This window comes from Glycine soja, chromosome 20 (genome assembly GCF_004193775.1).
Source record: "Glycine soja cultivar W05 chromosome 20, ASM419377v2, whole genome shotgun sequence".
Lineage (NCBI taxonomy): Eukaryota > Viridiplantae > Streptophyta > Magnoliopsida > Fabales > Fabaceae > Glycine > Glycine soja.
In genome coordinates, this window is record NC_041021.1 from 45306774 (window position 1) to 45418479 (window position 111706).

The 111706-nt window shown below is 31.7% G+C and overlaps 7 protein-coding genes, 2 long non-coding RNA genes and 1 pseudogene across 11 annotated transcripts; all 10 read right to left on the minus strand.

Moving 5' to 3' along the window:
• Positions 1 to 3140: 3140 nt before the first annotated feature.
• LOC114402986 (myb-related protein 305-like) lies at positions 3141 to 4916 on the minus strand. The gene is made up of 3 exons (XM_028365697.1): positions 4665 to 4916; positions 4438 to 4567; positions 3141 to 4088 (listed from the first exon to the last, which is right to left on the minus strand). The coding sequence occupies exons 1-3, from the start codon at positions 4801 to 4803 to the stop codon at positions 3539 to 3541; spliced, it is 819 nt and encodes a 272-aa protein (XP_028221498.1). The 5' UTR covers positions 4804 to 4916; the 3' UTR covers positions 3141 to 3538.
• An 8623-nt stretch (positions 4917 to 13539) lies between these two features.
• LOC114402236 (transcription factor bHLH111-like) lies at positions 13540 to 16845 on the minus strand. 2 transcript variants are annotated; one of them, XM_028364730.1, is made up of 7 exons: positions 16383 to 16845; positions 15045 to 15789; positions 14811 to 14939; positions 14628 to 14699; positions 14434 to 14499; positions 13920 to 13958; positions 13540 to 13819 (listed from the first exon to the last, which is right to left on the minus strand). In XM_028364730.1, exons 1-7 carry the CDS (start codon positions 16688 to 16690, stop codon positions 13655 to 13657), a joined length of 1524 nt encoding a protein of 507 aa, XP_028220531.1. In that variant the 5' UTR covers positions 16691 to 16845; the 3' UTR covers positions 13540 to 13654. The 2 variants fall into 2 exon arrangements, with proteins under 2 accessions (XP_028220531.1, XP_028220533.1); XM_028364732.1 differs by having other exon boundaries at positions 14628 to 14693; positions 16383 to 16820.
• Positions 16846 to 29752: 12907 nt separating this feature from the next.
• LOC114403810 (peptidyl-prolyl cis-trans isomerase CYP21-4-like) lies at positions 29753 to 34860 on the minus strand. 2 transcript variants are annotated; one of them, XM_028366985.1, is made up of 8 exons: positions 34645 to 34860; positions 34009 to 34165; positions 33411 to 33534; positions 33145 to 33195; positions 32727 to 32812; positions 31002 to 31133; positions 30743 to 30893; positions 29753 to 30270 (listed from the first exon to the last, which is right to left on the minus strand). In XM_028366985.1, exons 2-8 carry the CDS (start codon positions 34158 to 34160, stop codon positions 30184 to 30186), a joined length of 783 nt encoding a protein of 260 aa, XP_028222786.1. In that variant the 5' UTR covers positions 34161 to 34165; positions 34645 to 34860; the 3' UTR covers positions 29753 to 30183. The 2 variants fall into 2 exon arrangements, with proteins under 2 accessions (XP_028222786.1, XP_028222787.1); XM_028366986.1 differs by having other exon boundaries at positions 33411 to 33450; positions 34645 to 34857.
• Positions 34861 to 42901: 8041 nt separating this feature from the next.
• On the minus strand, positions 42902 to 45524 carry LOC114401383 (trihelix transcription factor ASR3-like). Its single transcript, XM_028363895.1, has 2 exons — positions 44652 to 45524; positions 42902 to 43555 (listed from the first exon to the last, which is right to left on the minus strand). Exons 1-2 carry the CDS (start codon positions 45325 to 45327, stop codon positions 43236 to 43238), a joined length of 996 nt encoding a protein of 331 aa, XP_028219696.1. The 5' UTR covers positions 45328 to 45524; the 3' UTR covers positions 42902 to 43235.
• Positions 45525 to 49667: 4143 nt separating this feature from the next.
• LOC114401271 (membrane protein PM19L-like) lies at positions 49668 to 51163 on the minus strand. The gene is made up of 3 exons (XM_028363747.1): positions 50914 to 51163; positions 50449 to 50626; positions 49668 to 50218 (listed from the first exon to the last, which is right to left on the minus strand). Exons 1-3 carry the CDS (start codon positions 51038 to 51040, stop codon positions 49978 to 49980), a joined length of 546 nt encoding a protein of 181 aa, XP_028219548.1. The 5' UTR covers positions 51041 to 51163; the 3' UTR covers positions 49668 to 49977.
• A 12758-nt stretch (positions 51164 to 63921) lies between these two features.
• Positions 63922 to 71044, minus strand: LOC114402158 (annotated as a pseudogene).
• A 368-nt stretch (positions 71045 to 71412) lies between these two features.
• Positions 71413 to 72855, minus strand: LOC114402159. Its single transcript, XM_028364667.1, has one exon. It carries the CDS (start codon positions 72853 to 72855, stop codon positions 71413 to 71415), a length of 1443 nt encoding a protein of 480 aa, XP_028220468.1.
• A 5371-nt stretch (positions 72856 to 78226) lies between these two features.
• LOC114402485 lies at positions 78227 to 78972 on the minus strand. The gene is made up of 2 exons (XR_003664448.1): positions 78639 to 78972; positions 78227 to 78460 (listed from the first exon to the last, which is right to left on the minus strand). It is a non-coding gene; the product is annotated as an uncharacterized LOC114402485 (long non-coding RNA).
• A 2037-nt stretch (positions 78973 to 81009) lies between these two features.
• Positions 81010 to 85921, minus strand: LOC114401275 (ABC transporter G family member 21-like). Its single transcript, XM_028363750.1, has 5 exons — positions 85382 to 85921; positions 84150 to 84957; positions 82533 to 82703; positions 82248 to 82426; positions 81010 to 81828 (listed from the first exon to the last, which is right to left on the minus strand). The coding sequence occupies exons 1-5, from the start codon at positions 85616 to 85618 to the stop codon at positions 81175 to 81177; spliced, it is 2049 nt and encodes a 682-aa protein (XP_028219551.1). The 5' UTR covers positions 85619 to 85921; the 3' UTR covers positions 81010 to 81174.
• A 20081-nt stretch (positions 85922 to 106002) lies between these two features.
• On the minus strand, positions 106003 to 107319 carry LOC114401396. Its single transcript, XR_003664263.1, has 2 exons — positions 107217 to 107319; positions 106003 to 106739 (listed from the first exon to the last, which is right to left on the minus strand). It is a non-coding gene; the product is annotated as an uncharacterized LOC114401396 (long non-coding RNA).
• Between the last annotated feature and the right edge of the window lie 4387 nt (positions 107320 to 111706).

Genomic DNA, 111706 nt, shown 5'->3' on the forward strand with positions numbered 1-111706 from the left:
TGAATAATATTTTCTTAAAACTCAGCATTGTATTGACAGTTCTTTTCACATAGATCACATATGTAAAATTTTATATTAATATAAAATTATTTACTGCCACATTCATATAGACTAAAAACATAGACACACGTTTGGTGATGAAACCTGTATAATTTAAATGACAAGTAATCTAAAACATGATCAATTATATAAATATAAGAATTATATACTTAAATAGATAAATTTTATCATAAATAATCAATATAAAAACATAAAAACTTAGGTCCTGTTTTGGGGTGATTTCTCATTTTAGTTTTGAAATTTTTATAATTCAAAATCTGTTTTAGTTTTGAGTTTCAATATATTTTTTGTTTTTAATTTTTAAAAAGATGTTACAAATTGAAGATAATTAAAATGAGTTAACTATTTTATCTTATCCCACTCTATTATAAAATAATGGTTGTGGTAGAGGTAACAGGATAGGAGTGGTGACGATGACATTAGTGACATTAGTGGTGGTGCCGATGGAATGGTGGTGACGATGATGGTCACAGAATGGTGACAATACTAGCGGTGAAATGGTGATGACAATGCTTTAAAACCTAAATGTTTTGGCTGGTCAAACAAGTTCGATCGTGACTCAAAGGTCTGATTGGGTCAAGTTGCTTATTAGATTGATCATACATTGAACCTGTTGCAACCCAGTACGACTCGATCGAATTTGTGATTAAATGTGTGGTCATTGATTCGAGCAAGGCATGCCCAAGGGAGGAAACACGTTATGTCATGCGGGTCAATTAAGGTTGGGTATAAAATTTTAACTTTGTTTGATAAAGATCGGGTCATGCGGGACAATTAGTGACCCACTAGTTCGATCAATCACCCAAGGACCCAATGCCTTGACTAGGTCAATCACCAGTTTGGTTTTTTAAATTATGGGTGGTGGTGGGGTAGAATAGTGACAACGACGATGACAATGATGATGGAGGTGACATAATAGTAGCGGTAGTAATAGTTGAATGATGGTTGTGGCAACGATAGTGTGGTGGTGTGGCAGCAATAACACTGGCCATTAGACATGGCAATGAGGCGGGACGAGGATGAGTATTGTCTCCCCAGTTCCTGACACTGACTCCTAAGCATAACATATCCTCGTAATAGACCCCAAAACCCAAGGGGTTAAAATCTATTACCTTATCCTCGTACCCGTTGGGTATCGGGTACTCCCATCCCCAGTTCAGATTTGTAAAATAAGTTTTTTTTTTTGTAAAAAATTATATTAAAAATCTAATTTTAGAAAAAATAAATTGATTGTTACACAATTATTTTTAACTACTTATATACCAATAAATTCATTGTAGCACATTTGTCTACAAAAATCGTCAAGAAAAGAATCTTAAATTATATAAAAATTCTAAAATAAAATTAACAATTAATAAATAAATTTTTAATAATTTCATCATTGGGGTAGGTATGAGTACGGGTACAGGGTAGGTAGTGACATCCCTATCCCCGACCCCGATCCCGACCCTGATTAAAAAGTTGGGTAATCCCCGAGTTCGAACCCGTATCTGATCAATTCGAGTATTTCTTGTCAAAGTCGGGGCGGGTTCAGATGGATATCCATGGGTACGAATTTCATTGTCATGTCTACTAGCAATGGGAGTAGCGATAATAGTGATGGAATGATGGTGGCAACAATACAATGGTGTTGGGATGGAATGATGGTAGCGAGACCATGCCTGCTCTGCTGCGCTCTTCTGACATCTGCAACTGTTTCGCTAATGCTGCTGGCGAAACACCCTCCACGTCAGCCGATATGTCGCCAATGCGAGTGGCAGGATGCATGTAAAAATAGACCTCATATGTAAATAGTTTAAGAAGAGACCCTATTTCATAAATTATTTGTAAAAGTGACCATGTTAGGTCAATTTACCCTCATAATCATTCAAACGGAACCTTAAGTTATGCTAGTTGAGTTTTTTAAAAAGTTAAATAACTTTCTTTTAACCATCCCGTGTCATTTAAGTAACATTTGATATTAATATTCTGTAGTACACTAAAATTATTCCTCGTATTTTCATACAAAAATTATTTTCTCACTATATAACTATATGTTTATTTTTTAAACATACGAAAAAACACAGTATGATACTATTTACTTCAGTAAAAAAAACCCAAGCCCAAAGATAACTGAACAAAAAGTAGGCCCAAGTCAGTAAATAAAAAACCCAAGAAACACTTAACACCTTTAATGCGTACGTGCAGGCGCAGGCGACACTGTATAGTGTATGAGATGAGGGAATTATATCGATCGTAAGAAGTCTAGTATCTTGTGTATCTAAAAGTGAAAGAGTTGCAAAATAAGAAAGTATTGTAGATTAGTTGATTGAATAATCTTTGTGATTTGTTATAAATTTTTTATATTTATCTTCGATTCTAACGATCTAATAAAGAAAAGAGTTGCAAAATAAACTAGGAAGATAAAAACATATTTGTCATTTACTTGATTTAAAGTATTTCTTTAACTAAGTCAATTATCAAATAAAGATTTATTTGGTTAAAATAAATTTGAAGTAAAATTATTTATATTTAACTATTTTTTATTTCTAGTGAAGTTGATCAGTATTATAATTTTTCAATTCAAAATAAATATTGCATACACACTTAGTTAGCTAGATTTATTTTTATAAACAAATTAATTAAGATTTTATTTAATAAATACTTATTAGGATGTATAAGTTGATTTTATATCTGAAGGAAAAATAAGATCAAACTATATATATATATATATAAAAGTTATTTTCATAATTAAGTTATCATATTGAGCTTACTGAAATAGGCTAAAACAATTTATGAACATATCATAAATTATTTTGATAGACTTTCTCAAATACTTACTCAAGTACTTATGTTACAAGACAAGCCCAAGTATAAACTATTAATAAGCTTTGGGGCCTGAATTTGAATTAAAAAGTCAATTGTAAAACCCATGTGCCTTTATGTACTTTACACACATTCTTACTTTTAAGATATTAAATCCATAAAAAATAAAGATTATATTCCTTTAATTCTTCTCACTACAAAACTACAAGTACAATAATATATATATATATATATATATATAAGACCATAAGACAACACAAGGGTTTACATAAGCTTTGTAACACCTTAAAACTGTAGAGTAACATTTGGTAGTTTTCATAACTCTCATGCAACAATTCACCCAAATTGCAATATAACTCTCATAGCATAATCAATTCTGTCTAATGACACACAACTCATCACACTAGTCACACCAAAGGTCAAATAACCATCAAAACTCATTTTAACATCCTCAACCATGCATCCATCATGTATAAAATATTTAAACGAGAAAATTTAGATATAATACTCTACGTACGATATTGCAATCAAAGTTAAAACTTTACCTCAAAACCATGGCTAATATTATTATCAACCTTTATAAATATATGAATTATTGAGGTATGTTTTAGTTTTGATTGAATAATCGTACTAAAACCACCTAAGTACTATATTTAAGGTTTGTCATCAACTTTTAAAATAAAGAAAAACCTACATCATAGTCTAGTGGAAAATAGTCATCAATCTTCCAATTATCATACCGTGTTTCACCCACCGCATCAATAACCTTGTAGGCTTCATCTCCAAAATGTTGGGGTACTTCGACACAAGCATATTCATTAAAACGACAATCCTCGTATGGCATTAATACGTCACTAATATCAAAGTGTTTGAGGAAACCTTCTGAGCAATGACCATGGCCATCTTGTGGGGTCGATGCAAAAGGGTTTTTATCCCAACTTGTTGTAAAATCATTGACTGTTCGCGTTGGCATCATAACCTCGGTGCAGCTCATTGACTTAATCGTCACTGGGTGAGAGGATTTTGTAGGATCAATAACAATACCCAATGAATTTTTTGAGCACCGTGGAGATTCAATTCTTAATTTGATAGGAATGTTGTTATGACCAGGAAGGTTGTTATAGTTGTGGTTTTGCTCTACCTTCTTTCTCAAATAAGTATTCCAATAGTTCTTGATTTCATGATCTGTTCGCCCGGGTAATCGTCCTGCAATAAGAGACCACCTGTAAAGTAATATATAAAATCAGTATACATGCGAAGAGAAATAAATATTAGATATATATTTTTTAAGAGTTTAATGACTATATATATATATACTATTAATGAATAAAAAAAATTAAACTATTAACTAGTATTAACATAACTCTTAAAAAGTAATTATTATAAAAAATAATTATTATAAAAATCAATTAAGGAAGAGTTTTTGAAATGATTAAATGATACTATAAAAAAATTTTAGACTATAAATGTATAGCTTATTTATTGTATTCTTTTTTCTCGTATATTCTTGTGTCCTGAAAAAAAAAAAGGAAAAATCAAGTAAATGCATGTATAATATAAATAGATATATACCTATTCCCTAAGAGGCTATGTAGCCTGATGATGAGATCTTCTTCATCCGAAGAAATGTTTCCTCTCTTGATATCTGGCTTGAGATAATTCAACCATCGGAGTCTGCAACTCTTCCCAAGTCGTTTTAAACCTACATTCACAAGGAACACAACAAACTCATGCAATGAAAAATGGAAAGAAAGAGTAAATAAATAATTATCTAGCGAATAACCAAATAATATATATACCAGCTCTTTTGGAAAGCTCTCTCCAATTTCCTTCTCCATGGACTTGAACGTAGTTGATGAGTATTTGGTCTTCCTCAGCAGACCAAGGACCTCTGTTCACGGCATCTTGGTTGTCACAACTCCTGCCCTTTCTTTTCATCTTAATTTGCTCTCTCTCACTCTCTCTCTCTCTCTCTCTACTTGGGTTCTGCAGAAAGGTGTTGTGTGTCTATTCTTTAATTTAATTGGGTTCTCACGTGTGTTTGTGGATATGAAAATGCTCCCTTAATAAATAAATAAATACTTGTTCACATTTCTTTTTCAATTAATTAAATAAATAAATTTATTTCTGTGGTTGGTGAATCGGCTATGTCTCGATCAAGAGGGCAGTATGTCCTTTAAAATGCATGAGACTGGTAGACGGTAGTGGCTAGGGTAAGTGGCGCACGTTCTTTACCCCCAAAAGAGAACAGTGATTTAAAATAAAGTTTCATTTTGATGTAACATCAAGTCTAAGATTATATATTATTTTTTGAAAGAATTATGTTATAAAATTATTAAACCCCCTTGACATTGTTATATAGGATGTTACATTGTTATTCAATTGTTATATATGATAAAATTATTAACCTTTTTCAGTAATTATTTAAAAAAATCATATTTAAAGTGAGTGATCTCTAATTAATTACCAACCAATATCTATCAGAATTCCTTTACTTGTTCTACACCTTGGATCCGTTGATTGTGTTATGACCAAAGTCCAAAAAAGAAATACACTAATAAGTAATAATACATCCAAATTTAAACCCATAATAAATTTCTAAAGATATGCAATATCCTTTTACACAAATTCAGTCTATGTTTTTACACACACGTACCGTGGGATGGGAACACCGCTAATAAATCTATAATGTTCAAGAGGCATGCATGGCAACTGGAAAGTCATTCTAAATCAATGTGTAAGAAAGTACGATAAAAATTATGACGAACAGAAATCGAGGTAAGGGATTAGGCATCATATCAAACCTCAAATGAAGCCATTTTGATGGCTTAAAAACCAGCATATCCTGCTATCGTTACTAGCACAATTATTATAAAGTACTCCATGCCAATATCTGATTTTACAGCATTTCAAGAATCAACAATAATCTATGGAGGATAGCATTACTCGCTACTATATGATCTAGAAGTATATATGATTTCAATGAACGGTAAAATTTATATTGAAGAATGAAAACCATGTGGTAAAAGTATAAAACCCTTTGTCTGGTTCGAAAAAAAAAACAAAACAGGATGAAGAGAATTTGAAAGAAGAATAAAATGGAATAACGTTTCGGAAATACAATAAGGAAAATATATACATTATAAAGATAAATTTCCTTATCTATTTATCTATTCACCATTATGTTATAAAGAGAAATCTAGCTATCTATTTTGTGAACTTTTTATCATGATCTATGTAATTTGTAGCCAGCCTTGTGGTGCCTCCCACGCAAAAAGGGGTCCCAGACCCAAACTTCGAGAATGAATGAATATCATCATTCCCAGTCCGAGATCAGTTAAGTAGAGTATTTGAAGGACCTGTCAAATCAAACTGTTTCAAATTTAGAAAAAGAAAAAAGAAAAAAGAAAAAAAATGAAAGAATTATTAGTTGAAAAAAAAAGCAAAAAAGGAGGAAATTAAAAAATTGGGATATAATCACAAGTGGCCAAACTAAATTAAATAAAATTCGATTTAAACGTAGGCACGAGAGACAGAATTGTGTCATTAAAAAAAATTGTCATCTTTTCTTATTTTTTTAATGATGTTTCCTTTTTAATTTTTATGGTCCATTCTATCGTTATTGTGCGTGAGATGTATTTTCTTCAACAGTTTTTAATTAACAAGAAGGTAGATTTTCTTGTAGTTGTAGTGATTAATAGAATAGATAAAACATATTGGTGGTGAATGTAAAGGTCTTTTAATTTTTCATCTAGTCATAAAGTGTGTTTTAAGATAAGTTTATTAATTTTTATAGTAATTATTTTAAAAATTATATTAAAGTTGATTTTTATTAATTGAAAATATAAAAATCACAGTCATAAAAAATTTCCTGAAATTAGAGATTATTGATTTGGAATGCAAGGTCAACAAAAAAAGTTAAATGCACATTATTGTTTATTTAATTATAAATTACATTAAAAAATCAATAAATAGTATTCTCTTCTTTTTAATTAGTTTAACTGTCTAAGGACTTGATGAGCGGCTGATGAAGAATGGTAGATGATACCTATAGGTTGGGAAATTGGTGATATTTTTTTGGGTCAAATTCCACGTGAGCCAAACAGTTAATTATGAGCTAACTTATGAACAGTAACACCATGCATTTGAAAGTGAAAAAAAAAAAAAGTATTTTTAAGTTATGTTAGTGGAACTACGAAAGCAGTGAGTCTCCCACTTCTACACTGCATGACTGCATTCACACTCCCCATAATTTCGTGTCCCCTAGATGTGTAGCAAAACAGAGGCTCAAAAGCAAATTCTAATCATGTTCACACCACCAAAGAACTATCATCTTTTAACGTCTTTATATAAGGTAATTCGTGACTTATACATTCATTCAATCAATATCATTTCATTTTCATACGCTTTTAGTATTCTTTAATTTTCGAAAGAAAAAAAAAAGTGATAATCACTATTGTCTTCTCTATTTCAATTCAGAAGTAATTAGTTCGGAATTAAAACTAGTTGGGGGATTAAAACGTTACAGAAACAAACATTTACTTGGGCTATATTTCATAAAAGTAATTCCCAAGTTAGTTAGAAGCTGAAAACATAATTGATAATTATTAATTTATTAATTTACTGAATTATAAATATTTATTAAATTTATCTATTGAACTTATAAATGTAACACCACAAGAAATATAGGAATTAGGATCGGTCAAAAGCTTATACTAACTAATGGAAGTATTATATACTAAATGCGAGACTTAGCGTCGGCTTTGTGGTTATAAGAGGGTAAGACAATAATTATTTTATATGTTAACGTAAAGGTATAAGTTTAATAGTTGTTAAAATGGATATTATAAGGTTCTAATACTTTTTTTATGCGTAATCAACTTTCAGGTTTATATCTAAGTTAGAGATCTTTAGGTAATTTTCATATGTCTCTTTATTTGATTTGTATTTGGTTGCGAGAATTGTAATTCTAAAACATAAATTATATATTTAAAGATATTTATTTATCAGGAAGTTTTAATATATTATAGTTTACATATTTAAAATACTTTATTTATTATTATTTTAATCATATAAATAAATATTTATCTTGTGTAATATATAAGCTAAAATACAAGTCAATTAAAATACTTGCAAACTTTTTTTCCATTATTTGCACAGTATAATTTTTATTCTAAGCAATCTTTTCTATAAATAATAGTAAAATAAAAATTGTTAAACCGTACAAGAATAGGCCCAAGAAAGTGAATCAATAAGCCGAAGAAAGCTGAAAATGAACTTCTAACACAAACAAACAAAGCCAATCAGTCCAAATGAACGAACTCAACGAAGATCCACCCAAACGTTGCAACCTGAACAATGCTTAAAGCAAGACCCAAAATAAAAACAATCCCGAACCGAACATGCTTTAGAAGACCAAAATTATACGCCAGTTCCAAACTATTTGATACTTCATTTATGTATAGCAAAATTAACATAATATACTCCCTTAATTATATTTTAGTTCTTAAGTTTTAGGTTGCATTCAATGTTAATCTCCTAAATTTTTTTAAAATAAAATTATTTTAATCCCTCACATTTGAAAGAGTATATTTTTAATCCCTAAGCATTAAGTTTGTGACACTAAAATGATTTTCAAATTATTTTTAGTCTATAAACAATACATTTTTGAAAGACTAAAATCATTTTTCAAAATTGAAAGACTCTTTTCTTTTAAAAAAAATAGGAAATCAAAACCAAATTCACTCTAACTCTAAGTTTTAGGGATTAAAACATAATTAAGACTATATACTTTAAAAATATATAAAAATATGAATCAATTGATTATACTCTTATTCTTCGTCGGTTTTGATAAAATTTGATACAATTATTCAAAGTAATATATATATATATATATATATATATATATATATATATATATAGCTATAATCCAATAATTAGATTGCTAAAAAAACATTTTATATAAAATTATTATTAATATAATAACTGATATAACTTATATCGTTGGTTAAATTTCATCCCTCCCTAGTATTAAAAGGAGAGGAATAGTTTATTTCCACACTTCTCAATAAAAATGAACTGGTGCTCAATACATGCCTAAGAATGATTTTTAGATGATACATTTTGACTGAATTTTAAATAAACGTAGGCATGTTATATACTCATCTCAACATTTTTTATGATCCCAACCTTAAAACAAACGACGTCTTTTTTTCCTATGAAATGACTAAAATAAATGACATTTTATAAAGTTAAGAATTAATATATTTATAAAAATAAAAAATTAAATGACTAACAAAAATTGAAAAAATATTTTCTTTTAATTGTCGACGATAAAAAAAAATCAGATCCAAAAATTTTAGAAAATAAATTCGAGAGTTTGCTCAAACATGAGTCAGCAGCACTAATTATATAAGAACCAGATTGCGAAAAAGAAAAAGGAAAGAATTTAGAACCATGAACAAATGAATGGCACTATCTGTCGAATTATGTGAAATAAATTTTGATACCGAACCAAACGGTCCACAAGAAAATTTAACTCAGTTAAACATAATATGTGTGAAGTTGTAAATTATGTTATATCTTCTTTTATTTTTGCAAATGAAAAAAATTAATTCAAATAGGCCGTGTTTTGATTGGTTTGCCGCTATGTTTGCTCTGAATGAGGTCAATTTCATGCAACGGTGGGAAGAAATACAAGTGTCGGATATGATGAAACAATTTAACAGTAACAATGAAAGGAGAAAGGGTTGTAATTGTAATATCTTTTATTCGATTTATTTTCAATATATTTTTTATGTTGGATAAATTTTTATATTGATCTTAATTAATAGTAAAGATTGAGATCAATTTGTTTAGTAAAGCGAGTATTAAATAATTTCATCTACTAAGATCGAATATTAAAAACGAATATGGAATTTATTATTTATTGTAGTCAGGAGGCGCTTTATTTTATTTTTTAAATCTGATTAGTCTAAAGCGAATCACCTCACTAGGGGGTATTGTGAATTTATTTCATTCTTTAACTATTTAATTAACTTTGTAAAAAAACTATTTAAAATTAACGACTCATCCTAATTCATGTTTAAGATTTTCAAAACTTTTTAGATTTCCACTTTGACTTTGAAAGCAGAATTTTGTCCGACAATTTGCTTTTCTTTATTAATCTTTGTATTATAACTATATTTTTTGAAGGTCACTTTTGAATACTTGACATCGAAACATTTAAAAATCAGAGCAAAATTTAAATAATTTATCTTTGTCACCATATTGTTAATATGGAATATTCATTAATGAATTTCACTCGGTACACTGACATGACATGTTCATAAAATTTAAATGTCCTTTATTAGTGCAACAGTTTATGAGTAAAAGTGTTGTATTAAAAAACTGAATTTTTTTAGGTTTAAATATATTTTAAATTTTTTTATGAATGATTAATTTTTGTTTTAAGTCTAATAAATTTTATCATTATAATGAATCTTCAATACATCAAAAATTTTATTTTAAATTTTTGTTGGCAGTTAAGTGATAATGTAACATTTGATATATATTACAAAAATTTATTTATAAGATATCATATCATTATTTAACTGATGGTGACTCAAAATTAAAAAAAAAAATATATCAAAATTCAATATAATGAAAATTTTTATTAAGATCTAAAAAAAAAAAAATCATAGGACTTAGATTTTATTGTATTTTTAGACCATTAATGTGTAGCTGCGGTCAAATTGTGGTTTATATGTGTGCACGAGGTGTGTGTCTCGGTTCTCATTATATGAAGTAGGACTGGATATCTCCAAGTGCACCACCAACGTTGGCATTTGGCCATTTGCAATTCATGCTCATCTCTCCTTTGACCACTTTTCATCTGCGCATTGCCTTGCGTCATCTTTACTTCTAGAACCGGTACTGCTCCTGTTCAAGCAAGGATCCTCAACTTGTTTCAACGGAGGCCATAAAATCATCTAACTTGTTTGTTTAATTAATTGTTGCTCTGTTTGTGTTTGCAATCTTTGATTATGTCTGCCCAATATTCTTGAAAACGTCGATCATACGTACGTGTCGATCTAATGTCAGTCAGTGGTAAAATTCAGTTATAATTTAATAATAAAATAAACAACTATAGATATACTAATTTCTTTTTGATCAAATGAAAAATGCTAACAGATCTATTTCTTATTTGTTGGTTTCTAAGCTACTATTTAAAGAAAGCATTTCGATTAGACTTCTTGAAAAAATAAACTAAAAGTAAAGGATAAAGACATAAAAAGAGAATAAGGAATGAGAAAATGAATTTGATTTCTGTCTAGTTTATAGTTTGATTTACAATTTATATGCCCATAAAAGCAGTTGTCTACTTATCTCTACTAAATATGTCTACCACGTCCTAATTCCCTTAAACCATGCATATACTTGCAATGATATGGAGACTTGACAGGCAACAATAGTGCGAAGAACTGCCTCATCAACTAATCTGTGATCATAGTTCTAATTAATGACCGAGAGGGTTTTAGTTAAATATTTATTAATTGATCCTTCAACCACACTCTTATCTAAAAGGGATGTTTTTCTATGATGATAATTAGTTGTAAGTGCAAGTACGACTGATTCTCAAATATGCAGAAAAGCTGGAGCATTTGAGTCTTAATCTGCATGTGTACTTGCTTTGTTTCGTGTAAATAAAGGACTTTGATTCAATCATTCACGATGTGCATGTGTGCATTTTGTGATATTTGCTATAGGAATGCAACCTTACTTAAAGGAACACTCAAGTAACTCAGATTCACAATTTGGACAGAAACATAAAAAAAATCAAAATAAAGTTAATCAATCTAATTAACTGTAAATGAATTCTGTTTAATTACATCAGGTATATTATTATGTAAATGAATTCTGATCTGGATGTTGAACTTCGATTAGAAGGGGTTATCAATTCCCTGCACTGTTTCAAATTTAATTAGAGTTTTGAGAGTTGTACTCATTCAACAAATATTTCTTTGCTAATAAAATTAGGGAAAATATTAGGCTTTGAAGTTTGACCAAATGGCTGGAGCAGAATTGATATATAAGGAGAATTGAGAGCAAACATTTCTAACTATTCGATCATATTAAGCTGGATAATGTTTTCGCTAAATCAAATATATGTATTCTTGAAGAAATCTCAGTAGGTTATAACCCCCGGAGGCCAGTGCTGACGTTTATTTTTTATATTGGATTATAATGACAAATATCATCCAGCATCTTATTAATAAAAAACATGTTTTTGATAAATTTTCAGCAAAAGATTTTTTTTATGAAATTAATCAATTAAAAATAAATTTAAACATAACTGTTAAAGTAATTATTATAAAATTAATAATCTTACCATACATAATATCTCTTAATTAAAAAATAGTGAAAAAATATTTACAGCAGCACAGTCTAATTAATTTTTAATCAAAATGAATGGATTTGTAAATCACAATTCAATAATTGTCGTTATGCCAATGGGTAATTTTCGTTCTCATTTTTTCCCCCAAGTATTTTCTTTTGAAATCAATCCTATTTTAAAGTTTTCTATTATAATAATTGATTCATCATATATAAAAATAATCTTCATAAAGTCAATTAATTAAAATGATTCTTAAGCAAATGAAATTAATGAAAAGCTTTTACTAATTCTATTTCCCGTTTTAATTCCCATAATATCATTTTAAATTTTTTTAAATTTTAACTAAAGCTAATTTTTGGTATAAAAAAATAAAGCTAATTTAATTTTTTTTTAAATTAAACAATTATTTTTATAAAAATTATAAGTATAATTAATTTAGTTCAACTAATAATAAACGAGAAATACTAACGATATATTTTTTTAACATGCTTTATTTTTGGGTTAATCATATGCGTGACTCCCATAAATAGCATGAGTCTACACTAATGAAAAAGTATATTATTAGTGTTTCCCACAATAACATAGAAAATGGTCATAAAAGTGCCTTAATTTTCAACATAACATTGATCTTTCAAATTAAATAACTTGATATGAAATTCTGTAATGTTCTTAGTTCTTACCACATAATTTTTTACTACATAAAAATTAATGTCACTTACTACTGAATAAAATATGTTAAATGCTAGGATTATATCTTGTTAGTATAAACTTTGTCCAAGAGAAATTAAATTATTAGTATAAATATTATGAATTTACATTAATGTCTGATGTATTATACTTACATTTGATGTATTAATAACATGCTGTATATTAGATAAAGATTATATAATTAGAAACCGACTCGATTACCAAACTACTAGTATATCATATTTTTTTGGGGAGGTAAGGAAACATATAAAAACGTTATTGAAAACGATAATTAAATTGTATTGAATCTCTACCCACTTGAGAGGGCTATTCTCAAGATATCGTATTTGAATAATATTTCTTTTGCTTAAAAATTAAATAAATAAAAACGTATTTTTTTTATGCATCTTTGTTACTGAAGAACCACATAGTACTAATTTATGCGTCTTTGAACATCAACCAAAATCTGTTTAATTTACTCATATATATTATATTATATTATATTATATTATATATATATATATATATATATATATATATATATATATATATATATATATATATATATATATATATATATATATATATAACTCATGCATTACAGCTAGAAAAAAAAAAAAAAGAGTTGCTTTTACCATGATACCTTTATTCACTATAATTTTCCAAGTTTCGAGCAATGTACGTTACGTACATACGAATAGTATATGTAGTATCCTGACACATTTTTCACCTATACAAACATCCTCTGTATGCTGGTGTCCAGTAATCTGGTCCACTGCTGTCTCTGTAAACTAGAGGAGTACATGAAGTAGGAACTAAACAAAGACCTCTGCTCCGAAGGTCTAACTTGGTGTCCTCCTTATCTTTTCTATCCAAGCTTCCCCATGGGTCCTTCATTAATCCCATGAAAACCAATGTCAATTAATAGGGTTAATTATGGATGAGAGTGAAAACTTGAGAGACTTTTAAAAGGAATGAACAACTTTCTTACCTTGTGAGTGTTAGCCTTCAAATAAGGGTTGCTCAGTAGCTGCAAAATATGTATGAATGTTTTTTTGGTCAGAAAATATGCATGAATGTAATTGTAAATTAAGCAAAACAAATATTACGTTAAAGGAATTGAACAACAAGAAATTCTTAACCCTTATTGTATTATAACTAGTTATATTTGTGAAGGATAAATAATAGTTAGTTAAAATATTTTTGTGTTTAAAACTGCATCTTAGCTCTATGTTATATGTTGGGGATAGCGGCCATGATTAAGCATTAATTTCTACTTAGGTGATCTTTAATAAGGGATGATGCTCATGAGATCAAGAAAAGTGCGCAACCGTTCAATGTAACATTCCTTTATTCATTTTAATAAGGGATTAATTTATTCAAGAAGTCTAGTTTCGTTGGCATTAAAAATGATAAGAAGAAGAAAGAAAGCAATAACAACAATAATGGTGTATTATATAGTTGCATAATGCAATGGAAAGAAACTTTTCCACAATGATGCCCACCTGGACTTGTTCTTGAAGAAACTTTATGTACCCTATTGCTTCAAACAGCACAGATGCTGTATCTGTCTGAAATTCAACAAAAAAATTGATCATAATGAAGTAGGTAGTGAGAAAAGTAGAGCACTGTTAATTATATATATTTATAAAGAAGAGGAAACGAAAAAGCGAGAGGTGTTAGTGCAATGTGTAGTAACCTTTCCAAATGGAGACACAATTTGCTGAAGGGCTGTAATTTTGTCCCCTAGCTTGACTTTGGGTGCCTGCACCTTTTAAACAATGAATAGAAGTTTCTTAACAATGCATACAAAAGGAGGTTCCCCACTTTATGCTTTTCTTTACACTAATAAGTTCATGTGTTGGGTATTTTATATATATACCTTTGAAGAAGAAGCTGTTGATGTATCTTGCTTAGGTTTTTTCAACATTGCATCTGAAGATTCTTCAGATCTTTTCTTCTTTACTTCACGTGTTGTCCCCTCCCCTTTTCCATTAACATTAGTTCTTATCTGCATCACATCATATTGTACACATTTCATAAACAAAATTAAGCTAAAGCTAGCTGTATGATAAACCATAATAATTGGTTTATATATATATAATAGTAACCTTACCGGTGGTGATGGTGTTTGAAGACCTTGCTTCTTTGATTCAGATACGTTCAGGTACTTCATACTAGGCTTTTGACTATGGACTCCAATAACTGGCCTTCCCAATCTACTATTAAAGGATATAACATCTGAGAAATTTCTTGTGCATGAAGAAATATTGGGCATACCATGGTAGAGTTTGCAACTATCACCCACTGAAAGGCTATTGAATCCATTGGCATTCAATGTTTTTCCAAATACTGCTCCTGGTGGCACTTCACTTGCATGATACTCTTGCTTCACCTTCATGTCATGATCATAGCAATTAGGAATCACTCCAGAACTTCTACTTGCTCCTCCAAGAGAGCATGATGATGTGGAGTCTCTAAAAGGTTGCTTGAAGTGTTCAGATTGTGGGAAGTGATGATCCATGGAATTAGAACTCAAGGACATGTTGTTTGTTTGTGGATCAAAGTGGCTACTAACTTCTGGGTCTGGTGGAGCAATAGACCAAGTGCTTACAAGATTGGATAACTTGGTCAACCTTTCATTATTCTCAATCATCGCCTCACTGAACCCATTTAAGTGCTTCTCAAAGCTATTTAATGAAGTTGGACCATTATATTCCCAACTTGTATGATCAAGTTTCTTCAAGTAGTCACACACTGGTTGAAACATAGTGCTTGTCATGCTTTTGGATGACAGTGCATCCAGAAAGTTCTCTCCAATTTCTTGGCCGTTGTGCAACTCGCCGTTTGATCCAACACCTCTAAAATTATTTGTGAAAAAAATTTAGTTGTAATCAAACTAAATGAAAAATATAACAAATCAATCTTAATATTGTGTGCACAAACCAAATTAAAATCCGTTAATTCAGCTTGATGAAAGATTTCAAAGATAATAAAGCACGTGTATATTAAAGTTGTATACCTTATAGTGTTTTAGGAGCGGTTTTATTATTTGTGTGGATGAATACGAAGGAAACTAAGAAAATAGATAGAGAATAAGAGATCATAGTTTTATAGTATGAACACACAAACGAATTGGTTGACTGGAGTAGCGCACATAACAGCTTTTAGATAGTGGAAAGCAAAAGCCTAGAAGATTATTTGACCAATGAAAACCACAGTACCTTAACCCTACTATTAATTAGCACCTATATATAAGCACCCTTAAATTTCACCCTTTTTTCTATCCTTAAAGATTATCCTCGATCTTATCTCTTCTTACCGCTGCCGATTATATATAGCAATAAACAACATCGAATATACCTATTTATAAAAGTACTCTAAATATTCTTATTCATATAGCTATATTTATTCCACTTTTTATTGTTAAATCATTAATAACATATAAACTTACGATAAAACATGACTCCAAAGTTGATTATCTGAAGCATGTTCTCCCATCAACTCGTTGGAGGAAGGAGCAGGTGGCTCAATGAGTCTGCGAGAGGACTCAACAGTGAGGCTTGAATGGTTGGAAGCATTAGTGAAAGATGTAGAAACAGATATATCCTCCTCACAAGAAGAGGAAGAATTAGGGTTTGGTTGGCTGTTCCATGTGCTATTAGTATCGTTCCAGGAAGAAAGAGAATTTGCCTGGAGATACCACCAATTGAATGGGGTAATAGAGGTTGCAACTGTGTTTCCAGCACTTTCTTCAGTCATCTCTCTCTCTAATATCTCTCAATTTTTTTCTTCTTACTCTCCCTTTTATTGGTTGAATAATGGACCTTGGCTAGGGTTGGATATATAACTCTCTATTTGCTTCTTGTTGTTGTGGTGGGGATTTATGGAGAGGATTGCTCCAATTTCAGTGACGTATAAATTTGTAGGTTATATCAATTATAGGGGAGACAATAAAATATGCAGCCTGAGTTTTTCCACTAAGTTCGTGGGCAATTATTATATGAGGTGATGGGCCAGCACGAGTTTAATTGGCTTAATGTTGCTAATGTTGGCGAGCATGGTATTTGGGGTTGCTAGTTTTATTACCACTTAGGTTATTACACATTAATTTTTTATATTACTTTCATTCTAGATAATTAAAAATATAATTAAATCACATCACGTTCTATCTATATTTATGTTTTTAATATAAAGAAGTAGAAAATATTGATTCACAAAAAAATAACAATCCTGTATTGCTCTGTACGTACATTGAGCACTTTCTTTCCGGTCTTTCGTGAAGAGTACAGAGTATTACCACTCATTTCATGGGGATAAATAACTTTATCAAAATATTGTAAAAATTGGATATAAATTAATGTTGTCTGACAAAAAAAAAATTACAGAACATCAGAAAGTGTAATTTCGCATGCAGTTTTCCATATTCATGCAACTATACGTGTTCGTTATCAAATTTTCTATCATATAATAAAATACTTTAAAGGATGCGATCTTGCAGTTCTAAACGAACTGCATGTAATGCTTATCTTAAGCATGGTGTAGTTTATTAATATGGGGTAGAATTTGGATAGAGATAAGCTTTTTTGTGATCATTTTGACCTAGTTTGGTTTAGTTTGTGGGAACTTTTCATTTACCAAATCTTTCTGAATTTAAAACTTTTTTTAAAGCAATTATGCCAATCTTTAGTGCGGTTGCAAGTGTTATGTAAAAGTTACACGATAGAGTTTCTGAAAAAAAGTTTAGGATAAATAAATTAATTTTAAATTATACTAAAAGTTTTATTTTATTTTATTTATTATTTATTAATAAATTAAAGTGGTTCTTGGTTTGTTTTTCAAAATTATAAGATAATACATTCTTAGTGTGTGCATGAAAGTTATAAATTACCTAGGGTAGAAGTTAGGTTATTCAAGTCTTAGAAGTTGGAAAGGGAAGAGTTTAGCATTTTTTATTACCAAGAATCATAGACTCCCGTACACTATTTTTGAACTAGCTGAATTAATTTTCCATATGCGTTTGACTAAATTCAGCTTGTGGGGCCCGCCTGTAGCAAATGGAGATGTTGAGCGTGGAAGGATCAGTTTGTTTTTGTCAAATGGATCGGCATGCTCACCACTCAAAATGTTCTTTTGAAGAAATTTGTTTTGGACAAATGGTGCCAAATGGAGTTTTTCTCTTTTACCATTGTTGGATCGTGAAGAGAACTGAAAATATTGAGATGTTCAATAATAATTTATAAGTAAAACCCATGCAATTCTTTTTTATCCAAGTAAAACCCATACAACCCAGTAGATTTTGTGCTTCTTTTTTGTTTCATAGAAAGAAATAAATTCGTAAACATAGAAAAAAATCATCAAATAAAATACTCTATCCACAATAGAGGGAAAAAATTGCATGGATGAAAAAGTTGTATGCATCAATACGCAAATTCAAAATCTATCTTAATACATGATTTCAACTTCAAGTAAAAATTCATTCACAATCTAAGTAAAATCCACTCAAATATTTTAATAAGAAATATGTAGATAATATATTTCCATTAAATTTAAAAAACTCATATAGAATGTCAATATTAGACATAATATATATCTAATGAAGCCAAGTACAGAACTATAATGCATGTTTAGATTGATTTGATCATATACCAACCTAATTACACAAAGGTAAACTTAAGCATAGAAAAAACAAATATAAACACAATTTGGGTTAACCCACGACTCATAAAAACCGACTGTTATGTTTTTAAATTAGCTAACCTTTATTTATAACCAACTTTGAACCTTTGTCATTTCCACTTCATCAGCATTTAGTTTAAAAACTTTAATACAATATACTTTGTGTTCAGCCTTATTGACCGTAAAATGCAAATCCAAGTAAGCTTCAAAATCTAGTAACAACGGTAACAAAGCCAATTAACATCATATGCTCTAGTTACAAAGCTAAAATCTTGTGTCGCATTGTTAATGATAACAAGGGCATTCCTGTGTTGGTGCATAAAAAATCCAATACTTAATTTGGTTAAAATACACTTTTAGTTGTTTATATTTTTTATTATATTTAATTTGATCTTTTATCTTTAAAAAAATAATTTAATCATTTATGTTTTTAAAGTTAGTTAAAATGATCTTGCTGAAACAATGATCATTTTTAAATTTAGGACATAATTTTGAATTTTTTTTACTTATTTAATATATAAATTATGTCTCATTAGATTCATTTATATAAAAACTTTTAAACCTAATTGATAAGGAATCCATCTCAACCCCTCTTACTAGATTGAGAAAAAGCCATCTCAATACGATCTTTTATTTGAGCCAAAAAGAAACAAACATAATTAAAATGGCTTGAAAAAATAAGTTTCGTGAGAAATCTGAAAAGAATTTAAAACTAATTTTTAAAATTTTTCAGTTATAATGTACACCCCACTAAGAGGATCCTCATATATAGTTACTAAGCTAAGGAGTGTTTTATGAGATGGGTTTATGCAACTCAATAAGAGTTGAAAGAAAAGAAAGGCTAGGAGACCCCCTATATGTCAAAGGAAGGGATAGTCGATCTCCTTTAGACTAGGGGATGGGATTAACATTCTTGGGCAAGGAAAGAATGTATGAGGGAACCTCTTCGATAACAAAGGTGATTCAAACTACTCGGAGGGGCATATAGTTAATATGATGTCACAAACAAAGGAGACACTTCTTGAAGACTTAGAGATCATCAAGTCAAGCGAAACATAATAATAAAGGTAACTAGAACTAGACATAAAACAAAAAAATAATAATTTATGTGAATGTTAATGTTAGAAATGCATGTTTTTCCCTGTTTGAGTAGATGATGTGTGTGTGTCTAGTTACTAGGTAAGGAAAATGAAGTAGGTCCTATACATTAGGTGAGGACATAGACTATAAATGTTTATATGCTCCCTATGGATATGTCAGGGTTATACCTCAGTAAAGGTTGATGTTAACCTGGAATGAACAGGGTAGGCAAAAGGAAAGGTAAGTTCCTTACCCAATGTAATAGGGAAGTTTTGAGTGACTTAATTAGTGTAATACTGATCTTAGACTAACTAAAGTAGTCTAATCTAAGTACTAGAAGAAAGTGAGAGAAAGATGGCATAAGAATCGATTAGCTATTAAGATAATACCTCCTAGTGTCTGATGACTCACTAAAGTTGATAGAAACAAATTCACATAATAGTTGTGAGAATGAGTATGTAACAGAGAAAATTAACATAAGGGTTAGTATAGAAGTAAACCATAGGCAAGAAGAGTTCCTAGAGGTTTAGTGAGTAAGACCATGAGAGCTAAGAAAAGAATTACTAGGATAAGAGAATCATATCCCCGATCCTAAAGTGTTTTGAGCAGTCACTAAGACTTGTGTCTCATTGTTTAAAGTTTCATGTTTTTTAAGGTTAAGCAGGTGAACATTCTAAGATGAAGCTTGATTGCTTGAAGATACTAGCAGGAGGAGATAGTTTAGCATGTACCTTCAAATGTATGAGAGTACATTTTAGTTTATGTACCTTTATTTTTACGCTTTGTATGACCCCTAAGTGTCAAGTGACTTGTATGTTTAGTATTTCGATAAGAGTTTTGTTTAGAAGGATCTTTAGTATTTTATATTTTATTTTCGCTTGATAAACTCAATATATATATATATATATATATATATATATATATATATATATATATATATATATATATATATATATATATATATATATGTTTATGTATATTCAAAGCTTCCATGTTAAAGAAATCTAAGCGTAACTAAGGTAATACCTCCTAGTATGTTACAAATATATGACCTAACTCTGTGAAATTGTTGGTGCATTTAATTAAGTCGACAGAATTTTTTAATCCTGAAAATGGTTTAAATTAAAAAGGCCTTGTGAATTTAAAACTTTAATTAATTGGACCTTGAAACCAAAATAAAATTTCTTGCTCCACCATCGCCTATCCTTATACAATTTATAATTAATTAAAGTTAGATAGGTCAGGAGTGCGTGTATGCAAGACATAAGTTGAAACAATATTTGTATGATCGAGTATCTTAATCCATGAAAATTTTATTTCTGTTAACCTGCCACCCCACATCCATGTAAGTACGCAAGAATAAGAGAACTATGGTGGGCTGGTGGAAGTTACACAATTTTATTTTCTCCTTAAAGAAAATAAATTCAACTGTCTTCCTTGTATGAATTGAAGACCATTGGCTCAAACACAAAGTAACCTTTTAGTTCCTGCACTAGACAAACCACTACGTACAAACAGATGTTCCTGAGCCACATTAATCCATTAACTTTACAACGAAATTAATTAACTAAGATCAAAAGTGAGCCATCATAACCAAATAATCCGTATAATTTTTAATAGTATAGTGTCTTTAGTTTGAAAGATGTAAAGGTTGGATAGGAGACGATATATACACAAAGTTGATAGGTTAGGTGGCTTTATTTTAACATTATGTCCTTTTGTTCGTACTGTTCAATTAGAACTATTGATAACCATGAGAGAGATAGTTTAATTGTTTAATTAGTATATATTATGATTTTTTAACGTGTGACTTAAGAAATTTGATTTGCTTGGGCCACCGGGAAGAAACCTACTAATTGCATGAAAGGGACGACGAAGGGGTTACTGATATCGTTGTGGAAAATATGTTTGACATAAATTGGTCTGTATATTGAGCTGAAAGTTAACATTAACGTATTTGATGCAACCGATTATTACTGAATTGGCGAGAACTATATCTCTATTGCCCTGTTAATCTCTATGTAACATATTTAATTATGTTTTATAGTTTGCGAGAAAAAACTAATAACATTTTTTTAAAGGCAAAGAAGTTAGATTTTATTAAAAGCAGTTTAGTGCACAAGATGTGCCCGAACTGTGTGTGTTATAGTAATAGAGAACATGGAAATTAAAGAGGCCAAATATTATTAATAAACTCAATCAAGAATCCACGTTATCCTCTGAAATTCACTCGAGCCTAATTAATTGGGGAGGGTTAACACTCAACCTATTATTTTTAGTCCTTGACAGACACTCAACTCACTTTTCAGTTCCTACAAAATTGTAAACTTTTAATATATGTGTTGTTCTTGTATTAGAAAGTCTTTCTTTTAGACTCTATTAATTATTAATTATTTAAGATACATTCATGTTATCACTTAATAAAAATTCTGAAGTCAGATTAAAATAAAATATTTATTTATTATGTAGATTAAAATAAAAATAGGTTTCTTTTAAAAAAAATTAATAGAGACAGAAAAAAAAAATAAGAATACCAAACCAAAAAAAATACATGCATATGTATTATAAGTATACTATCCTCTTTTCAAGAAATACTTAAGTGAATCATTTTCCTTATAAATAATAACAATAAAATAGACAAGTATAATTCGCTCGATAAAAAATATTTTTTAAAAAACCATCCAAATCTATTAGGGGTAAAATAAATATTTTTAATTCATTGAGAGTTTTAGGGGTCTAACAATGTTGAATTGTTTCTTTGATCAATTCATTAACTTTTTATTTTCAGCAAAGCTGATTAAATGAAAAATTTGTGTTAAGTTTTACATTGGATAAAAATAAATAATTTAATCAACATGAGTGAGAAAAACATACAAATTTTAATTTAATATCTTAAGATTTTGAGTTGAATATATAATGTTAAATTAACTTGTGTAATATGTTCAAAGTTTATTAATAAAAATCTCTCTTATGGTGTTAATTAAGTTAAATAATGCTTCACACCTTTTATACGGGTTCCATAAAAAAAAATTAAGCATGGAATCTCATTTCTTCTCGTTTTCTTTTAGCAGACATGACACCTATGCAAAAAACTTTGAATTAGAACCCTCTCCCCTTCAGCCATGCGAATATGGATTTCTGCTACAATAAGCTACACTTCATCCCTATCAATTTTTAAGTCTTTCTCCACTTTGGCTTCTCCTCTCCATCTTGCTCATCCAAACTCTCTCCTTACCTTTAACAATCCAGTTGGTTCAAGTTCATCTCATTCCTTGTTGATTTTTTTATTTATCAAGATCTCCAAAATGATTTCTATTTCTTTCCTTCAATTTACTTTTTATCAACTTAAGTTTATCTTTCAAATTAACGTCTACTGTCCTTCAATTTGCATCCCCTTCCGTGAAGGTGCAACATATGCATACTGAGCATACCCTTTTTCTTTAAAATGATTGCACAATAATTTGATATACTGACCCCACTAAAAAATATCCCCCCATAAATTCTCCCAAGAATTTATCTAACCTGCTGCGCTCATAAATATGATAATTAACCTTCATATTTGAAATTAAATCGGATGCCAATATTGTAATCACCATCATCTTAGGTATTTTTCACATACTTCTAATCTAAATTTGTAAGGAGATAATAACGTGGAAGAATTTTATCATCAAATCAGTGATAAATACATTATGATAAAATACGTAAGTACTTTAATTACTATCGAAAAACACAAAAGGATTACAAGTATAATGTAACCCTTGAAGAGACGAATACTTAAGCGCATTTTTTTTAATTCACAGTTTGTTATTTAGCATGGTTTCAAAAGTTAACATTCTTGAAGTTACTGTGGGTTTGTTTGTACCATATCTTTTTAACGATTGAAAGGTTTGAGTGATTAAAATATGTCTTTATATAAGTTTCTTCATGCTAACTAAGCAACCTTTTTTTACACTCAATTCTTTTGATATCAGTTATTTTAAATTATTGTTTTTAAAATACTATAATCTAACGGGCATGAAATATATGTTAAAAGGTACAAAACATGCATCTTTTATGCTCTAACATTCTATACATATATAATTTATCTATTTAAATTTTTGAGAGAGCTAACTTTTATAAAAAAAAAAAGAAGAAGAAGAAGAAGAAGGCATAATTACAATGTTGAAGGTACAGTAAAAGAAAACTATGAGCGTCACTTTTTTGAAATTGGTTTTCCTCATTTTTCTACTGCCTTGGTTCATGGGTATATGATTCCACGAACACCGGGGAATATTTCTCAACAGCCCATCCACTTGTATTAGGCCAAGTACTCATATTCTTAATCATTTAGATTAATCTTAGGAACGACAAATTTCGCAAACAATGAGCTTCCTATATAAAGAACAAATTAGGTGAATATAAACAAAACCCTTTGATATGAGTGGCTAAAACCAAATTAGATAAGGGCATCCAATAAACCCAGTAATAGTGGCAACTCTTTGTCCTACCTTGACATGCTTTATACATTATAATCCTCCTTTTAAGAAATTAACTTCAATTACAAGACCCCCTTTACACATGTGATTAGAGAGCACGAGTAGTCTTCTACTTTTAAATTAAAAACGCATTTTGGATGGGACAAGTTTGGGAGTGGCAATTGCACGCGACCCTTGTAAGTAATTATAAAAAAATTTGCAAGACTTTTTGAAGATTGAAAACTCCAAACCAAAAAGAATTGTTAAACTAGAATAATTCGTGGTCTAGTGGTGCTTGCTTGTCTACATTATATAATCACTACTATAATAAAAGCTTGTTGACCTATTTTCTCTTTGTGGAGGAGTTATTTTGCATTGTTATAGGACTTTTCATTTGCTTTTTCTATTGTGATGTGTTTTCTACTTTCATGTTGGATTCCTCACACGTTTGTTCCAAGTCCAAATTCCACTAGGAGTTGAGTGTTGGTGGAGGATGGCCTATATATAAAAAATAATAATAATAGTAAATCTTAGCAACTCTTCTATTTAAAGAGAAATTAAAATCTCACTGGCTGCACCTAATGTACTCTAACGTTCTGGATGTTGATGCTTTCTGAAGGAAAAAAAAAATTGCATTTATGTTTAGTTTAAAGCTATATGCACATATATACTTATATTATTCATGGGAGAAGTTAAAGATGTCAAGCTTTTTATGCTGAGTGGGTTACAAGAAAAACACGTATAAACGATTTTTCATTCCTAATTAATTAATTAGCCTATTCTTTATAGTGTGATCAGAAGTTGCGTTTAAACATTAGAAATGTAGAATTTGTTTCCATAGTTTTAATTAGTAATTAGCATTGGGAAGCGGATTAAACGATAAACATTTTTATTTTTTGCATGTCTAAATCAATAAAAGTTACTTCTTATATGAAATGCAAACAATTTATGTGAAATTTTAAAAATCTTACTTAAAATACTGCATCTTATAATTAAGTCGACACTGATGCGTCTTTAAGAATCTTTATCAAAAGATTAGAATAATGTTAGTGGTTTACAAGACGTAACCTAAAAGATGATGTTTAAAGCAGAATTTAGCACATACTAAAAGGATATAATATACGGTCTTAATTTTAACTTTGCTTATATTTTTGTGATAAACTTTAGTCATGTATACGTGTCCACAATGTTTTATGTAGGTTTTTGTCACCGATAATCTTATATATTTTTTCGAGCAAATTAATTACACTAAAAACTTATTGGCTAACTTATATGTTGTTTGGTTAGTATCCATTAATATGAACTGTTTTTTGAGGCAATCCATTACTATACGAACTTTATTTAATAGATCGAAATCGAAACGTGATGTTGATTAATATGACCATTGTAAATTCTACATAATATATAACCAAGAAAAAGCTATATATATTTTTCACATGGTACCGTACAATCCATAAAGTTTAATTGATCCAATTCATATCATATTATTTAAAGATATTATATTAATATAATAAAATTATATGACAATTTATATGGGTTTTTTATTTCACATTACTCATTTTTATTTTAAATTTCTCTCTCTTCTCTTCTTATTATATCTCTTATTTTTTAATAAAAGAAAAAGTTGTATGAAAATGTTATATGAACTGAATCTTTTATTACTTGTCACAAATATAAAATAAATTAACTAATTAAGTGACTACACAGATTGCAGAAAAAGGAATTAGTGACATGAAAAATTAAGGGAAAAAAAATAGTTGAGGGTATATATGTTTCAAAAGTTTATTTAGTAATTAAATAAAAGCACATCCTTCGGGTAAAAAATTCCATGCCATTGATCTTGGCAACTATTCGATTAGTGCTTAAGATCTTATTGCTTCGTATATTCCCTCAAGATCATTAATTACATAATATTATCTTTAATTCCTTCTATTCATATCAAGCATATTTGTTTTCATCTGCATGATATGTATTTCATTCAGCTATATCATGTCACATTAGTTTTAATTTTCAAATGATAATTGTTTTAATTAGAATTTAATTTTTATGTACTGTAATGATTTTTACTTTGTTAATTAATCAATTAGAAAATTAATCATTCTAGATATAAATTTTAAAATAATTATACAAAAGTCAGCCATCTTATTACACATGACAATCTATGATTAAATCGCATTACGTTCGATTTAAATTTTTTAAGAATATGTTTTCTTTTGGCCAATTATCACTTACGTACTTTTGTAATATATGTATTTTGAAGACTTCGATATCCCTTGAAGTAGATTTATGCATGCTTCACACAATTGTTCCTAGATTTTTCTTTTCTTTTCCTTTTATGAGAAAGCTGGTAGTAAGGGGAGTATATTAATTCCTAATACTACCAGACATGCAGGGTATTATTAGCATGCTTACAATCCTAAAAGTTAGGCAAAGATCTAACCTCTCAAAGATTATTTCAGGATGCAATCAAACTGTTCTTAATGGAACTATACAATTAGTTTTTGTGTGTTTAGAAATCTTCCAAAATTAAGATGATTGTCCATCACCTTCACGGAACTTTCAGTTACAAAAGGTATGTTTGTTTCAAAAGGTGAAATCGATATTTTTTACAAAATTATTTCTAAAATATTAAATGTAATCTTAATCATAGGAGTCTTTATATACATTAAAATATGTGTTTTTTTATTCAAAAGTATGAGAATTGATTTTTCAACGTGAAAACAAACCGATCAAAGTCTGAGTAACCTTAACCACCTATACCAGCTTGTGTGACTCAACTTTGCTATTTCTATAAAAGTTAGGTTATATGAATAAATTATTAGAAGTGAATGCCTTTTGATCACTACAAGCAATATATACCATCCTAAATATCACCTTACTGGAATCCATTTAAACATGTTATTTAGTCGTTCATACTGCAGACTGCAGATTTTGTATTCTTTGTTAAGAAAAGTTGTGTTGAAATCTTATATATAATGCAAACTACAATTATGACAATGAGAATCGGACCTAATTAAGTTCTCATACATCTATTTTAATTAACTATTACCATTAGACTGACTCTATTGAGTTAAACTAACAAATGTATATGCATATCAAATTCAAGAACATGTGAGAAGTTATACAAAATTAGATCAGAAATTAAAGTATATAAAAATATTAATAATGACCGGCAACAAGAATATAGTGAGTCAGATTAACTTTATGGAGATTTTGACATGTCAAGACCATATATGTTTCTCCAATAAATAAATATCAGCACAGACCAGGATTTGACAATAACTTATACGTTTTGTTTTTTAAGATATCTCTTTGTGCAGTTTACCACGAATTTCTTAAGCTAAAGTCAAACATATTCGTCCGAAATTGGTGTGTTTCTATTTTCTAGTGATATGGTTTTATCATTGAGCATAGATACAGTGTCATCTTGGACACATGTATAAAGTAATCGACGGCTCATGACTCTCAGAGATCTCGCAACTTTAAAAAATTATTAATTTTATTTTAGTGAATTTTTTAATATACAAGAATTTTATGTATTATTTTTTTATGGTTGAATTTATAAATTTGTGAAATTTTTTATTAATGAATTATTTATGAAATACGTTTTTATTGTTTAAGAATCATTTTTTTAATTTTTGTTCTACGCCCCAAAAATGTCAGAGAGTATAGACATTGACTCCATTGTCCATTACTTGGTGTAAAAGAAATCACCTTTCCTCAACAAATGTCCATTGTCGTCGTCCAAGCAAGTTCAACCCAACGCCCAACGGTATTGTAGATAAACGTTTCATCTTATTTATATATTATCCTTTTCTTTATCAACTAGATCGAGACTCATAGTCATATTAACAAAGCTAGATACAGAATATAATAGACAATAAATTAGATATTTAAAACATGCTAATTAGAATGTGATTCTTAATAGTGTTTGTGAAAGAAAAAAAAAACTAATTAAAATAAATAAATTTCACCTGGATAATCTTCATAACTTAAAAAAAGTGGTTTTGACTGTCAACTAGAAATATTCTTTAGTGCACACTAATAATAATCATAACGCTACCGTTTTGACGACGTGTTTGATATTTTAATTTGTTCGTACACATTTTTTTGTTGAAGCTCATACACATATTATGACACTTAAATCTCACTTTGGCAATTACGTTAGTTAATGTTAAAGTATTTTATTGTAACACTATTCTGAAAAGTACTAATGGAAATTGGCACCAAAAAACCATCCGTTGAGTTAACCAATGGATGATATTAAAATTTAATCTTAAAGAATTAAATTGATAAATGAAATCATCTGAAAAATATTAAATTAACAACAATTGTATCTTTCATGTACTCCAATAAATTACTACTCATTTAAACTATGGCTCACTCAAAATTTAATATAAATAGTAGTACACAAATTCAAGGCAAGTTGTCACCCGTTTATTGGTTTAATACACGAATTTTACCTAGTAGACTAATGAATTTCAAGAAACATTAATTAATTAATAATTTTTTTGGTGACTGAAGCCCTCTCATTTGTTTACTCCAGCTTTGGATACCCAAGGTCATCAGCCACTTCCTTATTGGCCCACTCCTTTGACTTTGGGTCCCACCTGACGAACACATGTGCTCATGCCTAGAAAAAACAGCATCCTCTCTTGTTTCTTATCTTATACTATTTCACTAAAATAAATCCTTTATTGAAAACAAAAAAGGAATCAAAAAGGGAAAACTATTACCTTCAAGACACATTATAGAACATATACATTTTTTTATTTTAAAATACTTGAATTCTTCCAATAAAGTTGAATTGCCTATGTGGATTTCAGTTTGTACCATTTTACTAGCATAGTCGAATAGCCTCAGTTATGCCCGCAAAAATCATGATTGGACAACCTCCCCAACGCTGAATTCAGGAACCCATGAAGAATGAAAACGCATAAACAATGAATTTAATTCCTCTAAAGTGAAGAAAAAAGTTTGTTAAGTGAGAAAATGAAGATTTATCCACTGTCAATTTAAATAGTTTAAGTTTATAATATACAATAATTTCACAGTAAATAATTAATTAGTTTCTCATTTTACAACCTTTTATCATTTTAGGACCAAACCTCATGAACAAATCCTAGAGTCCAATACAACTGGACCCACCGTTTTGCAAATGAAGCAGCTACATGAACAAATATGGTACATGTACCGTGAGAAGCATGTTGCCTACAAAATTTTCACCAATCACTAATATTCGGTGTTCTCCCATTGTTGCTTAAAATAATATTTCAGTCTCTCTTGAGTTAGGCCACTGCAAAAAGTAGCTTTATCCCCAACCAGAGTGTGACAAGAACCTCATACAGGATAGTCAATCTATTGGCAAAGAAGATCACTAAACAAGGTTCAGACTTTGTTTTGCCAGCATATTCCAACTGTACACTTCATATTTCCCAAGAATGATGATGGCTTATCATACTAATTACACAAAAACACCAAGTTTCATTTCCTAAGACTTGATAGTAGTCACTCTCCAACTGCTACTGTGTTAATGAAGTTAAAGGTTATGGCTTTTATAACCAAATGAAAATGTGACTTACAAAGCTTACCATTCTGACTCACCACCAAATTGGCCATCAATAGAAACACAATTGATACATTAAGTCATGAACTGCATAAGGAAGTAATGTTGTGATCTCATGGAGGTTACAAATGAAAAGTAATGTCACAAAAAAATGTGATATTATCAAACCTTTCAAGCAAAATGCAAAAGCCTTCCTACAAACCTAATCTGCCCCCCAATTTTTTCAAAGAAAAAGAAAGAAAAACAAACAGATAAATTAAAAGGATGTAAGGAAAGGAGATTGCATAATCCCCGTGTTAAATAAAAACGCAATAGCAAAAACAACATCAAGGCTCAAACACTTGATAGATGCAGCCCAGGCAAAATTCTCAAGGTTCATCCCTGTACAAAAGATTTGACCAGTGTCCCCCAAAACAGGTTAACAGCTAAGTATCACAGCTAATTATGATCTTGATCTAGCAGAGAACCTTCAGACATCAGACCTTCTGTTTAAGAGTCACATCAAGTATCCCGATAGATACTTTAGGCTTGTAATGTTCATCTGTATCCACTTCTTCAATTTCCTGGCACAGGATTACAAACATTTCAATATCAACCTTAATCATGAAACTCCTTGACATTGCACAGAAACAAGAAACATAAGTAATATAACTGATATTCAAAGAGCTTCATGTATTTTCATTCCAAACACAACAGAAAATCTCAGAGTATTAACTCCATTTATACAGACGTCAAGAGTTGTATGTTATCTACCTTCTAAAACCACTATTGTGGTTATTACTTAGTTCTAAAAAATTATTATAAACATCTGCAAGGTGATAAATCTACAAATATTGGTTTTAAAAACACTTAGAACCTTTGTTGTTTGAAATTAATTTTAAAAGATTACAATTGTTAACAGTTAACTCATGAAAAAAGAAGCAGAAAGCCTTTGTTGTTGTGTTGAAAGGGAAAAATAAGCAATAAAAGTAAAGGGAAAACAGATTTCTGCTCACAATATTGCAGACAAAATGAGGATAAAGTAAATTCAGTCACCTGCACAACATCCTCTCCCTTGATGACTTGCCCAAACACAATAATTTTCTCATTTAAATCTGGTATCGGTGCAGTTGTAATGAAAAGATCAAATCCTTTGTTGTTGTGTTTGCCCTTGGAAGTTCCAAGCATGAATGCTTCATGTTTCATACTAGTTAATAATCACAATGTCCATCAATTAGAAAATTATGATCATTACTGTCATTATGTATGAATATGTCAGAAAATTAAACTGCAAAAACTAGAAGAATAAGAAAACCTAGTAATTGTATGTTGCTTTCCTCTCAAGTTCCAATCTTCAGTAGCTCCAGATCCTTGGTTATCCCCTGCCTGAATCACATAGTGCTTAATTACTTTGTGAAAAAGCATCCCCTTGAAGTGTCCTTTTTGACTGCAAGAAAATTGCAGCTTAGGTTAGAACCATAAGCAGGTAGATTCAAACAAATTTCATGTAGCAAACCACTCAAGTCATAATAAACATACTAGCAACAAAAATTAATGCCTACAAAAGTTGTCAATCATATCATACAAGTGCTGGCCCCATATGTCCAATTTGCACTCTATGACAGTATTGCAATATTGAGTGATATGGCAACAGTCAAGTTGTAGTACTTAACTTGTAGTTTTCAGAACTGTCACAATATATGTTAAACATCTACGTAAAGTAAGTTCCATATAAAAAGTACAAATTTACAAAAATGTTATAGCAAGTTTTATAAAAATGTTAAACAGCTACTATTGTTGAAATTTTAGCAATTTGACAGAAAGGAGAAAAGAGAGAATATATTCCACTAATAGGATTCTGACTAAATGTGAGTTGTGATGTGAAATAATGCTACACAAGACTGACCTAACAAGTACTCTTATTTATACTAATAATATAGATCAAAGTACAGACTACAGATGTAGCAAAAGTTCATACAAAATACAAATAATCCCAATACACATGGCCAGGCAGGAGTGGGGAAGAGGATATGGGAATCATGGAACGAGAGGGAGAATGAAATAATGAAGGGGGTACGCAACCCAAATGGGGGAAGGGAATTTTCTTGAAAGTTTCATCATGATGGTCTTGGCTGATCAGAGAAGCCGATTCTCTCTCAGTAAGCAGTGCTCTGTCTTTTTAAAGTTAATTTTATGCTTTACCTTGTAAGAAGCATTGCTCCACTCCATTATCACTTTGATTTCTTTTCTCTATAAATTCTGAGAAATACTATATTGAGTGTTCATCCTCTGATTGAGGGAATTTCATTAATACTGATATTAGTTATCTCTTCTTTCTTTTTATCTATATCTAATTCCTATCGTTATTCTAGTTGGGGAAGCATTTGTGCATAGTACACCTATACTTTGTACAATTAAGCTTCTACTATGGTGTTTGAAATATGAGGGAAACTAAAGCATCTAGCTGATGTTTGGGTCATACTCTACATATATCTCATTGGACTTTCATTGATAAACAATTTATTTGCAGAGAAACTAGAGTTGAAACATAGCACAACATGATTCAATTACCAAAGACAGAAAACTATCTATGATGTGAATTATGGAGAAGACTTTGAATCTTAAATAATGATCTCATAATGAGTTGAGATGGAAAATAAGTAAAAGTTAAATTATAAAGTGGGTCAAATAAGGACCAAAATATATTTTAGCTAAATGTATCCAGATATGCACTTGATCCAATCAGAATATATTACTGAATTATACGAGCATGTAGCTTTATAGTTTATACCAATTCATTCAATAGTATGTTGTTAAGGATTATAGACACAAGGGGAAAAGTAGTGTAGACATAAGGAAATGCTATCCGACAAAGATTAAATTATCGTACTTATGTTTATAACATAACATCAATGTTCAAGCTTAACAATGTATTCCATTCCAGCCACAAGTCCAAACAAAAATAGAGTCTCCAAGAATCAAACCCTAAACCATCTAACAGCCTTCAAATTATAATTTCATAGGAAAAACAAGTACTCACCATAAGTCAATGAATTCATCAACAACTTCAGGAGCACTTTCCTTGTACAGTTCTATTATTATAGAACCTTTAGAGGTATTTAAAACCTGTCATGATGAAGAAAGAGGAAAGCAGTTTACAAGATAAAATAATTTCATTTAATGAGTATTCTAAAGTAATTTCATTGAAATTTAGGGTTTATTTGGTTTGAGAAAACATCTTTTGTTTTCACAAATAATTGCAAAAATCTCACCTTATTTTTACTTGTTTCCATTATGAATCTTTGAACAGAGTAAACAAATAGAAAACAATTTGGCATTTTTGTAATTATTTGTGAAAACAAGAAATGAAAATAGACAACATTTTCTCCAACCAAACAAAACCTTGACCAGAAAAGGTTAAACAACATGGAATTACTGGAAGTCTGGAAAAAACTTACAGCATATCCAGGCAGCTCAGATTTCTTGGAGTCCACAAAAGTATTTTCACCCTACCAAAAAAGTAGTTTGACTAAGAGAATAATTCTATTGACAAATGAAAAACTATTGAGCTTGCAGCAGGCCTATCTAAATGGGCAAGCTCAAACGCATAATTTGCACCCTTCAGATAAAGGAAGAAAATACTATGCAGGGGCATCAGATAACAAGCAACTATAAAAGGATTGAAGAAATATGAGAACCGTTAATAATGCATTTAAGAATGTACCTCGGAGACTGACAAGTGATCTTCGGATTGTAATCTTGATCTGAATGCATATAAGAAATGAATTATTAGGTAACAGACAATGTTCTTCTGAAGTTCCCAGTCTATATGAGAAGTGGGACACATCCTGTTAAACATCAATACTTACTACAATGACCTTGCCAGAAATCATATTACTTGTTCCATTTAAACTTGTCTCGCTAAAACGAAAATCACTCTAAAATGTCCAATGGAAAAACTTTTGTCCATGTTTGATAAACAAAAATTTTCTCCAGCCATAAACAGAACATAAACTAGAGCAACATCCGAACAAAGCGAAAAGGTTCGATCACCACAAATAAGAGAAGAGATCAATATTCAAGATAGCAGTTGAACCCTATAGCAACAGAGTCCTATTTTCTGACATTCCTCTATCTAGTATCAATTACATCTAAAATATCATCAGTCACTCATCATGCTCAACAAGTCTAGATGAAGCTGGAGCTCAATTTTTTAACACATCTTAATCCGTTTTCTGTCTAGCAAACAAAAATATATCGCATACCATTCCTCAAACTAAGAATCTTCCTTCAGAGCCAAAAACAGAAAATCTTTCACTAACCTGCTGGACCAATGTCTGTACGAAGCAAACAGGAAAAACCCAACCAAGGCAAGAATCAAAAAGTAAAATATAACAGTCACGGCACTTATCCGAGAAGGACCCTTCTTCCTTTTGCTTTGCTGTAGCAGAGCCTGAGGTTTGATCCTCGCCATTTAACCTAATATCCAGTTTCAAGGGTATCATCAATTTCCAGGTAATAAAACAAAATCAAAAGTTATGAAATATGATGAAAACCATAAAGAAACAATCAGAAATAGCTATATCATCCAAATCTTATCATTAACTTCAAAACATCAAACAAAAACAAAAACCCAAGTCATAAAGTTTGAAATTTTCAACATGTCTAAAAATTGAGACCTATGCTATATCCATTGCAAGATTTTTTTCATAAAAACACAATCAGCATCAATAGAAACCCCCATAATCGAATTCAAGTTAAGATCCAACAATCAGAAGACGGATGCATCCACTGAGATTTGGGGAAAAGCAAAAACTTTATTCAGGACCGTGGAAAAAGGGAAGAAATTAAACAATACCCAGTAATTCTTAGAAGGCAAACACGGCATTATTTTTTAAAAGTTGGGATATTTTGGAAAGAAAAAGAAAGAAAGGAAAAAGGGTGAGAAGAGGTAGAACCTGCGGGAGTATGTGCCTGAAGCAGAGGATCAGGCACGTAGTGGATCGAAGAGAAGAAAAGGACACGATGTTGTGTTGGGTTTAGAAAAGGAACAGAACATGAATCAACGAACGTGTGCGTGGGTGGTTTCTTCGATTCAAATTCAATGATGATAGGCGAAAAATACGTGGTACGATACAAGATTCCGACCGGAGTTTTCCAATGTTGCCGGGTCATTTATTACGTATTTTATCCATTAAATCTAATTTAATTAGTGATATTGATTAATTAGTTATATGAAAGGACGAAATTTCTTTACATTATGCTCAATTATGAACCTTTAGATTTTGGGTTCAAAGTTACATTTACAACCAAATTTGTAACTTCTCACATGTAAAATTCTGGTTTCTTTTTCTAACTCGGCCAATTTCTTAGAGTTTATCTAATACTTACTTAAGAAATGGAGTAAGGAAAATCTTCACTGATCTATTCTTAAAAAATGGAATATAAATTAAATACATAATTTGTTGAAAAGTGAACTCTCATTCTTCTTGTTCTCTCAATTAAATGCATTATTTGATCTTTTTAATAGTATATTTTTTCTAATTTATTTTTTATCTTTTTTCTAATCAAATTTTAATAATTTTTTATAAAAAAAATCGTTAATAGATGAAAATAATTTTATATTACAATTTAAAATGTTGATTATAAATACTCAATACAAATTATGTTTTTAAAAATAATTATTTCATATAAATTGTAATTATATGAGAAATATGTAACATATACAACTAATGTACAGACTAAAATATTAATAGTTTTTTAAAATGAAAATCAAATTTAAAATATAATTACAGTTACAGATAAGAGTTTGTCTAATAAAAAAAATTAGTCTCCACGAAAAAAAAATGCTATCCAAATATTTGTTAGGAAAGACATTGTGAATTAGTATCTGACCGTACTTTAAGTATATTCATTTCTTTTATAAAAAAAAGTACAATCATATCTTATAAAATATATAAGCATATTTATGTGAAAAAAATAAAATATGTATATTTAAAATTGAGAAATAATTTCATGACATAGTTTTAGTTTTTTTAGTTATTAATTTTAACTTCCGAAGTATATTGAAAAATTTAATATAACTTCAAAATAATAAATTTAAAAATAAAATAAAAATGTTGGAATCTAATATTATAAATTAAAAATACTCATTTTGTACGGTAAGACTTTTACTCCCTATACTTTCTTAATTAGATATTTGTAATATGCTTTTTTCTTTCTTTAAATGTGCATTTCACACATTACATCCATAATTAGCCAAAATCTTATCCTCTCAATCATCTTAAAATTTTTCTTATTTTATCTTTATATGTATAATTTATTTTCTTTACTAATTATCTTTGTTAATCTTTTTTTCTTTTATCTATATCTCTAAATTCAATTTTAATCTTTGAAATTCTCAATAGTCAATAGCAATAGTAGATCTCAATTTAAATTAATCATTGTACATTTACAAAATAATTTATATATTCAATTGTTTGTATTTGCTATGAATTGTATTATAATTAATCTATATATTAAAAATAATTATTATTATGAATTTTAATTATAAAAGTAAATATTCATTACACGCATAATGCAGGAAAAAAAAACAGTTATTTTTAAGTTTTAAATAAGCATATCTTGAATTTACTTCCATATCATCTTTACATATAAATTAAAATAGTAATATATCAAATGAGAACAAAGTTGTCAAAATGATGTTGAACAGATCATGAATAAAGATGTAATGTAAAAATTTAAGCTCTTAAAAACTTGGTCTGAAAATAATCGAACCAAGTTAGTCTAATAGTTTGAATTTTTATTTTGTAAAACTTGTATAAATTTAGACTTGAGAAAAAGTAGGTCAATTTAGGTTATGGGCCATGGGCCAAGTTGGACCAAAAATCTTCAACCCACGAGAAATTCGGGTTTTTCTTTGTGCACCACGCAATTTGCTGGTATACCCAACACAAGATGAATAATTCCAAAATTACCCTTCCATAAAGTTCATACAGATTGCAAATTTGTAAACCTATTACGGATTGTCAATCCATAAGTGACCCCATACGATGCTCTAACCAACTAAACTAATAGATCAATTAAGTTATAAAATAACTAATGTTGTTATATATAACACTAAAATTTCTAATGTATATTTAATGCATATGTAAATTTACATAATAAATTTTGTGACAATTAATTTTGATCCAATAATTAATTTTTTTACATATATAAATTTTAAATAAAAATCATAGGTTTAATAAAAATTTATATATGTAAAAAATACATTATTAGATCAAAATTAATTATAATAAGGCCAAAAAATACATTAGTATATTTATGTTAATAATATATTTTTTTACACATATAAATTTTTATTAAATATATAATTTTTATTTACAATGTAAATAAATTAATTATTAAATCAAAATTAATTATCATAAAATAATAAATTTAAATATATATTGAATATTCATTAGAAATTTTATTATTATATATAATGACATTAATTATTTTTTATAACTTAATGTAAAACCCAAGAAATTCATGCTAGTTTGGCTTAATATGCTTTCACACCTTGGTTCCAGTAAACTTGCACCGAATCAACAACTTAATTTGTCACCTCTAAATAAAGTATTTTTAAGAGTTATATTTTTTAAGATAACAGTGTTAGGAGATTTTTCCAATGATAGCATTTTTTTAAAAAAAAAAATATTAACTCTTTATCTTTTTAATCTATCTTTTTCGTTTTTATTCCTATTTTAAATTTATTTTTTTAAAAATTATCTTTTAAAAACAACTTTATACCATAATATAAAATATTTATCATAGATTTAAAATATAATCTATATGTTATAAAAATTATTTATTATGAATAGAGTACACAAAGAGTGAAGCTTCACTCTCTCTCGATTATACATTCTTAATACTATTATAATTTAATTGTTTTTCTCTCTTTTGAATGTACATTTCATACACTACTCTTGCAACTAATTCAAAAAATTATCTCAATCATTCAATTAACCTATTTTATTTTTATCTATATACTTTTCTTAAGTCTATCTTTTTCCGTCTATCATCTTTTATTTCTATCTTTAAATTAATTTTTTTTAAGTATTCAATGTAAACGGATAATATTGTCATTCCTTTCAAAAGTCTGATGTTTTGAATTATGATAATTTCACTCCACTAATACATATAATATTTTATTTTTATTGGTTTCGTTCACTTACTAATACTTGATATATACATTGCCATTTATTTAAGCTTATAAGTAATTTTACTAATATTTTTTTATATATATCACCATAATATTAAATGAAATATCCATTAATTTTTTTCTACATTACTTAAAAAGTTGAATTTAATATAACTTGAATTAACAACATATTATTAGTCTAAATCTCATGGAAAGTGTCAACTATTACGACTTTAAGAATATGAGAAAAAAGTAATATTCATCATTTAACAAACCCCATTACTTAAATAATAAATACTACAACAATATGCTTATTTCACTCATTATTAACCCATAACTATTTCGAATATTTGCAGGACCACACCAACCCTTATCCTCATCTTCTGTAACAACATAGACATCTAGCTTAGATTTGAAGGAACTATAATATTAATAATTTGGGTTTGAAGAAACAATAATACCACACTTTCAAATGGGGGAATTTGTCGCGTAGCTGTCACCACTACTACTTATTAATATTTCTGTTTCTCTATTTGTTTTGACAACTATCAATGATGCGTATTTTCCTGTTTAAATTACATTTATCTTACGTGAACTCATGTTTTAGTGATAATTATAATTACATTAGCTATTTATATTCAGTGAATTGTATTTTAAGTAAATCCGTTAGAGTACCAAAACAATGTAATATGAGCTTAATAAGTGCATTTATTGACCCACTTTGATATAATGGGAACCGTGTGAGTAAGTATATAATCTGAATACACCAAGCTGCAAAATTGTCTCTTTTAATTTCTTCCCATGTGAAGAAATACGTAAGTAATCTTTCCACCGTCAGATTATAGGGATCACATTCTAATGCTCATAACTTGATGCGCTTAACTTTGTTACATTACAACAGAGATTATAGTCAGCTTAATTAAAGAATTTTTTCGATGTTCCAGAAAGTTGAGCCTATTATAGCGGCCCACTAGCCCATGGTTGCAATCTACAAAGAAAATGGGCCACACCCTTGTGTGTTGTATGACTTTTTCTTCTTGCACCAGCCATTTTTTTTTACACTCAACATATTTTTTATAATTCCAAAATTGCCCTTACATAATACCAAATCCATATGGTCCATATGGATTGTCAATCCATGTAGGCCGATATAGAATGTTAAAAATATGTTTTACGAAACAATTTAAAATTAATGGCCCATGCAAGTATGTGACTTTTACATTATTAGCACAACGCATAATCAACCGAGCTAATAGGTCAATTATGTTATAAAATAATTAATGTCGTATATGTAATACTAAAATTTTTAATGTATATTTGATACACATATAAGTTTACATAATAAATTTTGATTTAATAATGTATTTATATATATATATATATATATATATATATATATATATATATATATATATATATATATATATATATATAAATTTGTAATGGCCTTACGGATTGGCAATGCGTATAGGCTATACGTAAGGGTATTTTTTATTTTTTCCTCTCATTGATGGGTGTAGAAGAAAAATGACTGGTGCAAAAAGAAAATCGCATGTTGTATACAATTCTATGCTTTTAGCAAAAAGATTTTCCCAAATCGTCACATGCTACACACGAAAAACAATTCAATTCTCTCAGCATATATATATTATAGGTATCTTTCATGAAAGTTGAATATGATTTTTATGAGAAAAATTTTCTTTATATGATTTTTAGTTTGTAGATATTTTTTTAAACATGATTCATATCAGCCAAACAAAATTAGTAGGGGTGATAATATTTCATTGACCCACCTGAAATCCGACAATCCAAATCGAATTTAAACAAAATGGATGGGTGATTTCGTTTTATAGAGTAATTGAGTTTTTGCAAATGGATTCAAATGGGTCCACTCAATAGTTTTAGATTTTGAATAATAAATTTGTGAAACCTGAAACCGATTGAGTCCATGTGTGTAAAATATTAAAAAAAAAACTAGTTATAAATAGTTTTTTGTTTCCTTATTTGCTCCTCAGTTGTAACCCTAATCATCGCCCTCTCCCTTTCAACTCTCGTTCTCATCTTTTCAAATCTTGTTTTGATCAAGTCATCATTCATGTTCTCACCTTACCCTCAACTCCCTCTTTTCTTAACTATTGCTTATATGAATTGCTTAAAACTTTCTTTTATTCAAAGGTTGATTCTAGTATAGGTAAAGACTTAAAACGTTGCTCAAGTTTGATGTTAGTACCCTCTCCATCAAAAACAACTCGTCCAATTCAGTTCACACCTGATTTAATTTGAATTCGATGTAACCCGAAATCCAAACAGTCATATATATATATATATATATATATATATATATATATATATATATATATATATATATATATATATATATATATATATATATATATATATTGTATTTGTTGGTCAATTTTCAATGGGTTGAGATTTTTAGGCTCAAAAACCCGTCTGGCCTGACATGCTCAACTCTACTAATTAAAGTATGGTGGACCATTTTGACAACTCTACCCCCACTCTCATTGTACCTACTTTCCTCAAGTTTCAATGGCAAAAAGTGAAATATAAAAGAAGAAGATATATAGCCTTTTTAAAGAGGAGATATATAGCTAATAAATGCACTAACCAAACTACGTAACATAATAGCCAATCCATTGTCTTCATTGTTTTCAACCGTGTATGGCACCTCTATGAACAATCTTGGATCTTAGAGATTGTTTTGTTTTCTGAAACAAAACATTAGTTTCTTATTTTGTTAAAATTATTTAAAAACAAAGTGAGATTCAAAAAAAGGTTACAGAGCCTAACAGGGACGGTTGTTTTGAGACAAACCATGCGGTTAGGTAACATAAGAGGACAAAAAAGACCTAAACTTGGTTATTAAAGGAGGTGCGTTAGGTGATTAGGACAGAGTGCCAAACAAAATGTGGGAGTATTTGGGTAAGGGATTGCGTCGGTTATAAAGTATAGTACGATTGGTGAACAAGCCGGGCCTCTAGAGGTGCGACGGTAATAAGCCCATGACTAAAAGGAATTCAAAATTTTAAAATATTATAATTTTGTGATTACTTTTTTTATATTATTTTTATAAATAAATTAAAATTGTTATTTATTTTGTGTTTCTTTTTTATTCAAATTTTAATGTGACATGTTATTAAAAAGTTTCACTCTTTTAATTAATTTTTCTAACATTTTACAATCATAGATTTATATTAATTGAATTTTTAACTTTGTGGTAATATCAACATATTAAAGAAACATAAAAAAATTAAAACTATAAAGAAAATAAAACTAAAATTAGTATTTTCATAAAGAACAAAATATATGTAAATTTTGATATGAAATGATATTTTGTCAATGATAGATAATAATGATGAAGCTAAAAAATTTTTGTGTGACATCAAATATAAAAAATAAATTAAATCATAAATATAATTAATAATTTTAAAATATACATCAATGCAAGTTTTATTGAAACTCAATAAAATTCAACGAGAATACAATTTGATTTCAAAAATATAATTTCATCTCCTTTAAATCATTGTTACCTTTTATGTGGACGCAGATAAACAAATTCAAACCTGTCTTTTAATCTGTTCCTTTACTATTCTTATTTTAAATATAAATATTTATGTGTATGTAATTTTTTTAAAAATATAAATTAAATAATAAATAACATAAAAATAACTTAAATAAAAAATATGATACATTATTAAATTTATTAAAATGATTTTATTTGTTTAATAAAATATTTTTTATAATATATATATAATATATTTTTTAATACTTAAAGACTTATTTAACATTTTTTATGCACTCATAAAATCTCTTATTGGTGAGTTAAATATGCCTGGAAAGGCAGTCTGGTCTAGACTGTACTAGGCAGGAAGAGAGAGAGAGAGAGATGGGACGAGGAGGGGCATTTTGGGAAATCCAGTCTATCATGGTTTTGGCGTATATGAATGGGAGAGAGGAGGAGTGAGAGTGTGGAAGAGAGAAGGGTACATTAGGCAAAATGGTGGGGTTGGTGTCCTATGTGGTCAAAAGAAAATTGACTCAGACCCTTTGACTGTCCCTAGTGAGTGAGAAGGGATGAGGACTCTCTGCACTCTGTCACACTTGTCAGCAACCCCTCTCCCTCACTCCGTGGTACCCCAAAAACCACCTTCCATTCCCAAAATACCCCATTCCACTCTCTTTAGCAACACATCTGGACTTTACAAAATTAAGAAAAATAAATAAAATCCTAAGAGAGCATATACATTAATATGATATGATGCCAGAATGGGAAAAAAACTTAAATGTAGTTTTTGTTTTTCTAGTTTAAATGCAGTTTTAAGTTTCTTTTAAAGTCAACTTTCTTTATTTTTAAAATTTAGCAAATTTAATTTCATCATTTTTTTCTTAAAAACTTTCAAATTCTCATTTTCTATTCAATTTTTTTTACAGAGTGAATCAATGGAATCATCTTCTATTTAAATCAATCAAAACTTTAAATTTCACTATAAAAAAATCTTCCTCAAACCCTAACTTTATATTTTATATTTTTTTTCAAATTTATTAGGTTATTACTAAATTTTTATACCCCTAAACTTTTGAGGTTATTTTTTATCCTAATTTTATCATTATATCCTAAATATTTGAGTAAAAACATTAATGTACGAGTTTTAAGTATAGAAAATCCATGAAAGGCCAAATTTATTAGTTTTAAAAAGAGAAAAAAATTAATTAACATTAAAAATTGAAAAACCAAAATCACACATGATCCAAACTAAAAACTCTAAAGTATAATGAAATTAAACAAATGAAAGAAGTATAAGACGAATATAGAAATTAGGTGTGAAAAATCAGGAGTTTTAAGTTTTACAAGTTAGATATGTGGCGCTGGCAGGTATAAGGAAGGACAACAAAAGGGTAAAAACAACACAAACAAAAACTTCATGTCTAAAATTCGTGGCATGTTCAGCATTTGAAACCAGTCAAACAGCACATACGGATTTCTATAATTAGAGAAACAAACAAACAAAATGTAAGACAAGAATTAAATTATATACATAATAACAATCACCTGAACAACTGTGTCCCAATAAACAATCAATGTTAGGGCTTGGTTTGATCTCCACCAAAGAATAATGAAACATATACCATATGGATCGATCACATATCAGCTGCTGACATATAATCATGAGAAATCAATTGGTGGTAAAACCGACTCAAAAATATTAGACAACAATTGAATTTGAAGAGGGAAAGAATGGCCGATAGATATTATATGATTTTCTGATCAATCACATAATAATAATAAACTGCTAGCTAGGCGAGGAAGCATATATTATTATTATTATATGGTGCCATATTAATTAATTATCTTTGGCCATGGCGTTCAGAATTATTAATGAGTGACTCAATGGCACCGGAAAGGTTGGTGACGGCGGCGACAAGGGTCGCGATGCCTTGCCGGTGAACCTCATTCCGAGCTTCCTCCATCTGAATCCTCCTTTGCTCCAGCTCAATCATTTCACGGTGCCGTTTCTCCTTCTTCTCCTCACAACTCCTAAGAGCTCGTGCCAACACCGATGCACTTTGCATTATTCTTGAACCAAGGTTCTTAACTTTCCTACGTTTTGATTCCGACCCATCATCATCATCCTCACTGTGCTCAGTTCCTGATGATTCCGATCTCTCTACAATCAAACATGTCGCACAAAATCCGTAACATCATTACAAGGTTCATTATTAGAGCCACACATAATTAAATTTCATGAAATGATACAAATTATAATATGTGACAAAGACTTGGAACATTAGCTTAATTAATAATTAACCATGTGCATGAAATTAAAAATCGGCCACCTATAGAAAGTGTATGTGGAATTAATGAGTATTTAATTTGCATGAGTTCGGTTATGAGAGAGAGGGTATTGGTGAATGCATTGGCTACGTGGAAGAGGGAGACTAATAAACAAAAAGAAGGATATACTCCTTGCAAGATTAAATCTTTTAGAGTTATTTTTTATTTTTATTATTTATTTTCTTGAAATCTAATCATTATAATAAATAATTAATTTTAATAATTAAAAATAAGCAATGAGGAAAGAGTTTTTTCTCCTAAACAAACAGTTACTTTATTTAATTAGGAGTAAGATCTGAGCTTTTATCAAGGATTAAGGATTATGTTAATGATCACACCCAGAGGGATTAGGGAACTTAGAATCTATTTTCTTGGACAGCCCACAAAATCCATGACAATCATGAGGTGGTACCCTTTCACACACCGGTCTGCATGATTGTACTGTAGTGCCCTTTATTTATTTATTTTTCTCTCAGCGTTATTTTTAATTATTAGGAACTAAAAAGGAAAAAAAAGAAGAAAAGAAATTGAAAGGTAGAACATTTTCCCCGAGTTTTTTAATGGGGAGCAGAATCTTTGTGCAGTGGAGCAACGTGGTGTAAGATGCCACCAATGTAACTGCACTGGCGCACTCTCCACACGCGCCGTTCGATGCAGTCATGAGATAGATCAAACGGTCAGAAAGGAAGATGTATTTAAAACAGCATGGAAGTCATTGTACCGTATGACTAATAAAAAAAAATGGAAAATGGGTCCCATTAAGTGTGGCAGGTTTACAGACCCTGCAAGTTTGACCGATAACCCACACACAACACAACATCCAAAAATTGTCAAAAAGAACAAAAAAAAAGAAAAAACAGAGAAAAAAGTGTTGAGAGTGTGAGCTGTGTAGCACATTGCTAAGGCTAATGTTAAATGTTAATGCATACCTGAGCCTACCGGAGTGGTGGAGCTAACTGGCGGAGGAGGAGGTGGCGGAGGCGGCGGTGGTGGTAGAGGAGGTGGTGGAAGTGTTTGAAGTGGTGAGGGTGAGGAAGTAACTAATGGAATAGCCAGAGGTTGTTGATGTTGTCTTTGGGATTGTGTTTGTTTTCGTTGGAGGACATCGGCGATGGTTTGGTAGACTTCGAAGACCATGTTGGAGGGGAGGTTCTGTTCCTTACGTTGTTGTTTGTTGAGGGTCCAATAAGAAGGGAAGTGTTTGTTGTTGTTGTTGTCGTTGTCGTTTGATTTGGACTCGTAGTCGCGAACCTTTTTGTAATCGCGGAGGAGGTTGTCCCATTTGTCGTTGCATTGGTTCTGGCTTCGCAAGCAGCCATGGCTCCAGCAATAGTTCTCCACCCATTTCCACCGGAGCTCGCCGCTGGTTCTGGTGGTGGTGGTGGAGGTGCTACATGCAGCAGGGGTTTTGAGCCTGCGCTCGTCGTCGAGCTTTTTTGCAGTGATGAGAATGAGGGTCTCTTGGATGGTCCAGTTGCCCTTGCGGTATTCTCGGGCTAGGGTGGTGGAGGAGGAGGAGGGTGCGGTGGCGCCGCCTTGGATGAGTGGCACATGGTGGTTGTGGTGGTGGTGGGAGGAGGGTAAGAGGGTAGAAGGGTCAGACATGGTTTTGATATGGCATCAGATAATTGGACTAGTCAAGTGAAGTAGTGAAAAATGAATGAACTTGTTGTGTTTTTGACTGTGTGTGATATGAAAAATATGGTTATTATTGAAATGAGAAGGAAGGGGGGGTTTGTGAGGGAAATGAGGAGCAGGTGAATGATTTAGAGCATCGGTTGTGGAATGGTGCCACGTGCGGAGTAACTTGAGTCTTGTGTGTGCAATTAAGAGAGTTTAGATGCAGAGGAAATCAAAATGGACTCAAGAATGAAGGAGTTTGATTAAGACTTAAGAAAACAAATTATGGTCATGCAATTACAACATAGTTTTATATTTGCATAAAATATATCATGGGAATAAGAGATAATATTTTTTTTAAATAAATTACGTTTTTAAACTCTACCAATAAATATAAAAAATCAGTTCAGCCACCAAATCAAAATTCCATGCGTCATACTCTGTTGCATTTACACTTTTTTTTGTTTGCATTTTAAAATATTAATTCTTTTTTACTTATCTTTTTTACGTACAATGTACGAGTTTCGGGTTTAGTTTATTTTAAAAAATTAATGAGGTTAAACTACTTAATGGAAAATTTAAAAATAGATTTTCAAAAAAATTACTTATAGTTATCCTATCAAACTCATTGATAATATGAAAAATTAATGAATTATCAACATCATTATTACATTATTAATTAACGTTATTACTTTACAACAAGAATTAAAATAAAAAACTTTAAATCTTTAAAGAACTAAAGAAAAAAATCTTTAAAGGTCTTTAATTAAAAAAATCATACTTTATAGAGACTAAAAAATTATTTAAGTCTTAATAGATAAAAGCAAAATTATACAAATAATGAAAATCAAATTTGCAAAAAGAAAATATAAAATTCAAATTTTGATGATAATAAAGAGACTAAAAGTGTCATTAAATCTAAATATTTGCATAAATTTAGGTTAAAAATTGAATAATCGCCCAATCATATGATTTGACACCACCTTTTTTTTCACTTAAAAAAGTTTAGATTAGGAAAAGAAAAATTACTTTGTAAGACTAAGAAAGACCACCAATCTTAATATGAATTTATTGAGAAATTTACATATTTCTTAACCACAACAAAAATCTAATAATTAGACCCAAGTCACAACTAGTGTGAATGAAAGACTCGTGTTAAAAAATTTATCCAAAAGAAAATAACGACTAAATAATAATATAAAAATTAATAAGTATTTTGTGGATGATACATGTGATTTAATTTAATTTAATTTATAAAAATATTTAAAACTAAAAGATAAATATTCAGAATTAATTCAGACAAGCAAGTAAGAAAACATAAAGGGTTTAAATTTAAAGAGAAAAAAGATTATACAACTTTAAAAATCATTTAAAGGTTAAATAATTAGAGAAAAAATTAATATGAAAAATTTATAAATAATTAATTGAAAAGGTTCAATTTTTTAAATTGAACCTGGTTGATAGCTTAAATTTTTTAAAAATGATAAATAAATATATAACTCATTAGAAAAAAGTAAAAAAAAAACATTACATTTTAAATAACATCTTAGATTTATAGTATAAAATAAAATAATTATAATAAACCTTTTTAAAAAATCACAGAAATAATCACTTCTTGCGAGTAGTGTAAGTTTAAGAAATTCATTGCCTCCTAAACTGTTTCTATGACAACTGTTTTAGAGCAATACCTCTCACATTTATGTCATAAATTTTGAGATGGAATGAGGTATGTTTGAGGTAAAAATAAACATTTTAATATAAATTTATGATTGAAATTAATTTAAACAAGACTTGCTATTTGTGAATAAAAATATATCTTATTTTTGTATTATTTTAATATATATATATATATATATATATATATATATATGAAATTATTATTTATATAATAATAAATTATTATTATTATATGTGTGTTTTTTGTTATATTTATTTTCTATAATATTTTTCTACTATTTAAATTTTTTTTATTATTGTATTGGAACATCTGAGCAAGAAACTTTGGCTATCTATCCGCAACATAACAAGTGAAGCGATACTATTAAACACATTACACACACCAATATAACCTTGCTGCTTTCTTCACTAATTACTAATTGCAATGAATACATTATTTGTTATAAATTTTTAGACAAAACATAAATAAATACTAATATATTGTAAGTTATCAATATTTAAAAAATAATTTACGTGTTACTGATAAAATATCTTACAGTAGTCGAAAATTCTAAATTAATATATAAATAAACAATATTATTGCAAAATATCAAAAACTTAAAATATCAAAAACCAAAAGCAGCTGCTATTCCCTTATCAATAATTATGGAGATCAATAATAAATTATTATAAGTCTAAAATATATTTATCATGCAAAATTAATATGTTATTTTAATAACACTTATATATAAAAACGTCACGATTTGTAATGTTATAGAAAAAAAAATGTACAATAAAAAGAATTGTCCAAAAAATATATAATAAACAGTTCCATATTATAATTAATATAGAATCTTAAAAAAAATACATACAATATCTTAAAAAAATATTATAAATAATTTATTTTGAATACTTTTTTATTTAAAAAATACATACAATATCTTAAAAAAATATTATAAAGTCTATTTTTCACTTAATTATCATGCATTTTTCTTTTAATTCCTCTAAATATCATAACTTTTCATTCAACGCTTCATTTTTAATCACTTTAACATTTTATTTAATCCTTATTTTTTTATATAATAAATGACACATCGTGCTTTAAATAACGGAGTTTTATATCGCAATGACACATTGTGATGCATAACTGCTACATGCACCTAGAGCCGTCAAAATGGTTTCCAGCCCGTGGGTCAGTCTGGCCCACTACAGGCTAGAGGTGGGCTGGGCTCAATTTTTTTTAAAAAAATCGGTACTGACAACTCTTTAGCTCGACCCACTTAGCCCCTAGGTTAGGTGGGTTTAACCCGTGGGTTGATGGGCCAGCCCGTCAACCCATCAAATTTAAATAGTATATTATTTTATTTTATTATTATTATAAACTTATAATTGTTAAGAAATTAAATTTTTATTTTGTAGCTAGTAACCCAATTGGCAATTCACATTCCGTAATAGAGCAAGTCCAAACAAACGGGAAAAGATATAAAAGTAGAAAATCTAAACGGCAACCAGCCAACAAAAGTTACGGAACCTAAAAATCCCTAATAGTGTGAATTGCAAAAATTGATCTGGCGGCACCTCCACACGAGCCACCAACGGTGACGGTGACCTTCGAACGTTCAATTGCCCGTCACCACAGCACCGAGTTGTGATCGACCTCCAAAATGGTAATTTCTCTCATATTTTCATGCTTTTACTTTCTTTCCTTTCCTTTGTTAAATGTTAATTATGCTTGATGTATTGAATCTGAGTTGAATGGCTTTTAACTGTGAACCGAGTTGAATCCGAGTTTAATTTTTTTCCTTTTCTTTGTTAACTACAGGTGCATTAGATTGATGAAAATGACTTCTGACACTGTAAATCGAGTTGACTCTGTTGATGATATTGAGTTTATGGAAGACGAGGAAGAAGCCAGGGTTGAACCTAAACCAAATGCAAAGGAGAACAGAAGTGACAATAATGAGAAAAAAAATAAAAAAGTTAAGGTTTGCACTTCTATAGCTTGAAAATATTTTACTAAAATTGGTGTGGTAGATTGTAAAGAAAAGGCATAATGTAATGTATGTGGACAACAATATGTAATTGGTGGGAGTAAATTGGTACTTCACATTTTAAGTTGTTTGAAATATTATTTTTTTACAAAAAAAGACAGAAAAGTGGGCCAGCCCGCATAACCCACCAATCCGTGGTGGGCCGGGTCGGACCGACATTTTGTTAACCCACATAAAAGTGGGTTGAGTTGGGCTAGCCCACTTTTAACTCAACCCGTTGCAGGCCAATCCACATAGGTCGGACTGGCCCGTTTTGACAGCTCTAGATGCACTTGGTGTTATTGCAAGGCCAAAATATTTGTTAACGCGATTTCGGTAAATGAAAACACCGATTCAATTGATTCAATTGGGGTAGGTGCTGGGAAAGTTATTTCTATTTTAAAAATTATATGAAATAAAAAATTAAAATTGTAACTCAATTTTAAAATAGACCAAAATTACAAATGAAATAAAATAAAAGAACCAAAAGTCTATTTATTTTTTATTAAAGCACATCAATTGAATTTAGATTCGTTGTGTATTTACCTTGAATTCACAATATATGAGTTACCAGCAGATCATCTCAAGATGGGGGCGGAACGAGAAAGGGACAGAAGAAATGCATGTTAATTAAATCCGTTGAGAAGTAAAAGGTTACGTCTTAGAAATTTATTAACTTCTCAGTAAACATGAGAAATTCATGTCTGAGAAGTGGAACCCAAACATAGACACAGATGATAGAGGGCTGATACAAAATCAATTTCAGCCATTCATATACGTATACACACAATGTCATGCTACAAAGTGACCATCATGCGTAAGAAGACATTACACCATCCAAGTCGAACCAAAGACAATAAAAAGATAAACATAGCTCCAAAAGGTAAAATAGAACATGATTGAAATGAAGAAATTAACAATAAGGTAGTGCAGTGCAGTGCAGTGGTACTTAGACACGAGTTCCAGCAGCAGCAGACTTGTGCATTGGCTCTCCTGTAGTCCCTCCCACACCATGAGCATTACCATAGTCAGTGTCACGGTACCCGGGACCATACCTACTGCTATATAGTCCTGCGTGGATCAGTATCAGGTACAACAACTGTGTCAATGTGAGTATTATTATGAAAGCCTCCACTACCCTCAGCCTCCACCCTCTGTGCCCTCCTATGTTTATTTGCTTGCAAGCCAACCTGTTTCATTCATCCACACACACATAACTTTTTGTTACCCCTCATAACATAATTAATTAAGACCACCAAGATATAAGGTGAGTTATATGATAAAGACAAAAGAGAATACGCAAAAGATCGTGGGTTGGATCTCTTTTGGTGGTATTCTAAGAAACTTAGATTTAGAGATAAAAATAAAATATAAAATTAAGAGCACGTAGTGAGGTTAGTTTAGTTTAGGTGTGGTTTACCCAAATGCTAGAGCAGTGACTGCCCAAGCAACGATTGATGTGGCTCCTGCAGATGCTAAACTGTCACTCCTCCATGTCCTAATGTGATTCGCACCCAAAAGTTTGGACACTATGCCCAAAACGGCTGCTAGTATGGAGAAGATTAAGAAAAACATAGTTGCACCATTTCCACCAAAGCCTGAAAGGACATATAACAACAAGGGGGTCATTTTAATTAGTTAATTTAAAACTTTCACTTTTTAGTTTTTTCAAATGGGAATGTAACAAGGTGCTCTTTTTTATCACTAATTAACCAACTGCTACCACTTCATAAATTCAAATAATTGTAAGACCATTGTTATCTTAGCTTAGAAAAAGTAACATTTTGTAACATGAAGATCAATCAATCAATCAAATGATAACAAATTGACAAAATAGTAGATGGAAAATGGTATAGAAATGGATATAGGAAGTGTATAAGCTTACTAGGGTGGTAAGTTTGGCCATTGATGAACTTGTTGAGGCACCAACTAGCAAAGCCAAGAACAACAAAATACATGATCAAGTTAAGAAACAGCAATGGAGCTGCTGCGTTCCTTCCAACTGTGGCCATTTTTTAGTAGCTAGTGATTTTTTGTCTTCACAAACTCACTTAAATTTTGTAGATAAAGCGGAGAATTTCTTGCACCGATTTCTACTTACTTCACAATCTCTCTCACGTCGTGCTCCGTTGCTTGTTGAGGGTGGCACTGTGAAGCCATATAAATATAGAGACACTAAAGGTGCTTTGAAGACACGTGTCAATCAGCAAGGTCATGCATGTGTGCTTCCGTGTACAGGTGGTAGGACACTTGTCGTGGTTTGTCATTATGTTTTCCACATATCTCTTTCTGGCTTCTGCTTCTCTCTCTTTCTCTCTTTTCAAATTGTAATCAGAATTCAGAAGTTTAAATAAACGGTGCATTATCCAGAAACTTAAATTCAGGGTAATTTTTTTTATAACTTTAACTACGTTGTTAAAAATTAATAATTAAAATTTAGTATATTTTAAATGCATGATAGAAACATGAAATTTGGTTAATTGTTTGAAACTTGGAAGACAAATTTAATTTTTTTTAGACTCAAATACATTTAAAGTTATTATTTTTTTTAAGAATGTATTAAGTGAGTATCAAACTCATATCTTATTTTACATTAACATATATGTGTTGAGAATTGAGCTACACCATTAGATTTATTTAAATAGATTAACATATTATTTTATATAATTTTTTTATCAATAAATATCTATTGTTAGTTAAAAAAAATTAGTTGAAGATTGAAACCCACCGTATTCCCACTTTATACTCATTTAAAAGAATACCTTTTGTATATTTTCATTAATTTAACAATTTAGAAATATAAAAAAGGTGACGGGAGATAACTTTTGTATTTAAAAATACATTAATCAAAGTCTAAAAACAGGAATATCAGCATTTAGATTATTACTTGCAAGAATTTGACCCAAAAACAAACAACAAAGAGCTCTTGCAAGATTGGCTACAATAATTGTTGTATTTATTAAATCAGTGAGGTCTCGTTTTAGCAGGGTGGATATCTATTGGTTGAACACCTGTGCAGAAGGTTTCAGTCCAGAAGAAATCATTCTTATCCAATTGGACAAATATTATATGAGAATTTGGAGTGTTTCGTGAGTCGAAAGCTTCTGCATGGATGTTTTATACTACCATTTCTTTTTCTAGTATATTTTGTGTGTGTGGTTAAAAGGTAGTATTACTATATTCGCTCCTTCTTATATATTTTGAAGATTTTTTATATAAAAAAATTAATAAATATAATAAAAAAAATATTTTAATAAAATACTTATGCTATTAAGATTTTTATGTAAAAAATGTAATAAGATTTTTTATTTTATCATCTTTTATTTCTATTCTGATTGTATATTAATTACTTTATTTTTATTTCCACTTTCATAATAAATGTATAAATTAATTAAGAAATAAGGGTATAATTGATAAAAAAAATATAAATAGCATTATCTTAAATTTTTTATATGAGAAATAAGTAGAAGTATACTTTTTCGGAAAATTCGACACTTAAAAAGATCACAGAATTAAGGAATAAATAAGATCGATTAAGTTTTATATCATCGACGCTACAAAATACATAGCATATCACCACCTTAAAAATATACAACTTTTACATTTTCATCCCGTCAAACGTAATATTCAATTATTAAAACTTGTTTCTCATAAATAAAAATAATCTATAAATCTATTTATTTATATCTATATAATAATAATTATTTGCCTACCAAAAAAAATCTATATAATGATAAAAAAAGAAATCTGAATTATGCAATCATATATTCGTATATTGATGGTGAAGATGCAGGTTTTGGAGGTCTACTTGGGGGATTAGATTGTTGGCTTCATTGGGTTTATATGTTGAAATTGCCCCCATTTTACATGGGTTAAATGAGTAAAATGCTCCACGCGCGTACGTATTCACAGCTTATTATTCACTTGATTAAACACTCCTATTTAGTATTTCACGCATATGCTTTCTATCTTAGAAAGCATCTGTGAGAAATTGAATGGAGTATTGCAAGTATCACTTCGTCATATTCTTCGTGAAGGCAATTATATAGTGCTTATGTTTAATTTGGCTAAAATGGGAGCAACTCAATGGGAAAGCACGTGTATTCTATCCACCCCTCTTTCAGTTTCAGGGTTCGATGGATCTTCTTGGCTTAAAAAAAGTGAAACAGTTCTGTGTATTTGAGAGAAAAAAAAAAAACAGAAAAAGTGTTTTAAAAATAAATGACCATATTATGCCACAAAATTACAAGGCTGTTGTTAATGAGTTGAAATTTTTTCATGCATGCTACAGCGCACATTGCACAGGTTTATAATGCTATGTAAAATTACACAAAACAAAATTGGGTTGATGGGCTCAAAGGGATGCGGATGGGTTGGTGAATATTGCTGGTGGTATCATGGGTTTGCGTCGAATCTTGTTCGTGAATTTGCCCATTGGTATCGAAGGTTTAGAAGAATGCATGATGTGCAATGCTGAATCCCATAAACCAAATCTTAATTAATTTTATATTATTTAATGTGATTATTTTTAAAATATTTTTTGTTTAATTGAGATTATCTTCTTTTTTTTGTTGAATTGAGATTACCTTTTTAAAGATATTTTTTTAATTTCAAATTCTAATAAAAGACAGTTTTAAAAAAATACTATTTTTAAATAAATGATATTGATTAACTTTTTTGTTAGCATAAATTATTTTTCCTTCTTATATTCAATGTTGGAATACGTTTCTTGATTTTATCATCGACTCATGACATCAAAGTTTTGTTGGAAAAGGCATGGCATGTCTCTGCAATGCACTTGAGGATGATTCTGAACAAAGAAAGAAAAGCTTAAGGCTATAGCTCAGTAGTGACTTTTTGTGTTTTTTTTTTTCACATTGCGAATATGATTTTTTATGTTTCTGATATGATTTTCATATCCTAAGCGTGATTCTTCCATTCTCAACATGTTTTTTAACATGCTAAACAACATCCTAAACATATGTCAGTTCAAGGCAGTTTTTTTCTTTGATAATTAGGAAAAAACCAAAAGCAAACATAAGCAAACTAGAACCTTTTCGTGGTGACACCCATTACATCATCAAGATAAATTTGGTATAAACAAGAAGGGCAATGATCTAAAATTATCAGACTCAGAAGAGTTTCCGGTCCTATCAGACTCTGTTGAAAAGAGTTGTCGGTCCTAGCGGTACACATGGTATGTTTAGTAAAATTAATTATAAAAGTTATAAATTTAATTGGTAGTTAAAAGTTAAAAATTGATACGAAAAATTAATTTATTAAATTATAACTATTTGACAAGTAGCTGAAAAATATAAAATGATAAAAGAATAATAAAATTATGATTTTTTTAAAAAAAATTAAAAAATTGAATAAATATATTAAAAGTAAAATAAAAAAATATAAAAAAATTAAAATTTAACGTTTTAGAAAATACTATTTTAAATAACATTTCATAAATCATTAAAAATATTAAAAAATGATTAAAAAAAATTATTCACCGAAATAATTAAATAAATTTTTTAATTAATAAAAAAATTAAAAACTTATTAACATAATTTATACACATCATAGTCATGAACAAAATTTACCGCCCATGCAAGATGTCTCAACTCATTTATGGGCATGAGGAGGGAAGTATAGAGATGGAAAGTATTTATTTCTCCTCTGATTAGATCGATAGCAAGTTGAGAGTCAGAGTCAGATTCACAATCAATCTAATGATGCCTTTGTCTCTAGGTAACTTCAAACAATGGCTATAATTTTTTCACTAATACAAGGTGGCGGGTTAAGTATTAGTTAACTAATACATTTTTTTATAAGCCTAAAATCTCTCAACCGAAAATTAAAGACTAATCTCTTAAAAGATTAGTTAACCAACACATTAATATTTGTTTAGTAACTATTATAAAGATTAAAAAATTTATTATATATAATAATAATAATAATAATAATAATAATAATAATAATAATAATATGTGCTTAAATTATAGTATAAAATATATTTATATATTCTATATGAATTCTAATTATATTCTTATATTTGAACTAATCTATAATTTTATTTTAAAAATTTAAAATAGAAAATGTTTATTAAAAATAAGATATTTATGCTCTGTTTATTTCTATTTCAAAATCTAACTTCTAAAGATATTCTAAGTCTATAAAAATCATAATAATTTTGTGAAAATTCTTGCATTAAATATATATAGAGAGATAGAGTGGTAGTTAGTTTATTTCTTGATTCAATACGGTAGGAAGCAGGTTACGTGGACCACAGTCCACACGTGCCTTTTATGCAATGAGTCCTTAAGGGAATGAGATGCCTTGCAGTCATGAAAACATGTGCACAAAATCTCCACTCTTTAAGTTTTATTCTTCATACATTGAATATTAGTACAAAAATATTTAAATCATTACATATTAAATTTAGGAGTAAAAAAAATGGAAGAGAATATTTAGATTCCATTATTTTCCCTCTTTTTCCTTCTAAATCTTAAAAACAAATAAGAAAAAAATTATAAATGTATCTCTGTTTACTTTTTTATTCTCCTTAATTAATTTAACCAAATACCACATGTAACGACAAGAAAAGCAACTATATGATAACTGCTAAATAATTGTATTTTGATGATAGAAAATAAAGCAAAATTGTCTTTAAAAATAATTATTTAGCAGTTATTTGCACTTAAATATTAAAGAAGTGATGTTTTGTTGAATTTTGGCTGCAGATATAAAAACTGGAGGTGTAACAAGCAAAAAGGCTAGAAAAATTGAAGAAAAAAAGAAAATCTGAAGCAGGCCCAGTCCAATATGCGCGCTGAGCGCGCGTTACGCGCTAAGCTCGCGATCTAACAGAAGCACGCGCTAAGCCTGCAACATGTGCGCTAAGCACGCGATCTACACGCGCTGAGCGAGGGGGTGTCGCGCTGAGCGCGCCTACGAAGGCCCAAAGCCCACTTCAACAGTTATAAATAGAGAGCCAGTCCAAGGAACAGAAAAACCACGACAGAACCCCCTCTCCTAGGGGTTTCACTTACTCCCTTTCTTTCACCCCTTCTTATTGTAAAACCCTCAATGGCCATGAGTGGCTAAACCCTTAGTTAGGGCCTGGCAGGCCTAGAAGCCAATGTGATGTATGATGTACTCTTCACTATTTATCAATGCAATATCAGGTTTTTCTTTCCTATTTTCTTTTCTGTTTTTATCTTGCATACTCATCTTTATATTCTATTAGGGGTTAGATGCTCGGGAGAGGGTAACTTCTAAATAAGATTTAAAGAAGATATGCATGCATTAGTTTTAGGGGTTAGACGCTCGGGAGAGGATAACTTCTAATAGAACAAGAAGAAAAGATATCATAATAAAATCATTGCTAGGCATAGAGTGATTGCATTATGCCCATGCGTCAACGCAAACATCTAGAATTAGAACTTCATGCATTTTATCTATTGAGTCTTTGCAAAGGCATTTGGGGGATAGATAGGTAAAATAGGCTTGTCATCGTGAGACATCAGGGGCAGGTAAATGAATAGATGTGGGTGGGATAAAATCACCTGAATTGGTAAAGAAAAAATCATAAACTCATACATCCTAGGCAGACAAGGCAAGTCAGTTCCTAACACTATTTTATCTTGACTTTATCTTTTTCTTTTATTTTAAATTTTAAATTTCTTTCATCTTATCTTATCTATTATCTTTATCTTTTATTTTAAATTTTAAATTTCTTATCTCTTGCTTTTAAATTGGGTTTGCATTAATCTAAGTACAAACAAAGTCCATGTGGATTCGACACTCGGACTTCCGAGAACTTTACTACTTGTGACGATTTGGTACACTTGTCAACGAGTCAACACTATACCCCCCAAATTTTAAGTACATCTCAATAAACTTTTGAGACAAAATTGTTTTAAAATGCAAAATATTATTTTGGTTATATCAAGTCTAGAGCAAGTTGATTGATCACATAGGAAGCCAATATACCTTGGCTACAAAAGGAAAACAAGGTGCAAGTATTATTGTATCCAATATTGGTGTGGCTTTTTATTGTTACAAACCACACTTCCCTTCGGTATATAAGGCTTTCTGGCTAGTGCTTTGCAGATGATTTGCCTCCTTTTCCCTATGTACAGCCATGCAATGATAAAATAAAAAAATAAAAAATCATTTAGTTATACTTGTATATTTAAGCACATAACAAGAGAATCATTATAAAAGCTCAATATGTAACACCATGACCATATACAACATTTAATTAATGTGTCACTGTTATGAAAAAGGAGAGATACCTTTTTCTTGGATTCTTGGGGCTTCTGTACAGGAACTTTCTTCGTAGCTGATTTGGAAGCTGGACCCTTGGATTTGGATTTGGATGATGCACCATCACTGGCTTTGGGAACAGCTTCGTCCTTTTCACCCTGCCCAAAAAGTTGGGTGCAAACGGGTTTGTCAGCCTTGAGGGATACCATGTTACTCAAAATATCTAAAGGTCAAAAACACTAGATATGTAAATTGTTGTGTTGTGCTGCTTTGGTCTATGATGCATGCAAGTTCTGAAACACAATATATCCTTTTAAAGGAGTCTAAACTCTAAACTCTCTAGCTAGGGGCAATAACATTAATATTGGAGTAGAACTCGAATCCGAGCTTACGTTGATGATGGTGAATTAATGGTGGAGATAGATTGGAACGAGAATAAAATGACTCATCCAATCCATGCATGGAACACTTTAGAATCGGATACTTCTAGATCTGCTCAGTATTAATTTTTCTAACATTATCTTTGATGAAACCATATATATTCCAGAAGTAGGTATATTAATTTAAGGATAAATTAAACTTCTGTAAAAAAAGAGAGAGAGGATAAACTAAATTAGGCACTAACAATTAATGATTTTGCAATGTTTAGAAAATTGTAATTTTTTTATTTTTATTTCTGTACAATGACACAGTAACAAGATTTGCGCACTTATGACGTTATACAAACTATTCAAATTCCTCAACCTTTAGCTGATACTATCAGCGTTTTTTTAATATTATATATACATGTAAGTCTTTAATTTGACGTTAAATATTTAATAAGTAAAATGATTTTACCGTGGACTTAGTGAAAAAAAGTAAAGGCATGCAATGACAGATATATTGCTAGAAATTAAGTTTTTAATTAAAATATTTGAATAATGAAATGTAACTTGAGTGAGTGGTCACATAATGCATTATTTATAACAATTTCCACATCAGCAGTAAAAAATATATTTATGTTTTTCTATTTTAAAGTAAAGAAAAAGGAATTTTGATTCTTTTTTTATATTTTTCTTTCCAGTTTTTCTATTGGCAATTATATTTTTTTTGTTTTTGTTTTATGAATAATTAATTTTGGCTTGTGAAAGAAACAGTAAGAAAAGGTTTGTTTGATTTTTCAATTCTGTTCACAATCTTATATAAAAATAGAAAAAAATAGGATGATAATTATATATGAATAAAAATATTTTAACAGAAAACAAAACAATATAGTACTAAACAATTGAGTGAGTAGTATTGGTATAGAGTTTGTATTAAAACAAATTAATAATAAGTGTATTTGTCGCGGTGATTTTTGGATATCAAGCTATTGATTAGCATTGACTCGCAATTTTAAGATCACCACCGATCTTTTATTTTTCCGAAGAAAAGGGAGAAAGCTCGAAAAACCCTAGTTTTTAAGAGATCAAAGGTCCGGGGGTTGGTTACGCAAAGGGAAGGTACTAGCACCCTAAACGTCTATAGTACTCTATAGGAACCTCTTGCTTATTTTATCTTTATGCTAAATTAATTATTTGTTTGGAAATAAATGCTTAAGTGTGAAAAGATTAAAGAGATGGATTCAGAAGAAAGGAGAAGAAAAAAGTTTTTGTTTATTTTTTATTGATTTGGAAAGACAAAGTCTTTTGCCTACATACCCGAATGGGATCAAAATCATGTAGTTCGGGGTAGAAAGTCGAGTGGTTGGTTTTGATTGATTTTAAAGTTCGAAAAAAAAGAAGAGTTTAGGCAAGGTAAGAGGCCGAAAAGGCATAGAATAAAAGAAGTGAGTTCGATTGATTTTAAATTAGAAAAAATGTTTTGATTGATTAAAGATTTGATTAAGAAAGAAAGAAAAAGATTGACCCTTTTTTGAAATTTTGATTATGGAAAGTTTTTGGGTTTTGACTTTTTTTTTTTTTTTTTTTTTTTTTTTTGTTATGCAAAGATAATTCTAAACGCGCCGGATCCCTTAAAATGACGTTGGATCAAGTGAGGGCCCTTTTCCTCGGATACCGTTCAAGTCACATGATCGTCCTCGACGGAAAATATAAAAATAAATGTGAGTGTCGGTGCAGATTCTCATTTTTTATTTACATTGGACCTAGGTACATTCTAATTGACAATAATAAATAAAAATTGCAAATGCATTAAAATAAATATGCTAGAAGAAATAATAAAATGCATGAAATACAAATCAATAAATACATATGGTGCATAAAATAAATAAAGAAAATAAAATGCAAGACATAAAAATAAATATGATGCTGGAAATAAATAAAAGAAAATAAAAATGCAAGACATAAAATAAACATGATGCTAAAAAATAAAAAAATGCAAGACATAAAGTAAATATGATGCATAAAATAAAAATAAACAAAATAAAAATGCAAGACAATAAATAAATATGATACTGGAAAATAAAATGCAAGACATAAAATAAATATGATGCTAAAAAAATAAATAAAAAAAATGCAAGACATAAAGTAAATATGATGCATAAAATAAAAATAAACAAAATAGAAATGCAAGACAATAAATAAATATGATACTGGAAAATAAAATGCAAGACATAAAATAAATATGGTGCTGGAAAATAAATAAAGAAAATAAAAAAAATGCAAGGGCATAAAGTAAATATGATGCATAAAAAAAAAAAGTAATAAAAAAAAGAAGAAAAGGGGGTGCAGAAGTAACAGGGAAGTGTAGAAAGTAAAATACTAGAAGGAACAGAAAAAAGGAAATGGGCTCAAAATAAGAAAGTGGGCCTAACAGATCAAATCTGAATCGTCAGATTGATCGAAGCGTCCAGATTTGATCATGGGGAGACACAGTCTTAGCCATTAGATCTTAATCAAACGTCATAAGAGAAGAAGAACAAAGTAAAAACCAAGAGGTGAGACGCATCTGATCAAAACAGGGGATAACATCGGCCGTTAGATCTAGGATCTAACGGTTCAACCCTGATGGTCCATGGGGACACAGAGATCCGCGTGCACCATAGCCTTGGTCATGGCAGCAGTATAAATTAGAAAATAAACCCTAAAAAAACATAAATCCAACTTCTTCCTCTCTCTAAAGAAACGCTCAGAAGCTCTCTTCTCTCTCTAACCACATACCGCCGGAAGCTGTTTACCGGCGCAGTGGCTGGCCGGCCATGGGTGGCGGCGCCGCCGTGTCGGAAAAAGAATCTCCTCCTTTTTTAAAAAAACTACATGTTTTGAATTCCTTTTTTCCCCTAGTTCTCAAATCCACCGTTATTTTTTGAAAACCAACACTGATAAAGCCTAGATCTAGCCTTGAATCTTAGAAAAAAGGTGAACTACCTTTGTCCTTATGTTATCGTTTAAGCTTCAGAGTGAAAACGGTTACAGCTTGGGTTGTGTGGGTGTGGGTGTTTGACGCAGTGCTTGTGGTTGGTGGTATTTGGGTGTGGGCTTGGCCGTTGGTGGTGGTTTTGATGTAGGTTTTAGGCCGCGTGAGTGAGTGGGTTACTGTGTTTGCTGTGTTTCTGTTCTAACGTTTCGATTTCTAGGGAAGGAAATGAATAGTATGAGCAAGATGATTTTGGTTTTTTTTTTGTGTTGGTGGTTCACGGAGGGGAGGGGTGGCGCTGAGTGGTGGCTCTGATGTAGGCTTTAGGCCGCGTGAGTGAGTGGGTTACGGAGGGGGGAGGGTGGTGCTGAGCGGTGGCTAGGCCGATGGTGGTGGTTCACGGAGGGGGAGGGTGGCGCTGAGCGGTGGCTAGTGGTGGCTAGTGGTGGCTTGGCTGTTGGTATTCCGACTGTTCGTATTCACCTCTGCCCTCTCTCTCTCTGACATGCACAGTAATTAATGCAGCATTTAAAGGTCATAATTAGGGTAAAAAACGAAGAGCCCCTCTGGGCCTGGACCGAGAAAACCGAAAAGAAAAAAGAAAAAAGGAAAGGAAAAGGAAAAAGAAAGAAAAAGAAAGAAAAAAAAACAAAATATAAAACAGCAAAATAAAAATAAAATAAAATAAAAATAAAAAAATAAAATAATAAATAATAATAATAAAAAAAATAAAAAAATAAATAAAAAAAAACGAAAAGAAGATACTAATAAAGATATTAATAATAAAAAAAACGGAAATAATAATAATAAAAAACACTTAATAAAAGGAAAAGAAAAGAAGAAAATAATAACTAAAAATAAAAAACAATAAAAAAAGGTAAATAAATAAATAATAATAATAAAAAAGGGGCGTCTTCAAAACAAAAATGAGGTATTTTAAAATACCTCCCTGCCGAAATTTCATCTGAAATGATAGAAATTTCCGGCTTAAAAGACGAGAAAAAAGAAATAAAAACGGGTCAAAAATGGGGTATGACAGATGCCCCTATTTAAGTCTCTTCGTTACGGAGATTTAAAAGTGAAACTTTTAAAGCGACGGGTCGAAGAGATTTAAATACAGAGTACACCATTTTTGACCAATTTCAACTACAAAATGCTATGAATGCACTGTTATGCACGTAATGTTGCGAATGCTTGCGATGCAAGTATGAATGCAAGACGAGGTAAATGGCTCGACTGGGAATAACAAAACCAAATGGTACCCGATTTTGTTAAAGAAAAGGGGTCCGACTGGGGGTCACACGGTTTTACTGGGGGTAAATGTCAGCTGTTCGGGTTGACGACGAACTGCCACTGACGACAAAGGAACAGAGATAAATGCCAGATGATCGGGTTATTGCCGAACTAGCCAACTGACGACAAAGGAACAAAGATAAACGTCAGATGTTCGGGTTATTGCCGAACTAGCCAACTGACGACAAAGGAACAAAGATAAATGCCAGATGATCGGGTTATTGCCGAACTAGCCAACTGACGACAAAGGAACAAAGATAAACGTCAGATGTTCGGGTTATTGCCGAACTAGCCAACTGACGACAAAGGAACAAAGATAAATGCCAGATGATCGGGTTATTGCCGAACTAGCCAACTGTCCAGAATTGAAGATAAATGTCAACTGTTCGGGTTATTGCCGAACTAGTCAACTGACAAAAAACAAAGATAAATGTCAACTGTCCGGGTTATTGCCGAACTAGTCAACTGACAAAAAACAAAGATAAATGTCAACTGTTCAGGTTATTGCTGAACTAATCAACTGACAAGAAGCAAAGATAAATGTCAACTGTTCAGGTTATTGCCGAACTAGTCAACTGACAAAAAAACAAAGATAAATGTCAACTGTTCAGGTTATTGCTGAACTAATCAACTGACAAGAAGCAAAGATAAATGTCAACTGTTCAGGTTATTGCCGAACTAGTCAACTGACAAAAAACAAAGATAAATGTCAACTGTTCAGGTTATTGCTGAACTAATCAACTGATGACATGAAACAGAGGCAAATGATGCACAAGCTGTTCATTAAAGAAATTGCCACCTGGCGGAGAGAGGGTGACACCTTTGGATCAGACCCATTGAGGATGACACTCGGGGAAATAGAAGGTTACAAATTATTCATGATTGATTGAAATGAAAAGATGATTGAAGCAAGACTCATGATGGTTAATGCAGCCATGTACGCATGATATTGTCTTTATTGTATATGCATGAATGTGTATACGCATGAACGTATGAATGCCTGAATAACGACCCGACTTGTATGACTGTATGGAGGATTGACTTGTATGATTATGTGAATGATAAATTTGATGGAACAAGATTGGACAGGTAAGATGGAAAGTGACCCGACGTCGCATCACAAACACTCGGCAATCTTCAATGGGGATGATGCCACCAGGGTGTATCAAAATAGTGACGGAGTAAAGCCCGGCGTATGCAGCAACCGATGGGGAATAAACATTTCTTGGGAGAACGTGCCAATCCAAAAAAACATGGTAGAAGAGCTAGTGCTTCTGTGGTCATGCTTATTATTATTATTATTTATTATTATTATTATTATTATTATTATTATTTTTTTTTTTTTTTTTTTTGAAAAAAAACAATTGACCACGTGCAACCTGCAAGGTTTATCCATTCTCAGGATAGCTGTTGACACACCCTTCATCTATTCACGAGTTCATAGAAAAAGTGTTTTGTTGTTTGTGCTTCTCAAAAAAAGACATGAAAGAAAAATTTATGATTTTGAGAAATATTTTGTTTCAAATGCTACCATAAAAAAAAGGAAAGGTTTTATAAGCTGAATAAATGAGAATTCCAAATGAAAGGCAACAGGCTCAAATTTATTTGAAAGAGTGGTGACCTGCCAATGGCATGGCTCCACTGATCTTACAAAGTTTGGAAAATGGTAAATATAAATCGAAGGTTCATTGAACACAATAACCGTTGTTCCCTCTGACAACCTTGAATCCCACTGTTTGGATGCTTCAGATTCAGGGTCTCCTTGACATTCCATTGTGCCTCAAATGAACAAAGATCATCTCGATGCAGTTACTTTGTCTTTTGGTCCTTAAATTTTGCATAGATCGCCCTTTCGGGTTTTCGACCTATCAGGCTAATTATTTTTCTGTTTGATGTCTCTAACTTTTGCCTGGGTCGCCCTTTCGGGTTTTCGACCAACCGAGACGCTCATTTTTGCCTAAGCCGCCCTTTCGGGTTTTCGACTTACCGAGCTGTTCTTTTATTTTTAGACAAAGTATTTCTTGACTGCATCCACATTCACGGGACGAGGGAGCTCATCCCCATCCATAGTCGTAAGAGTCAGTGCACCACCAGAGAAAGCTCTCTTGACGACATATGGGCCTTCATAATTGGGCGTCCACTTGCCCCTAGAATCGGGTTGGAAAGATAAAACCTTCTTGAGCACAAGATCTCCTTCTTGAAACACGCGAGGACGAACCTTCTTGTCGAAAGCTTGCTTCATCCTCTGTTGATAAAGTTGTCCGTGGCACAAGGCTTTCATGCGTTTTTCTTCAATTAGATTCAACTGATCATATCTGCTTTGGCACCATTCAGCTTCTGATAACTGGGCCTCCATTAGAACTCTCATTGATGGAATCTCAACCTCCACAGGGAGTACTGCTTCCATACCATACACCAAAGAGAAGGGGGTTGCCCCTGTTGAAGTACGCACTGAAGTGCGATACCCATGCAAAGCATACGGTAACATCTCGTGCCAGTCTTTGTATGTAACCACCATCTTCTGCATTATCTTCTTGATATTCTTGTTTGCAGCTTCAACTGCGCCATTCATCTGAGGTCTGTAAGGAGAAGAATTGTGATGCTCAATCTTGAACTCTTCACACAAATCTTTCATCATCTTGTTGTTCAAGTTCGTTCCATTATCTGTAATGATTCTGTTGGGCACACCGTAACGGCAGATGATCTGATTCTTGATAAAGCGGACCACAACTTGCTTAGTCACATTTGCATAAGATGTTGCTTCCACCCACTTGGTGAAGTAATCAATAGCCACTAGAATGAAACGATGCCCGTTTGAAGCTTTTGGTTCGATTCTACCAATCATATCGATGCCCCACATAGAGAAGGGCCACGGAGAAGAAAGAACATTAAGTGTAGTTGGTGGTACATGAATTCTGTCAGCATAAATCTGGCATTTGTGGCACTTCCTTGCATGCTTGCAACAATCTGTCTCCATCGACATCCAGTAGTAACCTGCTCTCAACAACTTCCTTGCCATTGCATGTCCATTGGAGTGAGTACCAAAGGAGCCTTCATGTATCTCATGCATCAAAAATTCTGCTTCTTGCTTATCTACACACCTGAGTAGTACCATGTCAAAGTTTCTTTTGTACAAAACATCCCCATTTAGGAAGAAATTACCAGACAATCTTCTCAAAGTTCTCCTGTCTTTGTTGGATACTTCGGGTGGATATTCCTGGCTTTGAAGGAAACACTTGATATCATGGAACCAGGGCTTATCATCAACAACCTCTTCGACTGCAAACACGTGAGCGGGCCTCTCGAGGCGCTGAATTCTGATTGTTGGCAAATTGTTCCGGTGACTCACTTCGTACATGGAGGATAAAGTTGCTAACGCATCTGCCATCTGGTTCTCATCACGAGGGATGTGGTGAAGCTCCACTTTGTTGAAGAAGGTTAGCAAACGCTTTGCATAATCTTTGTATGGAATCAAGCCGGGGTGGCGAGTTTCCCATTCTCCTTTGATTTGGTTGATTACGAGAGCTGAATCCCCGTAAATGTCAAGGTTCTTGATTTTCAAGTCAATGGCTTTTTCAATGCCCAGGATACATGCTTCATACTCTGCCACATTGTTGGTGCAATCAAACTGTAACCTTGCAGCGAAAGGGAGATGATTACCTTCAGGAGTGATAATAACTGCCCCAATTCCATTGCCAAAGACATTCACGGCTCCATCAAAAATCAAACCCCATCTAGACTCGGGATCTGGACCTTCTCCAAGCAATGGTTCCTCACAATCCTTCATCTTCAAGTACATAATCTCTTCATCAGGAAAGTCAAACTTGACGGGTTGATAGTCCTCAATTGGTTGGTGAGCCAAATGATCAGCAAGAACACTCCCCTTAATTGCCCTCTGGGTGCGGTATTCGATATCATACTCGGATAACAACATCTGCCAACGAGCAATTCTTCCTGTCAGAGCGGGTTTCTCAAAGATATACTTGATCGGGTCCATTTTGGATATTAGCCAGGTGGTGTGGTTAATCATGTAGTGACGAAGACGCTTGGCAGCCCAAGCTAGTGCACAACAAGTTTTCTCAAGTAGGGAGTACCTGGACTCACAATCGGTAAACTTCTTGCTCAAGTAGTAGATGGCATGTTCTTTCCTTCCGGTCTCATCCTGTTGTCCGAGCACACAGCCCATAGAATCTTCTAACACAGTCAAGTACATAATCAGAGGCCTTCCTTCAACTGGAGGTATAAGAATTGGAGGTTCTAGCAGATAATTCTTGATACTATCAAAAGCCTTTTGACAATCTTCGGTCCAAACAACCCCTTGATCTTTTCGAAGCAACTTGAATATAGGTCCGCACGTGGCTGTCATGTGCGAGATGAAACGAGAAATGTAATTTAGACGCCCAAGAAAACCTCTCACTTGTTTCTCTGTTTGTGGAACCGTCATTTCTCTAATGGCCTTGACCTTGTCAGGATCTACTTCAATACCTTTCTGACTGACAATGAAACCCAAGAGTTTTCCAGATCTAACACCAAAGGTACATTTGTTGGGATTCAGTCGAAGTTGGTACTTTCTCAGCCGTTGAAACATCTTCAGCAAGTACTCGACATGTTCTTCTTCAGTGCCTGACTTGACAATCATATCATCCACGTACACTTCTATCTCTTTGTGCATCATGTCATGAAAGAGAGTGGTCATGCCTCTTTGGTAAGTGGCACCTGCATTTATTAACCCAAAAGGCATTACCCTGTAGCAAAAGGTGCCCCAAGGCGTGATGAAAGATGTCTTTTCTCTGTCTTCAACTGCCATCTTGATCTGATTGTACCCAGAGAAACCGTCCATGAAGGAGAAGACCTTGGACTTTGCAGCGCTGTCAACCAATACATCGATGTGAGGTAGAGGAAAGTCATCTTTCGGACTAGCCTTGTTCAAATCCCGGTAGTCAACACACATCCTGACTTTGCCGTCCCTCTTTGGAACAGGCACTATGTTGGCTAGCCATTGAGGATACTCTGATGTGACAAGAAAACCTGCATCGATCTGCTTCTGTACTTCCTCTTTGATCTTGAGAGCCATGTCAGGGCGAGTTCTTCTCAGTTTCTGTTTGACCGGTGGGCATTCGGGCTTCAAAGGCAAACGGTGCTCCACGATACGGGGATCCAAGCCAGGCATATCTTGGTACGACCATGCGAACACATCGACGTATTCTTTGAGTAATTCAATCACCCTTCGTTTGACAGTTGCCTCAAGCGATGCCCCAATCTTGACTTCCTTCTTATCTTCCTCGGTTCCCAAGTTAATCACCTCTACTACCTCCTCATGAGGCCGAATGGTTTTCTTTTCATATTCCAATAACCGAGCAAGTTCCTCCGGGATTTCATCATCCTCCTCCTCTTCAGCCTCGTAGACAGGAGATTCGAAGTTGGGAGAGAGTGCAGGGTTATTATGTTCAACGGGCTCATAAACTAGTCTGCATATGATTGATGATTGACTTTAGAAAAATGAGTGTACAATGCAGACTTTTTTTTTTTTTTTTTTTAATTAATTGAAATCAGAAAACAAAAAAAAAAAAATATTTTTGGGTTTTTTGTGTTACCATTTTCCAGAAAGAGCAATAAGCATAGATATCGGGATAAACCACATTTTCCATTAATAAGAGTAGTGCTTGAAACAAAACAGCCCTACATAATTGCGCTTTCGTCCTGGGCAAGACGAAAGGATCTTTTTTTGAAAAACAAACAAACAGAAAAACAAAGACACATTACTTTGATGCATGAACCACTGCAGGGATGTCAACCGCGTCCCAGTTGCGAACAAGTTTTCCAGGTGTGACAAATGCAAGCACTATCTCTTCAGGAACATCTTCCAAGACAGCATTGGCTTCTGGCGAGTTGTTGATGAACCCGGCGCTACAAAAGGTGCTAGTAATGGAGCTTGATCCAACACTGTTCGTTGCGGATCCTGCAGAAGAAGCAAATCCCAGTCCTTCGCGGTTTTTACTCTCTAACAACTGCACAACTTTTCCCCATCCTACACCTGTTCCTTCCTGCACCACTTTCTGTGCGCTCTTCCAAGTAGCAAAAGATACTTCATTCTTCTCTGGCTTTTTACCCTCTACAGTCAGGCCTTGGAAAGAGGTTCCTTCTGTTTCATCAGCACCAATAAAGGAAAAAGCTGACAAATGACTAACCAACAAGGCTTCCTCTCCGCTCACAGTGATCAAACTACCATTTCTGACAAACTTCAGCTTTTGATGCAAAGTGGATGTCACGGCCCCCGCTTCATGGATCCACGGCCTACCCAAAAGGCAACTGTATGCGGCTTGGATATCCATCACCTGGAATGTAATTTGGAAAACAAACGGCCCAATTGTAATGGGCAAATCAACCTCCCCGATAACAGACTTTCTTGATCCATCAAACGCTTTGACCACCACCCCGCTTCTTCTCATGGGAGGCCCCCAGTAGGAAAGTTGATCTAATGTGGATTTGGCCATTACATTCAATGAGGAACCAGTGTCCACAAGTACATTCGACAGAGCATCTGACTTGCAGTTCACCGATATATGTAACGCCAGATTGTGGTTCCTCCCCTCCTCAGGAAGCTCTTCATCACTAAAACTTAAATTATTGCAGGCAGTAATGTTTCCTACTATACTGTCCAATTGATTAACAGTCACGTCCCTCTCCACAAAAGCTTGGTCCAACACCTTCATTAGAGCCTCACGGTGTGCTTCTGAGTTCAATAGCAGAGACAAAATGGATATCTTTGAGGGAGTTTGCAGCAGCTGGTCTACTACTTTATACTCACTCTTCTGGATCAGTTTCAGAATCTCGTCATGATCAGAATTCTTGCTAGTCCCATTGGATTGGCCTACTTCCTTCCTTGTACCGGGGCCATTCACTGTCGCCTGTTTAACTGCCGAATCATTCACTTTCTTTGCAAACAATGTGGGGATAACACGTCCATTCCTTAGAACTTTACCGTCACTAGCAATGTTGTCCACAGAAATCGCAGGAGTTGGAGAAGGCAAAGGCACCTCCTGCCCACCTTCCAACATCGTGGCACTATACTTGTAAGGGACCGCTTTTAGAGAAGCATACGGCATAGGTCCTGGCAAACTAATCACTAGTGGAGTAGTAGTTGATTCCCCACTGTTATAGCTTATTTCCAACCGCTGAAACTCGGGGGTAATGACGCACACTTCTCTGTCCTTCCTCGTGATGGTTAGTTCTCTGCTGTCTATCAGCCCTTGTATGTCCTCTTGTACCTTCGGGCATCCTTTTACATTCACTGGACATATTTCGCACGCTGCATGATCATGGTCAAACAGAGCTGCCTCGCACATCTTGATATGTATTGGGACCAGGGGGGTTCGAATGTGCTGGACGTTTAGGATGACACCTTCTTCACTACAATCTTGTATCATGTTGACAGTAGGCCCATGGTTCGGCAGAGGGTTCGCCTGAACATTGGGATTCTGATCTTTGAAGGATAGCAAGTTGGCTCGGACAAGTTTTTGCACTTCATTCTTCAGGACATAGCAGTTTTCAACGTCATGACCTGGGGCCCCTTGGTGGAAAACGCAGGTTAAATCAGGACGAAACCAGGGAGGTAAAACATCTGGTGTACGAGGGGGTGTTCTGACCTGGACAAGGTTTTTGGCGAGCAGGGCGGGGAGTAAGTCAGCATATTTCATCGGGATTGGATCAAAGGTTGTTTTCTGGCGGTTTTGTGAGTGATATGGTTGTTGGAGGGTCTGCGGGCGATTTTGTTGTTTTTGAGGGTATTGTGGCTGAAGGTATTGCTGTGAAGGATATTGTTGTGGATGACACTGTTGTGGAGAGTATTGTTGTGGAGGATATTGGTGTGGAGGGTATTGCTGTGGAGGGTATTGGTGTGGAGGGTATTGTGGCCTTTGTTGGTGATATGATGGGTTTGGGATAGTGGATGCGACATTCGCAACCTGACGATATGGGGTGAAATTCTGCTGAGGCTTACCATGAGCTACCATTCCCACCTCTTGATCTTTCTTCTTCGCAAAGTGGCCTCCAAACTTCTTGGCATTGCTTGCAGTAGGGGCACTTTCCCCAGTCAAACGTCCCTCTCGGACACCTTCCTCTAATCGCACCCCCATGTTGACCATTTCAGTGAAGTCTGTTGGTGCACTTGCAACCATTTTCTCGTAATAAAACTGGCTCAGGGTCTTCAGAAATATTTTGGTCATTTCCCTTTCTTCCAACGGCGGGACAATCTGGGCAGCCACTTCCCTCCAACGTTGGGCATACTCCTTGAATGTTTCCTTCTCTTTTTGCGTCATCGCACGGAGTTGATCACGATCTGGGGCCATGTCCAGATTATACTTATACTGCCGGATGAATGCTTCACCCAGGTCATTGAAAGTACGAATGCTCGCGCTGTCCAAATTCATATACCATTTCAGAGCGGCCCCAGTCAGGCTGTCCTGAAAGAAATGAATAAGCAGCTTATGATTGTCAGTATACATGGACATTTTTCGCGCGTACATCACCAAGTGACTGCGGGGACAAGAGTTCCCTTTATACTTCTCAAAGTCTGGCACCTTGAACTTGTGAGGGATAGTAACATTTGGGACCAAGCATAATTCACAGGCGTCCTTCCCGAACAGATCTCTTCCTCGGAGGGCTTCGACTTCCTTTTGCATACCATCAAATCTTTCTTGGAGTTCTTCCATCTTGTCGAAGGCTACAACATTTTCAGCTTGGAAAATTGGTTCAACCTCTTGTTGAATAGTGTGAATCAGTGGAGCTGAATAAGTCATTGCAGCTTTAGGGAAAGAGGTATTGGGTTGCGGAATCGGTGCTGACTGCTGAGCAAAAGGAGGTGGAACTTCAGATACAGCGGCCTGGGGGCTTCCACAGACTGGAGGTGGCATTCCCCATGTACAACCTGGAGGCAAAAAGAGAGGCGGAGAAGTCACCGTAGATAGCGGGGTTGTGCTCACCAAGGGCTGCTCTACAGTAGCGGCGGCAGCTTGAGAGTTCTGGGCTGACAGGAGAGCACTCATCATGGTCGTCAACCTATCCATTCCCTCTCGTAAAGTGGCAACCTCCTCCCTGAGACTCTGATTTTCTTGTTCAACTATATCCATCCTCTTCCGATTGGCCCTGGTGTTGTAAATGCGAGTGGGTTTGTGGAGAATTCGTCGGGCCACTTTCCTTGGGCGGCGATTGATTGACTCCTCCCCTTTTGAAGTAGTGAACACAGTGTGAGACTCGATTTAGAAACCATGAATGCAACATGATGCATGCTTATGCTTATGCAAAAAGAAAGGGAACAAATTATTATCGAAGAACTTGTCAGAGAAATTGTAAACATCATAAACTGGAACACTTCACTTAAGCATTGGAATATTACAAATTTTTTTTTTTTTTTTTTTTTTTTTTTTTTTTTTTTTTTTTACAAGTCAAGAGATTTTGGGAGCTAAAATCTAAACATAAGGTCCTAAGTACTTCAGACTCAAACTCCCGGAGTAGATGGGTCCTCGGAATCTGAATGTGCACGGGAGAACAAGTCCATAAACCTCCTCTTCCTTCTAGCATCTCGGTGGAGCAAGGCGTCTTTCCGACGAAGCAAGTCGTCCTTCTCAATCATCCTCTGGTTCTGGATAAAAAGCTCACGGCTCTGTTGGGCTATCTTCCCTTTCAAAGTCTCATTCTCTTGCTCGAGCTCCTGGCATCTCCTCTTCCAAGTTTCTTTTTCTTGCCTTTCTTTGGTTAATTGTTCATGAAACTCTTCCTTAGTGTCAAAGGGGATAGGCAAGGATGATGGTGGGATGGTGGACGATAGGTATCTAGGTAAGCGGTAGGGTAGGCCAAAGCTCTTGGTCCTATCAATAACCCACTGGGTATAAGATTCGTGCACATAGTCTGATTTCTTTCCCAACTGACTTCTGTTGAGTCTGCGGATAGCGCTCCAAGCTTGTGTGAATCTTCCCCTTTTGTTCGAGTGATCTCCATGGTTAAGATAGAATTCATTAGTCAAGGCAAGGTTGTTTGGTTTTGTCTTTATCGGGTACCCGAATTGTCGTCGGGCGAGAAGTGGGTTGTAGCTAATTCCGCCACGCATACCCAAAAGAGGTACGTTGGGATATTCACCACAACTCACAATAATCTCTCCAACATCACTAGCTGCTTGGTACCAAACAATGTCAGATGGGTCAAGAGCCATGATTCGGCGAGGCCAAGAAAGTTTGTCATCATTGGTCTTGAAGGCACGGGATTGAGGTAAGTGGAAGGTAAACCACTGATAGAGTAAAGGTGCACAGCAAGAAATGGTTCCCCGACCAGCCTGGGTACGGTCATGGATAGAATGGTAGGTATCGGCGAGTAGAGTGGGTACGGGGTTCTTTGTAAGAAAGATTTTAATGGCATTGATATCGATGAAGTTGTCAACATTTGGGAAGAGTAAAAGGCCATATATAAGGAGGGCTAGGATAGAATGGAAGGCAAGTATACTAGCTGCTTCAGCAAATATGGAGGCTTGTTGGTAGAGGAAGTGGGTGGGAAGACCTTGGAGGCCTCCTTTAGAGGTAAGGTTTGCTTGGATGATGGAGGTTTTAAGATGGAGGGCGGCTGCGATGTCGGAGGGTTTAGGGGTAGGCTCAAAACCATGGAAAGGTATCTTGTCTGGCACAGGGAAACCTACTAGGTAGGAGTACTCTTCAAGTGTGGGGACAAGCTGGTAATCGGGAAATGTGAAGCAATGGTAGAGCGGGTCATAGAACTGAACCAGGGTCTCTAGGCATCCTTCCTCAACATCTACTCTAAGAATTCTGAGCAACTTCCCATGATGAGCTTGAAAATCAACTGGGTCACTTACTAAAGATGCTAGCTCCCTTAATCTCAACAGGTCTGTTTTTTTGAAAAGGTACTTCCTAGTGCTTCTCAGTGGGATGTCCATATCTACAAAGTTTACAAAAAGCTTGTCTAAGTCCTTCGATAATTTGGATGAAGAAAAAAAAAGAATGAGTTTATGCATGGATGCATGTATGCATGATTATGCCAAAGTATGGAGAAAACATGGTGAAGTTAAGTCCAAAATGTTGGAGCTAAGGGTAAACACGCCATTTGGTAAGGACTATGGTTTCATATGTACCTGTATCACGGGTTCTACCAAGTTCCCAAAGTCATTGACCACTTCCGGATATTGTCGGATTACGGGACTACTCCCGGTCCAACAACGTCCATAGGAAAGCCTCGTTTGAGTGTAGTATCGCGTATCAACCAATTCAAGACTACTCTTGATTAGCCACCGCACTACGTCCTAAAAGGCTAAGATGGGTTAAAGGTAACTAAAGGTCCTCAACTTCATAGGTCGCTTGGAAATATCAGTGCTGAACACGACTACTCATGCCAACATAGTAATATTCCCAAGATCCCTCCATTGAGCGGGGTTATCACATGTGCCACATCCGAAACTCACTCTCGGAAAGACACTATGATTATACCACCATCCTATCTTATGTTTCCCTCAAGTCCGGGTGTAGGACTTATCTCACCACTCGCGTAAAAGACAAACACTTAAGCACGTATTCACAGTTACAAATAATAATAAAGCATAAAGATGAAGAAAAACAAGATAGGTTTAACCCACTTAGGAGTGTGATCCCCAGTGGAGTCGCCATTTTCTGTCGCGGTGATTTTTGGATATCAAGCTATTGATTAGCATTGACTCGCAATTTTAAGATCACCACCGATCTTTTATTTTTCCGAAGAAAAGGGAGAAAGCTCGAAAAACCCTAGTTTTTAAGAGATCAAAGGTCCGGGGGTTGGTTACGCAAAGGGAAGGTACTAGCACCCTAAACGTCTATAGTACTCTATAGGAACCTCTTGCTTATTTTATCTTTATGCTAAATTAATTATTTGTTTGGAAATAAATGCTTAAGTGTGAAAAGATTAAAGAGATGGATTCAGAAGAAAGGAGAAGAAAAAAGTTTTTGTTTATTTTTTATTGATTTGGAAAGACAAAGTCTTTTGCCTACATACCCGAATGGGATCAAAATCATGTAGTTCGGGGTAGAAAGTCGAGTGGTTGGTTTTGATTGATTTTAAAGTTCGAAAAAAAAGAAGAGTTTAGGCAAGGTAAGAGGCCGAAAAGGCATAGAATAAAAGAAGTGAGTTCGATTGATTTTAAATTAGAAAAAATGTTTTGATTGATTAAAGATTGATTAAAGATTTGATTAAGAAAGAAAGAAAAAGATTGACCCTTTTTTGAAATTTTGATTATGGAAAGTTTTTGGGTTTTGACTTTTTTTTTTTTTTTTTGTTATGCAAAGATAATTCTAAACGCGCCGGATCCCTTAAAATGACGTTGGATCAAGTGAGGGCCCTTTTCCTCGGATACCGTTCAAGTCACATGATCGTCCTCGACGGAAAATATAAAAATAAATGTGAGTGTCGGTGCAGATTCTCATTTTTTATTTACATTGGACCTAGGTACATTCTAATTGACAATAATAAATAAAAATTGCAAATGCATTAAAATAAATATGCTAGAAGAAATAATAAAATGCATGAAATACAAATCAATAAATACATATGGTGCATAAAATAAATAAAGAAAATAAAATGCAAGACATAAAAATAAATATGATGCTGGAAATAAATAAAAGAAAATAAAAATGCAAGACATAAAATAAACATGATGCTAAAAAATAAAAAAAATGCAAGACATAAAGTAAATATGATGCATAAAATAAAAATAAACAAAATAAAAATGCAAGACAATAAATAAATATGATACTGGAAAATAAAATGCAAGACATAAAATAAATATGATGCTAAAAAAATAAATAAAAAAAATGCAAGACATAAAGTAAATATGATGCATAAAATAAAAATAAACAAAATAGAAATGCAAGACAATAAATAAATATGATACTGGAAAATAAAATGCAAGACATAAAATAAATATGGTGCTGGAAAATAAATAAAGAAAATAAAAAAAATGCAAGGGCATAAAGTAAATATGATGCATAAAAAAAAAAAGTAATAAAAAAAAGAAGAAAAGGGGGTGCAGAAGTAACAGGGAAGTGTAGAAAGTAAAATACTAGAAGGAACAGAAAAAAGGAAATGGGCTCAAAATAAGAAAGTGGGCCTAACAGATCAAATCTGAATCGTCAGATTGATCGAAGCGTCCAGATTTGATCATGGGGAGACACAGTCTTAGCCATTAGATCTTAATCAAACGTCATAAGAGAAGAAGAACAAAGTAAAAACCAAGAGGTGAGACGCATCTGATCAAAACAGGGGATAACATCGGCCGTTAGATCTAGGATCTAACGGTTCAACCCTGATGGTCCATGGGGACACAGAGATCCGCGTGCACCATAGCCTTGGTCATGGCAGCAGTATAAATTAGAAAATAAACCCTAAAAAAACATAAATCCAACTTCTTCCTCTCTCTAAAGAAACGCTCAGAAGCTCTCTTCTCTCTCTAACCACATACCGCCGGAAGCTGTTTACCGGCGCAGTGGCTGGCCGGCCATGGGTGGCGGCGCCGCCGTGTCGGAAAAAGAATCTCCTCCTTTTTTAAAAAAACTACATGTTTTGAATTCCTTTTTTCCCCTAGTTCTCAAATCCACCGTTATTTTTTGAAAACCAACACTGATAAAGCCTAGATCTAGCCTTGAATCTTAGAAAAAAGGTGAACTACCTTTGTCCTTATGTTATCGTTTAAGCTTCAGAGTGAAAACGGTTACAGCTTGGGTTGTGTGGGTGTGGGTGTTTGACGCAGTGCTTGTGGTTGGTGGTATTTGGGTGTGGGCTTGGCCGTTGGTGGTGGTTTTGATGTAGGTTTTAGGCCGCGTGAGTGAGTGGGTTACTGTGTTTGCTGTGTTTCTGTTCTAACGTTTCGATTTCTAGGGAAGGAAATGAATAGTATGAGCAAGATGATTTTGGTTTTTTTTTTGTGTTGGTGGTTCACGGAGGGGAGGGGTGGCGCTGAGTGGTGGCTCTGATGTAGGCTTTAGGCCGCGTGAGTGAGTGGGTTACGGAGGGGGGAGGGTGGTGCTGAGCGGTGGCTAGGCCGATGGTGGTGGTTCACGGAGGGGGAGGGTGGCGCTGAGCGGTGGCTAGTGGTGGCTAGTGGTGGCTTGGCTGTTGGTATTCCGACTGTTCGTATTCACCTCTGCCCTCTCTCTCTCTGACATGCACAGTAATTAATGCAGCATTTAAAGGTCATAATTAGGGTAAAAAACGAAGAGCCCCTCTGGGCCTGGACCGAGAAAACCGAAAAGAAAAAAGAAAAAAGGAAAGGAAAAGGAAAAAGAAAGAAAAAGAAAGAAAAAAAAACAAAATATAAAACAGCAAAATAAAAATAAAATAAAATAAAAATAAAAAAATAAAATAATAAATAATAATAATAAAAAAAATAAAAAAAAATAAATAAAAAAAAACGAAAAGAAGATACTAATAAAGATATTAATAATAAAAAAACGGAAATAATAATAATAAAAAACACTTAATAAAAGGAAAAGAAAAGAAGAAAATAATAACTAAAAATAAAAAAACAATAAAAAAAGGTAAATAAATAAATAATAATAATAAAAAAGGGGCGTCTTCAAAACAAAAATGAGGTATTTTAAAATACCTCCCTGCCGAAATTTCATCTGAAATGATAGAAATTTCCGGCTTAAAAGACGAGAAAAAAGAAATAAAAACGGGTCAAAAATGGGGTATGACAGTATTATTAATAGATATGAGTATAATTAATTTTAGATTTTTAAAGATTATAATTATAATGATAGTAAGTTGTAAATTTTATGAATTATAATGATACTATATATCTCCATTCTAAAATGACTGATACTTAAGTTTTTTTTTTCCACATATATTACCATAATAAATAAGTTACTTATTGAAACAATTTTATTAAAATATTCTTACTTTTCATAAATATATTACTTATAATTATTTGGTGAGTAATGGTGGTGGTTGAAAATTTGATAGGCACAATATAAAAAATATTAAATTGATATAATTTATTTGGGGGAAAATTTGGAATATAAGTCTTAATATGCCAATGAAAATTGAAAATATCGGTCAGTCTAATTTTTTTTTAATACTAAAGCATCAATCATTTTGAAATGAAGGAAATAATTATAAAATTTAAAAACTATAACAATAATAATAATTTTTATGTATATGTAAGCGATTAAAATGAAAATAATTTTTGAATTGTTTTTATTGGCCTTCTTTTTTTGTTGTCTACATCAAAAGTATCTTTGACACAATTATGTTCGAAATAAAATTATTATAGTTGAAAAATTCTTCTTTTAAATCTTTAATATAGTTACACACAAAAATTGAAATTATTGATTAAATTAAAATAATCTCATATCAATTAATTGGTGTATTGAATGATTCTTTTACTTTCTTTTTGTCAAGTATCTCATTATCATTTTATTCCCTAAAGAATTTCTTAAAATATTTATTTTGATTCAAAATCGTGGTATAACATATATCTCCTCCTGTTTCAGTCATAGAATAGATGAAATAAATTTTAAAATGGATTTTTGTTCAAAAATAAAATCTTATAAAAATGTGTTATTTTATGTTTACCTGTGACATGACACATGGCTGCATGCCTATCACCATTTAACTAAATTCTTTAAAAATGATCAGGACAAGTGTAAGGATTTAAGACAACTAAAACTTAAATTTTATGTTCACCAAGAAAAAAATATTTGTTATTAATTTTTTAAAACAAAAAATTCTAACATATAATTCTTTATTTAAAGTAAAAAAAATATTTTAAAATATGTTTTGGGCCTTACTTATGGTTAGACTTACTTTGTTGACGACAAGAATCAATTAACATGCTATCAAAATTCAATTTCAAATATTTATTTGTCTTTTTTTTTTCATTTCAGAAATTGATTATTATGATAGCATTCTACAATTCTACAATTTGAGGAACTAAAATAATACTATAGTAGTTTACTTCATTAGTTTCTATTACACTTCTCAGTCCTCACACTTTTTTTTAATCTTGTTGGGCGGGTTGCGGGCTTCATTTTTTTTATCACAGTTGTCTTTACAATAATTTATCGACTATTTTCATTTTTCATTCTTTTCAATAATTTAATAATTTTGTAATTTAATACTTTATAAAAACATAAAATGAGCGCAAAGAAAAAAAAAATGACGTTAGAAAAAGATGTTTTTTTGAGTCCTGATATTTAGGTGTGCGAGAAAGTGGTAGTATATATTTAATCCGTTAGGGAAAAAGAGTATCAAAATTAATGAAAATTTCTGTTTGAACAACTTCATCATAGAATAAGTATCTTTTATTTATTAGGCCAAGGCATCTTGGAGTTACATGACGAGAAAATAACATAAGCAAGTGGTACAGACATTAATAGCACTACTTATAAACATGGTTGAAGAGCACCATATAACAGTATCCTTAGGACTCTTCCCATAATTCCAAGTGCAACAACTATTATTTTTTAGTCTTTCGTACTTTTTACTCCTGCATCTTCAGCTTATTTATTGCTGCTTGCCTGAAAAACCAATCAAAGATTATATGATCAGTGCCAGAGTCAATTAAGTAAAAGTCATGCATGTATGCTATGGTGGTGTTGTGTGGGTGTAACATGAATACTATTAGCATTTGCTAACTATGAAATGAGCTTAAAAAAGAATTTGCTAATATGCATGCACATATTAAGATATATATACCTTCTTCCTAGTCTGGCTTGGAATTTTCTTTGGGGTTGGTTTCGAGACCGGGGCTTTGGAAGTGCCTGAACTAGGTTTGGCAGAAGACTCTTTCTTCACCTGTCCTGCAGATGGTTGAGAGCAACAAGATTTTTCAACAGGTTTCTCAGCTTTGAGTGATGCCATTTTACACTATTCTTCTAAGGGAACACTTCTCTTCTCCTAGCCTCAGGTTTTAACACTACAAGATTCATCCATTTATAGCTGAATTTGAGCATAGGGATACTAATTACATGCACCAAATTTCCAGTAACCATCTTGAGGGAATGGAATAATCTCAACTATGTGATAATGGAGGGATAATGCTGCCGCATCTAATGCTTTTTACCTTAGGCATATTTTGTAGATATTATTAATTGTTGGATTCATATTCTACAATTTGGTTTCACATGTTGAGGCTGGCATGATTCATATGCCGTTTATCTGATGCCATCTAGAAGACTAGTAATTGAATATGTTCTTCTTTGTTTGGTACTAACAGCTAAAGACCTTGACAAATTTTCCTGTGCCCTTTCATTTTGTAGGGTTTTGGTACCCTCATGTACGTGGACATATACCAAACGGACATGTCATTTACTGAAGTCATATCATCTATTTCTTGTGAAGTTTATTTTGTGCAATTTTGTCCGTTGTTATTTAATATAATAATATTAAGTAATTACAATTATTTTGCATTTGAGCCCAAATAGACATATGAAAACCCTAAACTCAGCAGCCCCAATATTCCATATCTGCCTAGGCGAACATTGTCGAGCTCCCATTTTTAGCCGTTGTTAACCCATCATTGTTTGACGAACATAACATTTCTTTTTCACAATTTAATGAATTTATAGCTATCAAATCCACAAACCGCCGGCATGATGTCTCAATTGAAAATTCTCTTTTCCTTCTGCGTAAATTCCACAGGGGATCCCTCCAACAACAATGTATGATTTTGGAACAATCAAACACACATCAATAGTTACCTAATAACCCTAACAAAACCAACTAGGCATACCTCTATTTTATGAATCTGCGATCACGTAAATGACCACAACGGAAAACAACTTCAATGGAAAAAGATCGCATACAGAAAAGAGAAGTAGAACCAACCCTTAATGTTAACAACAAAGTTCCTTGACGGCTGGGTTACAATTTAGGGTTAAATAAAAGGAACAACTTTATTTACTTAAAATAATTTTTTACTACAAGCAAAGGATTTAAATGAAAAAACTTAATTATAACAGGGACTAAAATGCAAAACCTACAATTTTATCAAGTAATACCGATGTGGCCTCATTAATTGAGATGTATGTAAATAATTTGTCCACTTAGATGAGGGTTCCAAAACCCTTCAAATTATAAAGGTTTCGTAGAGTTGCTTAGACGTTTTCGATTTATAGGTAACATAAAAAAAAATGTGCCTGACATAACAATTTTGGGTTCTTTTCCCTGTTAATCAAAGGTAACATAAAAAAAAAATGTGCCTGACATGATCAAAGAAGTAACAACAAAATTGAGAAAAATACTTTTGATATGTGTTTATGTTAGACAAGATCTATGAGTATTTTTAACCATCAAACCCATCAAAGTTTTTCTTCTGCTTTTGAAATAATATTTCACACTTTCTGATAACGTCACAGTACTAAATTATTTCGATCCATCTGAATATTTATGTACAATACTAGATTAAACTTTATAGGATAAAGGATTCCTCGATGAAGTGTCAGAATAACTGGACATATTTATTTTAAAAATATTACAAAAATAATTTCTTGATGAACATATTGGAGGTTTAAGAACAATTAAACCCTCAAGCATTTAATTAAGTCACTAAGTGATTAACCTTTTCAAATCATGTATTGAACAACTAAGTGGATCAAAATTGGAAATATACCAATAACTAACTTTTTACTTTCCCTATACAAAATTAATTGCCCTGCCTGCCTTTAGTTCAAGGTGTATTACCATCTCGTTTCATCAAAACCAGTCCCACACACCCACTGAATCGTTTTAAGGAGTCAGCCCCTAATACAGGACAGGGTGTGCAGAATTTTCAATTAATTAGATTGGTTTTGCAATTTCACTTCAACAAGATAATAATTGAATGAATCCATGCAAGTACCGAAACAATAAAATTATAAAATGAATGAACAATAGTATGTGCCCATAATATAAACAAGGCCAAATACATATGCTGAGAGAATACGCATTCACTTTATGATATGTTCCAAATTGAAACAATAATTATGTGCCCATAAAGATCCAAAATCACCTTTTGATGGCAGCAATAAACTATTCCCCTCTTGATAAAACACTAGCTGGAGTCTATCTGGTCACAAAAAAATTGGACTATACTCAACAAATTTTGATTGCTTCATTTATGTCAATTAATCACAAGGACTTAAGATATTCACCGTACAATTTGAATCGAATCACCACATTAACTGAGGGGTGATTAATTAAAACAACCAAACTTGAAAATTAATAACATGGTCTCTAATTTGTCAAGTCTTGGTCAGTGAGGCTGCCCCATCCTCAAGGCTAGATATGCCACAACTCTGTATCCAATCAACATTACAGTCAATGCAGCCACATCTCCCCACATAGTATCCTCAAGCTCCAAACACTTTATGGCAGGAAAATCTCTTACCCTACAATGCAACCCTTGTCCACACTCGTATACCTCATTTACTGAATACTGGACTCCTACTAGTAGTTTATAGCAGTAGTGGCTGAAAGAAATGTACTTCAACCAAGCTATAAAAGCCGGCATTTGCTGAATGTAGTATCCACCAGCCAAGAGAAATACCAGCATGGTCACTGAAGCTAGTGATGTGGCCTGCTTCACATCCATGAGAATGGCCCCAAGTGCTAGGCCTATGCCTTGAGAGACTAGAACATTGAAAAGCATGATCAAGAGTGTTAGCACAAATGTGACCAATGAAGGATTGAGACCACCCATCCAATAGGAGATAGTTACAAAGATGGTAGGAAGCACTAGCTCCATTGGTAAATCTCCCACCATCCTAGCAGCATAGTATGAGGAGAGTTTGTACATCCCTGATGATCTTTCTTTTATTAGCATTGGCCTCTCCAGAGGGAAGGCAAAGATGGCATTGAAGAGAGGGAAGAATCCCCAGAAGATGGAGAAGAAGAAAAGGAGTCCAACCTGTTACAAATGTCATGTTGTTAATAAGTACTACTACTCAAGAATTAAAATACCACTTTTTATTGAGTGTTTTTTTCCCATCATAATTGGGGCCTTTGGCTCCCCGGTGGAATCTCGAGATATCCCCATAAGTTTCGGTTTTTTGAGTCGGTTATGAGACTAATCCTTGAGTTGAAACTTAGTCATACTTAAAATTTTTCGTCCCTCTCTAAAAATGTATTTTGCGAGATCTTGTCCCACAAATTTAGCATGTGTTGTCAATTAAACTATACCCATTGGATTTTTATTGAATGTTTTAATGCAAATTAACTAGGAATTGAGTATATAGCACAAGAAAAATGGCAAGTATCTTTTACAAGTAGTCATGTACCTATGAATTTTCATCCGAAAATCATAATATAGGTTCATAATATAAATACCTGATCTTGTACATGTGAAGGATCAGAGTGCCACCACAGAAGTCCTGAGAGAATGGATACAGACAAGACTTGGAAAATCCTTAAGCCAGAAAAAGATTCATGCCTCCTCTCTTGTAAACCCCTCTTAAGAAGCACCCTGAATTGCTCCCACCAGCTAGAGGTCCAATGGTTATCACAGCCTATATATCAGGCATAAATAATAGTGTCATTTAGCCATGGTGTTGTGCATAACTAATTAACACTGTTCAACATCAATATTCAATAGAGCAAGAAAACTTCACTTACGTCTAGGTGTTCCTGATATAAGAGCTGACGGATCAGTATTGTTTTGGTGAATGTCTTCTTTAAGAGCAGGATATAAGTTCTTCTTAAAAGATGACATTAGGGATTGTTTGACTGAAGCTTGATCCTCATGGTGGTCTATCTGATCATCATGTTTGACATCAGCAACTACCCCTGCCAAACCACAGAATCTAATGTATTAGAAGGCTCTCTAGTATGGTTTCTCAACAAATTGAATGCAAATCCACTAGTGTTTTTTAGACTCAAGTGACCAAATTTAACAACACGTGATCCAAGGATAAATTATCAACCATGATTGAAGATGCTTCCACCACCCGGCAACCACTATTTCTGTGCTTCAATTCAAATATCTTGTGCAATTATAGGGAATTCAATTTAATTTCTCATCAAATTTTAGAATTAAAGTAGAATGGACTTCTAACTGTCGTAGCATGGCCAATAACACACTGGCTAAAGACTCCATTGTTGTTATGCTGTAACTGTTGATTAAATTGAAGGAAAATTGCGCTGCCATAAAGAACTTTTTACCTTCACAATAAGAAAAAGTACCCCAGTAGTAAGGGTGAGAGCAAATGTAATGACGCTGAATTCAAAGAAAACAAATACTGAAAAGAGAGGAAAAACAAGCACTTATAATTGGAGAAAAAATAAAAAATCTTTTATAAACATTTAGGATGTCTCGTAAGAACTTGTGATACATGGAAATATATGCAAAAAGATTTCAAGGTAAATCAAAGGTAATAATAAACAAAAAGCAGTTCTAATTTATTCCAAATCACATCTGTATGTCTATATCTTTTTCAAAACTTTATCTGTCGACCATGAGAATCGGACCATTCCAAACACCTTTAACATTTATTACATAAAGTGTTCGTTTGCTTTTAGATATTTTTTACATAAAGTTTGTTCTCTCTGTACTCTGTAGATCTATGCCAACACAAAAGAAGACTCACATGTTGCGAAATTGGTCCAAGGGGGGATGAATATCTTTCGTTATGTTGTGTTGTGTCTTATCAATTTACTGCTTCTAATGACCCATTATTATTAGCAGATGTTGCCGCCTTGAGAACAAGGTTCATGGGTTCAGAGATAAAATCCCCAAGCTTTATTATTTACGCACCTCCATTATTTAAAATTTGAAAACGAACCATCACCTACCCAATTAACGACAAGTGTTAAAATCAAAATAGTCAATCTTGTTTCTTGAAGTTGACATGCACAAACTCCCAAACTTTCCTTTCTCATCACAGAAATAAAAATAGCAACCATTAAGGTTTCAAAAGTCATGAAGACATGTTTAGTGCCCCATTGACAAACTTACAAAATAAATTCCCCTCACCATATATCATTAAAACTTGTGGCTAACATTAATTTAAAGATACACTTCTCATTAGTACTATATATTAAAATTTCTTTAAACATATATTCTAATTCTTTTTTAGCTCTAACCCATGCCTAAGATTGATCTAATAGTAAAGATTTAAATAATTTATACACTAAAATCATGAATAACCTTCAAACATTAATTCTATCAAAATCAATTTTATCAAACTTTAAAAGAAATGAGCCCTTAATTTGGTGACACTAGTTAGTACGTACCATTAGCAAGGTCAAGAAGGAAATCTGCTGGGTTCATGAAGTTGAAAGCTGGGACATATCCGACGGATCCGAGATAGTCCATGACCCGACCCGCCTGCCCGCTATAAATTGGGTACCCATCCGACAACACGACCACCTTATCAAACATCCTATACAACCGGCTGGAGGGCTGGTGGATGGTGGTGACGACGGTTCGACCCGCCAAGGCGAGCCCGCGGAGCACCGACACAATAAGTTGGGCCGTGGTGGAGTCCAAGCCCGAGGTGGGCTCATCAACAAACAACAAACTCGGGTTGACCAACATCTCCTGCCCGATACTGACCCGTTTCCGTTCCCCACCCGAAATGCCACGGAACAGAGCCATGCACCCTCCAACGGGACTATTACGACACCGTGTTAGCCCTAGCTCCGTGATCACCATCTCCGCGTGCTCCTTCTTCTCTTCTCTGCTCAAACTCTTCGGAAGCCTCAACAGCGCTGCGTAGGTTAGGGTTTCCAACACTGTGAGGTGAGGGTAGAGAACGTCCTCTTGGGGAACGAACCCTACCTTGCGTTTCACGAAGGTGGGGTCGGTGTGGCCGTTGTAGGTTATGGTGCCGGAGACTTTTCCGGCGAGTCTTCCGGCCAGGGCGGTTAAGAGGGTCGTCTTGCCGCTGCCGGAGGGACCCAGCATTGCCGTTAGCTCGCCGGGGTTCGCTACTCCAGTCACTCCGGTGAGGACTTTTCTTCTTAGCTTTGATTCTTTACGTAAGACGCAACCCTTCTTCTTTTGGCTTTCGAAGGTTATAGTGTAGGATACGTCTTCAAACTATACCACAAAAAGATACACCAATACAAATAATAAGTAGAGAATAACTTGTTTTTACAACAATCTTTATATCATATGATGCTCTCATCACACTAACTTAGTTAATTTGGGGCCTGATTGGATACAAGTGAAAAAGTACTTTTGAGAGTTTTGTTTTACGGAAAATATGTAACTTTTTTCGGTAGAGTAGCTCTCAAGAACACTACTAACCTTATATCCAAATTTCCAAACAGGCTATTGGTGCCGTCGCATGATAAACTAGAAAAAATGTCACATAAAATGAAATATGAAATAAAATAAATGTAACAATTTTATAATTATATATGGATGAAAATAGCTAGATAGTAAAAATAAAATTATTTTGCGAATCTAAACCGGTGGTTATATATTAATTATAAGGAGATGAGAGACGATTTATAAGTACTTTGAGGGTAATGGGGCGTAAGGATTGGTGAAGAACGGAAAATCTTGATGGTGGTGGTGGTGTTGTTGGCTGAGTCTGTTGCTGCGGAGGAATGCCATTATCATCCAATTCTAAACTTGGTTTGATTTTGTTAGTGTTTGAACCCTCTGATTCATGGTGGACCGAGCTGGTCTCTTGTCGGGTTGTGATGGCTGGAATGTTTGTTGCAATAGTTGTTTCTTGCTCAGGGGGCATCATCTCAGAGAGTAGTTATCCACTCAGATATTAACCAGAAAGTACTAATGACAAAGAAGAGTTATTAATTATTAAGAGTACTACTAACTATGGTGTGTGTATGAAGATGAAGGAGGTAGGAGTAGAACTAAACCAGAAGGAATTAAGAGCAAGGTAGAGAGAGAGAGTCACATGAGAGAACAGGTGTATAAAGTGAGGAAGGCACGAGAAGCACACAAGGATGTGAATGTGACTGAATGATAACACAATATATAGTCTTAGGAAGAGAGACCACCATCTAACTGCTACTGTGTTGGTGTTGCTGTTGTTTGCTGTTCAATGATGTTATATTGTTAATTTTGTAATTTGTTGCCTATGCTCAAATAAGATTATCAGAATAATACTAAAATAGCATGGTTTTTGGTTTTACCTTTACAACGGGAAATGTATTGTATTGTTGATCGTTGATGGATGGATGGATGGATATAACGGTATTGCATTCAACACAGCCACGTGTGTGGACGGTATTTCGTTGATTCCTTATCTTTTCTGTGAAAAAAGTAATGCAGATTTTTAAAGTTTTCGGAAAAAAGGTTTGTAATAATACTAATAATCAAAACAGCTTGGGGGCCCAATATCCGATTTCATAATATCCACTTGTCCTCAAAGTATGAAGATGCATAATGCTTTTTCTTCTTCCACTCTATTATCGCATATTTGCATGTATTTTTTTACTATGGTAATAAACTAAATCAGCATTTCTTTACTTTAGAGTATAGGTTCTAGGAATTATATATAATTAAACTATCATCAGTCAAGACATGTTCTGCTGGGGATTCTGTTTTGTTTTGCTTTACTCTTATATGTATTTGGAGTATTAACAATTGATATAATTATTAGAATGAAAAATAAAAATCGACTCAGCAGTAATCTGAATTGAACTATTTTACTATTAGATGATAAAGTGATGACCTTTCTCATTATGTAATTAGTCACTCATTGAGTATGTACTTTATTTTAGATAGAGCTACCCGAAAATATCTGAATAAAAAAGTAAAAAGTGAATACTTTTTTTTGCTAGTGCGCGGTTGCTTGAGAATAAAGGTGGTGAATTGAACTAAAATTACATAGGATACATCAATTCCATGTAATGTTGTGAAATGCAGCTTGACATAAAGCAAAACATAATATATATTTCATTAAAAAAGAGAGAGAAATATGTTTGATCTTTTAAAATGAGAAAAACATGTTATTTTGGCACAACTTGTGCTAAAAGCAAAGGCCTTTGTTTTTTCAATAATATATTCTGTTGGTTCTCAACAAAAAAAAAAACATGTTGTAAGTGTAATAATGTATATGACTTAAATATGTTTTTATCCTTGATATATACTTGAATTTTGTATTCGATTTCTTATAAATTTTTTTTTTGAGATTGGTTCCTAAAATTTGAAAAGTTTTGTACCAAGTTCCTATTGTTATAATTAAAAGGAATCATTAACTACTCATGTGACCGTTAACTTGACACATTGACAAATTACATGTGATGTAACGTTGGATTAAGTGAGATATGTAAGTTGATAACGTGTCATCTAACATAACATCATATTTTAATTAAATTAAATTTAAATTTAAATGAAAAATTAAATTAAAATTAAAAACATGCACATTCATTCCTTCCTTGCAAGAAGTTGCAGTAGAATGGTAAAAAAAACTCAACTTGACAATAGCCTTTTGACTTCCCACTTGCCTTTTCATTGAAAAACTTCACCTCCTACATAGACTCATACTTACTAAGCTCTGCATTAGTAGTCCACCAATGAAAATCACCCACAAACAATATAGTACCACCTAAACCAGTAGCACCTCCAATTCCTCTAGTATTAACACTACTAACAACACTCACATTATTTCCAATATCATTTCCATCAACCCTATTAACATTCCCTCTTCCTCCACCGCCACCAACACCACCTTGACCTTATCTCACCAAACCTCATTTCCCACAATCCCAACAACCCTACCATGTGGTTGCTATGCAATCCCTTGCACTGCAGCACCATCATTCCCACCTTGTTCCTCAATTTCACTCAAATTTCTAGATTGGTGTACCCTAATTCCACCTTTGGCACCCACCTCATTCCCTCTAAACCCTTGATTCTGAAACCCATCAACCCTCCCCGACATGGTGGGGTTGCAATTGCGGTAGAAGAGGGGGTGGTGGGCACTGCGGCCGATGGTAGTTGTGGAGTTGCACGAAGGGGCGCTGGGGTTGCTGGTGGTGTGTGTTGATGATAAGGTTGGTGATAGAGGTAGTTGCACACTGGCTGAGAACTCAAACACGGTGGAGGAGATGACGTACAAACCTGAGAACACCACAAAAACCATTAGCACCTTCGACCTTCGAGAGAGAGATTTGGAAAGACCAAACTTTTCCACTGCCAAACCCAAGCTCCAGTAAAGAGAGATTGGGGCTGCTTCATAATCCCACCTTTTTCATTTAAATTGAATTAAAATATGGTGTCATGTTAAACGACACGTGATCAACTGACATATCACACTTAATCCAACGTGACATCACAGGTAGTTTGCAGATGTATCAAGTTAACGATTACATCAATAATTAACGGATCTCTTTTAACAGCAGAGACCTTGTATAAAACTTTTCAAATTTTAAAGACCCATCTCAAAGGAAAAATTTATGAAGGATCAAACTTAAAATTCGTGTATATATAGAGATTAAAAATATATTTAAGTCTATATATATATATATATATAATTATAATGAATATGAAATTAATTTCTTAAAAATTGAAGATAGTTATGGATTTTAACAAAATTCAAGACAATTTATTCAAAATTATTTTAATTTTCGATAGATCTTTTCTTCACCCTTCTAGGCAAACATTAACAGATAAATCTTGAAATAATCTTATCTCTTCTACTTTCAGCTAGCTCTCTACTTTTCTTTCGCCTTTTGACTGTCAACCAAATACAATATCTTCAATTACATAATCCTAGACTCTTGTTTTGCTGTAGATTGAAGACATCAGGTAGGACACCAAACCTGTACTAAAAACACATGAAAATTCTTTTATATATGTAGGTGGGATAACCACCAAAAAAATAAACACTTTGTAGCTAGCTTGTTTGCCTTAGACTCTCTTTATAGGGTGTCTGTTTTTCGAGGGTGTGTTTGAGAAATAAAAAGTATATGAAAAAAGCATGGTTCCTCCCAAAGACTTTCTAGGTGTCAAATACCAGTTCATCCATAGAAGTAGTGGCTGAGATTGGTGTCGTCTTTGCCATAAAAGCCATTGGTTACAGTATGGGGTCATTGTCACTGAAAGGAGGGTTCTTTTCAAACCTTTTTCTTTCAATTAACCAGTTGAGATAGGTGTGATTTTTTCTTTTTTTGTTACTGTTCTCATATATGCCACCCCACGTTAAAAAAAAGTTATGGATAGCTCAGAATATTTTTATTCAACTTATAGATATAGCTTTTTTGTTTTTAATCAATATGGATATATAGCTAAGAACTTGAAATATTGTTAAGTTAATTAAGAAAATAAATTTGACTTAAAATATAATGTATTATCTATGAAGTTAGAAAAGTTCTATTCATGCATAATGTCTATTTTGAAGAGGTTTTTATCTAATGATTAGCTTCAATATATTTATAGAATTAGTTTGACAATTATATTTGTGGTAATATCTTCCTCAACATAAAAAAAATGTTAAACTATTCTGCAAAATATGAGATTAATTAATTAAGGTTAGGAGTTATTAGGACTTCAGATTGTTGTTGAATTGAGGAAGGAAAAGCTAGGAAGGACGAATAATATATTCAAAACACATTTTAATGTTGACATTACGTGTCAAAGTTTTAATGTTGTAAATGATTAAAACGCTGCCTACAAGTAAGAGACAAAGATGGAAGAAAAGTCAATTTTAAATAAACAATTAACAAATGTATGTTTTTCCTAATTGAGAATTTGAGATGACGGTTTATCAGAATGTATAGCTCCTTTTTCGTTGAGGATTTTATTCACCATTATAAAAAAAAAAGGGATTTTTTTCGTGCAAATTAAATATCCATCATTTTAATGCATTTTATGGTGAAAATTGCATTTTGTCGTTTTAGTTCTAGTTGAATTACATTTTTTTTGGGTGAATAGTTGAATTACAACTGTTCTCTTACTTTTCAATCTAAGTTTCTAACCTAAACCTAAGGCAACTTCATGGTGGAAATTAAATGACACTTCTCATTCTGATGTTTCAAGTTGAAGTTATGAGTTTGTGTAATTTAGCCAAGGTAAAAATGAGATTAAATAATTTCATCTTTAAGACTAATAGAATTTAGATAATTATCTTATTTTAAATTTTATCATTAATTTAATTATTATCATATTTAATGCTTCATTCTTTCTCTCATGAAGCTAAAATCTATCTACTATATATACAAGAGTGGGTGACCCGTGCTCTTTACCGGTAAACATTGTTCAAGAATATTGTTATAAAATATTTTTATTAGTTTTATATTAGAAACTATTTATAATAAAACTATTTTTTTATTTATTTTATCATAAAATATAAATTATAATATTTTTAATTAGTAATTATCCATTACAGATATATAGTTGATTATATATCTAACAGACTATGATTTTTAAAATATAATAAATGAGAAAAATAAAAATTATGTGTTAAATAAGAAAGTAATTTAAATAATTATTTTGAAATGTTTCAATCAATCTAAAGCTAGATTTCCTAATTAAAAAAATAGGTTTAACAAAATATTTTTATCAAATGACATTTTTAACTATATTTTTTTTATATTTAAACATAAATTCAAGTAATTGATGTGTGCCTTGCACGACATATACTAATTTTTGGATAATGTTATAAAATATTTTAAACTTTTAACATGTATTTTTATTTAAAAAATAAGAATTATAAATTAAAACAATAAATTTTTTTTATTAGATATCATAGTATATTATAATTCTAGTTGATCCTTGAATATGAAATAAATCTTGTTAGAAAAGAAATATTCTTGTGTGCACTCATGATCTCTAATAGAAATTTGTTGTCATTTTCGATGAGAGACAATTTAGTATCGATACCATGATTAAAAAAAAAGAAAAGATAATTTTTAAATTATTAACTATAGGTTTGAAATATAAATAATTGGTTGAAGATTTGAGTAATTTATGTATATTCTTAAATAATGATCAACTGAGAAAATAAAAAAGGTGAAATCATGATTAATATTCTTAAATTTTTTATTATAATTTTATCATTGTTATTATGTTAAATTTTATAATAAATAGAAGTTTATGTAAATATTAAATTAACATTTTATCCTGTCCGTACACTTTGAAGCAAATTATCTTCACTTATTTTTATTTTTTAATTTATTATTTAAATAAAAGGTTTTAGGAATGCAAAATTAAATATATTAATTACAAATTACAATACCAAAAATTAAAATAAAGACATTGAATAAATGTGAACCAAATTCTAAGATTTTCTATAATGCCTTATGTAATCATAAAAAAAATTATTAACTAAAAAAATTAAAATAAAATGGCGATGAAAAGTATTGGATAAATATGAAAAGTTTTTCACAATTTCATTGTTTTTTCTTCTCCTCAATTCTTAGTAAAATTATTAAAAGAAAGAAAGAAATTAGATTTACCATTTTTCTATTTGATAACAAATATATAGGCAAAATAAAAGAAAGTTTATAAATATATAAAGTCAATTAGTAAATTTAAAATACATACGTCTTTACCATTCATCGATCCCATATAGAGATAGATGCGTTTTAAACAAATATTCTATCTCTTTTTCTCTTCAATGATGTTGTCATTCTTTCTATCCCATGTGTACGATATTACTGAAAGCTACAGGTTAAATAAAGGTAATTCCCATAGAAAAAATTATTGAAAAAACACATGTGAATTTGTTGAGAGGAAGATTTCAGTGTATAAAAGAGGATCAAATATCATAATAAACAACAGCATACCATAGAGTTGGAAGACGGAAGAAGGGTGAAGAAGACATTACATCAGAATTTAATTGTTTTAATTGTGACAATGATTTAATTCATATTGATTACTTATAAATTGATTTAATTGTTACATCATTTTAGTGAAAATGTTCTAAATAATTTGAAAAAAAAGACAATTATTAAAAATTTGATTGTTATCAATCAATTATAAATATCAATAGGAATATTATCATTTCAAAACCAAATTATTATAATTTAAAAACCAAAATAATGACAGATCAATTATTATAATTTTATTTATTGATTTTTGACAGAAAATTTATTTATTAAATAATTCATCATTGAATTTATATATAAGGATGCACATATCATTAATTTTGTGATAATATTATATTACTCAAATCACCTAACAATCAGTTATTTGAATTGAAATAAACGACCGTTGTTTCATAAGTCAAATATTTTGGTGATTTATTAAAAGGTTTAATGGAATAATGAATGAGAAATGAAATATATTTTAAAAAAAAGTTGAAGTCATAGGTAAATTGTTCATGCCCTAAAACATTAATTATAAATTTAATTCCCATTTACGTTTTTTAAATGCAAATTAAAAATGAGAATTAATATTGAGATTTAATTTAATTTATCTCATTCAATTTCCCCATTATATTTTTTGTGAAAGTTTTAGTTGTTGTATTTCATAAATGAACTTGATCTTAGCTAGTGTAAAGTGTCGTTACGGAGTATGCTTATACATACAACTGTACAATTACAATATAAAGGAATTCATTCGTTTTTCTAGTACCACCTTTTTTCTTTTTTATAGTCTATGACTGTATGCTTAAGTATTATCTTTTCATTATGTTACGATGCATTTTTCTATGTCTCCTTAAAACAAAATATTACCAAGGATTTAGAGTCAAAATGTATTCAAAGTATCAAATCCCCCACTTAGGATTCTCTAAATCAAATCCCCCACTTATATAGGATTCTCTAACTACAGTACTTTTCTCCTTTATTTTTTTTATATTTAAATAATATTGAAACGTACGTATATCCATTTTGCCTTTTTTTCTTCTTCTTTTATTGTAGGGCACACTTTGTTGTGTTATTCCTTTTTATAATAATTAAGCACAAGTGGCTATGTGCCAAGTGTTTGAGCATTGATCTAGTGTCGGACGCTTTCAACAATTTCCAACAAGAAAAATAATAAAATGACCCTAACTTTAATTGAAAATTGGAACCTTGGTTGACAGTATGACAGCGTTTTTTATTAAATAAAAAATAAAAATCTTCCACCCTCATTCTATGCATCTTATTTTCTTATGAAATAAAAAAGCTAAGGGAGAAGGGAAAGGGAAAGATATTCCGTTTTAAAGTGATGACACGGTACAACTCTTGATGATAGTTTAGAGTATTTACTAAATCTCATACATTGACAACTCTGAACTCTACAACTCACACTTCATATTTAGAATATTGTAAGAAGATATATGTATGTATAAAACTCTAGTTTAATGCTAAAATCTTAAACATCTTTTAGATTGGTTTAATAACTTGTTCAACCGTTCGTTTTCATAATTAACAACTACAGAGAGAAGAATATGATTGCTGAATAAATTTGCAAAGCAAGTTTGTTTTCTACTTAGATTATTATCTTGCTATTAGAAATGAATTATCTCATGCTAAATTTTAGTAAAAGATAAGATAATTATTTTGAAATTTTTTGTTTATCTTTTTGTTTCAACCATTAATGTGATTCACCGAATCACCAACAAAATGCTATGTGTCGTCTATGCTATGGATAAAATAAAGAAAATTCTCTAATTAGCGTATGGTAATTAGAAAGGATTCAAACGGATTTAGATTTTGTGGATGAAAATAATTTAATTGAATGATGAGACTTTATTAAAGACAATTAAGGAGTCCAATGAGATAGTTACATATACTTTTTTAAGGAAAACTGTATTTTAGTTTTTTATTAATTAGATTGACATTATTAATAATTTTAAATAGATCGATGAAATTTTTAAAAGCATAAGAATGGGAGAATGTCCCAAAAATTTTAAAATATAAATCATATGAAAATACAGTGTTATATATATATATATATATATATATTAGTTTTTACAAAATTTCAACAAATAAATGCATTAAAGTATGTAAAAAAATCTATAAATCTACGTATGTTGTAGATTTATTAACAAACATAACTATGTTACTATTGTTGTGATTATTTTCGGTCACTAAAGAAGTCAAAGAATGTCTAAATTTTTTTTAAAATAAATCACATGAAAATACATACCATTATATTAGTTTTCACAAAATTTCAACAAATAAATGCATTAAAATATGTGAAAATTCTATAAATCTACGTATGTTGTATTTTATATGAAGTCTTAGTTTTTTCTTTTTATTAATCAGGTATAAGTTTAAACTTCAAACTATGTCACCACTGTTGTAAAAAAATGCTAGTATTTCGTTAGAGCAATGGATGTAATTTAAGTAACACGTTTTAATTTATTTACTTTATCTTAATTGATTCTTACAATATATTTCATATTATAATTAAACAACTCATATATATTTTATTCTTATAATATAATTTTAAATAATTTTAAAATTACTCCCTAAATGATCCTTAAAGGATATAAACAACCATTATTTATACAAGTAATTAGAACTTAATTTTAAGTAACCGAATATAATATTAGATCAGTTAAAAAAAATAATATCTAAAAATAAACAACTTATTAAGTAATGAGCTGTTAAGATGTTATTATAATATACCATCTATGACTTACATCAATCCAATAATTTTTTTATAAAGTGCACCTATAACCAATAATTTTAAAATGGAATTGCACCAATCCAGTACGTAAAAAAGTCTATATGCGCCTTCAAATTCATATACTATCTTTTTTAAAAAAAAAACTTTTTATCACTCGTTTACAACATTAACATTCACTTTGTACTGCAATTTTGGCTAAGTGAGTATTTCTTGTACTCTCAGGACCATGAGTGCTAAAAAAATTCAAACAACTATAATATGGGGAGAAAAGAAAAATTAATTCCTTTCGATGATAATGATAATTTTATTTTGTTGACTTTTCTAAAACTCATTTAATTCTTAAATTTTAACTTTTTTAAGCATTTAAGATAACAAAATTTTAATTTCTAAAAAAATATTTATTTGTATATAATATTTTATATTTGTATATTTATAGGTAAAGAAAATGTTTTATATGTAATAAATTCATTATTTTTAATGAAACCGCTGTCTATTTTTTTATGAAATATATATTTATCATACTTGGATACAAATGATCTATGTCTACAAATGATCTATGTCTATTGTTTCATCATGAGCCCAAAAACATCATAACCGGCTTTGACTTAGCTTTAACAAAAAAAATACATCAACAAACACAGTGGGAAATAAAATTATTGAAAGTTTTGCAAAGGGATGGAAAATAGAAAAAAAAAAAAAACTGCACATATACACCATACGTATCCAAAGGAGCTGCCACAAACAATAAGTAATTAATGGAGCTTGACTCATCCATGAAATGTAAAAGTTATAGTCCATTAACGCACGCACAACATAATTACATGCATGCGTTTGATCAGGATATATATAACAGGTCACCATTTTTCCGTCAACCTTGTCATCTACAAAAATGGAATTCAAAGATAGTATACTTCATCTATTGTGATATCTCAACGTACCAAGGAAAGCACTACAGGGATATCTAAGTAGAAATCACTTTTCACGTGCTAAAGTAAATTTTTTATATTCAATTTTATATATCTATCAGACCGAGCAACACAATAAGCTTTGACAGACGTTTATGAAATTGTAAACCATTCGGGAATACATGTGGGAGCATGTATACCCCACGGAATGCCATCTAGATGCATTATAAGGGACTTTAGCAAACCTGCATGCATTAGTTTTGGTTAGGTCCTCTATATATATATGAACCTTGGAATGATTGATTATTATTAATTTACCTTGTGGAATTAATGTCCAACACATGTATTATAAGGTAAGTTTTCATCCTATAATCATCACTCATTTGAGGACATAAACGCTAAATATATATATTAGTAGTATCAGTATGATCAAAGATTTATCTTCTCTCCTGTACGTCAACAAAAACCATGTAAGATAGTACATACAAATTGACCAAGCCCCAACAAAGAAGGGTTTAACGAGACATGAAAGAAAAAAAAAAATGAATGAAGAAGAAGGAAAAGAGTACTTCATAAATGTTTAAAAAGGCGCGAGCTTTCAATTTAACCGTCCTTCTTATGACTGTAGAGCTCTTAGAAAGAAAAAGCAAAAATTCTACATGGACGCTCCAAAACTAGAGAGAAGAGAAAAAAAAAATCCCTAATCCTCTATTCTCTACACTTTTATACGTGGGTTAGATATTAAAGAGAAAAATCCAAGACTTTAAAGACTCCGGTATTAAATTTCCTTTTAAATTTCTCTTTTGGTTTCTTGATCCATATATATAGAACTCTAATTTCTTTTATTTATTACCTACAAATAAAAACATTATATATATATATATATATATATATATATATATATATATATATATAAATAGAAATCATAATTCAAATTTTGAAAATATATAAAATAGATAATATTTTTATTCTAATATTTTAATTTTTATTTCAAATAATATTATTTAAAATCTGAAGCTCTCACTTGTGGTACTGGTATAATTTTTATTTCACAACATGAAGCTCCCACTTGTGGTACTGGTATAATTAGATGTCCGTTCTCACTATCTATGTCTCTTCTTTTTTTATATATATAAAGAAAACCTTTAGAAATGTTTATTTTTAGATTGTGTTTTTTTTTTCATTAACAGAAAAACTTATACTCTAGGTATAAAAGCTCAAATGTCTTTTATTATCACAATTTGTTCTTCTGAATCCACATATATATTCCAAATTTCTATTTGTTAGAGCAATTAATATTGGTGCCCAACGAGGCTGACGCATATATATAGAAGTTAGTCAACCTTGGAAGCTCATAATATGAGTGACAGGAGAGTTAGAATTGGGACCTAGCTTGGTTCAATTTCTGCATTAATTTGATAAGTCGGACAAAATGCACTACTAGTGCCAGGGCAAGCTTAGGTGTAAAATGAGTGTGATTCACATCAAGGCAACCTAGAATTAATGTTTATCTTATAATATCCAAAGGTTTCATCACTCATGCATGGACCATAATCTGAAGTAAAGGGAATCAGATCTGCATCTACCTTTTTAAATTAACTTTTTTGGGTTTTTTTTTTCCTTCCTAATTATAACTCACAAGCAATGCTAGCTTTTTCCCTTGCCCTAGCTAGCTAGCACAAAAGATGTGAAAAGGACACAAAGGACTCGGATAAAGAGTAGTGTACACCAAGGCCCCAATAGTTGAGGGACACATAAAAAGACAGAAGAAAACTTGTCTACCCTCTTCTTTTTCCATCAAAATCCTGGTTCCACTGGAAACCTCATTAAATGGTGCAAATCTAAATGCCAAGACTTTGCGACTTATTAGTTGCTGTTATACTAAAGTGAAGCAGCATCCACTAAATCTGTCATGTTCACCATGTTTTGGCTTTTTATGGGCAATTGCAATGTTTTAGTGCAGATTGGCCTATATATGTGTTAATTCTTCTGGCTAGTGAGCTTCATTCACCCAATACGTCCCTCTCACAAGGGTCTGCAATATATATTGCATGCTAGAGGTCAAAATGACTGGTCTATTTCCTTTACCTATCTCGTTTTCCATATATCCTATTCTTCTAGCTAGTGTCCTTCATTGCACCATAAGACCAATTAAAATCCATCATGGCCTTTTAGCCATTTAATATAATTTGCTAGCAAAGTCTCATTTCTCTTTAGTTAACTATATCTAAAAGTGACCAAAGAGGCTTTAGAAAGTATCAGAATTTCAGTACGCACACAACGAAAAGCAAATGCACTAAATGCTCCAACCACTAAAAACACACCATATATTAGCGAAAAAATTAAACATTAAAATTACCTTTGTTGGTATAACTTTAAATTTCTTTAAAATAAATTAAATTATTATAAATTAACACTAATAATTAATATGATATATATATATATATATATATATATATATATATATATATATATATATATATATATATATATATATATATATATTTGTTTAGAATATAATGCACCTAATTTTAAACTAATAAATTTGTTTGTAAATATTTCACAAAAATAAATTTGACTCCACACTTCAACTTAAAATCTTAAAATTTAAATTTATGAATTTTATCTTCACTTATATAATATTTAATTTTTTTATTTTAATTCGATATAAGACCTCAGCTCACATGTATATTAAAAAAATTTAAAGATTTTGATACTATTAATTAAGAAAACTTTGCCTCTTTCTCTCCTTCTCTTTTTTTTTTGATATACTTATTCAACTGTTGACTCAATAAATAAATGTAACAAAACTCTTAGATTTCTCTGAATATCATAACAACTCTCTAGTTTTGATTGAATTGTCGGACTCTTTTCTACTTAAGTTGTTATTCGTGCATGGCACTATATTTCAGTGTATAGGCTACATGGTTTGCTCCACTAAGGGATTAGTTTAGAAAACTAGTGTGAATATTATATAAAATACTAATAAATATGAAAATATACAAACAGTGGAATCCACAAAAAGATGAGATGATGCGAGTCAAAGATGGTCAAAGCAAAGCAGATAGTTATCAATTATAAAATGTTGTTGATTCTATCATTTGACGAATATTTTGAAAGTAAACCAAAGTATGGTACGTAAGGTTCATCTCCTCTTAATTAAGTAACGAGCTAGCAATCAAGAAAGAGGAAATGAGAACAAAACATTATGCTTGATATAAATGCTTCATTGGTCATTTTAAAAATAGTTTATTCCCTTATTCGGTATCTTCTTTGAGGGTGGAAACCCGTCCACTTGGAGAGGCATTGTCCGTTCCTCTTAAGTGAGGTGGGAATTTGAATGCTCATTCCCTTTTCAAATAAGATGAATGGATACGGATTTATTTTAATTTGTTGATAATTTAACATTCATATATGTTCATCTGTATAATATGAATATATTCACCAAAATTATATGTATGATATGAATATATATTTTGCATAAGTTTGCAGTACAATATTGTTTGTTTAAATGTAACTAAATGAGAAAGGAATTTACATAAAGATGCTTAATTGAGACTCTACCAACACTGAGTAATGGAACAGAAACACAACGAGTATTAACTGTTCGCAAGAATAAAGCACCTCTTTCAAGTTAGAATTCTAAGGCTTCCTAGCAATCTATTCCTTTCCTATAAATAAACTTAATTACGCACGGAGTATGGAGAACGTCCCTTTAAACTTTTTTAAGTTTATCAGAAATATTAAATATGTTGACAAAACAAATTTACTGTGAAAACCGGTCATTATTAATTCATAAGTAGTTGGTTTGAATGGTGATAGACTCAAATCCTTTAAATAAATAGTCAACAATTCAAATCTGAATCTTTGTGTAAGTATAAAACAAACAATTTTATTTATTAACTTTTTTCAGTTTTTTCCTACCCTAATTTATGCTTCCATTTTTTTATTGCCTATTTTGTGTGGTTGTATGGCTTTTGTGAAATAATTTGTGTACTAGTTGTGCTATTAATTTATTATGCATTCTCTCTCTCTCTCTGTCTCTCTCTCTCTTTATATATATATATATATATATATATATATATATATATATATATATAATACTAAATTTATTTCCCTTGCATTTTTACATGACATTTGTTTCATTTTATTAGTTTTAAAATTTTAATTTATTATACTTCATTTTTTCATTTATATTTTTTTTTTACCTTTTTGTATTTCAGTGTTCGACTTATAATTGTTCTTTTTAAAAAAATATTTTTTTAGTTTTTCTTTAAATTTTTCAAACATATAGCAATAAGAAATACTGTTTCAAACATATAGTTGATAATGTCTCAATGCAAGACAAGAAAAATCTCCATTTATAGACATTTGCTTTATATCTCAAAATGATGGTGGGGTTCAAATTTATCATGCTAGATGATGTAAGACTTACCTTATTCTACTCGACCAATTACTTGAAGTTAATATAAATAGAAAATCTATTTAGTATTGCTATTAATTAATTGTGAGTGATTAATACTATAAAAATAAAATATTATATATTTTACAAATTTATGCATTAACGGTACAAAATCTAGTTTTATATTTTAGTCGGTTGCTAATGATAGCACAACATTATATTATATTATATTATATTATATATATTAAAGCATGAAGATTAGGGATTTTCTCTCGATAGCTGCCTAACTTAATTATAATAAGTCGTTGTCTATTACTTTTATTTATTTACTAAAGTTTATCCTAAATCCCAATCAAATGACGCAGTTGTCTGGTTCTTCTATTATATTTAACAATCATATTAATTCTCCTTTGTATTTGTATTAGAATTTAATAAAAGTATATACGGTCAATTAATTCTGCATTAATATCGTGTGATTATAAATTATTGCGATTTATGATAATCACTTTAAGATTTATATTTAAGATATTATTTTATTGGTAGTGTAGAAATTTTTATACTAATAATGCATAAAAATTAAACTTTTACTATTTTCATTTCATGAATATTTTATTTGTTAATTTTTTGTTTTTGAGGAGTGTCTATGTTAAATTTTATTTGCATATAAATAGTTAGCAATATTGTTTGGATCAAATATAAATCTACACGTATGTTTTATTCCAATGTAATTAATAAAAAAAATCTATAATTATATCTGTAATGAATAAACATGCATACGATTCACAAACTGACAAATATTAGTAGTGAATTCTTAGAGAAGGCTCAAAAATAGATTTCGATCGCTAATTGATATCTTTTTTGAAATTTAATTTGTGATATACTAATTGAGTTTATATGTAGCTATACTTAATAAATGGAAACGATTAGGAATTAAACTTTTGCAGCATACAAAATGATGGTTGTGAACTAACAATGCTGCATACATTGCGCATGCTAGTCAAAATCAAATTTCTTAATTTGTTAGTTCCAATGCTCAGCTTCGTTCATGTTTGAAGAATTTTACACGTGGAGGAGTTGCGTACGAATACGTCTAATTCAAATAATAACTTTGATGATATTTTTATATAGACCACCCAATTTCGCCCCCTCACACACTGAAGTGCTAATTCACAAATAGTACAACACTTGTTTTTCAACCATAGACTAATTTAATCTATTACACTTCACGTTGTGGGTTGACCAATTTTTGTGAGCTTCATTATTATAGTAGTGGTATCATAACCCACCACCATGCTAGCTAGATACCAAGTCAAAATGATAACTACATTGAACCCTGGTAGTGATTCCTTCTACAATGCTTTCATCTAAAATTCTCAATCAAACTCATATAATATAGTGCACACAAATTCATATATTCAATTATATATCCTATAAAAAAATATTAAGGAAAAAGCATCCTAGTTGACCAAGTAATTAAAAAGCTTAATTATTAACTTTTTTTTGTATACTTCTTTTAGATAATCAAGAATTCTTAGGTAACTAATCATGATTTTGTTTCGAAAATGAATGAGATAAAGCCCAAAAGAAGCATGATCATTGCCAAATAAAAAATAATTTAGTCTTGCAATAAGTGCTTTAGCCAAGTGTCTGAACCAACAGTTGAATTGCTTATGGAAGATTCCTATTTTTTTCCCGGCTCCCACATTAACTGGTGCGATATGATTAATTAGGATGCTGATGCATATGCTTATCAAGAATAATGATAAAAATTCAATTGAACAGTCAATAGGAATCCAAATACATCATCGTCATCTCAAAAAGTAATAAGTAACGTAATCTTCATAAAAAAACATTAGAACTCAAGTCAATTCAAGTATAAAATGCGTGAATTGTATACACACGATAACTTCTGATGAGAGTATGTACTATGTACAGAAGAATCTTCTTTAAGGTCCAGTAGTTAAAAGTTGAGAAGCTCCCCCTATACGTTAAAATAACAACGACAATAGTAATAATAATAATAAGGCAAACACGTTGTTATGAGTTATTTAATTAAGTGAATATTAGATGTTTTCCTTTTCTAACCTTATAGTTCTGAATACATCATACATATAAATGTAGTACTTAAAGAAGGGTGAAGGGAGAGGGTACACACTATACAGGCCTTTATTTGATTTACTGTTTATCAAATCAATACAGTAGGCAAATAGTTTCTTATTTGGGTATCTTCTAGTTGTGTGACTTTATTTATTGAAATGTTAATGCTTTTTTGTTTTTATATATAAAGAAAAAGAAAGGGAGAGCATAGGACAAAGACTGGACTTAAAATATCATGATAATGTCACTGAAGTGATATCACTCTTTTAAGAGTTTTTGGACAAACTCTGAACCCATGTCACTAAGAGAAATGTTTGTCCCATTAAAGTTAATGGAAATCTTTCAAACCTTGCAAGTGGACAGAGACAAAATACTCTTATCTAGATACATGATTGTTGTCATCTACTTTTCAGCAATTTGCATTCCGGTACTACTTCAAAATCAATCTCATGAGTGGTGAACCTGAATAATAGAGGATTCTTCTTAGGCTGTAGATTACTCCACAAAGCAATATTATGAAACTACGTAAACCATACTCTTGTATTTGCAAAACTTGGAGAAATCCAGGTCCAAATTAAGACTTCATTGGTCAAAGATTCAGTGGTTAAAATAATTGTAATTTGAGAAGCACCTAAAGTAGCTCTCTGATGTGTTGAGTGGGGTATGTAAATTGAACATTTATAGTGGGTTTGGTCATGATGATGAGATAGTGTTAGTCATTTGCACCAATTTTATGCAACGAGGAGACAAATATTCATTCAAATTCCACTTGTTACCCCATTTTGGACTCTTCTAAACACTCTCCTCCGTTCTTACACTGGCACTTTTATGTGGTGATGGAAGGCATGACAAATAAGCCGTTCAACAAAGTTGAGCTATCAAACACTCTAACCAAGTTTGTCCATTTTGAATTGCATTATTAAGAGTGTGAAGGAATGGAAACTGGGGTACTCAAAACTGGGGCACTGTAGTGTTGCACCAAAGTGTGGATATGCCATAGTGAACCCATAGCAGTCCTGTCATGTGTCTTAGACTTGTATAGTTTCTTTAATTTGTTTAACAATATTTGTACTTGTACATATCTTATGTCCACAAACTCTTTAAAATCTTCCATTTGAATCATATTGGACAATAATAGCATAGTTCCATTTGTGTAACATTTTTTTAATGGTGTAAATGAATCTAACTTGGAGCATGTAAGAATTTTGAGATGATAAAATCGGTATAATATCATTAGTTCATTGCTGTTTGTTTTAAAGAAACTGAGGAATCAACTAATTCATTGTTGAAGGCTTTGACAGCAGAGGTTCACAATGCAGGGTTTTCTGGATTATGTTATTGAGAAGACAACATTGCCTTAAATTATGTCATTTCCTGTATAAGAAATTATCCCAAACTGTTAATGAACAGATTCTATAAATTCTATTCCATTTTTGAAAAAATCAGATAAATTATGTTCCATCTGAGCAATGTGGCATGTAGCTTTTATATATTTGAGTTAGGCCGGTTGGAACCTGAAAATAAACTATAGTTCCAAACATTGTATTTCATCCAAATTCTTAAAATGATAATGGAAGTGAGAATCCCAACAGCAACAAAAAAACTAAATAAAAAAATGAGGTGACATAATCAGGAAAAAGAAAGGTCTCAGTACAATGCTGGGTATTAGTCACTGTTAAAATTGCACTAGAGCAAGTAGTTCTGAAAATTCAAAATAGATTGGACACCACTATGAAAAATCTTGTGTTTGCTAGGGCAACTTTCAATTATATCATTTTCTTGCAGTCACCTTGATTGAACCTCACTGCCTTGAATGCTGGCACGGTATCTCCTTTAAACAACATATGGCATCTTCAGGTTTTTGTGAAAGGAAGATACTGAAATGAAAAAGTTGTAGTCTAGCTAGATAGGCATGTAAAATTGGTGATCAGATTCCATTTCTGTGGGGGACATTAATTTCTTATTCAATAAGAATTAATGAAGTGAAAAGAAAAAAAAAAGTGAAAGCTGTAAGTTGTAGCCAACAAGGCTACCCCAATTACCATGTTTAAAGCAGAAATTTGAACCATAAAAGTTACAAAGCTGGTTGTGAAGGAAGTTGTATTGAGCCTTCAAAATGCAAGAGCAGCTTTTTGTTTTATCTCACATCTTGAACCATATAGTGGAGACAATGGGCCACAATCTGTTCTTATTGTGGATGAGCTAAGAAGTGATAACCTAAGATCATAGATTGTCATCATTTTGAGATGACAGGACCCATCACCATCTAGTTTATGATGGTGGTATTGCACTAGCTTATGATGTACAGCTATTGGAGCTGGATGAGTATCCATTGGGCCTAGTTGAGTTTCCAACTTTTACTTAATCCAATGGAGGCCACATACCTGTAGGATATGTAGGACTTGAGGACTCAAAATCAATTTTCATTTGAACCAAAACAAAAGAATCATTTTTCATCTTCCAAAATCCAAATGACTTCCTTTCAGTGGCCCAGTTAGCCCTCATGCATGATATAAGAGATGTAATATCAACCATCAACTTGGTGCAGTTGGATCCCAAACTTTCTAGGTCTTTTTCAATAACTCTTTGAAAACGTGATAAAAAAAAGAAAAAGACTACAAACTTAACTAAATTCAACCTTTTGAAATCAATCCAGTTGAACACTTAGAAATAGAAAGTTTTGCCTCCCCTAAGTGACTTTTATCTTATTCGATTCAGAATGGTTGAGATCCAAAATGATAAAATTATATTGATGATCCAAAAAAGTTATTAAGAAAATAAAAAAATCCCAGGAATTTTTTTTTTTTTTTGCCCTAGAGTGTGTACAAAGAAATTGTCACGAGACTGATGTCACTAGGCACAAAAATGGAGGAGAAACAGAATAAGACCCACTAGCTGACGCATATATTCTGTTTTCTTCCAAATTTGATCTCTAGAGAGGATCCAAATCCATACCCATATGTTTCTTAGAGTCGCTCTATCTAAATACAAGCGCCCCACCTAACTTTCAATGCTAAATACTAAATTGAGCCACCTGCATAATTGTATTAAATGCGTACAGTTAAAGTGTTAAACCAGAGTAAAGAGAAGGAAACAGAAAAGAAAGTAATAATCCTTCCTACTGCCACTAGTGCATTAACATATCAATGGTAATCAATAAAATACATACTAGATTCGATTCTTTTAAGTAAAATTTCGGGTTCAAGTCTTTTGGGTGTAAAAATGTGATCGGAAGGAAAAATCCCACTAAAGGTTGTCACCCAGATTTTCCAGCTAAGACTAATCATTAATAAAGCTGATAGATACTTCGCACTAATATCATACGTATTCGATAAAAAATGCATGGATACCCCAGTTAGAGAGAGGGAGAGGAAAACCAATTTGTTTCAGAAGATTTGACCACCAGAAAACACATTAAATGTCACAATTTTCCCTAATAAGTTTGAAGGACCGGAAAGTATGGCAAGAGGGATTAACTCTGTAGAGAACAGTCCAATCATACTAGAGAAAAATTTATTGGATGAGAAACTATTATCTCAACTCTCAAGTAGTTGATATGACAATATCAAAATTTGGAATCCAATCATTTCAGAAAATAAATTAGAAATAATCACTCGAGAGTTGAAATCTAGTTCCTTAGTGATAGTATCAGTATCATAACAGTGAGCAAGAACAGGTTTTTATTGAATAATTTGAAATCTAATCATTTCAGAAAGTAAATTAGAAATAATCACTTGAGAGTTGAAAATCCAGTTCCTTAGTGATTGTACCGGTATCATAATAGAGAACAAGAACTGGTTTTTATTTAATAAATCTAGGGAGATTTCGTTTAAGAACCAATACATAGTTACATGTATTCGTAAGGCATGGATCCAATCCTTACACTGCTCTCTCAATCACCAAAAATCCCCTAAACTGTTGGAGTTCACATGTTTGATGTTGGAGGTTTAAACTCCAAGCCAACAAATCGGAAACCAACCCCTATATTGTTAGAGTTATTCCTATTTATAGGCAGCTATTGGTTTACTGAGATAAACCCACTCTTAATAGGCCTAATCAATTGCAGGCCCATTACCCTTCTCCCTGTATTTCTTTGACTAACTAATCTAACAAAGTAATGGGTATCTATCAATACTCCTCTGTCCTCCCAAATTAAGCAAGAAGTACAAGAAATTCATGAAAAAGAAGTAGAAACCAAAATGCTGGAAAACTTAACTATTTTACATCACATTCTTATACAACAATATATCTTTGAGTACAGAACAAACAATTCACCATTATGGCTATGATAATCTTTCCTCAGCAAACCTATTATAGAACAAGGGTGAACATATGTTAATTGTAGAAGGCTTGTACGATATAGTCCTTGAGAAGCAAGGTCAACCTGTATTCTTCATCCCTGCAGGAATCCCATTTATGGTGATAAGCAAAGCATCTCTGATCTTACAGTTGTCATCGTCACGTCTTAACCTCTTGAGTATCTCCACCTGCAACATGTTCAAGGGATTGAGGAAGGGAAGTCTATTCTCAATCAGCCTCCTCAAGCTCCTATTATTCTGCTGAAGTTTCTCGTGCCCACTAATAACCATGACAAACTTTTCAGCTGTCATGAGCTCACTTCTTAGTTCATGGCCAAGCTCTTGCCTCTCCTTCGACACAAGGACTTCATCATAGTGCTTGGCTATAGGAATTCTGCCTCTGGTGTGGCTTCATGGAAGTAGGCCAGGAATTCTGTATTTTCATACACTACACTGCCAACTGATGTTTGAGATCTCTTCCATGACATTACGCCATTTTTCTTCTCTGGGTGGGATAGCTGGACCAAGGGTCGCAAGCAGCACTGCTGTTGTGTATATCTCTAGTTGTCTAACAGCTATCTGTGCCAACCCAATCTTGGCCTCTACCATCTCTCCCTGCTCAGTAGACCCAAGCGTTCCCTGCAATGTACCATGGGAAAATAAATTTGTGCTTTCAAATATGCACTTAATCCTTAATAGTTAATACTAGTAGTATCATATATAAAATCCAATTCATATATTTACTGAATGTTTTTGACAGCCTAAAAGTTCTCCAAAATTCAACACAGACAATTTAATGGATAAACAACATCAACTATAGAAACCAAGCTTGCATGATGAGTTCCTTCATTAACCATAACTCTGCCATCATTCCTATAGTCCAGATATTACATCACTTCCTTATGATCACTACGAATTAAGTCCCTGAATCAATTAGCACCCCAACAATTCAAGTGTGTAGCAAAAAATTTACAACTTATGCTTCGTACTACTAGTTTCAAACAACACTTAATGATACAGAGAAAAAAAATTACTCATAATTTTTAAAGGAAAATGGAACTGAAATTCAGGTTTTCAAAGATAGTATGCAATTATGCATAACCTACTATCACAGACCCAGGGGGTTGGGACTGAATAGCCAGATATGTTGGGCCACCACCACGACCAATACTGCCTCCACGGCCATGGAATAGTGTAACCTTTATACTGCCTCCACCACCACCAACCGTTCCAAAATTTTATTTAGTAATTGTTCATATGCGCCATGTTGGAAAGGAAAATACTTAGAATATTTCTTCTAAGACTTGGACAATCATTCTATTTTAAGCTAACTTTTAACGGTGATTATATTATTGGAGTTTATCCAATCTTAATATTAGATCTTTTTTTTCAAAAAAAAACTTGGTATTACTCCAAATGAACAGTAGAGAAGATCTCAACTATCCCATTAACGTTGTTGGAAAGCAACACAACAGATAATATATTCCTATAAAAAGAGATACAAAACACTTGTGGAGCAACACCAAACCCAAGGCAAACAACTAAAGAAACCTAAATGAGGGGGAGCCCCATTCTATACCTAAAGAACTCTTGTGATATAAAGGAAGGTGGAAAATCGCATCAGGTAAATCCTAAATTCTATGCACCAAAAGAGACAAGTTTGTCTGCACATTGATTTGCCTTACGAAAAATGTGTAAAATTCTAAATCTAAAGTTATGGATCATATTTATACTATTTTTTCACTTGTTTATGGCAGGTGGATAATTAAAGATATACTCACTAATTTAAGAAATTTTAATTATTTTAAAATATTAATTTTATCTACGTATCATATGATTGTTGATTGAGATCATAAATGATGTGGTGGTCTTGAATCATATAATAATTTTTCATTGTAGAGAGGCCAAAACACCCTAGAAGGGTTGGAAAGAAAAATCTTGGACATCAAGAAGACTAGAGTCACTTTCCAGCCATAAAGGATACAAGTTTTTGCTAGAAGCCATTTCAATGGCAAAAATAGCTGCCATAACCTCAGCACAGAGAGCTGTTTGGATGCCAATACGTACCGCAAAACTACCAACAAAAACAGCATTGCTGTCCATAAAAATTACCCCACAATATTAGATCACTTATAAACATTTAGTCCTTTAAGTTGATTTTTTAGACGGAGTTGGGCCAAATTCATTTCTAATAGTAGTTAACTCCCATGACCCATCTTGGTTAAGCTTGAAAAACCTTTAGTAGGGTCATCTAGGTAATTTTAACAGTTTTCAATTAGGTGTCATAAACATCCAAGAATGCAACATATTTAGCAAAAGCACTTGCTTTGATTAACAAAATCTACAGGTACTTTAAAAAATTCTCTGTTCTGTAGAGCCAGAGATTCCAAGTTGCAAAAGGAGAAAAAAAGGTGCTCCTATAGATAATTTCCAGAGGAAAATAGATCAAAATTGATTCAGGACTCGGAAGTTTGGAATAAATACACAGCCACAAATTTTAGAGGCAGTTTATTTCTGACTTGTGAAAACATGCAGATCATAACTAATATAATTCAAACATCATATATTAAAATCCACCAAATTATTATTACACAAACACTTTGGAATTGAAAATGTTGAATTCTTATTTTTGAATCTATTTCCGGCCTTGTTTTTGTTTCAACTTAATGATATCTTATTCTATGAGATGGGCTTTGCTACTGAAGTTCAATAATTGAGGTCGCAAAATTTCAATGAACTTGTCGCAGCAAACAAATGCGGTGAAGCTGTTAAGATTTATGTCAACTCTTATTGATTACGAAAAAAACACACATGAAACATACCCCACGCCTGGAGATGTGAGTTCACGTCCATGTAAACATAGTAAATAGATTAAATAAGTATTTTTTTTATATGTTACACTACTTCAACTTTTGCATAAAAAAAATTAAGGATGCAAGTTAAAAAACGAGGTTGGCATGAGGTGAAAATTGAGGATCGCACAATAGAATAATGTACCACAAGGTGCATGATGTAGGTTTTGAATTCATTAACTAATAGGAAAGTAACAAATGAAATTCAGGTGGATGAAATAGAGCAAAGCTTTATATAATTTTCTTACTTACAAAGTGCCGATCAAAATAACAGAAAAATCTTGCAGAAAAACTATAAGACTAGCAATATGCTTTGTGATATTAGTTGTTGGGGGATGAGATATTTAGAATTATCATATTCTAGAGGAAAATGGATCAGGAGCTATAATGAAGGCAATATTCTAATTTTTCAATTGATATTTTTAATTAAATTTTTTTACCAAGAAAAAAAAAGATTGACTGAAACTCTTCTATGATTATTTGATTAGAGGTTTAACTAATGCAAAGGATACATCAAATAAAAAATTTATCCCAATGAAAATGGTAAAAATTGAAGTATAAAATTATTAAGATAAACCGTTAAAAAATTATTTTTAAATAGTTTAGAGAAAAAAAAAAAGAAGGTTTTTTCAGTAGAGTCCAAGTACTTCACCACACCAAGTCGATAAAGTGTGTCTAACTTTATTCATTAGAAGCAAGTGATTATAGCTGTGACCGATTCTTAATTATGAAAAGAAAAAGTAGCACATCATTTAAATTATAAAATTAAAAATTTATATACTAATTATTATAACTCCTTTTTTTTATATCATCTCAGTGCATGTGTTTTACCAATACTGACGTTCTTGAGATTTGTATTCCGTGAAAACTGAAAATTGTACACCATTCTACAGAACAGAAAATATGTTCATTGGTTCTTGCATGCCAACAGAAAATTTACTTTATTACTTTTTATTATTATACACAGAAAGTTAGGCAAGGAATCCTAATCTCTCAAGTTAGATTACACTTATGAAAAGTCTTCCCAAAATAATGGCTTTAGTAGAATTAGAATACATGTATGCTTCTAATAGAGTTGTAAGCTACGTATACTACTTGCGGGATAATCTTGATTCAATACTTGTTTTATTGATGGGAATGTCGGGCTTCCTTTTCTTGAACTAAAAATTTCATTCATCTGGACTCGTTTCAATTAATTAGTTTTATAATTTGACTCAGTATATAACCGAAAGGAATATATATATTTTTCTAACTCAATTCAACGTTAATTTCAACTTGGAGTATGATTGAAAGTTATAGTTTCGTGTATCTCTCAACTTAGAGTAGCGATAATATTAAAATATTATCATTTTCATTGAATATATACAATTACCTTGATACATGTTCAATCTCTTTAATTGAATACATTTCATATCTAACTAAAATGTTTTTTTTTCAAACAAAAAAGTATTCAATTTCCATCGATTCCCCAAGCAAGTCAAGATGGAGTGAAAAAAAATTGAGGTCACGTCTCTTGCTATAATATATCAATTAGCATCAAACTCTCATTAGGTATTTTGCATGTTCTCTGTCTAATATATATCCACGGAATTCATTGGCAATATATTGACTAAACCACGTGTATGCCAAATGCCAATACCCCTTACTTGTTCATTGGCAATATATTGACTAAGTTATTAAAGTGATTTTTACTGTTTTCAACAATTTTTTTTCCATATAGATAATCAGAAATCAAACTTTTGAAGACATGCTTAAAGAATTTAATTATCAAATAAACCGTGTTGGACGTTGTTGATTGATGTATCCCATGCTTTACAGTTATATATATAAATAATATCAATAAGGGAAATTATGATGAAAATAATCATGTTTTCTTGTATTCTGAATTTTGTGAATCAATACAATATACATAAATTAAACATAGTTAAAAAAATTAATTAAAATGTATTGAAAGTAATTTTTTATTTTATTATTCAATCATATAATATAATTATTTTAAAAATCATATTAAAATGTTTTCTAATCTTTACTGATATAATAACAAAACTAAACTTTAAAATAATTTACTATTCAAAAAAGTTTAAAAATAAAATAGTCTTTTTTTCTTCCTAGGATCACATTCACTCATTTGATTCCTTGAAAAGATTGTCTGAGAAGGTGTGTCTGCAAACTTATTTAGCATCCACATGAATTGATTACCAAATATATATTATCATTTTTTTTTCTTCTAAAAACAAAATATTTCCATAGTAGAAGGTATGAGACTAATCTAGAAATTACTTTTCAACTGTGTTTTTACCTAAAATACACCATCATTTACCCAACTTCATAAAAGATAGCGAGTGATTCGAACTCAATTGTGGTCCAAGGCAACTCTTGGCTGGAATTCTTCGAATGCTTCCTCAAGAGTTAGATTAGTGACAGAAAGTCTTCTGAAATAAATTACAGCTACCTACTAATAACCTACCCCTCAAAATGTCACAAACTATTGTAAGTTAAAACGAAAAATTAAAGCTTCTTTCTAATCGACTTGTAACATGGTACTAGAGCATTTTCAACAAAGTGAACAGTTTGATTTTTGCCACACTCCCATTCTTCTTAGTAACTTTGAATTTCATTAGGAGATGATCTAGGCCTGAAATTCGCCCAAAAATGGCTGTGAAGGGAACCTATTTCGGGAATTCAAGCTATATGGCATGTTGGTATGCACCAAAATGACCGTACAAATAGGTCTCGAGAGTATCCTGTGTAGAA

Excerpts from the sequence above, each read along its gene's own strand:
- LOC114403810 (XM_028366985.1), bottom strand. The coding sequence starts at position 34,160 with ATGGCGAGGATCAAACCTCAGGCTCTGCTACAGCAAAGCAAAAGGAAG. Across the intron at positions 31,134-32,726 it reads GATGAATTCATTGACTTATG|TCAAAAAGGACACTTCAAGG; the intron begins GTGAGTACTTGT and ends ATTTTCTTGCAG. Across the intron at positions 30,271-30,742 it reads AGGGAGAGGATGTTGTGCAG|GAAATTGAAGAAGTGGATAC; the intron begins GTGACTGAATTT and ends ATCCTGTGCCAG.
- LOC114401271 (XM_028363747.1), bottom strand. The coding sequence starts at position 51,040 with ATGGCCACAGTTGGAAGGAACGCAGCAGCTCCATTGCTGTTTCTTAAC. Across the intron at positions 50,627-50,913 it reads TGGCCAAACTTACCACCCTA|GCTTTGGTGGAAATGGTGCA; the intron begins GTAAGCTTATAC and ends ATGTCCTTTCAG. Across the intron at positions 50,219-50,448 it reads GTCACTGCTCTAGCATTTGG|GTTGGCTTGCAAGCAAATAA; the intron begins GTAAACCACACC and ends TGAATGAAACAG.
- LOC114401275 (XM_028363750.1), bottom strand. The coding sequence starts at position 85,618 with ATGATGCCCCCTGAGCAAGAAACAACTATTGCAACAAACATTCCAGCC. Across the intron at positions 82,704-84,149 it reads CCTTCTTGACCTTGCTAATG|GGGTAGTTGCTGATGTCAAA; the intron begins GTACGTACTAAC and ends GTGGTTTGGCAG. Across the intron at positions 82,427-82,532 it reads TATATCAGGAACACCTAGAC|GCTGTGATAACCATTGGACC; the intron begins GTAAGTGAAGTT and ends CCTGATATATAG.
- LOC114402236 (XM_028364730.1), bottom strand. The coding sequence starts at position 16,690 with ATGACTGAAGAAAGTGCTGGAAACACAGTTGCAACCTCTATTACCCCA. Across the intron at positions 14,940-15,044 it reads TTCAAACACCATCACCACCG|ATAAGAACTAATGTTAATGG; the intron begins GTAAGGTTACTA and ends GATGTGATGCAG. Across the intron at positions 14,500-14,627 it reads TTGTGTCTCCATTTGGAAAG|ACAGATACAGCATCTGTGCT; the intron begins GTTACTACACAT and ends GTTGAATTTCAG.
- LOC114401383 (XM_028363895.1), bottom strand. The coding sequence starts at position 45,327 with ATGTCTGACCCTTCTACCCTCTTACCCTCCTCCCACCACCACCACAAC. Across the intron at positions 43,556-44,651 it reads CACCACTCCGGTAGGCTCAG|AGAGATCGGAATCATCAGGA; the intron begins GTATGCATTAAC and ends GTTTGATTGTAG.
- LOC114402159 (XM_028364667.1), bottom strand. The coding sequence starts at position 72,855 with ATGGACATCCCACTGAGAAGCACTAGGAAGTACCTTTTCAAAAAAACA.
- LOC114402986 (XM_028365697.1), bottom strand. The coding sequence starts at position 4,803 with ATGAAAAGAAAGGGCAGGAGTTGTGACAACCAAGATGCCGTGAACAGA. Across the intron at positions 4,568-4,664 it reads AGAGCTTTCCAAAAGAGCTG|GTTTAAAACGACTTGGGAAG; the intron begins GTATATATATTA and ends TTGTGAATGTAG. Across the intron at positions 4,089-4,437 it reads CATAGCCTCTTAGGGAATAG|GTGGTCTCTTATTGCAGGAC; the intron begins GTATATATCTAT and ends ATTACTTTACAG.